This window comes from Acomys minous (genome assembly GCF_964271855.1).
Source record: "Acomys minous genome assembly, chromosome: 5".
Taxonomy (NCBI): Eukaryota; Metazoa; Chordata; class Mammalia; order Rodentia; family Muridae; genus Acomys; species Acomys minous.
The window spans coordinates 93534608-93671547 of NC_140494.1; the positions used below are offsets into that span (position 1 = coordinate 93534608).

The following is a 136940-nucleotide window of genomic DNA, read 5'->3' on the forward strand; positions in this document are numbered from 1 at the left end:
TGAGACTTTGTCTCAAGATTTTTCTTAAAAAGAAAAAAAACACTCAATATTTATAAGTCATATAGGTATGAATGTCATTATTGAAGGGTTTGGATCTTTGGGAGGGATCTACATTTTAGATATAGAAAAGTGTCTTTCATGTTGTTTTGAAATTAGTTGAATCGGTTGGCTGAAGACGTGTTCAAAATCATCTTTGAGCTGGATCTTAGGGACTGCATTGCTTTCATTTAAATTCATTTCCTTTTTAAATCAATGAAACTATTTTGTCTGCTTGCCTTCATGATCATACGGCTATTGAAACAGAGGTTACCTTGATTAATTCAGGTTTTCTGCTTTTTTTTTTTTACTGGAATGTTGTGTTCTTCCATCAAAATATTTGTGGATGAACTGAGTGCCTAATGCAGAGTTAAATACTAGAAAATGCCAGCGCATGTTGGGCAAGGCTTAAGTAACACAATGTTCAGATCTCCTAACAAGGCTGTTGGCACCCACCGGGTGTGTGTGACAAGATTGCCCATTTGGGGGTTCCATTCGCTTCCAAAACTTGCTCTTTCTTGGCAAGCACTCTTAGCATTTTTATAATGTATGCTTCATACAGAATTACTGATATTTACTTTATTTGCAAGAATGACTTATTGCCAAGAGACAAGGACACAGAATACATCACCCCATGACAATAGCCCTAAGCAATGACTGATTAGCTCATCGCTGCTTCTTTCTTTTGCAGTTTGGCCCTAGATTCCAGTCTTAATATTCACCTCTGCAGCTCAGAATTCCTGCTTTCAATTTTATCTTGGTGTCTGTGAATTCTCTCGAGTAAGAAGTGTCTCCGAGTTCATTGTTAAGCTAACTGTTATCTCTTTAAAACAATTCAATTGAGTAGGGAGCAATGGAACACACCTGTAATGCCAGCACTCTGGGAGACAGAAGCAGAGGCAGGTGGATTGCTGTGAGTTCGAGGCCAGCGTGGTCTACAAAGCAAGTCCAGGATAGTAAAGATTGCACAGAGAAACCCTGTCTCAAAAGACAAACATACAAACAACAGCAACAAACCCAATTCACTTGTATTTTAAGATAAGTTTAGAAAAAATATACACTTCTCTATACACGTTAGAAATCCCTTCCTGAAATCACTAGTACAACCTGTTTCCATCTCACCAGCTTCAAGTTTTAGTCAAGTTCAAACGATTGCTTTCCTGGTCTCTGAAAAATTGAGTTAAGCTTTTAACAACGACCATCTCTCCAACTCCGCTGCATGTTTCTTACAAGCAGGAATTGATCTCAATTAGCACCCTGAAGATTCTCAGTAGATGCTTGACAAACAGGTATGATTAGGGTTCAGTTTACCAAACGGACAGCTAATGAGGACTTCCTTCTGCTTCTGGAAACCGGGCAGGCTGAAACAGCAAGGCAGTTCTCACAGCAAAAATTCCTAGAAATTCTAGGTAGGCGCATTGCTATGAAAATTAGAAACAGAGCTGAGCCCAGAAGAATAAACAAGGAAGTCTTCAGGCAACACAAAGGAACAAAATCCCCCAAAAGCTCGATTCCATGGCATTAAAGCTGACAGTGCAACATCAGGATTTGGGGGTACACAGAAGAGGCTGGTACAATGAGGGACCAGGAGGTAAGCTGGGCTCTCTGTGACCATGCAAAGGTTAAAAAGGCATCTACAAAGATGTGCATTGTGTTCAGTGGGCCAGTCCTTTATTGTTGTTGTTGTTGTTATTATTATTATTATCATTATTATTGCTGTTGTTATTAATTTAACTTTTTATTGGTTCTTTATAAATTTCACATCATGCACATCAATCTCACTCGTCTCCCCAACCCTTTGCATCCGCCCTCTGTCCTTGTAACCTCCTTGCAAGGGAAAAAGGATCTCGTTGTGGAAGCTGTAGTGCGTCACAGTGCGTCCCACAGTGTACCCTTTTGTCCACACTTCTTTGCTTACAAGTGTTCATTGCAACGAGTTGTTGGTCTGGTACGAGGCCTCTGGCTTCTGCTACACTATCGATACTGGATCCTCTCAGATGTCCTCTTGCTGCAGTCTTCAGCCAGGCCCGCCTAGGGACAGATTTCCAGGAACAAACGGGACATTATCTTTTCCCATAGGCCTTTGCCTCTTTCTCTTTCTGCTAATGCTGGGTGAAGAGCAGGGTTGCACCTACCAGTGCAAGAAGCTACCGGTTTGGGCTGCAATTAGTAAAGTCTAATGAGTTCAATGCATGACTGGAAGAAATGCTATTTTATGTTTAAGCTATCAAATTCTGAATGGTAAGTGTAATGTGATAAGAAAACTCAGACCTTGCATACCCTGGGTAAACCCTGTACTTGGATCACCATGATGATGTGCAATACCAACTTTTGAGAGAGTTACTGGCAGCTAGTGCCCATTGGCAGCGTGATGAATGAAGCAAGGCCTTGAGCAGTGATGTAACAGGCATTAGACAATAATGGTTTAGGGAGACTGCAGAGATTCCACATTACCAGGTTGCAGAGTTACACATGTTACTACTTATTTCAAATCATATACAACTATGAATTTGCAATGCATTTTAAGTTGAGTAGTTTATGTAGACAATGCCATATCAAATGAATATAGCTGAATAAAATAAAAAAATCTATTGTGTGTAAGTGCCACAATTTCATTATCTATTCATCAGTTGATGGACATCTAGGCTGCTTCCACTTCCTGGTTATTGTGCACAGAGCAGCAACGAACATGGATGAGCAAATATTTCTGTAATAAGATATAGAGTTCTTTGGGTATGAGCCCAGGACTGGTATAGCTGGATTATACTTCTGTGTGTTTAAGTAACCAGCCCACTGATTTCCACAGCGCCTGCGCCAGTTTGCAGTGAATATAAGCGTTTTCCCCCTTTTTTCCCCCCACATCCATGGCTGCATTTGTTGTCTTGGATCTTTGCTATTTTGACTGGAGTAGCTTCTTCTTCTTCTTTTTTTTTTTTTTTTAGCAGATGGTAATTAACACAGAGACCCATAACTGGTTGGAATGCAGAGACGAAGAGATTGTGGAGCACCAAGCTCTAGGTGAGACATCTATTTTGTACTATCTCCTTCCCAAGGTTCAGGCATCATCTCAGAAGAGGAGGCGGAAGAAAGATGGTAAGAAATAGAATTAGCAGGTGACTATGGGGAGACAGTGTTTTCTGGACACAGCACGGCTGCTACGCACGTGAACTCCAGCTGTTGTAACCGTGTGTACGAGACCTGCAGAAGGTCAAGCCACCAAATCCCAGCTCGGACTGGGGAGGGGCTTACAAACTCACACCCTCAGCTGCAGAGCTACTGGCAATTGATGGCAGCTTGTGTGTGTGTGGGGGGGGGGCGGGCGGAGAGGTGCTGGTTTGACTCAGGGTTGTGGCTCTGGTAACTATCCTTAAATCATGCATATGCTGAGCCCATGGTATAAAGCATTAACTTCACTCAGTGAGTTGTTTAAAAACAAACAAAACAACAACAGCAGCAGCAAAAATAGAGCACATGAAGTAGGGAAAGCATATAACAAACTGTAGTGAAGGGTGCATGTGATCATATTATATACATATATGAAATCTTCAAATTATATAAAAAAAAAAGTTGTGCAGATAAAAAAAAAAGCCTTCCCAGGGCCCTGAGTAGCCTAGTGGTGGCTGTGCACTGGCTTCTCTCTGTCCATTTGGCTTTGTGTATTTCCTTCTAAGAAGAATACACAGGAGTGGATTCTGAGGTCATGAGCTCTAGGAAGATAGAAGATTAAACTGGGCTGAGTTTGTTGTCATTAGAGCAGTCACCTGGCATTGTAGATTCAATATTTATTGACCGAGATACAAGAAATGGTACTTTCCAGAAGGCTGGTCTCAACAATAGTCTAACACAGTCCCTCAAAGTTTACTGGGTAGAAGGGCCAGTTGATCTTGTTTTACATATAGGCCTGGCATATGCCTGACATTATGCATTTCAGATAGATTTTAAATCATAGATCGTGCTTGAATATCAGACACCTGCCATCAATCATACAGAGAAAACATCCTAAGGTTTGGAGACAAGAGGTGGGACAGACCTATCAGGAGCAGTTCAGTCATCTCAGGGAAGTCCCAGAGAACAGGCCCTTAGATAAGATAAAAAAGAAAAGCAGCATTGATCAGAAAAGCGCAAGAAGCATGCTGTGGCTGCAGGCCACAGGCCAGAGACTGTGGTGCCTGGTGTTGTGACAGAATTAGTTTCTCTGATTTGAATGGGAATCATATGTTACAACATGGTCGAGGACTGGGGGTGACAGTGCTTAGCTGTCAAATGTGGGGTGGACAAAATTACCATTAAAAGTTGCTAGGCGAGTGGTGCAGTGGTCTAAATCCCTGTGTCATCCCAGAGCCCCTACGTTGAATTCCCCAAAGAGGCATGGACTTTGTCATGGGGTTAGATCCTGAAGGTGCAGCAGGTGTGGGGAATGTGATGGTCCTGATGAAGCTCCAGGAGGAGTGATGCTGTGGGACGATGCCTTCTGGACACGGCATGGATGTTGTGTTCATGAGCTTACGTGCATAAGAGCTATATTCAAGCCAGTCAACCATGCAAATATGGAAGAGGGCAGGGTCATGAGGAGTTCTTAGCTGCTGCAGAGGGGAGGAGCCATTTTCCTTAAAGGGAGTGACTGCTGAGAGGCTGCTCAGGCTCAAATGATGGCTCGCTCCACAAGTGAAGACAGTGTGAAGGTGTCACCGGGGGAGTCTGGCCCTCACCAGACACTCAGTCTGCTAGGACTTTGGTCTTACGCTATAAGGAGAGATAAATTTCTGGTGCTTGCAAATCACCCAGCCAAAGGTATCCCATTAGACTATCCCAAGAAGACCAAGGAAGATGTGCAGTCTGTTTTCAGTCATAAGAATTCATCTGATAACAAACTGATCAAAGTCCCAAAGAAATAGAGCAGCCACTTGGTCTACAGAAGTACTGATGACATAAATGGAAGGATTCTAGGTATGGAGGACAGAAATGTGATTAAAGCCACAGTAGTGGGGGTGTCCCAGCCTCTTATTAAATCTCAGAAATGCTGGTCCAAAAACCACAAAGGTTTTAGATTGAAGAGAGAGTCCTCTCCCTCCTCTCCCCTCTTCTCCCTCCTCCCCTCTCTCCCCCCTCTCCCCCTCTCTCTCTTCCTCTCCCCTCTCTCTCTCCTTCTCTCCCTCCCTCCCCCCCCCTCTCTCTCTCTCACACACACACACACCACACAGTGAATTTTTCTCAAACACCGAGAACTCAGGCTTATCAGGACAATTGAGAGGCAAAGGATGAGCATATTTGGGCACTGTCATTGAGCCGGTTCTTAGTTTTAAAGTTCTAAAATGCTCCTGAAGGCAATGTTTTGAGTGGAGGGAAACCAGTGTTGGGCAGTGGATAGACTCACGGTGCAAACTTACTCGACTGTGGGGCTGGTGAAGCACAGAGGCTCAGCTGTCCTTACCGCCCCGCCCAAGACTATAGTGGAACTCAGGCGTGCTTCATGACACAGCGCTGACTCTCTGAGTGTGAGCTTATTAGGTTGGAGTGGGCCAAAAAGAAGTCCATAGAGGTGACTTTTCATAAGGACATTTTACAAATATTTCTTCCATCAAGAAGTTTTAAAGGCAGGGGATGATTCCAATGACATCTTCGTTTAAATCACATGTTTGTTGATGATGAGTCTGAGAAAGGGATGGGGGAAACTCGTGTCTGAGTTGCTACCCCCAACACAGTGAATTTGCTGGCAAGAGTCCATAGACCTGGAAACCACCATGCACCTACAGACCTACCAGATGTTTACTACTATAATTTTAATTTCCATTTTTTAAGATTTTATTTATTTTATGTATGAGTACTCCATCTATATATACACACCTGTATGCTGAAGAGGGCATCAGATTCCAGTATAGGTGGTTGTGAGCAACCAGGTGGTTGCTGGGAAATGAACTGAGGACCTCTGGAAGAGCAGACAGTGCTCTTATCCTCTGAGCCATCTGTGGAGGAATGCTGAGTGAATGTATCAACCATCAATAAAGCCCTGCTTAGCCAATCAGATGGGCAGAAAGACAGGAAGTGGGAGGCGGGACTTCCTGGAGGAGAGGAGAAAGTTTGACAGTTGGGGAAGGGACGAGGTTTTTGACAGTTGGAGGAAGATGGAGGGAACTTGATGAGGACAAGCCCAGGGGTCATTGTGGCAAGTGTCTGGAATATATGTATGTTATAAGGTTTAGAGTAGTTTGTTTAGTTTACGAGTAGATTAGGATCAGTTTAGACTTTGCCCGGCAAAGTGTTGGCAGCTTTAAAGTACGTTTCAGTCTCCATGTGTCAGTTATTTGCTTTGTAGGCTGAACGGATACAAATTACTGTAACAGCCATCTTTCCAGCCCCTTAATTTTTATTTTTATAATGTATAAATTAATGTACTCATGCTCTCCCTTCCACTGCCCTTGTGCTTCCATGTCACGTCTGGGTAGACTCCACATATGAATGATTGCATAATTATTGTCTTAATTCTCTCTTTATCCTTTCTTGTTCCTTTCTCCTCCCTTTAGCCCTCACAGTTCCTCTTCTACTTTCATACTGTGTGTGTGTGTGTGTGTGTGTGTGTGTGTGTGTGTGTGCGTGTGCGTGTGCGTGTGCGTGTGTGTGTGTGTATTTAAATCTAGATCCCTCATATGAGGGGAAAACATGTAATAGTTGTCTTTCTGAGCTTAGGCTACTTACTTAACTTGATGGTTTCTACTTCCATTTATTTCCTTGTAGGTGATATAAGTTAATTCTTCTTTATTACTAAATAAAATTCCATTTTTGCACATATATGTTTCTTTATCTATTCTTCTGTTGATAGGCATCTAGATTTGTTCTATAGCTGGGCTATTGTGATTTGTGCAGCGATATCCGTGGGTATGCAAGCATCCTTGTGGTGTGTTAAACTCCAATTCCTTCAGGTACATTCCCAGGAGCGGTGTAGCTGGAAGATATGGTAGTTCAATTTTCAGGAGTTTTGAGGAATATTCATACTGATTCCCTTAATGTGTGGAATAATTTACATTCTTGCTAGAGGTATATAAAGGGTTCTTTCTCCCCACATTCTCATTAGCATTTTCTTCCATTTGTTTTCTTCATGGTAGCCTTTCTAAATGAGATGGGCTGAAACAGTTTTAATTCACATTTTCCTAACACCCAAAAATTTTAAACATTTTTTTTCATGCACCTATTAGCCATTTGATTTTTTCTTTTGAGAACTGTCCAGTCATTTCATTTTCTCATGGACTGACTTAATAGTTGTAAGAAATGTTTTCTATTGTATTTCCATCAATAAAGTAATCAGACATAGACCAGAAACAATTTGTTTTTATAGAGTAGGGTCAGCAGTTCACCTTCACTGTCACTCCTCAGAAGCATGCCAATCTCTCATTCTTTGTCATAATTTATACTGAGGGTTCTTGAGAAACTTGATATTCCTCAACGCCCAATTCTAAAGCATTATAATGATGACATTATACTAATTATATCTGGTAAGCAGGAAGTATCACATAGCATAAATGTCTTAATAAAACACACAGATGCCAGAAGATAGGAGATACACCCCATGAAACATAAAAATGAATTTAAAAGACAATACACATATATAAAACGAGGAGACAAGTTGTACCACCGGCCATGAATATAGAGGCATAGTAATCAATGAGCCTCTTCAGAGTTCAAAAGTAAACATGTGCTTCATTTAAATGTGCCCCTGGGATCTGTCTACCAGGCAGTTTATAAACATGTCTGTTTTTTTTAATAAGTCCTGGAGCAAAGGACTCTAAAACTGATCCATGTCACAACATAAGCTACCTTGCCACCGGGCTTTGTGACCTGCCAGTCCCAATGGTAACCGAAGTGTCCCTCATAAACAGAGAGGTTTTAGGGGTCCTTTAGTAAGAACCAATGAGCATCACAGAAGAGACTCCAAGGGATGTGAAGTAATGCTCTCCATTTCCTGCTAATAAGTACAAGACGCAGTTCTGCTTGCTGTTATACCGCAGTGGAAACAGAGTGTCTGGCAACATAATGTGTTTGCAAACATCCATCATAAAAAGGATTTTCCTGGGGTTCTCCTCGCTGTAAAGCTGGATACATATGGTATGTTACATAGAGAGGGCATGTCCAGAATAGACAAGTAAGTGACATGGGCAGGTGACTTAGGCTATCTCCTGTTGTATCTTTACTGCCTCCTTTGACACCATATACTCAATGCACAGCTTTGACCCTGTGGGACACTTTTATGACTTCCTAATGAAGACGGGATACTCACAGGTCCATTATTAAAGCAAGTCCGTGTGGTCCATGGGCAGTGGTAGAAGGATAGAGTACCTACATGGCAGGCAATCTCACTCAGGCGAAGAGAAGTCACTCCAATCAACAGTGTCCGGGAGCCGATATTTTTCTATATGTGTGGAAGAAGAGATGGCTTAAGGTGTGGATTGAGAACTTGTTTGGGGAAAGTTACTAAAAGATTGACCAGCTGACCAGAGACTTGGAAAAGAAAGGATTAGAGGACTGATCACAAAGAGATGGGTGAGAAATGAAGATGATGGAGCTTCCTTTTCTTGCCAAAATGCAGATGAAGACCGCATCCAGCTATGGAGGGGGCATTCCGTAATCAAGGCGACTGTCTTGTCACTGTTCTGTTGCTGTGAGGAGACACCATGACAATAGCAACTCTTACGAAAGAAGATATTTAATTGGGGGATTGTTTATAGTTTCAGAGGCTAAGACATTATCACCATGGCGGGGAGCATGGGGCATGCATGACACTGGAACTGAGCAGGAACTGAGAGTCACATCCAGATCTTCAGGCCAAGATATATGCATATATATTTATACATGTATTTATATATGCTTATAAATATCTATCAATCAATGAATTTACCTGGATGCATATGTGATGGTAACGTGGATGGAAATTCCACAAGTGAATGAATAATAGAAGCAAGTTAATAAAAAGCAGCTGAAAGACTTGAGCAGACACTTTACCAATGAAGATATATTATGGTCAATCACACGACAGATTCTCAAACCTATTACTCATCATGGAATATAAAGTAAAACCACAATTAGATATCCTTATACCCATTAGCATGTCTACAGCTAGCAAGACCGACCACACCAAGTATTGGCATGCATGTGAGGCAATTAGGAGATGTAAAATGATATTTGCATGTTAGAAAAGTGTGGAGATTCTTAAAAATAAACATACCTAGCGTATGACCCAGCCGTCCCACCCCATGGCATTTCCCCAAAAGAAACAAAGAACATGCACGAAGACAAAGGCTCATACAAGAATACTCATAGCATCTAATAGCCTCAAACCAAAAAAACAACCCAAATGCTCACCAACAGGTGAGTCAAGCAAATCCAGAATGTGCACTGTGCTGCAGGAGAGCAGGCCTCATCTGGGCGGAGAGTTCCATGGAATGGAGAAGAAGGAAAAAAATGTGTCTTGGGTAGGGAAAGAAGGACACAGTGTCCATCTGGAAGCTTTAGACTGTGCATCGATCCTAAATAGAAAAGGAAACTACAAAAAGCATATGTCAGAGACAACCAAAAAAAAAAAACAACAAATGTGAATGCACACAGGATATTGTCCACAGTGTGGACAATGGTGCCTTTCCAAGGCATGGTGATGGGGATATGGCCATATGAAACATCCTTTTGCTCTCTGGAGATCTGTTGAAATATTCAGGGACTAAGTGTCATAGACTATTTTCAGATGAGGTATCAAAACAAAGTCAAGTGTGAGCCGGGTCTGGCGGTATATGCCTTTAATCCTAGCACTAGGGAGGCAGAGATAGGCAGATCTCTATGATTATAGGGCTAGGGTAGTCTACATAGCAAGTTCTAGGATAGCCAGGGCCACAAAAAGAGACCCTGTCTCAAAAGAGGCAGGGAGAGAGATGTATGTAAGCCAGAAGGAGGTGGGGAGGAAGATAAGGGAAGGGGAGAGAGAGAGGAAGAGGGAGAAGGCATGGAAAGACAGACAGACAGACAGACAGACAGACACACAGACACACACACACACACACACACACACACACACACACACACACACACACACACACAGAGAGAGAGAGAGAGAGAGAGAGAGAGAGAGAGAGAGAGAGAGAGAGAGAGGGAAATTGGGAAGAATAAAAGTTTTAATTTGCATTTCCCTGCTGGCTAAGGATGTTGAGTAGCTTTAAAGTGTTCTCAATAGTTTGTGTTTCATCTACTTAGAACTCTGTTTTTAAATTGTTTTTCTGGTGTTCAGGTTTTAAAATCCATTATCTCTTTTAGATACTAACCCTTTCTTAGGTAAATATCTTTCACCATTCTGTAGGCTGCCTCTTCGCTTGAATGGTGGTATCCTTTGCTGTGCAGAAGCCTTTCAGTTTCTTGTGGGCCTGCTTACTAACCGCTGGACTCAATGCCTGTGCTGCTGGGGTCCTTTCCTGGGCCAGTGAGCTCAAGGCTTTCCCTCACTTTCTCTTCTATCAGATTCAGGGCATCTGGTTTTATGTTGAGGTCCCGATATCTATTTGGAGATCAGTTTTGTGTAGGGTAATAAATATGGTTCTATTTACAGTCTTCTACATGCCACTGTCTAGTCTTGGTAGCATCATTTGATGAGGATGCTGTCTTTTTTCCAGTATGTATTGTTGGCTTCTTTGTAAAAAAAAAAAAAAAATCAGGTGACCCTAGGTGTATGGAATTATGTCTTGGTCTTTTCTTGGGTAGTGATACCTCCAGCAATTCTGTTGTTGTTGCTGTTGTTTTAGCTATCCTGAATATTTTGTGTTTCCAAATGAAGTTGAAAGTTGTTTTTTCAATTTCTGTGAAGAATTCATGTTGAAATTTTGATAGGAATTGCATTGAATCTGTAAGGCTTTTTGTTTGTTTGTTTATTTATTTGGGTTTTTTTTTAGGACGCCCATTTTCTCAATATTAATCCTACTGATTCATGAGCATGTTCCCAGAAAGAAGAGATCTTTATGTCTTGTCTGTTTTCTTTCTTCAATGTCTCAAATTTTTTATTATGTAAATATTTCGCTTACTTGGTTAGGCTTACCAGGTCTGACTCAACTGCTGGTTATAGATACATCCTTACAATCACTTTAAAAAGTCGCCTAGCAACACTATGGAGACACTAAACCTTATGACCTAATATTCCTTCCAGGAATTTTCTCTTGACGACTGTGCATAAGTGCCTAAGGAGACCTGTGTGTGCCTGTCCAAGATGAACATGTAGGTGACAGCAAGAAGCCAGGTATAATCCATTCACCCACCATTCAAGATATGCCCAGTTTTTAACCTATGGTAAGGCCCGGAGAGCACACAGCAATGCTATGATTACAAGTGTCAGTCTGTCCTGGCAGGTATTTTCTTCAGGCTTAGCTACAATGTGAACATAAAGCCATGCTCATGAAGAGTTCAGATTCTGATGCACTGAAATGCACCGTGATAGATCATTTTATATATGCACCTTTTTTGTCTTCCCGAAATTGATCCTTTGAAAAGCATTAGTTCTCTGAGTCTAAACATGTGCACATCTCATTATGCAGTGTCTCAAACAAAGCCACACTTTGTCAAAGTCACCAGCAGTCTCACCTAGAAAATCATCAAGTGTTGGGATGCATCATGCTCAAAGTGACAGACGTGTCTCCCAAATTCCTGTTTTATCATTGGCATCAAACATTGTCGGTAGCTTTCATTAAAGTGACACACTCACTCCATTAACTTTGAGACCATGACAGCCAAGTGCCTAAGCCTGAATAAACGCAGGCACTACTTTAAGATCCTCTGCTATAGGAGATGGAAAATGCTGAAGATGCCCATGGCCAAATCTGCAACTTAGGAAGAACATTGCCAGCCGCATCACTGGTGAGTTGGATGGGAGCAGTCTGGGGGCAGGAGACTATGGTGGTACTCCAGGAAGGACAGTGAAGATGCTGAACAAAGACAAAGGCCTGGGCACAGAGAACACACTGTAGAAAGGGATGAATCCAGGCTGACTCCCAGCTTCTACCACTGCATGGCAGGATTCAGCAAGATGGACAACTCAGAATGAACAGCTTAGGGGTACAGCACATGAGGATCCCTTTGGTTATGTCCGTGTTGAGGGCTGTCCATGGGCAAAGACCAGAAGTAGCTGATTACATGCATATTAAGAGGTGTGTGTGTGTAATTAAAGCCAGTGGATTTTTGGGAATTAGTTTAGAATCCAGAGCTTAGCATACTTAGTATCAGGCATTAGAGAAATGGCAGAGGAAGAGAAGTCTACAAAGAAGACAGTAAAGAAAGAATCATAAAACATAGAAGGGAACCATTGCACATGGTATCTTGGGGTGCGTAGCATTCTTAGAACATGAAGGTCCATGCCAGCAAATGTGGCAGAGACCTAGGAACTAAAAGAAGTCCATACAAATGTGGGCTCTGAGAGAGCTTTAGCTTCCATTAAGTCTCTTTTCCCGGAAGCTGCCTGGTTAAGCGAAGAAACACACTAAAATCTTGTTGCATGAATGAAACCATTGAATACGGTCCCTGAGGACACTGGAAACCTTTGTCCTGGTGGCTTTGTCATATCAGTTATATACACAAGCCTGGAAGATGGCTCTGGAGAATGAACGAGCGGAAAGGTGAGTCTGACTTCCTTCCAAGGAACTTCTGGGTCAACAAAGGAAGTAAGGAGATAAATTGTGAGCTTTCAGGTACAGTGAGATTCCAAGGCATCCATCCCACCCAGACACCGCTGCGAGGACAACCCCATGGATACTGCAATAGGAGTCTGAGGAAGTATATTACCCCCTCTTACTATATGCTCTGCCTGTGCTGATCGTCACTTCCCTGGCTGGCTGAGCACGCCTTGTCTTGAGCATTCTGTAGACACCCATCCATTCCTCTGTCACAGGCACCCATCCATTCCTCTGTCACAGGCTCACTACCACAGTTGCAAATTCCTTCCCTCACCCCAACAGTCTAAAAATTCTATGGTGGGAGGTGCCGTGTCTTCTTTCCTGCACGTCACCTTTAGCTCAGGCCTAGGAAAGCTCATGAATTGTATGGAAACAAATGAGCAGCAGTTGCATTTTAGATGACTTTCCTGCCAACCCAGCCTGGAGAAAGACGACTCAGAAGACTCAGAAACGGGTTGGAAGTCACACTGGGTCGCTTACAGGTTCACTCTGGAGTCAACGTTTCGCTAGGTGCAGCCAGGCTGCAAGCAGCCTGCAGCCCTGGAGGCCGTGCAGACTACCTCATAATAACCGTCTATTAAAACTTCAAAGGGAGAAAAATTAAAAACATGACTAGGGCTAATTGCCGGCTGCCACAAATTGGTTCCTGGGTATTATAAATGGTTTAATAGTTGGTCTAGATACCATTGCGATAGGTTGGTGCCATATATAAATAGGAACTCCTCGGAGATGCAGAGATAGCTGAGACCAGGCTGTAACCTCACCAAGTCATATCTTCATGGCCCAAAGGGGAGAATTTTACGTGTCTGTGTGTTTGGCATAGTTACCTGTCGCAAAGCAGCCAAATAAAAGGCTCTGGTTTAACAATTCTATCACCTAAAGACAAGAAATCTGGGTTAACTAAATCCAATGATTGCTTACTATCCTGAGCAAGAGTCAGGATGCCTGTGAGCAGGATCTGGCTCTAAAGCAGCTAGCTCTGTGCCCACAGGGCAGCTGGGCTGCCTGTCTCTGGTCCCCAGGGAAGGATGATATAATGCTTGGGCTTATGCACCAACTTATTCATTTACTTAATGCATATGTATTAGGCCGCTTCCATCCATATTCCTGGCACCATGGCATGCGTTTATTCCAAGAAGAGTATGACAGCTCGCTGTAGTCACCTGTCAGGGTCAGGCAGAAGACTGTCATGTGGCAAAGCTGCCGAGCCGTAGCTAGGCACAGCTGGGGACAGGACGGAGTAACTAGAGCTCCGCTGGGAAGAGACAGGTGAACACTTGAGACAGGAAGGTCTTAGAAAGGGCCTTAAATGATAAGTAGGAGTTTTCCAGGCAGAAAAGAGTGAGGCTTGCATCTATAACCCCAGCGCCAGGGAGGCAGGAATAGGAGCATCCTGAGCATTGCTCAGCGGTCAGTCCAGCTGACTCAGCGTGCCTCAGATCAACGAGAGACTGTCTGAAAAGGTACCATGGAAAATAACTGAGCGAGACACCCAGCATTAACTTCTGGCCCTGAGGTGTGAATGGTACTTACATACACACCCAGATCTCCCACACACAGAGAAGAAAAACAAATCTACTTTGGCTCATGGTTTGAAACTCTCAGTCCATGGCCACTTGGTCTCCTGTCTGCGGTGAGACAGTCTCTCATGGCGGCAGGGCATAGCAGGGCAGGCCTACTCATCCCATGATGCCCAGGAAGCAAGGAAGGAAAGGAAAAGGCCAGGCTCCTGACAGCCCTCCCAGGACACATTCCCAATGACTTAACTTGCCCTAGGCTCCACCTCCTCTGAGCCCCCACAATTTCTCAATAAGCACCACAGGCTGGCAACTAAGTCTTCACCACTGAATGAGCCTTTGAGGGTACACGTGAGATCCAAACTATAAGACACATTGTTAGGGCACAGGAGACTGGGTGCCTTCTCCTGGCATTTCTGACTTAGCGTGGCCTTAGGATTGGCATCTCTGCTGCTGATGCTGGGTCTATTTAGGGAGTCCTGGGACTACCGTGTTCTTCCGGATGCCTTAATGTCCGTAACTATTCCAACAGTGAGCATCATACGGAGCAGACGGGAGGAGGTACTGACAGAGAGGCATCCGGGCTACTAGAAACACAACTCCTGCCAATACTCTCATGACCAGAACTCTCGTTCATCTCAGCCTTTATGTTTGCTACCTTTTGCTTGAAACTGGTGCCTGGTCTTTATCACTTGAGATTTCTTTCTTTGAATTATGGATTGTTTCCTGTTGAAGTGCAAAGGCACCTGGAAGGGGCAGCCCTTGAAACTGCTCTCAGCATTTTATCATAGGGTGTTAATTTAATTATGAGATCATTTTCATAAAGAGCCGCGGGAGACGACAGTCATTTTTAATGACCTGGGAGGGTAGACTCAATTCATACCTCTCCACACCCTGATGGCAATGATGTTACCCAAGTCTCTTCACCTTCTTGAGCCTAGTTTCCTCTTCAGTGAAACTGGGGATAATAACAGCTTCTGTCACCCCGTGTTATTTTAAGGATTGCATTGACAGACAGAATGTGTCTGTCTATCAAGGGCTAAGCCACAGTGCCAGGGCATATTACTAGATACGAATGCATATACTTTCTAGTGCTTCTTTCAGCACATTGAAAACTCCACAAGATTCCCAGTGCATCTAAGAATTTTGTCCACCTTGTGGGGATGCTCCTATCTAGGGGTGACACTAAATGTATATGAGATGGGATATATCAGGGTGGATGCAAAGTGCTGGGGGGGTCATTCTAATTTCAGGGTTGGGTTTTTGCTCTTATTATCAATAACTTTTTGAAAGGTTTGTTAGAATAGATCCAGGCTTATAAATCTCAGAAACATCCCCTTGCCATCAAAGTAAAAATGTTTTCCAGGCTCTGAGGGATATTTTTCCCCCCTGAGTTGTCGCTATTTGTGCTATTTTCTTTAAGTTCAGAAACAGACAGTATCGACCAAGCTTAGACAGAACGCAGCTCATGTCTTTAAACAGACCGGTGTCTAGCCAGTCCTGGGAACTTTTTTCCTAACCTGGTGTGGCTCTCCACCTCTGAGAGAGTGACAGGCCTGGCCTAGAGGGCCGCTCTCATTCAATAGGGTTGAGGTTTGACTTTCATCAGGGAGGGCGGCAGAGGCAGCGTGGTAATTGGGAGTGCATTGGCAGGTGTGCCTGGAACCGCACGCTATCAGCTTACCCACATGGGAACAATGACTCTGGTGGGCGGTTAACTTCTGTAGCTTGGTCGCAGTAAAAGAAAAAGCCCTTTCAATCACCTCCAAAGAAAAGAAAGGAGACATCTTCTCATTTGTCAGGGAATAATTTCTTAATTACCCCGTGATGTCTGTTCTTCCTGGTGGGTCCTTAAACCAGATTGGTGAGAGTGAAATCTGATGTTTTTTCTTTTATGACAGGGGTGTGTGTGTATGGGGGGGGCATTAGCAGCAGTGTAGGTTTTCAACACCTTCTTCTGTGGCTGAAGGAGGGTCTAGGCCAAGAGAGGCAGGGCTTGTCTCCTAGGGGAGGGGCAAGTCTGTCCAGCTGAGGTTGGTCACAACCAGCCTGCTAATGACTCAGTCATGGTCCCGAGGGGGTGGAGAGACCCTGGCAGAACTTCTGAATATTTTCAAATGAAGTTTGTCTGCAATTTTGGCAAACTTGAACTTCTGTTCCAGCTAATTACTGGGGAGGGGGAGAGAGGAGATTTGTGTTTTGATAGATTCTCAAACCTTAACCAACCCATCCCACACAGGTGACATTCAGACTGTGTAGGACCTGCCACAGGTTTCAGATGATTTTTTGCCTCCTTTCTTAACATTCACAACAGACCGGGGTGGGGTGTGGGTGTGGATGTGACTTTGGGGGGGGGGGACAGCTACTGTCTTAAAGTGGGAGAGCAGATTCTCAGGGGAGTGGGGGAAAGGTGCCTGGTCCCTTCATCTCACATGCTTCCAGGAGGACACCAGGTGGGAGGTCACCTTGGTAGCGCTCCATCTTCATTCGCCTCGCCTGCCTTCTGCTCTCACAGCAGGAAAGCAATAGGCAGCAGACCAATGTGAGCAAAAGTTTGACACTGGAGGGAGACGGGGCTACTCTTCAAGCCCACGGTTGTCCCTCACCTTCCCAGCATCATTCAGAAACGCAACAACTATTTATTAGGACTCTCTGTGTACCAGGCACCACGATGGAGAATACCAGCGAACAAACAAAACTACCTCTCCTCCAGCAGCGCGCAATCCAGGCGAGTTTCTATCCAACAGCCTCAAGGACTCCTTTGTTTGCTGCTTAGAATTCTCCAGTAGGGTGCCCCTTCAGAATACTGTTTCTATGAGCGCACCTACATACACGTAAGCACTGCCCCTTCCTGGTTCATACACTCCACAAGGCGATGCCTGCTCCCACCAAGCTTAAGGCACCCGGGCAAGCGCACGCACTGCCCACTGTCTCACAATCATTTCAAGCCCAGAGCCTCGGGTAGTGACCGGGGCACTGCAGCTGCTCTGGAGAAGCTTTGCCCGGATACCCCCTAGCCACCTCCCAGCTCAGGAAATGCCTACACGCCTCTGCTGCGCGGAGCCTCAGAATTCTCTGCAGTCAATGCGACTCTCTCTCCCAGGCTCGCTGAAGGGTCCTCCCCTCCCAGCCTTCTCTAATTCTGGGCTGGGGCTGAAGAGAGAAGAGCTCTGTGCGCTTGGCAGTGGTTTGGGCCAGGCACAGGTGGAAAACAATTACGGAGCTCTTTGGAAACTCGAGTCTGTGGCAGAAACTTGGACTCGGTGGCCTGAAACCAGGCAGAGGAGCACTGTAAGGCCGTGCTGCTGTCCCTCAGGGCTGATTGATTAGATGTTCCTTCCTCCCAAATCATTTTCTGTGGGTTGTTTGTTTATCTCTAATCCTAGCAACCGCCTACCGCTGTTCTGCTTACAAGTGCTTCCCTGATTCCAGGCTGCAGAGGTCAGCAGGCGGCATTTCTTCCTTGCACACTCTGTCAATTTTGGACATCTCCCTACCAGGCCACCAGTGCCTTCTGGGTCAGGCAGCACTTGCAAGGTTCCCTTGGCCGTGCCTGTCCTTTTGTCATCTCAAGACAGTGGTACAGTAGGAGCAGAACAAATCCCCCCTCCCCCACCCCCAGGATAGTTACTCTGCTCAGAAAACCATGTCCAGAGCCTCCGAGCTTTCCTGGGGTGGGTGGGCACTTAATAGGTTCAGGCATGATTGAGGTGCAGGCAGCTTTCTGGGAAGGTGGGCCTGAGCAAACATATCAGGCATCAGCTGTGTACAGGTCAATGCCAAGAGCAGGAGACTCATATAGGGCTTCTCCTCTGTCCAAGACTTCACCTCGAAGAGTAGGTGGGCAACAAAGCAACCTTCAAGGCTTTTGGAAGATGAGGTCGAGCCCCCTGGCTCGTACAAAGCGTAAGCAGGCTGGGAGGTAGGAAGCTTCTCTCTACCACCTTCAGGCTGGTTTCGTCTCTCACCCTGTAAACAGCCCTAGGGATTTTGTGTCTCCCAGATGCTCTGAGTTTCTGCCTATCTCCTTCCTCCCAACGCATTTCCTACACAACTGCCTAGGCCCTCCTAGGAAACCTCTTTCTGCCTGCCTGCTCTAACTTCCATCCGTCTCCCTCTTCCCTGTCTTACCATTTGCGTCCGTCCTTCGCTATAGTACTGCCTTTCAAGAGTCTTCCCCTTGTTCCTCCTTCACTGATCTCATCCCATCAACCATGCTGGGCTCCACAAGGCAGTGCTGTACTAAGATCACTTCCCCCTTACGTACTGCACCCAGCGGGGACACTGCACTGAGGTGCACCTGGTCACTCACACCTGGCAATCTGGCATCCTAAACTCAGTGAGAGGTGGCCCTTCAGCTTTTGCTGGAAGGTATGGAGGGGTGACGTGCCTGGTGTGACAAGCACTAATGGGCTCTCAGCGGCTCCCTGCAATGAATCGCTTGCTGGCCTGACTTCTCCCAGACCTTTGAGAAGGCTTGCACCTGGATTAGTCTCGAAGGGGAGACAGAGCTTAATTGTATTCTGTGTTCTAAGACACGCAGGAGCTACTTAGATGAGACAGTGCGTGTGGTATGTGGTAACTGAGGACCCACAAGCGAATGCACACAGCCACATATGTATGAGGTTGGGCGTGAAAGAAAGAAATCGGATGACAAATGATTGCTTTGGGCAAAGTACTTCTGTGCTTTCTATTGGGGCGTTGAGAGCCGGTGTTCTTCGGGTACGTGGCACCAGATAGGCTGCCCTACTTCAGGGCGTGGCTCTACACCCAGGCCCATTCAGGCAGCACCACCTGGCTTCCATGTGTTCCTTAAAAATAAAGAAATAAATAAGGACACAGAGCTGAGAGGGGTTCAAGAAGAGTTGGGGCAGAGAAAGGGGTCGGGATGACAAAAAAATACATAATATGTTTGTAAAAGAAGTGAAAAAATAAGCCAGGGGGTTTTCCAATTAACCTTCTCGTCACGTGAATGCCCACTGTCATCCTTGCAACTTGCCGTCATCTCATTTGTCTCTCACAACACACAGAGAGGAGTGGCAGTGCTCCTTTCCACAGGCGTCTTTCATCCAGCCCCTGCGTACCCTGTGACAGAAAATGTATGCGTGTTAAAGGGGTTGCTCTTTGCCATTTTACAGAAGTGGATGCTGAGGTAGCAACAGCACTGATTTCAGACCATATAGGATTCCAAATGACAATGCCTGGGCTCGAATGCAGGCTTCCCTGCCCTTGCCTCATGCCCATGACTGCATCCACGTTCCTTTAACCCAGTGCTTTGGTGAAACCTCCCTCATGCGGCCTGTAGGAAGTTCTGCTGCCTCCCATGAAGGACTAGGGGTAGAGGTGAGGAGCCGCTGAAGTTACCTCCTCAACGACCACACTTCATCTGCAGACTAGGAATGGTAGTCCTACCCGAAGGGCTGTCATGAGGCTCCAGTGAGCTGGGATAGATACGAAACACTTGTAGCAACACCCTCCTCCGTGTTCCTCGACCTCTGTTGTTCTGGGTGGGTGAGGGGAGCACTGCTTGTCTGGGCACAGGGTTCGTTGTATGTAGGATCTCAGAAAATAGATGTTGCAGGGGATGAGGAGAGACTTTAGTCTCTTGACCTTTTCCCTTCCAGACTGAATCTTGAGGATCTTAGATGAGTCCCTTTTGGAACAGATAGGGCTAGACAGAGAGGTCCCTTGATGCCCACCACATAATAAAGAAGCAATTCTATGAGACACCCACCCTGTACCCTCTACTGCTCTTATGCGCCCACTTGTGTTATCCCTACATCTTAAAAGCTGCAGACTGCTCTCAGCCAAGCCCCTAGGGACCCAAGTCTGGAAGCAAGAATAGCAACAGCGTGTCAGTCAACATGATGGGCTGTCAGCATATGTTGGGGGGAATGTCTCCCCTGCAGAGAAGAACCAGCAAAGACACAGATACTCAGGTGGAGGTCCTCACTTCCTGGCTACAGCTCTCATGTCAACAAGCCACCATGTCCTGTGATGTATCAAAGATGTCCTTGAGTGCTGAAAACCTCGGGGTAAGGAATAAGAAAGATATTTGGGTGAAAAGAAAATTATAAAACACCTGCCCTCTACAAGGTGTGTTCCTGTGTTTTGTCATTTAATTTTCACAATATGAGGTAGGTGCTGTATGACCCTGTCCCACATTCAGTGAAACTTTGAGCTTGCAAAAGTCAGCGGACTCTCCCCAGGGGCCAACTAGTAAGTAGCCGAGGCAGAATCTAAAGGCAGGTGTGAAGGACTCACCTACACATGCTGTCTGTACTACTGTGCTAGCTGCCTGGGGTGTCATGGCCTCTCCCGTAGCTCTTTGTTCCTCTCTGGGAGAAGGGAGGCAATGTTTATTTGGCTGGCTCGGATGATGAGATCTTTATCTCTCTCAGAAAAGCGTGTATTAAATCCCTAATTGTGCATGGCACTGAGCACGGCATGGAATTATTTTGTATACAGAAACAATTAAGCTAAGTACACACACAGGGTCTCAGCCCTCTGGGAACATAAGATCCCTAGCACACTGAAGGTTGACCCAAACAATACTTTTACAAAGCCAGAGTCTTGGTGCCATTTTTCCAAGGCTGTCACAGTCACAGATTGTGGCCTGGACATGTTTGGGTACCAGTGCCTTACAAACCCACTCCCACTTCCAGAAAGGTCTCTAAGGAGGTCAGGCTTGGAGGTAGACGATGCATTGGAAGACTTCTCATAGGACCGGGGTCATCTTCACAAGTAATTTAGCTGTCCAGCCTTTAGCTTTCCTTCCACAGAATGGGCCTCAGAGCATCACAGTTCTCAGGGGCTATGACAGCTGGTGATTAGAAATCCTGTCTCCCCTGCCCCTTCCCCCGACCCCAAATGAATGTAGGGACTTTGGTTGAGGCATACGGGGGAAAAGGACCGTTGACTGCACACAGCAGAGGTGGGCTCACTGACTCTAGTGCTGTGGCTGTACTAAGGATCAGACCTCTGTGCTTCTAACCTGTCGCTTTGCCCAAGGACTTGGTCTTAGTGGAGCAAAACACCAAGTGTCTGAATATTGCCTGTTTATCCTTAGTTCTTCCTTCTAGACTCTAGAATCTAGAGAGATTCGAACTTCTCTTCAGAAAAAGGGGCTTGAAAGGGAATGAAAGAGCCTGCAGTGTGGAGCAGGAGGAATGGAGTACTTCTGGCTGCTTGGGATACCCCAGAGGCTGTTGAAATTGATGTCTTTCCAACACTTATGTGAAGAGTAAAGGGCAGATCTGTTGGCCACATCAGGTGAAATACTTGTGTTGCTGGGGGTTGGGGTTAAGTGGAAGATTGCAGAGTGTCTTTTTCTGTCCTGGGTAACTCACTGGATTGCTTACCTTCTCACCCAGAGTTGGCCAGGGAGTGACCAAGGGCCTTCAGGAACCCAAGGACACATCCTTCAGAAAAATCTCTTTGTGTTTCTCTTTGGCATATGCCCTGTGCAGCATAGACTTCACGCTTAATGGCCTGTCAGGAAGGAAAACAATCAGGAGAAAAAGAGTAAACTAATAATAAAACCAAACCCAAACATCGCCGCCCTCCCTCCCCTCTGCCCAGCCCTCACTTACTTCACTGTCTTTGCAGCCAATTCCCCTCCCAGGCAAATAATATTTATTCCAAGAGGCTTTGACACACTAGCTCAGAACAAGACAATGCTTGATTGTTTCTTCCTTCCCCCTGCGGCAAGCGATGGGCCGGAGCAGTGCAAGCGTGGAAAGGGAAAGGTACTTGCTGCTATTCTCATGGGACCCAGCTCCTGAGCTGTCAAAACAAGCCTGAGACTCACGCGGGGGAGGGTGGCGGGGCCGAAGATTAGTGCAGCTACTGCTGGACTTGCTCAGAAAGTTTCCCTCTTTTAGCTAAGTTCCTGGCAGCTGTGACCACTTAAACGGCTTTTGCTTCCATTAGACGGGAGAGTCACTAAGTCAGGGAGCTTAAAGCTAGCTCTAAAGGGCCCAGGAGTCATTGCTCAGCAAAAAGTGCCAATTCATTGTGTGGTAGATAAAACACCTGGAGACTCGAATCAGAGGTGAATTTCTCCAGCTTAGGAGTTGACGGCTGACCCCTTGGTGACCTCATCTCTGCAGAGATGTGGCTCTTGTGTAAGCCAAAGACTTCAGCCCTCCTGCTACGGGAAGATCACCCGGAGGTGTAGTCAGACAGGGGGTGGTTTGTCAGCTCCATGGCTTCTTAGCGGGTTTTTGGTCTGCTCCCCGCTGAAGGGCCCAGGAGGATCTTAGCTCAGGGTTTATCAGCCAGGTCCATGCCTGAACCGAGAGAATCTGTGTTTTCTCAGTTTGTTACTTCCTCCTGGGTCAGGCAACCACGATCATGACCTGGGACCAATTAAGCTGGCCTCAGACTCCGTCCCTTTCTTCTTTCATCAATGCTTTCTGTTTGATATGTGAGCCCACTTCACCTGAGAGCGACAGATAAGAGTGACCAAGCCAGCTCTGTTGTTTGACAGGGGGGCTTGAGGGGGGCATGTAGAGGGGATTTTGTCACTCCCACTTTACAGTTGGAGGAGCTGAGCTTTGGAAAGGACCAAGGACACCTAACTAGCATCTCAAAGGCTAGCACCTTTGCTTCCTGTCTGCAGCTCTTCAACGCCTGGCCCCCGTACACTCTGTCATAGGCAGCTTTGGAAACCAAGGCTGGAACTGGTCTCGCTGACCCTGATGAGCCCAGAGGCCCGATACTGAAGGCAGATAAGAGAAAGAGGAAGCTGACCCAAAAGCTTATCTCTCTCACCATTAGACTGAGGCCAGGGGGCATCTTAGGAGGAGAGGAGGAGGTCCCGAGTAGGTGCATTTTCCATCAGGGAAGCATACTCCTTCACAAAGCCACCTCAGCAACACTTCCATTGTTTCCTGGGGCTGACTGGGAGGGATCAACTGCTCGCGGTTGCACCTGCACAGATCCATGGGCTTAAACGCTATGGGACCCACAGGTGGAACAGTTGCCAAAGAAAGGCTCAGAAACACAACTCCTTGAGACAAGAGTGGGCAAGGGGACCAGACTCGCTGCTTGCTGCCTGGCGGGGAGCTAGAATCTTGGAAATGTCGTTCCCTCACAAGGATTAGGTCAGGGTCCACAACAGGACCAAATAAGTCTGACCCTGGCCGGACAACCTGACGTAACCATTAGTCTGGCTTATCCCATGTGGGATTACTCAGTCTATAAAAGTTCTATTTATTTGTTAAGGGAGGGGCAGATCCATATCCCGTCTGTTGACACCTGGACCGCAGGGGAGAGAGCTGCACCTCCTTGCCCATCCCAGTGCCCTGGCTGTGCCACTCCCTGCCCAGCCGATGGGGCTGATGGGAAGAACACCTGGTGGGTGAGTGCTGGGAGAGCCTCCCATTGGCAGCAGCTCTTCTGCCGAGAGCCATGACCATCACTCAGTAGGATAGAAGGCCAAAAGCCTGAGAGCACAGTTCCCAACATGTTTCCGTCAGACGATTGCCCCAAGTAGGCCTGGCTGGGACAGTACAGTCAGACTCCTTGCTCCCAGCAAACGCCTCTGGAAGAATCTCTTGGGTTTTTTCCCCCCACATATTCTTTTTATGGCAGTGTTAATTTTGGTTCCAGGATCGAGTGAGCAAAAGATTCCAATTTTAAGTCTTTGGTGCCAGGTCTGGACGGGGCCATGCCCATGCTTTCTCCATGGCATCTAGAGGCTGTGTCAGAGCTGAGGGCAGGAAGCCTGAGAGGAGGAAGTGACCTAGGGCTTTAAGGGGTGGTAAACTCTGCTTCAAGATGGTGGCAAAGAGGGAATGGCTGGCACTTGGGAAACAAAGGGTCAGTTCTTAAGCTACAAGGGTTCCGTGTTGCCTCATCGTGAGCCAACTGTTTGACCTAGGAACTCAGTTTTGTCTTTCAAGATCTCCGCTTCCTCATCTGAAAAAAGGAATATCCAATGGTTTTTAGAAATTATTTATACTTTGAAATTTCGTATATGTATACAATCTATCTACCCAGGTCACTCCACCACTAATACCAATGTTACCACTCTTTATTTTCAGAAAGAGAGAAGAAAAACCAAAGGACCAACATATTCAATGTAGAGTGAATAGTCAGAGTTGTTTTTCTTTCTTGCTGTATTAAGAGCTCCCAGTGCTCCATTCCCCTGCCTCTCTTCCATTCACCTTCCATGCCTGCTACGATTTCCATGTAAACTTGCCACACGGCCCTTGCTTTTGTCAGAGTCACGCAGAAGATGCCATCCAATGGCAATAATAGAGCTGGGAGATCTGGGTCTCAGTTCTGGTCTCAGGAATTGACTTGCTGGATGGTTGCAATAAAGACTTGGCTTCTCTGAGCCTCATACACCCAATGGGGCAAATATTCCACCCTGGGAATGCATTGTGAGATGCTTCAGTGAATAAAACTAAGGGAAGCACGCAGGAGTTTTACGGTATAGGTTGCGTGTCTAAATCCCCGGTTCTTTGGAAGCCAGTGGCCCTTTGCTAATGGGCTGCACCCAACGGAATTGTGGTGGTTTTCCAGTTTACATAGAGGTAGGGCCTCCTGGCAGATGCTGGTGACTTACTCACATGCATTGTGAACTTGGATCAAGACACTCTCTTTTTGGATTAGTTCTGAGCCTGGTTTTAAAGCAGCTGGCTGGGACGGCAAATTGTTTTGCAATGTGCTTCAGTGAGCTTTTTACAACCTCACTCATCAGGCCTTGGGGACTCTGCTAGGACACTGCTGCAGGCTGCTGAGTCACAAAGGTAGAAAAGAAGCCCGTTACCTGCCAAACATGGCTTTCCTGGCCCCACCTTTCCGGTGTGATAAACCCGATTAATCTGAGAGCCCCTCCTTCATCCTCCATTTACACTCTCTCGTCTTTCTTTCTTTCTTTCTTTCTTTCTTTTTTCTCTGCCCCTCATCTGGAAGCTTTTCCTCTTCAGGTGGCAGCTCTTGAGCTAAAGGAAAGGACCCACCATAGCCTTTTTAGCCTTAAAGACTTTCCCCCTAGAACAGTGGTTCTCAACTTTCCCAATGCCGTGGCCCTTTAATACAGTCCTGTACGTTGCGGTGATCCCCAAGCATAAATTATTTTCATATCTTCATAGCTGTAATTTTGCTCCTGTTATGCATAGTAATGCGAATATCTGACATGCAAGATATCTGATATATGGCCCCAAAGGGGTTGCAATCCACAGATTGAGACCTATGGCCCCAGAACAAGTCAGATGAAAAGCTGATGCGATGAAGGGTTTCGTTTTACAAAACATATTCAAATGGGGCATGAAAACTAATAGAAAGGACTCGCCATAACTGCCTTGTACATTTACGAATCTGCCATACTCTCTTGGGCTTTTATGGCTTTGAGTTACTGTTGCCCCTGCTCAGCGTCAGTTTCACCTAACTACAAATTCTGTAATAACGCTCTGCCTACAAGATATGCTTGCTGATGAAATAGTGGTATGGATGTTAGGGGGGTAACCAAGCACTTTTTAAAAATTGGGTTCAAGGCTCATTCCATAAAATGGAGCCTATGCCAGGTATTGTTAAGGATGCTAAAAACTTGAGACTTGATAAGTTGTGGGCCAAGGGGAAAACTTACTACTGTTATCCTGCTAAGCAGGCATATCAATAAAACAACTCACAGTGAATTGTTTCTATAGCCACTGTTCAGTGGGTTATTTAACTCTTAGCAAAAAAATTTCTTGAAGTAGATGGTAATTAGCACAGAGACCCACAACTGAACAACATGCAGGGAGTGAGAGATTTTGAGTGTTCAGTCCCGAATGAGATAACTTTATCATGTGTTTTCTCTCAAGACTCAGGGATCTATGGCAAAAGAGGGAGCAGAAGTCTTGTGAGAACCAGAGGTCCTGTACGAGTTTGAGGAAGCAGCATGTTCTAGAAACAAGAGGGAAGGTGCATATAGGAACTCTCGGAGGCTGTGACAGCTCTCGCAAGCATAAGACTTGCACAAACTCGAGCGAGTCCAAAACTCCCAGCATGGGGAGGGGAAGTGGGCAGGAAACCCTACCCAAAGCTATAAGCTATGTGAAAATGATAGCTTCCCGGAAAGGGACAACCAGTTTTCTTCAACGAGGTGACACTAGCTCTATCAACCATACTCCAGTGAAGGACCCGTGCTCAGGAGTCTATGGTCGATGCAAAATGGACTCCATGACTTTTAGCATTTTAGCATCATTTCTCTCTCTCTCTCTCTCTCTCTCTCTCTCTCTCTCTCTCTCTCTCTCTCTCTCTCTCTCTCCCCTCTCAGAGAAATAACATCAAGTTGGATAGCTGGGGGGGGGATGATCTGGGAGGTGTTAGGAGAGAGAAAAAATATGATAAAGAAATACTGTATTATGTTCTCAAAGAATAAAATGTTAAGGGAAAAGTAATCTTCCATCTTCACATGACTAGTTAGTTCTTGTCTCTAAGAATAATCTCTTTCTTAGTTTTCTCATCACTGTGACAAATATCAACTTAAGAATGGAAGTGTTTGTTTTAGTTTAGTTTGAGAGCACAGTCCATAATGGAAGGGAAGTCATGCAGTAGGAATGTGAGGCGGCTGGTCACATCACATTCACCATCAGGGAGCAGAGAGAGATGAGTGCTGTTGCCTCTCTCTCTCTCTCTCTCTCTCTCTCTCTCTCTCTCTCTCTCTCTCTCTCTCCAGGAATGGTGCCACTACCTACATTCACAGTCAATTTTCTTTCATAGACACATTCATAAATGTGTTTTCTTAGTGATTCTAAATTCAGTCAAGATGACAACAAAGACAACCTCTTTCAGGAAATGAGGCATTTATCCAGTAAATATTAATGAAACATCTTCTTCACAGTAGGCACAATTCTAGAAGTTGATAAACAAAACAACCCAATGTCACAACCTCCATCGAGATTATAATAAAGGTGGGTAGAAAGAATACAAAAATACATAAGTGTGTATGATGTTACATGGTGACACACGCAATGACAAAAATAAAACCAGTGAGAGAACAGAGAGTGAAAGAGTAGAGTTTGGGTCAAGGAAAGACCCAATAGCAACATCCAGGCAGAGACCCAAATAAAATTAGGCAGTAAGTCTCTTGGATATCTAAGCACTTCTGGGAGGAATGGATCTGATGTATTTAGGAAAATCAAGGAGATGGCTAGAGGCAGAGGTGACAAGTGAAAGAAAGAAAGTCTTGGAAGTGATGGGGTCAAGATCATACAGGGATTCATGGGCCCTGAGAAGATTGACTTTCACCGGGAAGTCACTGCATATTTTCAAACAGAGCAGTAAAATAACTAGACTCCAGTTTCAATGGTATCGTTGTTGTTGCTGTATAAAGAATTGACTGTAGGATTTAAGAGTGGAGGCAAGAGACCGGTGAGAAGGCAACTTCCTTTAGTCAGTCAGTCTAAAGAACGTGATGTCTTGGACTAAGACAGGAGTTTAGAAAAGAAGAGGAGTTGTCAGATTTGTAAATAGTGATAACCTATCTATGGCTAAGCCAGTCACTTATTTTCAGTTTTTTAACCACTTATTAATCTTTGTGTTGATCACTACCCAATTGTAAAAGGAGCTTCTTTGGCCAAGATTGAAAGGAGCAAAATACATTAATATAAACACGAATATTTAGAAAGCCGCCCGATGGCACAACCATTTCACAAACAACAATATTACGTGTCCCACTTCTCCAGATATGGCCTTTTGACCAGGTTTCTCCTATGAGGCATGAACATCCTCCTGTGAACAGGCTTAACATTCAATCAGAAAACAGATGGTGACTTCTATAACCATGTTGCCACTACTGCATCAGCAGGCACATCCTGCCTGGCAAGTGAGTATTGTAGCACTGAGGGGCCAATTCTAGATGGGATCTCCCTGCCCCCACAAGGTCTGCATAACATCCCTAATTCAAGACGCTGGGAACATTTTGGAGGGGAATAGTTAGAAACGAAAAGCCAGAGGATAGAGAAGATAGCTGTGAAATGCTGTCTCCTGGACATGCCATGGTCATAGCTCACACAAACTCATAACACTTCTGGTTATCTGCACAAGAACCGATAAAAATGAAGCCAGTCAAAATCACATCAGAAATGGGGGTGGGGGCGAAGGAATCTTGAGGCTCTACTCCTAGAGGTAAAGGCAGTTGATGGCTGCTGAAGGCAACGTACTTTGCTTTGTAGATATGGCTGCTTATAGGTTGCCCATGCTGCAGTGAATGGCTCCACACTTTTGTGCATAGGGGAAGCATTAATTGGACTCAGTGCATTTTTATTGAAAGGACATGAGGTTGGGAGGAAGGTATGTTTAAGATTCCTTGTGAGAGCTGGAGGGAGGTAGTGGGGATGAATATGATAAAAAATACGTTGCGTTTATGTATGGAGTCATCAGAGAATAAATAAAACACTATTTTTAAAAATTTCAAAATATTTGAAGTTAGAGCCAATAGGCCCTCCTATGAGCTACAGGAGAAACGGAGGCAACCAAGGCCTGAGTTAACTGAGATAAGGAAGTTGGGGTGAAGCAGATTCTGGGCTGTGGGAAGACCATGAATTGTGTTTTGGACAGGCGAGGTGAATCTCTAGAGTGGGCAGTAAGGAAGCCAGGCTGGCCCTCGGGGTCAGACCTGGAGAGATGGTGTGGGGCTGTTGGCATGCAGGCTGCCTTCAAATAAGAAAGAGTGGACAAGACAGCCTGGAGAGCAAGAGCATCCCAAAGATCTTCAGCATTTATTGGTCCAGGGCACTGGGATGCTGCAGAGGAGGCAGAGGAATCAGCAAATGAGGTAGGGGATGGTGGGGTTCCTCTAAGAGCAGGACAGACTGCCGTGTGTGGCTCATGGGGGGAAGTAAAATGGCTCAGTGAATAAATGTGCCTGAGACTCACAGTGCAGGGAAATAATTAAGTTCTGCTAGTTGCCCTCTGACCTCCACACTCATGTCATGGCGAGCACATGCCCCTTTCTACATAATATGCACTAAATGGATTTAATAAAAACATTTTTAAACTGTAGCCTGTAATGCTGCCTGTATGCATGTTTTCAGGGCTGACTGGCACGGGACGACTAATTGGTGTGCTCTTTCCTTGAGAAGGCCATGTCTCCCATTCCTAGCTTTTTTCAGTTGCCTATATTCATTTGTATAAGGTTTGAGTCTTGTGGGATGGAACATATATTTAGGAATATGAATATTCCTATATATACAACATATGCACACGTGTGTGTATATGCATTCAATAACAATTAGAAAAAAGAGGTTATGAATTTGAAAGAGACAGCGAAAGGATATATGGGAGGGCTCAAAGGGAGAAAGGGGAAGGGAGAAATACTGTAATTACATTATAATCTCAAAAAGTGTGGCCTGTTGGCCAAAGACAAAACAAATCACTAAATATGGATGCTCAGAGGTTACCCCATAATCTCACCAAGTTTCAAGATTCATGAGACAACTCTTGTTGGGATTTTTATAGGCAGGTTATTAGAGATGTGGTCACTAGACGGATGGAAATGTGGGTTAAATCACTCCTGTAATCCCAGCACTCAGAGAGGCAGAGGCAGGCGGATCTCTGTGGGTTCGAGGCCAGTCTGCTCTACAGAGCGAGTCCAGCACAGCCACGGCTACACAGAGAAACCCTGTTTGGAAAAACAAACAAACAAACAAAATAATTTCTGAAGAAACTCCATGGGCTTGTAGGTTAAGGAGCTGCGCAGTCCACTGCCAATGTTTTAAGAGCTCAGCATAGGCCAGAAGAGGAGGATGAGAAAAGGTCATTTTCATCTTTTTCCATCGTGCCTTGCCTAAGGTACACATCCCAGTCTGCCTTCTTTTTTCCCTTAGTTGTAAGAGATGCGGTTATTTTTTTATTATTATTATTTTCTTACTTTGTTATTTGCTGCAGACCACCAATCCTTTCAGTACTTACAAGACCAAAGAGGGTTCATTTCATATACCCATCTGGCATGTTATAACAGTCTTTGCCAGAAGACATTTGACTATAATTCATCACTAAAGCCTGATTTATGGGTCGTAATGTGGACATGTAACAATTATATGGTGAAGTGGCATCATGCTCACGGCAGGCACAGTCTAGTTCCTATGTATTTACAACAATAAACCAATAAGGAGGTAGCATCGGTAACTATGTACAGTCCTTAAGTGTCTGGAGACTAATTCAAAGATACTGACTTTCCGTAAATGTTGCAGTAATGTCTAACACTCTTCTAAGTATGACTCAGCCTATAGTGGGAAGCTGGATTCTGCTATAGGGAAAATAAGAGTGCTGTGCCTGACACATATAACGAATAAGAACCTAATCAAACATGTGGTCACGGGTTATTAACTCCCGATGGGTTCTAATCCAGCACAGGTGTCACCAACAGCTTTGGTGCAATGAGCATCATCATTAAAATGGGACACTTGGCTCTGGCTGATGCTGACTAGGGATGGTGTTTCCCTTTAGATCCCTTCATGTGAGTAGACATCACATCCCCCCCCCCCCCCCCCGCTTACATCTTAGGACTATTATTAGAAAGACAGTGAGTGTGAAGATCAGTCAGATCTATATTAAAACTCTTACTATTTTGAGGGCCTGAGCAAGTTACTTCTGCTAGCTTTAGTGTTCTTGTGTATAAAATGGGAGTGGTAGCCCCTAGCACCATAGCATTATTGAGGTTAGTGTGGAATTCAATTTAGACAGGAGTGTGAATGGCCTGCCAGAAAACGACTCATGGCAGCAATTAGAATAATGAGCAGAACTCATAGTGACAGAAAGGGTGTTGGTGTTGGTAGGGACGGGCTTCTGTTTCAAGGGGTGGGACATGAGGGTCTCTCCTTGATAGCAGTGGCCTCTGCAGTTGAAAGCAGGGCATTGTCGGTGAGCCACATCATTTATCAGTATTAGGTTGCAGACATTCATTTAATACTTTGCAGAAAGGCTTGGGCATTCCAAGCCACCAGAAGCCTGCTCTTATGGCGTCTATATTCTAGAGAGCTCTAGAAGCAACCTGGGTTGTGGCAGATGTAACACAGCTCTTTTGCAGTGTGTCTATCTTCCCTGCTTTAAGCTACCATACAATCCCAGGCCATCCTGCTTCAGGTACGAACAAACTGAAGCAGTGTACAGTCTCTCATACGCATGTATCAGCTGCCAGGAATATTTTTTTCCTGCTGTCAAACACTAGCTGCATTAAAAGCATGCCCTCACCCAAGTCCACTATGTTTTCCCTCCAGGTAGTGGGGGGATGTTCTTTATTAGGTAAATTAAGAAGTACAATCTCTCTTCCCTGCACTTTAATCCAGAGGCAGACTGAGAACCACTACAACCCTTTGAAATAAATGCGCAACCTTGGAACAAAAGTACCACCGGATCCCATGCCTAGCTTTGTCTTTCTACTTAGAAGACAGATGGGGAAAAGCCTACGATCTTAGGCTCCTGAGGTTGGCATTGTGAAGGCATCCAGCGGACAAGGACAAAGACATAAACTTGGAACTTGGGCTCCCTTTGAAGTTCCTGCTCCTGGAACTAGGTCATGGAGTTATTTAGTAAGAAATAAGCCTTGTGCTTGCAGGGAGCGTCAGCCAGGTGTTTTTTCCTTCAGGTCTCAAGTGTGAGCACTTATTCCCTGGCTGTCAGTGTGAGCAGGCTACAGATGCTGGTCCTGTCAAGTATGGGCAGTGGTGAGATGCTGCGAAGCCATTTGGCACTAACGTGAACCCTTCACCTAAAACTCAACTCAACCCCAGGGATTTCTGAGCTGTCGAAGAAAGCGTGATGCTGTCCCTGCTTACTCAGGCCCCAGTAAGCTCCCTTGAGGCTAGCTAAGGCAGAAAAGGCCAGGCATTTATGTCTTTCTGTGGGAATAGATGTATTTCCTAGGGCAACAACCCAGCGTCTAAAGAAATGTATAATCAAAGGGAGAAAGTTCCTCTACTTTGTAAAGCATCAATGCCACCAATTTAGACATTCTGAAATCTCCAAAGAAAACATGGTGGCTTTATAAGCACGTGTTAAACTAAATCTGTCATTTATTTCCAGTGTGCAGTGGGAACCGATGGATGCTGCCCCCCTGGGTCATGAAGAAGACAAACTTATTTCTTTCCCCTGATACCCACAGCGATTGGGACAAGCAGGTGTGTCTTTAGGTGAACACTAACAATTAGAGACTTTGCAAGTTCTTTATGTTTTACTAACTCTTAAGTCAACAGTGTGCTACTTACTTGCTGGCAATTGCTACTCTCCCCACAGATAAGCACGTTTTAGAAATAAATGATTCAACACTGAACAACTTTATCCACCCAGAGACTACTTTAAGCCTTTAACCTGACTGATTCTAAGGGAAATTGCAAATTAGCCTCCTCAGAATAACAAAAACAAAACCAAAAAAAGATATTATACAAAATTAAGATAATTATTATCCTTGCTCTAAAGAAGATTTTGGGGGGTATGGGAGGAAAGATAGCATTTTGGAGGCATTACTGGGTAGTGACCAAGATGCTGGGCTCTAGATCAGACAGACCTAAATGTGAGGCCTGTTTATTGTTGCAGTTTAACTTCTTACTTGGTTTGTTTGCTTCTTGTTTTAAAATTTCTTTAGTCTGAATATAAAATAATGAGTTTCATGATAAAAATTTTCATACTACTATATCACTTTGCTCATGTTTACCCACCACCACACCACTTGGGTGTCTGCTCCCTCCACTAAGTATTCTCTTCTGCTTTCATGTCAAAGACAGGCAGACAACCTAGATACGTTAACATAGATTACACATATGAGAGAAAACATATTTTGTTGTTCTTCCCTTTCTACTTTCATGTCGTGTGTGTGTGTGTGTGTGTGTGTGTGTGTGTGTGTGTGTCATTTATATAATATGTGTTACACATGTGAGAGAAAATATATGCTATTTGAGTTTTTATGTCTGACTTATTTTCCTTAACATTATGACCTTCAGTTCAATTCATTTCTCCAGCAAATAGCATGATTTTACTTTTCTTTAGGGCTGAATAAAACTCCACTGTGTCTATATTCCACATTTTGCTTACCAAATCCTCTAACTATGGACATCTGGGCTGATTTCATATCTGAGCCACTGTGAATATAGTTGTAAACATGGATGTGTATCTATGGGCTCTTGACTTATGATTCCTACTGCAGTATCCCTGGGAATGCTATAGATGGTTCATACGGTACTTATAGTTGAGTTTTCACTTGAGGAACCTCCATACTGATTTTTATAGTAGATTCTTTACTGGTTCTCTTTGGGTCTTTATCAGCATTTGTTGTCATTCGTTTATTTGATGACAGCTCTTATGACTGCGGTGAGATGGAATTTCAATATGCTTTTTTATTTATATTTCCCCAATGGCCAAGGATGTTGAACTCCCCCCTCCCCCCGCCAAATATTTCTTGTCACCTTTTGAAAGACATTCACTTGTCCACACAGGGCACACACAGACAGGCTCCAGTGAGGAGCAGGAGCCAGAGCTGGAACACCAGTCCAGGCTCTCGTATTCTGTAGTGGGTAAGGCAGGATTAGTTAGGTTGAACAACTAATCCCAACTCATAAAAATTAGTATGTTGGGGTGGCAGGTCTCTTACTTATTAATTAACTAATTGAATCTCAGGGCCACAGAATTGGACTAGTAATCACTGGGGCATGGCCCATTATCCCTAGAGATCCTGTGAAAGCTATCTGTGATAGGTCATATTGATCCAACTTGATAGAAGTAACGTCATCTAGAGATAAACCACTGGGCAAGTCTGTGGCCATCTCTAGATTAGGTTATGGAAGAAAGAAGACCAGTTCTAAATGTGGACAGCATCTGTCCGTGGACTGGGGGGCCAGGACTGAGTAAGAAGGAGAGAGCAAGGGGCACCAGCACCTGCCTCTCTCTGCTTCCTGCCGCAGGTACAGTGTGATCAGCTGCCCCATGCCCTTGTCGCCACCACTTTCCTGCTGTGCTGGACCGTCCCCTCAAACTCTGAGACAAGATAAACACATCCTTCTTTAAATCACTTTTTGTCAGATATTTTGTTTCAGCAATGTGAAAAGCTACAAACCATATTTTTACATTATATTGGGTATTTACCAAGTAATATAACACTTCTATCCCATTGACAAAACCAAAGCCAGAATACAGAGTATTACAATAACTTAACCACCCTGTGTGTTTTCCTTCATGTCGTATCATCTTCTGCACAGAGGTAACCACTTTTCTGAATATCATGCTGAACAGATTTTTAATTTTACATAGCATTATGTACCTGAATTGTATATTATTTAGTTTTACTTCATTTAATTTTAATTCTTGCATCATTTTTCAAATTGTACAAAAGGTGCAGTGTGCTGTGTGAAGTCTTCTGGGACACGCCTCCCTTCATTCAGCTTGATTTGGATTCAGTTTAGATTCATCCACGTGAAGCTGTCTAACTGCAGCTCTTTGTTTTCAGACTGTAGAATATTCCTTTTGGTACGTGTGCTTATACTTCTTGGTGTATCCTCCCTCCTGTGGTAGTTCAGCTGGTTCCGGAAGGGCTTTCTTTTTCTTTTGGGAGGTTCAGTTATGGTCACCTTTGCATTAGTCTCCTTGTATGGTGCGCTGTCTTTCTGGGGTGTGTATTTTGAGGGGTCCAGTTACATCCACTGAGCATGTGCATAGTTGGTCTTATAGGACGATGATAAACTGCTTCCCATTTTCTTGCCGACTTAGGTACAAGATCCTGTTCATTTCCAACACTTGGTATTATCAGATTTCTAAGACTTGTCCATCAGTGGATACAAACAGGTACTGTAATGACAGCGGGTGAGGTGAACATCATCTTATATTTATTGGTCATATGTGTTTCTCGTTATATGAATGTTTCTTTATGAGTTTTGCTCATTTTCTAGCAAAGCAAGCGGCTTTCTTATTCATAGAAACACAAATTTTATTTTATGCATATAAGTCATTTAAAAATGTTTTAGAATTTATTTTGTTTTGTGTGTTTGCATGTTTTACACGTATGTATGTGTGTATGTATGTATGTATGTATGTATGTGCACTACATGTATTCTAGACGCACTGGTGCTCACTTGGAGCCCCTAAAACTTGAGTTGCAGGTAGTTATAAAACATCATGTGGGTGTCTGGGAATTGAAGCCAGGTCCTCTACAAGAGCAACAGGCGCTCTTAACCACTGAGCCATCTCTCCAGCACCCACGGTTTACACCTATATATTACATATATAATTAATATTTTATTAGCTATATTTATTTTAAATATTTCCAAAAGTTTGTAGCTTTTGTGTCTGTTTACATTTATGAAGAAAATCTGATTTTTTAATAGTCAATTTATGCATTTTTCTTTGATACTTAACAACTTATGCATCTTCACTAAAAGGTCTGTTTCTAAGGTGGGGGAGATCCTCAGCAAGTAAACATCACCTGCCCTGGAAATGAGAACTGGAGTGCAGATGCCCAGCATGTGTGAATACTGGGTAGATGTGGTGGCCCAAGTGCCATCATAACTTGTGGAATGCAGAGACAGAGCTTCCTGAGCTGGCTGCTTAGCCTAGCTTAATTGATGAGCTCTAGGGTCTATGGAGAGAGACTATGCCTCTCAATATCTAAGGAAGACAGTCACGGAAGAAGACACCTCACGTCAACATTTGGCCTCCACACACAGGCACACACAACAACATATACCCGCACACATATATCCATCCTTAACCCAAAGTTCTAGAAACCCAACTCTTGTGGCAAACTCCACCCGTCCCTGAGGGTCATCATCCCTCCTTTCCAGGAACAGATCCCAGTCTCAGGCTGTCAACGCCAACTCTGTCTTCTGAGGGTTTTAATGTTTTCCTCTGGCATTTTTCTTCTGACTAAATGGATTCCCTGCTCATTTTGAATTGAATTTGAACAGTATGAGAAAGGAATGTATTTCCATTCAAAAGCTAAATTTTCCAGGGAAGGCATGACTGGACTCAAGAGCAACTTGGGAAAGAAAAAGGGTTTATTTCATCTCGCACTTCCAGGTAACTGTCCATCATCAAGGGTAGTCAGGGCAGGAACCTAGAGGCAGGGACTGATGCAGAGGCCATGGGGCAATGTTGTTTACAGGCTTGCTGTTTTATTATAGTATCAAGACAACCAGCCCAGAGGTGGTACCTCCCACAGTGGGCTGGGCCCTCCTGCATCAATCTTGCATCAATCTGGGCCCTCCCGCATCAATCTTCCATCATGAAAATGTACCACAGGCCAATCCGATGCGAGAATTTTCTCAACTGTACTGAAATAAAACTAGCCAGCTCAGGAACTAAGAAGACAAACCTGAAGCACAGCCTGTGATGTTTCAGAAGGACGCTTGAGAGTCCCTTAAAGGAGCATAAGAGCTGTTTGAGGTTTTGAATAGAGGGGCTGTGGTTCTGGTTATCTGGAGGAGAATAATTGCTGTGGTTAACAAGGCAAGAACCACTAAAGTAAAACCTTTGCTTTGCTGGATCAATTGGTGCTGCTTAGCTGATGAGAAATCAGTGGTGCAGAAGAGACTAGCATCACTAAAGTGAATTTATCTGGGAAGCTGTGGTCGAGAGGGGGCCAAGGCTGCATCTCACACTGGCAGTCCAACTTGGTATACACAAGAGACCGTGGTGGTACTGGTTTTGAAGCAATGAAGGGGTCATGAAGAGCAGTAGGAGTTTGTCACTGAGAGAAGCCTGGAAAAGACATTAGTGAATGTCCGGCCTTAGTGGAAGTAGAAGTCCCAGGATTGAGGGGGTCATAGCGAGAAGGCTTGGCACCAAGTGATAGGGTTACAGTCCTTGCACGGACAGAGCTCAGGAGAGGCTGTGGGTGAAGGTGCAGCCCAGTTGCAATGCAGATATCAGCATTTTGGAGATGCTGGTGCCATGGGATGGCTTCAAGGACAGCAGCCCCATGTGAAACAGCTGACCAGAGCCTAGGAGACATGCTGTGTGTGCTGTGGCAAGCCTTAGAAGATTAACAGTCCAAGCATCTGACACTGAGCTTTGGGCTGCCAGATTTGAGGTTTGCCTTTGTTTGATTATGATTGTGCCCTGGCTCTTCCCTTTTGGAATAAGGAAGCATGTAACTTTTTTCTTTATAGAAACCCAAAGTTGTCAGACTTTGAACTTTTGAATAGACTTTGGAGTTTTAGATAAACTGAATATTTTAAGAGAATGAACTTTTAAAAAGTTTGACTTTTTAAAGGACTATGGGACTTTTGAAAGTTGAATATCTTATTGTGATATTGATATTAATGTGAGATACTGGGGACGTACAAGAAAGGAATGGTTATAGGTTCACAGTATGTGTTTATGTGTCAAGCTGACAAAGAGTCAATTGTGCTGGTTGTCATATTGTCATAGGCTAGAGCCATTTGGGAAAAGGAACGTCAATTGAGAAAACATGCCCACTAGATTGACCTGTAGGTATAGCTTTTAGGGTTTTAGTTTGTTTGTTTTGTTCTTGTTTGTTTGTTTGTTTGTATGTTTTTTGTTTTGTTTTATTTTTTGCTGTTTTGGGCTTCTTCATGGGTTCTTTTGTCTCCTATCCTGTCTTCTCTGCTCAGCTTAGCTTCTGGCTCAATCTCTCTTCTGCATCAACTGCCTTCTCCTCTTTAGCCCTCCTCTCTAATCCTACTCTTCTCCCTGATCCTACTCCAATCCTGCTCTATCTCTCTCAGCCTTTGCTGGCTTTTTAAATATCCAAGAGGCAGCCAACACTGTAGGCCATAAAGTCAAGAAGTTCTAATGATCAGGCATTCCCAAAGGTCCAGTTGACTAGCCAGGGACATAAAATAAATCACATTTCATGTAGGCAAGCCTGTGGGGGCCATTTTCTTAATTAGAGAGTTATAAGGGAGGGCCCAGACCAGTGTGAATGGAATCAGTACTGGTCAGCTGGCCCTGGGATAGTATATGAAAGCAAACTGAGCTTGCCTGGAGGAGCAAGTCAGTAAGCAGCACTCCTGCACAGCTTCTGTGTAAGGCCCTGCCTCCAGGTTTCTGCCTTGAGTTCCTACCCTGACATCCTTCAGTGGTGAACTATGATGTGGAGGTGGACCAACCCTTCCCTCCCCAAGTTGCTTTTGGTTCTGGTGTTTTAATCATAGCAATAGAAATCTAAGACCAACAAAGACAAATTAACAAGCAAACAAACAAAAAAAAATGCCACTTTTTTTCTGTCCTGACGCTGCCCCTCCTAAGCAAATATAGAAGCGAGACTGTGAATTCCACTGGCCCACTTCTCTACGCCTGGGGTTTTATTTTCGGTTTCTGGCTAGCTTAGACTGCCTCACCACGGCCTTTCTTCATCTCCCAGTGCACCCGCGCTCAGCAGCAGCTGTTTCAGATGCACAGAGTAGTTTCGTCCCATGAGCTTCAGTATGAGCACCACCAGGCCTGTCACTAAAGAGTCGGGAGCAGAACTTGCAGCCTGAACCTCACATTTTGTGAGTTCTTTCTTGAGTGGTCCTTCCTCCTTCTCATCTGGAATTTAGCCAATAGGACCATTCTGATGCGCTTGAGAACTGCTCTTCCCAGGGATCCCTCCAGCCACCTGACACCAGCCCCCTGTGTGCTTCTCCGTCCTGTGTGCTTCTCCATCCTGTGTGCTTCTCCGTCCTGTGTGCTTCTCCCTTCTTTAAGATTCCTCTCTAGCTCATTTGGTTTCGGGGGCGCACTTATACCTACTCCATGCTTTCCTGCCTTGTATACATTTATTGCTAGTAATAATGTTAGCAGTTTGTACTCGCACCAGACACTTTCCCATACATTATCTCCTGGCATCTTGAAGATGAGGATGCTCTGGTATTATTACCCAACACTGTTGATTAGTCTCAAAGATTGACTGGTCTTAGGTGAGATCACACTGTTGGCATGTGGTGGGGCTAGGATTTTAATAATCAGAACTTGTAGCTCCAAGCCCTGAGCTCTTTGCTTAATATCATTAAAGTATCAGTAGTTTTTCACCTCAGGCATAAAATAGTCCCTAATGTAAACAAAAGCATAAAGGCTGAATAACTGAGTTGGTCACACACACACACAAAAGAGACAACTAAAGAATGCAATGGACTCCACACTGTGGGAGGGCAGCTTCTTCAAAGAGCTAACAAGAAATGTCAAATATTCCATACAGCCGTCCTAGAATATTATAGTCCTTTCTGTTTTGTGCCCTTTGAGGGTCTTGATGCTCCAGCCTGCCTGCTAGCTCCTCCTCCATTCCTCAGCCCTTTCCAGAAGTTCCTTCCACACTGTGCTAAGTATGAGGAGGTAATTCAATGACTTTTCACCAGGTTAGGGAAGGAGTCTTTTCTCAGGGAACTTACATACAAGCCTTAGGTTGATTTTGAGTTTGTACCTCCAGTAAAACAAAACTGAAGACCAAAAGTCGGACTTCAGAGCAGAAAGAAAGGCCTTTAAAAGTTTTTTATTAATTCATTCATATTACATCTCAATTGTTATCCCATCCCGTATATCCTCCCATTCCTCCCTCCCTCCCACCCTCACCCTATTCCCCTCCCCTATGATTGCGACTGAGGGGGACTTCCTCCCACTGAATATGATCCCAGGGTATCAAGTCTCTTCTTGGTAGCCTGCTATCCTTCCTCTGAGTGCCACCGGGCCTCCCCATCAAGGGGATGACATGGTCAAATATGGGGCACCAGAGTTCATGTGAAAGTCAGTCCCCACTCTCCACTCAACTGTGGAGAATGTCCTTCCCAGGTGCCTTCAGTGAGCTTGGGTGAGACAGGCAAACACCTACTCTTGTCCATAATGGCTCATAGCTACCTGACCTGAGAGGCAGGAAGGCTTCCTAGTGCAATGTGAACATCAACAGTGAGAGGGAAAACACAGGCCCCACAGTGCATACAGCGCTAGTGCCAACCCCAGGACAATGCCACTTTCCTTGCATCCCCACCGTTGATGAAGAATTGATGAGGCCCAGGAACCATCACAGGCCCTAACCCTGCCCAAGGCACTTTGTATTATCCCTGCAAATGGTCTTCATCCAAGCTAAACAGTGCCTAGTGTGGTGCCACTCCCTGCATTGTTTACAGGTCGATGGGACTTTTCCTCCTCTCAGAGGACTGTGAAGGGAACAGGCAGATCACAGCCATTTCTGTGTGGTGATCATAGGGCATTACATTACAATAACCTCTGCCTGAGAAGACTGACCCCTACCCAAAGCCACTGAGCTTTAAGGAGAGGAATGGGGTTCAAGGGAAGGAGGGACAGGAAATGGGAATTCAGTTCAGCTAAGTCTAAACCTCATTTAAAATATATTTTGGTAAGGCTCCAATTATGCTTCTCAACAAGGGCATTTTTCTTTACTTTTTTCTTTCTTTCTTTTTTTTCTTCACTGCTCTAAATGTAAAAGTTGGAAAGAAGATCCGAATGAAAGCAGTCTAGTGATAGCTAAAGCCAAATGTAAGCTCAAAATGATGCTAATTACTTAAATACCTCAGGCTAAGTGAAGTCCGGATGTTTTGTAAGGGCAACTGTGAAGCAATCTTCCTACTCACTAGAGAGCTCCACAGGGCACCCAGCTGGGGGCAGTGGGCTCCATCTCAGGTGGACCACCATCTCTAAGTGTGGTGAGCTGTCACATGGAGCTAGTGAGGCCAACCTGACCCTCCACGGACTAGGTTGGGGACTTACTGTGCACAGCTGTCGGAACAAAACAAGAGTCACATAGTCTAGTGGTGTCGGGTGCTTAGGAGGGTGGGTGTTCGTGGAATTTCCCAGCACATTATTGTTCCACACCCACCCTGTGCTCTCTTCATGACGTCAATATGCACATGACTCAGATGACTTGCTCTCCGTCACCCACTGTCTTCTGGGAGTTGTTGGTTTATTTGTTTAGTTTTGTCTTGCAGGGGGTAGGGTTATTGACCCCAGGGGCTCTAGATACCTGATCCTCTTTTTGCTTTTTGTGTTTTGAAACAGGACCCTGTTTCAGTAAGTTGCTCAGCCTTGAACTCATGGTCTTCCTGACCAGCCCCTCACACAGACTAACTAGCCTGGATTATAGGCCTGTGGACTAGGCCTGGCTCAGAGTTTCCTTTGAAAGTCCCTTCTCTGATTCTAGGCCCTTATGAATATTTCTCAAAGAATTTCTTGGCTTACCAGTACCCGGAAAGACCAACAACAGAAAGAGTTCTGAAAACAAGTTAGGGGATAAATAAGGGCCCAGGTCCCTTCCAGAAAGTCACTGGCATCCTTGGAGCTGAGAATTCTTGTGGCAATGAAGCTGAAACACTTGTGTCCCTCCACCCCTTGGGATTTTCATAACCAGTTTGATCACACAAGCCATTTTTTCAAATATTACCCATTAATAACCCCCAAATGCAGCTTAGAAAAATGTCATAGAGGGTGATGGTGATGATGGTGGTGGGGATGATGTTGATGATGGTGATGGTGGTGGTGGTGATGCTGCTGCTGCTGCTGAGGAGGAGGACCTGGTGATGATGTCCATCAATTAAATCCTCTTCACATGTCAGGCATAGATATTTAACTCCCAAGCAACCAAATGAGACAAATGGCTCTTTCCTAATCTCTGCACACACGAGCCCATGTCATGACATCACCCAGGAGCTCAGACTGGAGAGGCAGGGTTTAGAATTGGATTGGTGAGCAGCCATCCAGCACGTGGCTTATGGCAACCCGTAAAATAGTCTAGCTCTACCCTTTCTCTCCATAGAATATGTAAGAGATGGAGCGATTTGAGCCAACGTGGCTCCACCAGGCAGCAGCCACGAGAAGTTTGCAACAGGCCAGGGGCTGCTCTTGTAGTGAATTCACCCCCTCTCTCAGCTCCAGAGCCTTGTGTTCTTGGTGCTCAAAGCTGTTCGGGTTGCCTGGCTACTCACTCATGGAAACCTGTTGTGGTGCCTGTTGCTATAAACACGTTTTCAATTTGCATAAGTATGTGACATTGTAAACGTTCCTGAGAGATCTTATCCACATTGTTGGCACGAGGCCCACAAAAACCCAGGTAGATGCACGGACAATGTGCATGCTCTTTGACTAAAAGAGAGAAAAGACAAAACTTGTTTCTGTTCCCTGTGCGAGTAGATGGGGCAAGAAATAGAACGCATACCCAATCCAGTAAGCGTAGCTTGCTTTGTTTTCCTTTGAAATTACTTAAGAGTTATTTTTCTTGTACCTCCTAAGCCACCTGTCACACTTGAAAAGACAGAATAGGACTATTAAGATTACATAAATGGATTTGTGCTTTGGAACAGCAGATGTGGGTACAGCAGTCTGAGAACAGGAGGGTGTTTACAGATCCACCATGTTGACAGGTGACATCTTGTAAGGGTGGAATCTGAGGCTGCTGACCTACACAGGATGGTGACAGTCCGGCTAGAGGCAGACCAGGACTGGACTTGCAGAGCCAAGCTCCCTGTTGCTTTCCCAAACACTCCAAGCAAATAAAGCCCCCCACCCTACCCCCCACATATGTACACTCATTAGATAGTAAAATCCACATAGACACTACTATATGGAAATGACCCCTTTGGTATCAGAGCCAACCAAGCCTTGAGTCCTGACTTCTCTGAAGTCCCCTGTAGCCTCTCCAGCTCCTGGTGTTAGCCGGCCCTTTCGAGCTAGTGGGACTGGTGTGCTTTCTAACACAGTTTCTTTGAACCTCTAAAAGGCCCCTAACAAGGTGGGTGTTATTATCTCTGCTATTTGGATGTGGAAATTAAGTCAAATAATATCCCCCAATTACAAAGCTGGGAGGCAGACTGAGGCTAAGCCTAGGCCCTGCTGAGTGGGAGGTTGGGTTTCATCCACTTCGTGGCCTATTGGGGAGACAGTGAGTATACAGGAAGTTCCTTTGCCCACACGGGGTGCTTTGCAAAGCCAAGTCCTACCCCCTGATGTCTACGGGAGTCATCCATCAATTACACTCAATCCAGTAGAAACGGATGCCAGTTTATTACATTTTCATTTGCTCCAAACGGCCTTTGTTTGAGAGGGACTTGAACATCAGCTTCATTCAGTGACAGCCCCCCCAAACCCCGACTTCTGGATGTCCTCATACCTGCCAAGCAGATTGCCACTCAAAAGGCCCAGAAGCCGCGAGACTACCTCAGCATGCCAAATTGACAGGGAGGTTTATCTCAGAGCCAGGTATAAAAATTCTGTACCCCGACACCATCCTAGGCGACTACGGTTCTTGTGACGGCTGCTTGCCCCAATCCACTGGTCTCCTGGTATATGCTGAGAGCTCTCCAACCCAACAATTAAGCATCAGGACTCACTACAATGGAGATCTGGGGTTTAAAAAAAAAAAAGGTGGAATAAACAACCCTAGAAACCCAGGAAGCCATGGCTTGGGCCAGTCTGAACGTCCCCTGTGGGAACTGCAGCGTGTGCCTGTCCCACTGGTTCACTGCAAGGGAGTCAGAGCCACGAGCGGACACTGGCAATCTATGAGAAAGACCAGTCTTTCTTCCCCGCTCCCATATCCACCTTGCAGTTGCCTCCAGGCAGGGCACCTCAGCCTGGAGCACCAGTATCCTGTGGCAGAGGACGCCTGCACTGATGGAGTGAGAAGCTGGGAGCGGCAACCACAGGCCCTCAGCGCTGGTGTCCAGGCTAATGGAAGTGAGGAGATAATGGGAGGGAGGAAATTAGTGTTTACTGAGCACATACTATCTGCCAAGAACTTGACAGCTATAATCTTAGTTAATCCTCGCAGAAATCCTATGAGGTAGGAATTATTATCCCTTTTGTGCCAGTGAGGAAACCGGGGGGTCAGTAAGGTTAGGTAACTTCCCTGGGGTCACATGACTCCTGGGGTGGAGCCAGAATTGCAGTTGTGTCTATTGATTCCAATTTTTAAGGTCTTTCTGTGAGCACTGGTACCCTATGAGATCAACTCAGAAGTGCCAACTCTGTTGCTTGTGCCTGTTGCCTGGTGAGGCTGAGTAACGGCTCAATTTTGCATCTTTCAATGCAAATGGGGATAAATATAGTGTTGGTCTCCAAGGGTGCCTGTGGTCTAAGTGAAGTGTGCGTCTAGAGTGCTTAGGGCAACCAAACTCAGGGTACAGCGCTGGGAGTTGTACGGAAGAGTCCGGGGATGGAAAGCCTCCCCCCGGGGGGGTCAGGAGCCCCATAAGGAGACTATCAAAACAGGCAGATATGGACCCTACGTTTCTTACACAAACTGATGCACCAACCAAGGACAATGCATGCAAAGCATCTAGACTCCCTGTTCAGATCTAGCCAATGGACTGCTCATTCTCCACGGTTGTTGGAGGAGTAGGTACTGCCTCTGACATGAACTCTGGTGCCCATAATTTGATCATGTCTCTTGCCAGGGAGACCCTATGGGCACATAGAGGAAGGGGGATGCAGGCTATCAAGATGAGACCTGATAGGCTGTGGTCAGCCAGTGGGGCAAGAGGCTCCACCGCCCAGAGGTAATGTGGGATGTAATGTGAATAAATTATAATAAATAAAAAAGAAAATTTTAAAAAGAAAAGAAAAGGCAGAGCAGACTCACTTCTCTGAAGACCCACTCAGGCAGGCTCAGGGTTAGGGTTAGGGTTAGGGTTAGGGTTAGGGTTAGGGTTAGGGTTAGGGGTTAGGGTTAGGGTTAAGGTTAAGGTTAGGGTTAGGGTTAGGGTTAGGGTTAGGGTTAAGGTTAGGGTTAGGGTTTGTGTCTTGGGGAAGGGAAATGTTCTGGCCTGGCAGTGAGGGTGGGGAGTGGGTGGAGTGGCAGCACACCTTTATCCCGTGTGAAAATGAGGAACTGAAGAGCTAGCAAGTGTAAGAAAAGCCTTCTTTGCTTTGTGTTAAAATGTATTTTTTTTAAACAAGTGCAATTGTTTTTTTTTTGTTTATTTTCTATTTTGTAATTCATTTGATAGGTTTTTAAAAAACCTCTTGACTTGATAAAATAAAGACCCAGCTAGATGTAAGGGAAATTACCAGGCCCAGATTCTCAGAGGCACTGCCAGCTCTCTACTGAGATGGAGCTCCCCTTTCCCCACTTGTGCTTCCACCTACCCATGGTCAACTGATGTCCAAAAGTATTAACTAGAAAATTCTGGAAATACGCAATTAATAAGTGTTAATGCTCTGTATAGGACATGGCTCTAGTTGTTCTATTTTATCATTAGCTCTTGGTGCTGCCCTCTCACTGTGCTAATTTACACTAATATCCATTATAGTTGTGTGCATATAGGGACCGGCATTGTATATGTAAGGTTCTAACCTGTTGGTGTTCCCCTGCCACCTACGAAACCTTCCACCCAAGGTTTGCGCTGCCTGCAGGAAGTGCAGAGATAAGGATGGAGTGGAGACTGAGGGAATGTCCAACTGATAGCTAGCCCAGCCTGGGACCCACCCCATGGGAGAGAGCCAACCTCTGACACTATTAACGATACTCTGCTCTATTTACAGACAGGAGTCTAGCATAACTGGCCTCTAAGAGGCCCTACTCAGGAGCTGATCGAATCGGATGCTGGGACTCATATCCAAGTATTAGGCGGAGCTTGGGGAGTCCGTTCAAAGAGTTGTGTGGTGGGGAGGGGACAAGAAAGCCACAAGAAGATCAATCAGAGTCCATTAACCTCGGCCCATGGGGGCTTACAAAGATGGAAGCACCAACCAAAGAGCATGCATACACTGGACCTAGGCCCAGAACACACAAGTAACCTATGGGCTGTTTGATCTTCCTTTGGGTCCCCTAAGAAGTTGAGCAGGTTGTCTATGCCATGGACTCTGTTGGCTTGCTTTTTATCACTTCCCTCAATGGGGCTGCCTTGCCTGGCTTCGGCGGATGAGGATGAGCTCAGTCCTGATGTGACTTGATATGCTGGGGGGTGGGGTGAGCTGGTTGAGGATGGGAGGGGGCTCCCTTTTCTGAGAAGAAGGAGAGGAGGATATGGGGAAGAGGGCAGGAGGGAGGGAACTGGGGGAGGGGGATGCGATGGGGATGTAAAGTGAATATATAAATTTTAAAAATAAGTTACAAAGAAAATAAATAAATAATTAAAAAATAATAAAATGGTTCTGATCTATAAGATAGTTCACACACCCACTGAGAGTCTCAGAATGTGTCCCCATGGATAAAGGGATCCACTGGAGCCAGAAACAGGAAGTAAGTATAATGTGGACTCACCTCTTCCAGGGACGGAACTACTAAGTAGCTGCTGCTGTCTATGGATGGGGCAGCAGACTTGGTCCAGCTATTCAAAGCTGCCCAGGAGGTGGGGGGGCCAGGAGGGGTTAGTGACTTGTTTTATTGGCTCTGATCCCTGTTCTCTCCTGTGAGAGCTAAAAAGCTACCCCAGATGCCCACCCTCACCCTCGTCTTTGTGTTCCTCCCCTCTTCCAGCAGCTTCCATGGCTGCCCCTCCCTCCCAGCAAGCACTGGAATGTGTCCTTCCTCCCTCCCAGGCCTGCTCAGGGCTTATCGCTGATCTCCTGTCTTTCAAAGCCAGGCCTGACAACTGTGATTTCTCATCTCCAGGTGCAAAGGAAATTGCCCTGTGTAAGTGTCTGCACGTCTCAGGCCCTCACCCCGAGGCTTGCTCATAGCCTGTCAGCAGAACAGCAGAATCTGCACTGATGAGATTAAAGTTGGAACTTTCATATATATACACAGATCTGTCCAAAATTCTTACGATGAGTCCCTGCTTCAGTTGATAGGATAGTAATTTTGAATCTTGGAGTGTCCCTTTCAGGGCATTTTAGTCATATTCTGGAAACAAAAGAGCAGTTGAGTGTCCCCAAGACAAAAGCACACAAGGAAATGTGTGGGGTGGGCCTGGCCAGGCTGGTGTCCCAGGTGCAAAGGTCACTCAGGTCCTGTTCTTTTAACTGGGATTTTCTTTCGCAGATGGCTTGTTTGGGGGTCTCACAGGAGTTTGGGTGGAGAGGCTTAAGTCTGAAGGCTTAAGATGTGTATTGTTCTTGTAGAGCGCTCAGCTCCCAGCGCCCACATTGGGCAGCTCACAGCCACCTGTAACCTTCAGGGGACCTCGCGCCCTCTTCTGACCGCAGCAGCCGCTTGCATTTGTGAGGCATGCATAAACTCACATAGGCACACGCACATACACAGAAATAAAAACAGATAAATTAAAGCAAAATGAGATACAAAAGCATCCAGAAGCAAGAAAGGGCGAACAATCTGCAAATTTCATGGAGAAAGAGGGACCAATAGGAAGTGATGGTAAAGGGGGGCTTCTCTGAAGAAGAGAGGGTGATCCCAAAGGGTAGTCAGTATCTGGATGGCTGGGCAAAGGTATTGATGCAGCGGGACAGGACCAAGACGTGCAATCATTGCCTTCAGACTGACCCGTCACCTACAAAGCAAAGCTTGAAGAAAGAGCTGAGACGCACGTTCTTGCCTCCACTGCTTTGGAACCAATCTCCCATCTGCTGAACCTGCTTCCTCAGAGAAAGATGAGCGTGACCTTCCTTAGGCTCCTTCAAGTTCTAAATCGTTTTTTAAGATGTGAATTGTGATGGTCTTGTCCTGCTGTGGAGAATCTCTGAAACTTGGGCTGCACTTTAGATTCCTAAGGTCAGCAGTGACCCAGATGCAAACACGTCTACAACAGGCCATGGGAAAGCCAGAAGAGCCTGGAGTGATAAGGGACATTCGGCAAACCAGTGTTCTAGAACAAACCGCGCTACCCAAGGCCACCCTATGGGCTTCATATGCAGCATGATCAATTTTAGGAAGCATCTTTGTTTTCTGTTACTATAACAAAATACCCGACAGTGAGTTATTTATAAGGAAAAAAATTCAAACACATAAGGTTGGCATCTGCTCAGCTTCTGGTAAGGGTTTTGTGCTGCTCCAACTTGTACCGGAGAGCGGGTTAGCCAGCAAGCATGTGTGGGATTAACAAAACGCACAGGTAGGCTTGCTTTACAATAATCTGATCTGGAGGTGACCAGTCCAGACCCAAGAGAGTGAGAGCTCACACAAGAAAACCACCAGTCTTTCTCAAATTTCAACATGGGAGAGACGCTAACAGCAGAAAGGTCAGCTAGCTTTAGAGGGATCTACACACACTTCATGTCCACTTCTCGTCTTTGGTTCTATCCTCTTTCCATCTTTCTTTCAACCTTTTGTATTTCTAGTCATGGACAAAGGTCCTCCTCCGTGACCCTTTATTGGTGATGACTACTACTGTCCACGAGGCATAAGCAAGGCATGTGTCTCCCTGTAGACTGTCACCGTGGCGTAGAATGCCTGTGCCTAGCTGAAGGCATCTTGGTTGCCTGACAATGTCAAGATGCTGAGCAGCAACCAGTAGGGAGGTGGACCCACGCTTCCACGGAGGTGAACCTTGATGATGCTACACCAAGTGCATAAACCCATCACAGAGGATGATCATTATGCTTATCACTCACACCAGGTACCCAAGGCATCAAGGAAAAAGTAGAGTGAGGCTTCTCATGTTGGGGAAAATAAAGGGATGCTGGAGATGCGATGGTCACATGTGAATGTGCTTATCGCTGAGAACCACACAGCTTAAAGCAGCACATCGATGCCCTGTGCACTTCACCACGATAAAGAAAACTGATTTCCCCCTCCTCCTCCACTGGGCTTCTTCAGCCAATTTGTCCACTCATAGAAGTTTACCAGTCTTCATCAGCGTTTGGTTTTCAGCAGGCCTAGTGAGTTTCCGTGTGCAGAGCTAAGAGGTAGCTAACTGTGGATATGTTGGTAATCCACTTGGCTTTGGAGTTTCAGTAATATTTCTGTATGCCGCCTACCCGTGGGTTCTGGATACTGTTCAGCAGTTCGAGAAGGAGGTGGTGATTCGGTGGTACAGCTAACTCAGGTTAAGGGGAGGTGAATTGGGGGGGTGAAGTCGAAGGATAAAAATAACAGGGACTAATAAGGAGTGTGAGCCATGGACCGCTGGCTAGCAAAAAAACGGGCTGTAGTGAATTGGAGTTCCAGACTACTGCGCGGGCCCCTCCCACTGGGGGGCTGCCAGTTCCAACTGTGAGTGACTCAGAAGAGCCGAGGATGGTGACACTTCGCTGACATCCTAGGAAAGCAGGCTCTTATCTCCCTTTGCTGCCTCTCCCTGTGTCACTTCCCACCAACCCCTTCTATTGGCGTGAGAAGCTGGAGTGCCCGAAGCAAGCACCCTGCTAATTAATTGCCCTCGGCCTGTGGGCACAGGTGTGCTTTAGTAAAGATTTCCATGCTTCGGGAAATATGTGCTTTGGGATGCAACGGCTTCCCAGCTGGCCCAGGTCCTTAGAGCCTCTCTACCCGGGACATTTCTGTGGCACCAGATCCCTGCAGTACAGCAATTCATACTCCTTGGACGCCAACTTTCCAGCAGGAAGGGGGTCTTAGAAATCACCTGGAAGCACTCCTCAAAGGTCAGAATTAGGGCTGGAGAGATGGCTCAGAGATTAAGAGCACTGGCTGCTCTCCCAGAGGACCCAGGTTGGATTCCCAGAATCCACGCAGTGGTTCACAACTGTAACTGTCTGGAACTCTAATCCCAGGGAACCTGATACCATCTTCTGGCCTCGGCAGGCCCTGCACAAGCATGGTATGGAGACATACATGTGCTCAGTCGTACACATAAAATGTAAAAAGTCAGTGTGCTATCGCTGGACTCGGATTATATAGACTGTGGTTCTCAGGTCTTCAGCATTTGCAGCTGTTCTGGATATTACCCTGCTCTGGCATGCCCACCCTTTAGGTGTGTGCCCCTGGGGTATGACAATGCCTGTCCACACTAAAACTTAGAGATGCATGTTCACAAGAGCACTGTTTGCAATGTTTAAAAGGTAAAAATAATTCCAATGAGTTGTGAATGAAAATGAAACATGGTGCATCTGAACTATGGCGTATCATTCAGCCATTATAAAGGGATGACAAGATTGATTCTACAAGATGGGGCAATTCTGAGCACACCGTGCTGAGTGAAAGAAGCCAGCCACAGAGGACAACGCATTCCATAATCACAGTCATATAAAATTTCCAATGCAGAAAAGTTGACAGAGACAGAAGGGAAGTGTATAGTTTCTCACGGATGATGAGTAAGAGAGACACAAACATGGTAGCAAAGCACACGGTGTTCCCCCCCCCCCCCCCCGAGGTAATTATACACAGATTTGTAAATATATCCACTGAACTGAAACTTTAAGTTGGTGAATTTTATGCTATGTGACTCTTATGAATAAGGCAGCTGAAGCTCCCACAATACCAAATTGTTATAATGACATTAAATTGTTATAAGAGAAATAACTTTTGGCTCAGCTTGAAGTTGACTGTGACTCTGGGTGGGTAACTTCTGCCCTCTGCCTTAGGGTCTTTTTCTCTTCACTGTATTTTAACCCTCATGCTACCCCTCCACTGAGCTGGGCCATCTTTCTAGCTCCAAGTAAGCACCACCTCTCTGCTCACTCATCTGTCAATAGCCCCATGACAGTCCTCCCATGGACCAATTGATAGTCCGTGACTGTCCTCCCATGGATCTACCTATGGCCCCATGACTGTCCTCACACAGATCTACCCACATGCCATAACTTTCCTTCCATGGATCTACCCACATCCCGTAACTGTCCTTCCATGGATCTCCCCACAGTCCCATGACTGTCCTGTACACAAATCTAACTCACAGCCTCATGGCTCTCCCAAACTATCTGTCCTTAAAGGTCCTGCTAACACTACTCCCTGTCACAGCCCAGTGCTTGCTCCTGTCTTTCTAGGACCTTGGACCCAGTGCTTGCATTTTCTGTCTTTGCTTCCTTTTCTTGAAAATGACAGTGTCAGGCTACCAGCACAGTCTGAGAAATAATTATTAAAGATGTTCAGGATTCCTGGGGATGTTTTCAAACAGGAGTGACTTAGTTAAGTTGAGAAACACTGAATTAATGGTACCAGAAGACTTCTTAGAGACTTTAATATTTGATACTCAACTTTTCTTGGCCTTACACACATACACACACACACACACACACACACACACACACACACACACACACACACACACATGCACACACACACACACACACACACACACACACACACACACTTTTCCCAACAAAATTATGACCACAATGTGCTGGAATTATTAATCTTTAAGACTTCTTATAGAACCAATACAATTTTTTGCTTTTTATTTTCTCTGGCTTCATAGATAACCTTCCCAGCGTCTCTCTGCTTTGGCATCATCTTAAACCTGTCTGCATGCCTGTGACAGTTTATGCATGTCTTGCAGTGCGCTTATGTCACTGTACTTGAAGTAGAAAGATAAACTTCCATTGTGATTTACACCCAGTATGAAGTTATGGAAAGGAAGAAACAGACAAACAGGGGCAAAAAGCACCCTAGGCTGGGGAACTAAACATCATGGTCCTGTCACTAGCCTTGGTGTCTTGGTCAGTACAGGCTGCTGTAACAAAATGCCAGAGACTAGGTGGCTTACAAACAATAGGAACTGAGTTCTTATGGTGCTGGTGTGATTAGTGTTCACTTTCTGACTTGAGAATGGTGACTCCTCTCTGTGTCCTCACATGATAGAAGGGGAGGCTTCTCCCTCAGACCCTGCTCATGAGGGATCTGTTATCCTGATCTAATTACACCTGAAAGATTGCATCTCCTACCGTCAGTTAGAGCTTGGATTTCTTCAAATGCATTGTGGGAGGATCTTAGCATCAAGACCATGACAACTGCCATGACTTTGGGCAAGTGGTAATTTTTGCATCTGTTTTCTCACCCTCGGTGTAGAGAATGGATGCCTTATCTACACTACTATGGGAGGGAAAGTGGACACAGAGCCTCAGTACCTGGCACTTGGGGGACCCTAGCTACTACTACCTCTAGAGAGATTGCTTCTTTACTCTCCTGTTGATCCTTGAAGGCCTTACCACATCCCAGCCACCAGCACATCATCCCAGCATCCACACTTTGCCCAGAACATGACTTACTAAGTATGGATTAGGATTCATCTGTGTGTGGTGTTGGGTGTGTGTGTGTGTGTGTGTGTGTGTGTGTGTGTGTGTGTGTGTGTGTTCCCTGCACATGTGTCTGTATACCACATGCATGCAGTGCCAATAGATGCCAGAAAAGTACATTGGATCCTCTGTAATTGAAACTACAGTTATTAACAGCCATGTGAGTGCCAGGAACTGAACTCCAGTCCTCTGCAAAAGCAGCCAGCGCTTTGATGTAGTGAGACATCTATCTCCAGCCCCAGATTAATAAGGTAGATTAATGATGGATTAATTTTTCATGAGGAAGGGAGCATTTACCTTCTGCTCATGCAGTTCAACTGGGGGTCCTGATACTTTGCTGCTGGGTGACCTCAACTCAGAGCTGTGCATGAATAAAATCCCCATCTGGTTTTATTTGGGGTTAGCACCCCTAACCAGGCATCTCCTGGGGCAGCTCAGCAAGGCAATGCTAATATAGAGCCCACAGCAAAAGAACTGGAGCAGAACAAATTCACTAAGTCTGTATGTTCTTGTTAAGCCTCAGGAGATTCTTAAGTCTCACTTTTGATACAGTCAGCAAGGCGTGTTTGGGAAAGGACATGCTGGCTCAGGAGTGGGGGTCAGCTTCCTTGCCAACAACACCCTCTTCTTCCTGCTAAAACTTGAGGGGTTTTCTGATGCATGATTAATGGCTGGGAATCCTGAAGGACACCACCACAGCTAAGTGAAGTCTGGGACTTGGTCTTACAGATGTAGTCTGTAGAGAAGACATGATGTGTACTCATGAGCATGAACTGAAAGTAAAATTGAAAGGCAGTTCATAGCCTGGCTGAATTCCCTGAGCCCTGATGGGAAAATAAGTTTTCCTTTGCTCTCTCTACCAAGGTCATCATCACTCCTCATATGTATCTCACTGTCAATGCCTCCTCTTTCCTGGTGCTACAGTTTGAAAATGGATTGTCCTCTAAAGGCCAATGTGTTCTGTCTGCAGAAAGCAGCATGGAATCTGGGACCCTTATTCCCTTACTTGTTGCTTTCTCCCCATAAAATGATTGCTTTGCTTCATCGCATCTTCCCATCATGATAAGCCACTGGGGAATAAAGACAATAGGTCTTGTTTGATTATGGACAGAAACCTCCAATCATGACCCCAAATGACCCTTCAAAGACAGGCCCCATGCCCAGGACTAGTAAGGGAACACAAAATGGGCTCCGTAGTTTCTTGTTTTTGTTTGGCTTGGTTTGGTGCTTTTAATTTTGTTATATATATATTTGGAGGTTTTTAAAAGTTAATTTGATTTGAGACAGAGGGGGGGGAGGGAGCAAACATAAAATTTGGTGGGTAGGGAGGTGGGGTGGATCTGGGAGGAGCTAGAAGAGGAAAAATATGGAAATCCATCTTCTTTTGGCCTTGCTTGTCCTCAACGAAGGGGATGTGGTTAAACACCAAGTTTGTTGGAAAGCCTCTGTATACATTTAATCAATCGATTCTCACTACAATTCAGTGAAACAAGTCCTCCTGCACTCTATGTATGGGAGACTCAGACTAGTGAAGAATCCCAAAGTCTAATACAGTTTTGTTATATTGAAATGATACATTTAGAGGTCTAGGTGAAGTTTATCTTTTCTGCTAGTTAAGGATTAAAGGTCAAGAAAAAAGTCTGGAGCACAACAGGTAGCAGCAGAGAGATCTCAAGCAGCTCAGAAAGAATCAACATTAGAAGAAAGATGTTTATTGAGGGTGAGGAAACATGCACATGCAGCAGGACATAGAACAAAAGACTGGGGCAAAGCAAGGTTGGAGAGCTTAGAAAGCTGAACATCCAGGCTCTTCTCCAGGGATGGGCTTTTAAAGCCTCTGTGGAGTTCCCCTCCCCCACTCTAGGGTTGGTCAGTTTAAATGAAAGATGGAATGGTTGATTGCCCAGAACTATTGTGTGCCAGTGTCCTGATCTGGCCTAGAACTTGTAGAGCCAGCCCATTAGCAGGGGAGCTGCTCATAGGAGACAAGAGGTTGAGAATGAAGCTGGCTAACTTGGAAATTTGCCACTTTTATTTCCTAGCCATGGCCTCTCTCCCTATCTGTCTGCCTAACAGGGAGTCTGTCTAACTCCTTTCTTCTCAGTCCCAGAGCTAGCGGGCAGCAGAGCAGAATCTAAACCCCAACATCCAGGTGCAAAGTGTAGATTCTCAGCTCTCATAAGGGGCTTCCCCTAGGGACGGATGTGACATCACCACCATTCTAACGAGGTGGCCATTCCATGTTATGACTGAGAAGGAATATAATAATAGGGTGTGTCTATCTCACTGCACTCTGGAAAGTTTCTGGCATGTGGTCTCTGAATGTTTTCAGGAAGAGTCTAGCATGGCACAGTCAAACTTGGAAGCTCTCTGAGAGGGAGACAATTTAAAAAACCTGATCTGAGTTTAATTTAATTAAGCATTCCTAGTTCAGAGCCATACTCTTCCATACCTGGTTGGTTTGAAATATCCTCTAAGACTCAGCCTCTTTTGCCTGTGCTGGCCAATAAGTGCTCGAGGCTGGTGGTTAGAGATGAGGCTGCTCTTGAATAGCTCAGTTCACTGTTTACCTTGACAGGAGGGAGGCAGAGAATATTCTGAAGACATGCTTGTTCCTGTGCCTCTGTAGCAAAGTAAGCCAAGTGTCTTCACAGGGTTGGGTGGGCCTGCTCCCCTCCAATCCAGGATATGCTGTCCAACCCCTCCTGGCTCCAGAGTGGTCTTTGAAGCAAACAGAGCTCTTTCTGTCTTGGCTAGGGTCATCCCCAAGAGACTTCTAGAGCTTGCCTGCAAATGATTGGGAGATGTGGTTCCAACAAGTGAAAGAGTAAAATGGGGTAGGGTGGGGCAAAGGGAAGTGACACAGAGGGTCTTTGGAGAGAGTCTATTATGACTGTCAAATGAGCCTTATGAAATTATCCTAAACAGTACACTCCAGTGACAGTAGGGAGTGTTGCTCCCACAGCCTCTACTTAATGATCCCTAGCACTCTCATATTTCAAGTGACCTTTTCTAGAGCAAATAGTGTAGCCTTGAAATTTTTTTACTAGCACAAACCATGTCCAAGTCTGCCTGGGATTATCACAGCATCATGACTAGATTGAAAGGAGAGGCCAAAAAGGTTTTGAAGTTGTGTTTAAGACCCTTCCAATGCCTGTGTGGACTCATACAACCTCACTGAGTAAAGAGCAGGACAGCATCATTGAGGTTGTTACCAAATGCACTAACCTGTTACAACCTGGCCCTATTCCCAGTGTCTGCCAGAAAACAGCATGCAGAATGTGTAAGGAAGGGAAAATTCACTTTTTATGCTTCTATATAAATGTAGAGTTTCTGGCCCCAATTTATACTTGGAACATAACCATGGATGCTGATAAATTTGTGATTCTGGTCATGTTGGTGTGGAATGACAAGAGACACTAAGATATGCTTTCTCTTTAATCCAAAATCCTGCATATCCCAAGACCTAAGACCACTACCCAAGAACACTTGTACGCTGTTGAATAAAGTACTTCCACATATCTTATTATGCAGTACAAGTAAAAGGGATTTATTGTCTAGACAAGCAGGCTGATGCTCAGCAACACACCAATCCATTCAAAGCTTCCAACCACTGCCTGGTAAAGCAATCACAATTCTCAATCTGGATCTTTGAACAGTGTGACTTGAATACTTTACCCGGTCAGCTTTAGGTTTCTGGGGAGTGGGTGTGGTTTACCTAGCTCACAGAGCAGCTGTCTGACTGGTAAAGGCGAATCCATATTAAAAACGAGCTTCTGCTTAGACTCCTGGAGCTCCTTAAGAAGAAACTGGTCCCTGCGTTCCTAGTGCCCAGTCCTTAGCAAGTGTTCAACAAGAGCGTCTGAACACACAAGGAGCAAGAGACGCAGCCTATTTGCTCAGACTTACAGCGGAGTCCAAGTGTGATATAAAGAACTCTTTCGTCCTGACTAACCGAACATGAACATGAGACCCCACTGCTCTAATATTTTAGTGTTTCCCACAAAAAAAAAACACACACACACACACAAGATCAACACCAGAAAATTAACAGTACTGTGTTTTAAGAGAAAACACCTATTCCTCAGATTCCAGTCCAGTTTCAACAACTGGCCTGAAAATGTCCTTTATAAGGATCCAGTCAAGTTCCACCTGTGCATCTGTGTCTTCACTTCTCTCTATTCTAGAACAGGATCTACTCTTCTCTCTATTCTAGAACAGGATCTACTCTTCTCTCTATTCTAGAACAGGATCTACCCTAGATCCTTGGTTGGTCCTTGGCTCTCGAGCCATATGAAGAGCTATGAAGATGACAAGCCACTTGTCGTGTGGCATATCTTTTGTTTTGGGTTTGCCTGACTTCTTTGACTGTGCGTCCTTGCCCAGAATGCCTCAGAATGATGCCAGATTCTTCCCACTGCATCCTCTTGGATGACAGCAAAGTCTCATTACTGACCATACCCAGTTTGATCATTTGCTTAAAACTGGCCACCTTCCTCTGCTCTGGAGTGGAAGCAGATGATAGATATTGAAGGTGGTGAGACTGTAATTCTCCCATTTTTAAAAATCAAAGTATACATTTATTCACTTAATACTAATTTAAATGTTACATGAATGACAATTAATTATAAATGCATTCACCTTGAATATGCTATGTCCTATTCTTCCCTATCTGCTGCTGCTATTATTTATTTTGTACTGTAGTTAACTCAGATTTGCCCGGTCGGAGCCCATTCAGACTGGCTGTGTCCTGATTCCTCCTGACTTTGTATCCTAGTTTCCATTGTCCTTTCCTGGCCCTACCCCCAAGAGCCATGCACTTTTTTGGGGGGAACTCTGATTTGTTTGCGGATGACTATTTGCAACTAAGATCTGGGCCCTAAATGTACACAACACTGGTTTTGGATCTCACTGTTTCCAGTTACTTCAGTAGGCAGAGCCAAGACACACAGGCGCATGAGAAGAACTTACACAGAATCACTCATGAACACACACACACACACACACACACACACACACACACACACACACACCTGCACACACATGAATTTCTACCTCTAGTTTCATACAGAGAACCATGAATTTACACCATTTGTCTTCAACCCAGCACCCTGGGGTGCACTCTGATTTTCTTCTTTACTATATCTGTAGCTGCTTCCTCCAACGCTGTAATACTAGCCTCCCATTATCACAGCCGCTATGCTTGTTCGGTCAGTCCCTCTGAGTGTCACTCTTTCCAGCTGCCTTCTCTCTCATGCGGATGCTCATTCTCTCATCTCATGCTCTTTAGCCAAGCAGCTCTCACCCCTCCCCAACGTGGGCACCTGTCTCCAGCACTGACGTTACTCAGGGAAGGAAAGAGAGAATCCGGTAGCACTTTTGGAGGGAGAATGTCAATGTTTCTCTGCCTCTGTCTCTCTCTGTGTCTGTCTCTCTGTCTCTGATCTGTCTGTCTCTCCCTCAACCCCCACCCCCATGCATGCACCCACACATGTACCCCAGATTTACAGGAACCCAGGATGGAAAGTAGGCTGATGAGGAAGCAATGCTTAATAACCATGGTTAGAGACAGGATGCCCCTGGAGAGGGAGGAAGACTTGGAAAACACACAAGAGGGCTTCCAGGGAGTCAAGGATGCCATGTAATCCGAGGACTGATGGAAAGTTAGGTATCAGTAAGAGCTAAAATTCTTTTTGGAGAGTGATATTACAAAAAAAAAAAAACCCAACAAACATATGAGTATAGAGGCACAGCTTCCCTACTTTGCATACACATATCTGTGATAAAATCATAGCTCAGAGCTGACACTGGCCCTGGCACCTCACGGGCAAAGAGAGTCAAATGTTCAACAGCACGCAAATGAGAACCTGTGCTTCCTGAACCTAACAGGACCCTCAGCAGGTCAACCTCAGACCAATCAGGGTTTTTCTGCTATATTTCTCCATTGTACTTTTATCTCAAGCTTTCTCTACTCCAGTCCAGCCATGTTCATGGTTGTTTTGAAAGGGTTTTCTCATCATTATTTTTCTGAGATTTTTACATAGACCAATACATGGATAATTTTTTTGTACTTATGTTTCTTAAGTTCCCTTTCTTTTAAAAATATGGTACCTATATTCTAATGCTTGGGGCAATTAAAAATTATTCTTGACCATTATATCTTAAAATATTGATTCTGCCTTTTCTCCTTTCATATTACATTCTGCAATTTTCAAGTTTATTGGATACCTTTTAAAAATACAAATTTTATTTGCAAGCTGATCCCTTGCTTGGATACAACTATAATCATTAAAGTCTGCAATAACAAATACTTTCTACTTGTGCTGGTTAGTTGTGTGTGTGTGTGTGTGTGTGTGTGTGTGTGTGTGTGTGTGTGTGTGTGTGTGTGTGTTTTGGTGAGTTTCCCCGCCCCCCAACTTGACATAAACTAGTTGTTCTGGGACCCTCAAACAACAAAATGTCTCTATCATATTGGCCTGTAAGCGAGCCCGTAGGACACTTTCTTGGTTAATAATTAATGTGGGAGGGCCCAGCTCACTGGGGACAGTGCCACTCCTGGAAGGTGATCTTGACTTATACAGGAAAGCAGAGCAGTAGTCAATGTTCCTCCATGGTTGCTGCTTCAGTTCCTGTCTCTGAGCTCCCGCCTTACTTCCTTTATTGATGTACTGCAACCTATGAGGTGAGATAACCCTCTCCTCCCCACATTGCTTTTTGCCATTATTTCTGTCACAACAATAGAACACAAACTAAGACGCTATGTTTATCACTTATGTACATATTTTCATTATCTGCTTTTCCCGTTGGTTCTGTTTCTTCTTGTGTCTGGTTGATGTTTATTGGCTGGAAAGCAATGGTATAGGAGATCACAGAGGCTATGGATGATGTTTTCTCAGTATGAGATCACAGAAACTCTGGATGGTGTTTTCTCACAGCAGAGAACATTCATCCTATTCTCTGGTAGACGAAGAGGTTGAGGTCATCCGAGAAGAACTGGGCTGAGGTGTGTTTGCAATCTGTACACAACTCTTTATTGCAGGTTTACTCTCATTGCTGTTGGGCAGATTTCCAGAGAGCCTAAGTGAGGTCTGGAGTACCTCTGCGGTACTTCCATACTTGAAAGGACACTGAACTCCAGGTTGGGACCACCTGGGCAGCAGAACCATAGGGATGGGTTCCCTGACCCTCAGTGAAATCGTTGCCTCAGTTTTTCAGCATCTTTAATATTAATTCAATCTCTGGCTTTGCAAGGCATGTTCGGGCCCATTTTGTGCTTCTCCAGCAAAGCACTTGATATTGAGTAACTTAAATTAAAGAGGGGTTGAAAGCCCACTGTTTTGGAGCCTAGAAAGTTCAAGGACCAAAGGGCACTGAACAAAGTAAGACAGCAGGAAGAAGCTGAACTCACTCTTTTACAATGACACCAATCACATCCTTTTGGCCCAATCATAATACTGTAGGCTGGTGGCTTAGCCATCAACACACGGCCTTAGGGAGACATTTACAATCTCTGTATATTCCTGGTGGGAGCACAAACTTGTACAGCCACTTTGGAAAACAATCTGGCACTTTCTCAAAAAATTCGGGATAGTTCTATTTCAAGACCCAGCCATACCACTCCTGGGCATATACCTGAAAGATGCTCCACCACACAACAAGGACATTTGCTCAAATATGTTCATAGCACCTTTATTTATAAAAGCCAGAATCTGGAAGCAACCTAGATGTCCCTCAACCGAAGAATGGATAAAGAAACTCTGGTACATTTACACAATGGAATGCTACTCAGCTATTAAAAGCAAGGAAATCTTGACAATTTCAGGCAAATGGATGGAGCTAGAAACCATCATCCTGAGTGAGGAAACCCAGACTCAGAAAGACATACATGGTATATACTCACTTATAAGCATGTATTAGCCACATAATATAGGATAACCGCACTACAATACATAGAACTAAAGAAGCTAATTAACAATTAGGACTCTAGGGAGAATGTTTAATTTTTACTCATAAAGACAGATAGAATAGACACTGGAAACAGTTGAAGAGAAGGAACATGACAGGCACCTACCATCAAGGCCCTCTGAAAGGCTCCCAGCGGGGGTCCAAATTTTGGGGTGGAGCTCAGGGAGTCTAATGGAAGAGTTGTGGAATAGAAGGAGCTGGAGGGGTCAGGATCTTCACAAAGAGACCAATGGAGCCAACAAATCTGTGCAGAGGGGGGTGAGGTGCTGCAGAGACTGATGTGCCAACCAAGGACCATGCATGGTGAGGACCTAGACCCTCTGCTCAGATGTAGTAGATAGGCAGCACAGTCTCCTTGTGGGTCTCATAATATGGGGACTAGGGACTACTTATGACATGGACTCTGGTCCCCACAAGTTGATCACTTCCCCCTGGCGGGGAGGCTTTACTAGGCTGCAGAGGAAGAAGATACAGGCAGTCCAGATGAGACTTGATAGACTGAGGTCAGATGTTAGGGGAGAAGGGCTCCCCTTTCTGAGGACTAGAGGAGGGAGGGAAAGGGTATGAATGAGGGAGGATGGGACAGGGGGGCAATGAGGAAGGGGGCTTCAGGAAGGATGTAAAATGAACAAATTAAAAATAAAAATAAAGAATACAAGAAAAATAAAACAAGACAAAATCAAAACAAAAAAGATTCTCTCTCTCTCTCTCTCTCTCTCTCTCTCTCTCTCTCTCTATATATATATATATATATATATATATATATATATATATATATATATATATATTTATTTATTCCCCTGGCTCAAAATATATTTAGTACAATTCCAAGAGTTCCTGAAGTCTTAATAGTTCCAGCATTGCTTAACTATCTAAGCCTGCTCTAGGATTCAAGGAACTGTGTACCTCTTTCCTCTGAATTTCACATCCCCTCTTAGAAGGAGAAGAGAAACTTACAAGGCTCAGGAAACTCCTGGGACTTAGCAGGTTCATCAAAATCCCTCCCCAAAGCTATACAAGCAGTAACAATTCCAAGGGAGAGAAAACTGTACGTGTAGAAGAGCCTGCAAGTCATCCAAAGGTATCCAGGGACCCAGCAACTTATGCTAGTGTAGGCTTTTCAGTAATATAGCTGCTTTGATTCACCCATGCTCCTCACCCATATTCCTGTAAGAAATCCCAGTGAACTCAGTTACACACTGTGCTAAAATTGGGTAGAATCATTTCTTTGGTCTGTCATCTGTGCCCACTTAGAGTAAATAGATACTTTTTTCATGTGTCCCTAGGAAAAGTCACACAACACAAGGTAAACACAAACATTATCTTCCATTAAAACCAAAAGAATCATGTACTTCCCACGTATGCTGGCACATGGAAACGTTTCCATTCCAAATGGAGAAAAACAGCATCGGACTGGAACCAAGACTTGACCTGTACAGGACAGACATTACATCCTGTGGCTCTGGGTCTGGTATGCTGGGCACCTGGTGTCTGGATGTGAGCAGTGCTGTCAGCCAGACGGTCTGCCTCTACTTACTGGCTGCAGCTTGCACAGCCCTACTCTTAGGCTGGCTCTGTTCACGGCCTGCAGCTCCCCTCCGCAGCCTTTGCACTTTTCTGGCCTCTGGCTGCATTTCCACTGCATCTTGGGCTTCACTCTCCTAGGACCACACTTTGTCCTTTCAGAGGTTGCTCATAAGAACTCTAACCCTTCACATAGCCTCTGGGTCTTGGAAGCCGCTCTGACACCATCCTTGTGCATGTATACAAAACTAACACTATCTGGACATGGCCGAGGTCTACCACTGGCTTCAGCGGTAACCAGCTCTGCTTGGGCCCTAGCCCTGATAGTGTCTGGATGGACAAACACTGTAGCTGACCAGTTCCCTAGGCATCTCTGTGCAATTAGCATTCTATGGAACTCAAACACCAATCCTTGAGCCTTCAGTTACTGGTGTCTCGCTAATTCCTCAGATGCCCTAGAGCCATTTCCTACTATTCCATGCAAAGTGGTTGCCTTATTTTATTCTTTTAGAATTCCTTACACTTATAGACCATATTTTGATCAGACTCAACCCATCTCTCCCCTCGACTCTTCCCAGTACCCCCACTATATCCCCTACCAATTTCCTGTCCTCTTTTCACAACCCACTGAATCCCGTCAGTGCTGTCTGTGTGTGCTGAGGCACAGGGTCATATAAATCTCTTTGGCAACTGCATCTTCCTTGCCTGCAACTTTAAACACGCTCCTTTCTGCTGAACTTCAAGCACTGTAGCTTTCTGCTTTGCAATTCTCATTGCAAACATGGCTAAACATATCCAGTAACACCCATGCCACGGCCTGAATACCAGGCTGCTTTAAAAATCTCTTCCACCAGAAAAATCAACTCTATCACCTGCAAACTCAGCCTCACATGAAATAGAAAGCAGAAAATAGGAAAGAGGCCGATATAAACAGGCTCTTCATCAGAATACAGCCTGCAGGTCGCTAGTTCAGTTCCCAGCAGAATCTTCACTTCTACCTGAAACTTCATCAGTGTAAGATTTTGGTCTCCACATCCTCATAGCATCTTACTCTCTTGTAACCCCCCCCCACACACACACACACAATAGCCCATGCTCCATTTGTAGCATACTGAGCATTCTCTGGTTTGTATTCTCACACTTTCCCAGCTTCCTCCTGCCTACCATGTCCAAAGGCTCCTGAACCATGCCATCAGGTACTCATGGCAGTGGCCCTACGTGAGTGGGTCACAACTTTCTACTGCCACGGAGAAAGTAGGTAGACCAGTGGTTCTCGACCTTCCTAATGCTGCGACCCTTTAATACAGTTCTTCATGCTGTGGTGACCCCATCACAAAAGTATTTTGGTTACTACTTCATGACTATTTTTTTTTTACTGTTATGAATCATGATATAAATATCTGTGTCTTCTTATGATCTCAGACAACCCCTATAAAAGGGTCATTTCACCCCCCCCCCATGAAGGAATCATGGCCCACAGGTGGAGAACCACTGACTAAGTTAAACAACTTAGGAGAAACTGATGTGTGTTGGCTCATTGCCTCAAAGGTGTCAATACCATGTCACTTACACTCATTGCTTTTCAGCTTTTGCGGGGGGGCAGCACATTATAGTGGGAGCTACTCACTCTATGGTAGCTGGAAGTAAAGGGAGAGGCAAGGTAGAAAAGGCTGGGGGTCTTAATGACGCCCCTGTGACCTGGCTTCCTTCCCCTAGTCCCCCTGTCCTAAAGGTTTTGCCGGCTCCCAATGGTAATGATACTATACAGAAATTAAGCCTTTAGCAAATGTCTTGAGGGGACATTGAAAACCTAAACATCCTTTTGTGTGGATGCCAGGGCTGCTCAAGCCCATTCCTGTTCAGTCCAGTATTCTACATAACCCACCTATCAGCAACTCAGCAGAGATTACCTGATTTTCTACTTTAACCCAACCATCTTTCTCCTTTGTAACATGCTGCCCTAGAAAACACAGGGTATCTTGGGCTGGTCAGGTGGCTTAGAGGTTAACGGACCAGCCACCAGGCCTGACAAGCTGAGTGCAACCCCAGAGCCCACACAGTGGAAGGAGAGAGCTTGATCTACAGAGTGAGGCAGGCTGGTTTTAGCCCCAGTTCCACTATTTCCTTGAGAAACTCACGTGATGTTTTCTAGATGGTGAAGTGAAGGGAGTAGGTTTTGCTTACAGAGTTGTTGCAGGGATACTTGGTGTGACCTGTTCAAAGCACCCAGCCAGGGCAGGATTATCTCCTTCCCCTACAGATACCGAGACTCCTTTATCTGGTCACACTGCCCTCTTCTTCCTTTCATTCCTCCCATCTTCCTGCCTTGGTAAGAGTTTCAGGGAAGAACTCTGGGGTTCTAGCTTGCCTTTATCACTCATCCCTAGCAGGATTTTCAGCCAGTGTGCTCTCCCGGAGCCCCAGTTCCTTCCCCCTCTAAACCCAGTCACTGCAGGAGAGTGCCTCTAACTTCCCTCAACACACATGTAAAGCTAGTCTGAACCTGGGCTTAGTCAACTGTTGAGTAGAGCGACAGTTCTTTCTCCTTTATCCACATACCTTTGCCTTGTTGGAACATGTCTCTTCTGTCTTATTTTTTCTCTTCACATTAAAAATGTTTATCCATGAGGATTTATGTCAGAATGACAGGGGGCAGGGTGGTGAAATTCCTTACACATGTTGATGAGAGAGTTTTAGCTCTGTGAGAACAAAAATGCTGCCCTGCAGGGGGAAACTGTCCTTTGTGGAGGTTGTGTCCTTTCCGGCTCTACTCCATAAGTGCCTGGTGACTTGGCTAAGCCAAGTTCATGACACATTAACTACAACCTTTCTTCTTCCTCCTTCCCTCCCTCCCTCCCTTCCTTTCTCCCTTCCTTTCCCAGCATAAACGTATAAATAATCTACAGAAAATATTTAACCCACATTTGTTTCAGTCATTGAATTCAACACAATGGTTTTTGTACGTGCATGGAGCGTTTCTCTCGGTTGAGCATCTATTGTGTGGGAAGCACTGTAATAGGCCTTAATAGGTTCCAGCCCTGAACAAGACACAGCTGTTTCCCAGCAACTCACCATCAATTCAACTTACTCATTTAACAGATACCTATTGTATGCGGAACATCAGATTCTCTGGAAGCAATGTATGGAGCGGGACAGGTTTGTTAGAGACAAAAGCAGATGAATGGAAAAATGAAGAAAGCGAGAGTGAGTGGAAGATACTGAACCATGGTGCAGGTCTGACAGACCTTAGGAACCTGGCGGTGGACATATAGAGCAAGGACTGCTCATCAGAGTTATTACATTACAGCCCCAGTGTTCGGTACTTATATAGCTATGTGTCTTAGCGATGTCATAATTAATTACCACCCATTGAGTGGCATAAACAATAGAAAATTATTCTCTTACACTTCTGGCGGCCAAAAGCCTGAAGTCCAAGTATTGGTAGGCCCACACTCCATCCAAAGGCTCTGGGCAGATGCCTCTCCTGCTTTCTGTAGCTCTGCTAGCCCCAGGCATATGCTGTGGCATAATTCTAACCACGTGACTTTTTCTGTGCATCTGTCTCCTCAAATCTCTCCCTACCTTTTCAATTTTCTATTAGTTTTACGTATGTTTTAAGATTGAGGAGATAACTCAGTGTGCACAAGTGCTCACCGTTGAAGTCATAGCACGGCCTTCTCTCAGCCCAGCAGGCTTCTAGGAATGAGAGGCAGAGATGAGAAAATCTCCAGAAGACTGCAGGCCAGGCAGCCTGGCCTCCATGGCAGCAAGGAGACCTTTTTTTCAAGTAAGGTAGAAATGTGAGAACCTATATCTAAAGAGTGTTCTCTGACACACACACACACACACACACACACACACACACACACACACACACACACGGAGCAGAGACAAAGATAAAAATTTAGACTAGTTTTACAGAAATTAAGAGGAAAGTATAACAACATCCTGTGTATCTCTTGTTTTCCATGCACGTGCTTCCTCACTATGAAGTGTCTTCCATAGACTACTGTATTTGAACATATTTTAGTTTCACTGTTTAACACTCTGCCCAATAAACCATTAGTATTTTTCCTGTCTTATATAGTCTGTATTAGATATATTTCCCTATGTGTTAATCAGCTTCTATGCTCAACATTCCTTCTGATAACATTTTCAGTTTTTCTTCCTTTACATATACGTAATTTAATGAGGTTCCATATATAGGTTCTCGGTTTTCAGTGATCTTTGAATAGCTTAATTTTACCCTCCCCAGTACATCATAATTTAACTGGGAGTGGCCTCCTAGGTGTATGATATTTCCCCTTATGACTTCTCCATTGCTAATAGTTAATGGTTTGAATTTCCTCTGCTTCCCATTCCAATGAAGGCATCAGGCACGGCTGGCTTTGTTATGACCTTGGCATATCTGGGAAGAGGAGCTGTTGAGGGAATGCCTCCATCAGGCTGGCCTGTGGGCGTGCCTGTGGGACATTTTTTATTGCTAACTGATACAGGAAGCTCTAGTTCACTGTGGGCAGATTCATCCCTAAGCAGGTGAATCTTCGCAAGTCGGGGACAGGCAGCCAATAAACATCATTCCTCCATGTTTCTGCTCCAAGCTCCTGCCTTGGCTTTCCTTGACAGTAGCCAGTAAGATGAAATGAGCCTTTTCTCCCCAACTTGATTTTGGTTGTGGTGTTTATCAGAGCAACAGAAGCCAAATGACAATAGCATGCAATCTTTCTTTCTAGTTGTTTTAACATTTTTGGTGTTTTTCTTTTATATATTATATTATTATATATAATTTTACTATACTGAGCCTGGGTGTATTTTTTAGACAGGATCTTATGACGTAGTCCAGGTTGTCCTAAAATTCATGTTCTGTGAAGTTCTGGGGCATCATGCCCTCTTTCTTTATCCATCTTTTCTTTTTCTATGTGTTGTGTCTAGATTCATATCTTTCTTCTATGACATTTTCTTTGATTATTGTCTCTTCCCCAATTTCTCTGTTGTTTTAGTCTATAACCCATAATAATACTTGGCAGTCTTGGTCTACTCTGTATGTCTATTTGCCTCATCTTCTAGTTTTTTTTTTAATCCCCCTGAACTTCATTATCTTTGGTTTACCTTCCCTCAGCTCCAGATAACCAGTTCTTTCTCAAAACAACTTCTAAACCACACAGTTCATTGAAATCTAAGTGATGATAGAGAGTGTAACAGCACGTACAAGACCTGCACAAGTTTAAGTCAAACAAAATCCAGCACATAGGAGAGGAACTGGGTACAAAGTCCTTCTCCTAGCCAAGAAACCCTTTGCAATTTCCACCTGCCAGGGAGAGGAGAATTTGTGTCCTTCAGTGGAGTGACCCTGGGTGTATCAACCACGCTCCAGGCAGGTTTTGTTTTGTGCTTTTTGTTGTTGCTTTGTTTGTTTGCTTCTTTGCTTTTCCTTGAGAGTGAGAAAGATCCCAGTGTGGTGGCGCTCGCTTTTAATCCCAGCACTCTGCAGACAGAGGCAGGCAGAAAACCTGTCTCAAAAAAAAAAAAAAAAAAAAAAACCAAACAAATAACAAAAAACAAACAAACAAAAAGGAGTGAGAAAGAACAGAAAGTTGTGTGTGGTGGGGGCAGGCAGGAACTGGGAGATGTTGGGCGAGGGAAAGCATATCATTAAAATATACTATATGAAAAATTTAATAAAATAACTGTGATAGTATTTATTACTTCCAAAGTGTTGTCTACTTTTTTTCTAGGAAAGCATACTATTAGTCTGGTGATTTTCTGTCTTGATTTTTGTTCTTTAATTATCTGAACTATGACTTACCAGTTTTACAGCATGTGCTATTGAAATCAGGAGTCCAGTTCTGTTCTAAGCCAGGTATGGTTGGTTTTTCTTATTATTTTTTCCCTTTGTTTACAATGTTAGATTATGAGATTTTCTTCAGCAGTAATGTATTCTTGTAAATCTAGATTACACCCACATTTATAGATGTGTGAAAGGAAGAGCCTGTGTCCTTCCAGGAAATTTACACATTGCTTTTGTAAAATTTATCAGTGTGGGAAGAACTTCTTCTGTTAATGGTACTAGAAATCATGTAGATTCAAACCCCTAGCCCATGGGAAGTACGCACTGCTTTTTTTTGCTTGTTTGTTTTTTGTTTTGTTTTGTTTTGTTTTTGAGACAGGGTTTCTCTGTGTATAGCTTTGGCTATACTCCTTTTATTTGAAGGGGAAGAGATAATTTATTCTGGAGCCATATAAATGACTGAAGCTAAGGGGTAAAAATTCAGTCTCCTTGAATAATATGCTCTGATGTGAACGTGGTCTCATGAAGTTTTTATAGATCAAAGTAAAGGTACAAATCACGGTATTTTTTTCAAATATATCCATGGGAATATCAGTTAGATGGGCTACAACAAAGCAGAAAACTCTCTGCTGAAGGTCCCAGGTGCCAGCCAGGGACCTCTCAGCGTTTGGGTTATTGGAAGCTAGTGATCTGCTAAGAATATGTTCCTTTGACCTAACAGCCCAAAGATTGGTGGCTAGACACAAAGCTGGGCAATGCATGGCTTTTGTTTTTGTTTTTGTTTGTTTGTTTGTTTTTTGGTTTTTCGAGACAGGGTTTCTCTATGTAGCCTTGGCTGTCCTGGACTCGCTTTGTAGACCAGGCTGGCCTCGAACTCACAGCCATCCGCCTGCCTCTGCCTCCCGAGTGCTGGGATTAAAGGCATGCGCCACCACGCCCGGCATTGCATGGCTTTTAAAAGGACCCACAATATCCCTAGACTACTTGTCCCTGGGTCTGCAGCCTCCGCTCTGCCCAGCCACTAGTCAGCCAACAAGCCTAAGTTCTTCAGTGTGGGTCTGGCCTCTCATTCCTGGGAACTTCAGTTTACAATTCCCCCTGTTGGGTAACCATTGTTTTTATGCACATAGAGACCAAATGTTGTTTCGTGTCCCATGACATTTGAAAGAATTATTCCTAGAATCTACCCAACATGGGGCTAAGTTGGGAGGAAGACAATCTCCAGTAAAGAGAAATAGTTATTAAAGCCATCGAGGAAGAAGTTCTTAAATCATAACATATTAGTTATCATGATCTTGATGTGTGTATGTGTGTGTGTGTGTGTGTGCTCACATACACATGTGTATGTACATGCATGTAGAAGCCAGAGGTTGATGTCAGGAATCTTCCCCCATCACTCTGCCCAGTAGTTTCTCGTCTTAAGATTTATGTTTATTTTACATGCATATGCGTGTGTATGTGTGTGTACCATGTGTTTGCCAGTGTCTGCAGAGGCCTGGCAAGGGTGTTGGATCCCCTGGAGCTGGAATAGCAGGCAGTTGTGAGATAGCATGTGGTTGATGCTCTGTCACAGCAGCCAAAGCTTGGAACCACTGAGCTATCTTGCCAGCCATTACGTTTTTAGTTCTTAAAACAAAGTTCCTTACTGCCCCTGAAGTTTCCTTGGCTAGACTGCCTGGTCAGCAAGCCCCAGGGTCCTTCTGTCTCTGCTGTCCCAGAGAAAAAATTATCTGGGTGCTGGGAATCCTCATGCAAGTCCTCAGGCTTACAAAGGGAGCACTTTACAACTGAGCAATCTTCCCAGCCCCAGGGAGTCTGATAGCGACAGCTTTCTCCCCGCCCCCCTCTTTCTATCCCCAGCCTCTCTCTTTAGCTCTGTGTGTGTGTGTCTCTGTCTCCTCTTTCTGTCTCTTTGTGTGTGTGTCTGTCTCTGTGTGTGTGTCTCTCTCTCTCTGTCTTTCTCTGTGTGTCTGTCTCTTTCTGTCTCTCTTGTCCAATGCACCTAAGCTTACTAACATAGAGCTTACATTTGCTTTACTTACATCTGACTTTACTTATATAGAGAGTTAATATACTTATAGTCAAGACAATCAAGAACACAGTATGGCCTAAAGTAAAGGAATCAAATTAGAAGACACTAACCAATGAGGCAATCCCCTGGAGGTGCTATCATGCTCCAGCTGGACTGACTCTGCCCCTACTCTGTCTCCGGTCATTTGTACCTATGAAATATTTTATCTGATGTTTGAGATACTTGAAATAATTCATTATCTTCTAATTTTAGGTTTTCTTCTGGCCAGCTTTATTTTTATAACAATTACCTCATGTAAGGTAGGTAATTCAAATTTTAGAAAGAGTTGATTGTCAATATTTAAATTATTGTGTCTCATCTCAGATTGTTTGATTTTTCCTATTATATTTGCACTACACACTATTATTTCTATTTGGAAAAAAATCACATTACAGGAGAATCACATTATGACACAGAACCATTTGAATTCTTTCCCAATAAAATTCTCTTTATCCCACCTATCAGAGATTGTTAGTGCAAGGAGTAGAAACAAGAGGCCAGACTTACTAGAAATATGGATTCTGTACATTTTTACAAACATTACCTTGCTCCCAAGTCCATTTCTCAAGCTGGCACTTCACAGAGTCACAGCGTCTGTGGCAGAGCGTCTGGGGCCACCTGCACTGAGCCTGGAGGTCTGTAGCCCTGAATCTTCACCAGGACGTACAACCCTCTACCATCACCCCAGCTGAGCAACACAGTCATCCTCATCACTTCCCTTTATCTCGCAGCAGATGCTTTCACAGTTACCCACTCACTAAAGAAAGCCCCAGATTCCAAGAGGGTCTCCCACAGCTTATTGGCAAAGTGTCCAAGGTCCTACTTCCTCAACCAGTATGGGCACTTAAAAATGTTTTTTTAATTGAAATAGAATTAATCACTTTCCTTCCTCTAGCCTTCTCAGCTGCCCTCCCTAAAATTCCTCAAGTTGATAGTCTCTTTTTCTTTGATTATTATTTCTCTGTCTGTCTGTCTGTCTGTCTGTCTCTCTCTCTCTCTCTCTCTCTCTCTGTGTGTGTGTGTGTGTACAAGTATATAAATAGATCCTTTTAATCTTGGCTTTATTTTTAATTTTGGTCCATTTTTATTGGTGGTGTGTGTATGCCTTTAAGGCTGACCACTCTGCATTGGACAACCAATAACGGTGCTCAAGCCTAAGAGAGGCTATTCTCCTCCCAGAAATCTTGAGTTGTGTGTAGTTTTTTTGTCCAGGGTGTGGGACCCAACGAAGTATCCCTCCTTCCATGTTAACACGTCCCGTGACATCGCCACTGTTCTGGTCTTGTTTACGCAGCTGTTTCTATGAGAGACTGCTTCACATCAGACTTCCTTGTATTGCAGCTCTTAAAGTCTTTCTGCCCCCTCCTCCTCCTCACTGTGTCCTGAGCTATAGATTCAGGAGCTATGATGTGTATGTATCTGTTGGGGCTGAGCTCCATGCAATCCTCTGTGGTTTTCTGTGGAGGTCTCCATTTTCTGTAAAGAAAAGCTTGTCTGATGAGAGGCCATTACTACACCTGTGTGTGGGCATGAGGGTAAGGATTATGCTTGTCTAGCAGAGCAGCAGGGGCAGATTCTTTTTCAAAAGGCCCAGGAAGCTGGCTATGTTCCAGTACCAGGCATGCTTCTGTCGAGTGGGCCAGAAGTCTAATTATGCAGCTGCTGGCTGCCCCTGACTTGTGAGTGCCACTTCTTGCACCTTTACGGACGGATATCTTGCCATGCTGGTAATTGTGGTTCATAGGTGTTGAAGCTGGATAAGGCTACTTAATTGCTTCCTTCCCTTGGCGGCTTGCGTAATATTTTCAGGAGCCATGGAAGCTAGACCTCAGGAAAGAGGCTCTCAGGTCAGATTTGTGAGACTCATCTGAGCCCTGTGCCCTAAGAATGTGGTGTCTTCAGTGATAGGAGCTGCCCCTCAACCCCTCACCCCCTAAACCCTTCAACCCCTCAGCCCCCTTGGAGGCAACCAAAGGCTACATCTATAGTCTTTATTGTTTGGGGAGTTGTGGACCACCCTGACCAACTATTTGAAAAGAGGTTTCTCATGACTGCTACTGGGGGGTTGTGAGTCTATGGTTCCTGTGGGGGAGCAGTGCCAGCCCAAGTGGCTTGACTTCCTTCAAGATATATATATATATATCTCCACATATGCATTTATGCTTTGTGTTTAATTTTAGGTAAATATAGGATGATTCCTTGAGGTTTTATCAAACCTCCTTGGTGTTATCTGTCTCTTGTCCCTCCTCCTTCTGTTTTGATTTCCCTCTCTTCTCTTCCCTCCTCCCCACTTGTAGCCCCTTCTCAGTTATTCCATTTCCCACCTCATCTGAGGATCTGGAGCTAGAGTCAAACATGTGGCACTTGTCTCTATGGGGCTGTGTTACCTCATTCGGTATAGTCTTTCCTAGGTCCATCATTTCATATGCAAATTCCATGATTTCATTTTCCTTTGCAGCTGAATAGTATTCTACTATATACGTGTTCCACATTTTTATTTCCTATTCATCAATTGAGGTTGTTTTCATTTCATGGCCATTGTGAATAGGGTGACAAAGAACATGGCAAATAACATCAATGGAATAAGATGTTGAGTCCCTTTGGGCACGTTCCAAGGAGTGACATAGTTGGGTCATGTGGTAAATTCATTGTGGGTATCTCAGTATAAGCTCTGGTAACTAAGATAGAAGCCTATGTTCTTTCTCCCCTCTGTAGCCTACTCCTACAGTATGTCCCAAGAAGTATCTATAAGTCTTTTCCAGTCTAGCTCTTAGTTCTTTACTGTATTGAGGACCTGGAAATTTCTGGTTTTTTTCTATGTACATTCAATTGTGTATTTACAAGGATGCTCATGGTATATTGCTGAATGTTCTCAATAGCCCTCAACTGAGTCACTATGCAATTAATCAATCCATTAATTATATAATTTTTAATGTGTATATTATCCATTATCAAGGCCATGTCCACTTTACTTAATTGTTAAATTTCAAGTCATATAATGCAGTGAATGATACATAGTAGGTCACAAGTTAATGTCGTTGGAATGGATGGAGTAATAAGATTTAACTGAGAGATCAGCTGATGATGCATTTTAGTTTATAGAGCATTTACATCAATGCATAAGGCACTAGGTTTGATCCCCAGATCTTCTCTGTATGAGTGAGTATGGCTGTGAGTGTGTGTGTGTGTGTGTATGTATGTGTGTGTGTGTGTGTGTGTGTGTGTGTGAGAGAGAGAGAGAGAGAGAGAGAGAGAGAGAGAGAGAGAGAGAGAGAGAGAGGCAGAGGCAGAGACAGAGACAGAGACAGAGACAGAAGACTCCTAAAAGACATTTGTTCATAGTGTCATATATTTTCTTCTCCATTCATGTGTATTCTAATTCTAAAACACAAAACAAAACCCAAAAACACAAAACAAAGCCCAAAAAATCTCCAGTAACAATACTTCATTACTTTATAGTAAGCAGCCTAATGCACACAGCACCCTCCCTTCCACTCCAACCACCACAGTTGGATTTGGAGTAGACCCCATTTCAGAGATTAAGACGGTTACTCACAGTTGGGTCTTCTTCTGTTTCCTGCAATGTGATAGGTTGATGTGTACTTGATCCCAATAGACTGGTGCTGCTGACTATATGCCAAAATCTTGTCTTTTGGTCTCTTTGCTCTCTCAGTCTGCTACTTTCTCCAGTACCTATGTTGAATGTTATTTGACCATCAGAGAAGTAAATGTGCAAAGAGTCAGATTCTAGTCCAATTTAGATAACCTGCGGGATTACGTTTTTAAGACAGGGCCTCTTAATGAACTTGAAACGTACCAATCAACTTGACTGGCTGGCCAGTGTGCCTCAGGAACCCTCCAATCTCTGCCTCTCCAGTGCTAGGATTATAGGTATGCCTGCCTTTTTACAGTGCTGGAGATCTGAACTCAGGTCCTCATACTTGAGGAGCAAGCGTGTCTTCAATTGAGCCATCTCTTTAGCCTTGGATGTGAGTAATCTGACTTCATCAAATGTTCTGCCCATCGAACTATCTTCAACTTTTGTCACTAGCAATACCAGCATGCTTTTCTTCAGCTAATTTTCTGCCTTCTGACCTCATATGCCTCTTACCCCTCTTCCTCCCGTTTCCACCTTCATCATGGGCTTATTTACTATTGTAACAGGTAAGCTACTTGAGGGTGGAGTAGTGTTTCCGTAGAATCTGCAGATTAATAAATAATCATCATCATTACTATAATAGTTACAATTTTATTTTTGTGCTGATCCTCTGAGCTTATACTAATCATGCCCTAACCTCCCAAATTAATAAGTAAATAATTGCTGGGACTACCTGGTTGAAAGATTTGTATTTCCCAAGAGTCTCACACTCCCAGTGACATTTTGTCAATATCTTCCATGGATTACCAATGAGGTGACAGGGGTGTAAACACTCTTTCAAAAGCTTGTAGGATTCATCATATTTACCCTTCTCTCTGGTTATGATGGGAAGCAGTGAATGCCCTGGGAAGAAGGTCTCAGTAGACTTTAATGGGTCTGTATTTGATTTTAGTGGCAATATCCTGGAGTCCTTGGGCAAGTCCCTTCCCCTTTCAAAGCCACATTGTCTTTGCCTGCTGTCAGAAGAGATTTGACCAGATGATTACCAAGGAGCACAGCTCACATCTGTGCTCTGTTTGCGTAGTCACTGCTTAGTTTACTGTCATTAGTCTCTCTGAGGTTCCATTTCCTCGGTCCTTTTAACCTTCCAGCTTCGGTTCTGTCTTATGCCAAAGACTTCCAAATTAATTCACTCTGCTCCATTCTGTGTCCCAACCAGCTCTGTTCTCTCCCATCTTTTCTTCCTTAACTTTCCTTCCTTTTCAACTCCATTTCTTTCCCAAGACAGCATTCTTTCACATTTATTCATACCTACCTAAACATAAGTTCCTCTGAATTACACAGAAGGGTTGAACTGCCTTAAAACTGACCCTGGTGGCTATCCTTACCCTTATGCTAAGCTCTGCCACTTAAAAACTACATCTAATTAGTGGTCTTCCCCTTCCCCATGTTGACCTGCCTTTGCCATTCTGGTCCCTTCTCTGCCTACCTTGTCTACTCTTTTTCATGAACTGACTTGAGGCATGCCCTGGAAAATGAAACTCTTTAGTGTTATAATGTATAGATTGACTCAGAAGAGAAGAATAGGTTTGAATTATTTGGATTTTAGGCTTAATAATTTTGGAGAGTAAAATACTTGTTGTTACATCTTGACTTGTGTAAGAATGTTATAACTATAAAGGCTGTGTAAATAGAGTGGGTATAGGGTTGCCAAGAGAAAGGGGACACACAGTAGTGCTCATTCTAATTCGTGCAAAAAGCAAATATTAAATATGACATAGAGTATACTTCAAAATAGAGAATGAAATCCAGTTTTTCAGTTTCTCCAGTGTCACCAGCATTTTCGCCCATGTTGAACACATTGCTTTTTCAATAGATGATGCTGGTGGATTACATCAAGTGACCGTATAATGTAGGGGGAGGGGCACAAAAGCCACAGAGTTGCAATCATCTCACCAAGATGGTAAGATGGTCAAATGGTTGGACGTAATGTCACTCAAGATTTTTTTTTTGCATCGTTGTAATTTCTTTCTCCTGTTATTCTCTGTCTCTCTTTTCAATATGATCATGCAAATTAAAAGCATGAAGAAAGCCTTTCCTTTCTATTTCCACACTCCTTGAAAGAGCTGACAGCCTAATCCATACAAAGACAGACTCATAACTTGCAATAGGAATAGTTGTCATAATAGAGGCAAAAACAAAAGTCATAGGATCCCATTAAAAAGGTATCTAATACAGTGTATAATGTTTCTACATCCATTAGAAGAGGCAACTAACTTGAGATCTGAGGGAGGGTGTTATAATTTGAATACGAAATGCTGTTTCCCAAAGGCGACACTTGCTCTCCATCTGGAAGAACTGCTTTTGTGAAGTTGTGGATCGTGAGGGATAAGACCTAACTAGGTGAAGTGCGTCATGGGAGAAAAGGACTTGAGGACAACAAAGTGACCTAACTGCTGGTATGGTTGTCTGGTTTCTGACTTGTTAAGATGTACAGCTAGACTGGATGAATGGTCAACGGGTAAAGCATTAAGTACATGAGTTCTGATGCCCAGCACCACGTAAAAGCTAGGCATGGCAGTGCACAATTATAACCCCAGACCTGCGTGGTGATGGAGACAGGTCGCTCCCAGGGCCTAGCTAACAAGTTCCTGGTTCAGTGAGAGACCACAAACATATAAAGAAAGAGGGGTATGAAAGTCAGAGCTCCTTCTCCACTTAACGGTGGAGAGTGTCCTGTCCATCGGCTAGTCTGGGTAGGGGTTCGAAGTTTACTGCCTATATTTTCCTTGGCTGTTGCCATAGTTTGCGGAGGATCCCAGGACCCAGACCCGCCTGTAGTTTTCCAGGCCCCACTCTAGTGCCCCATATTTGACCATGTCCCTTGGATGGAGACGCCTGGTGGCACTCAGAGGAAGGATAATAGGTCACCAAGGAGAGACCTGATACCCTATGAACATATACAGGGGGAGGAGGTCCCCCTCAGTCACAGACATAGGGGAGGGGAGTAGGGGGGGAAGCGGGAGGAAGGGAGGAATGGGAGGATACAAGGGATGGGCTAACAACTGAGATGTAATATGAATAAATTAATAAAAAAAAAAAAAGAAAGAGGGGTAGAGAGAGGTGGGTAAATAAAAGCTTCATTCAACAAGCCTCACCCTTAGCTCCTGCCACCGTGGGCAGAGCCACACGTCATCACACCTCCCTGAGGCGTGTTATCCTCTAGCCCCTAACCCACAGGTCAAGATATCTCCTTCCTCCCTTGAGTCACTTATGTAAGAGACTTCTGCTCATAGCAATGCAACAAGAGCTAAGCCAAGGACACACTGATCCCTTGTGTCATGCACAAGGCCCTGGCACCACAAACAAAACAACCCCAAATCCAGAAACTGGTGCTCAAGAGTGGGATTGTCACCGTGATCAGCCTTCCCGTGTGTTTGTAAGTCTCTGGAAATGGTTTGCAGGAGAAATGTAGAAGACTCGATACTGTAGATTGCAGACGTCCTAGAACACCATGGGCAGAGCTTACTGGGCCATTTTAGTTGCGGAGAGAAAGGCAGGCAGCAAGATATTGCTCTGGAAGTTTCAGGGGGAAATGAGGAATCAGGCCAGAGGCATCTGTGTTATGTTCTGGAAAGTCAGTTAGTTTCATCCCACCGGTGTCTTGATGCTTGAATGAGGCTGAATTTAAAAGGAATGAACTAATTGGCAGAAGAAGTTTCAAGGCAGCACAGCATCCAGGCTTTATCCAGGGTGAAACTTCACAAAGTAGAGCAGAAAGATGCAAAGGTGTATCTTTTAGTGAGGAAGACAGCATGCACACGTGTGAAGTTGGAGACAAGCTGGATATGGACAAAATCACTATAGTCGTTAAAGACATTGGTCCCCCTTAAAGAGAAGACTCACACTTTGCACTTTACACTGCAGTAATAGGAAAGGTGTTTTGAGGGTAAGACCCACCAAAATCACTGGTGTGCAATACTACAAACTCACTTGGAAGAGTTTTCATTAAAAACAAACAAAGAAGCAAACAAAAAAGAGTGTCTCTATAGAATACCACAGCAATGGCACCATGCTCTTAGAGGGCATCCCAGGAAAATGTTTCCCCAAGTTTAGCTATCTATACAATCAGAGGCTTTACATCTCTGTTAAATGGGGGCCAGGTTACATTTCGAAGTAGCTCAAAACTTGATGTTCATCTGGTACTGAGTTTGTAAACTTTTCAGAAAACAAGAGTTATGGGGTCTTGGAGGTTTGCACCAAGATTCCATTAAAAAGGATTCACTGAGGCCAGGTAGTGTGTACTACGGAAGGCCCTGTGGAAAGGCCCTGGTATGTCCATGTTGGAAGCCTTGAAGAGTCAGTGGGAAAGGTTCAAGGTGCAATGGAAAACTTAGATGTCGGGGATGCCAGGAGTGTGGACTGTGTGTTGAGAAAGCCCACAGGCACTGAGTGGATCCCAAGGGCACCAATACATGCTTTGGGAGGCAAGACTAGAGTAGTAGAGCTACACAGCCCATTGGAGCCGAGATGATGCCTCCAGGAGCCTCACAAGCAGGGCATGGCGCTTCAGGGATTGATGTGCCCTCTGCTTGCTTTCAGCATTGATCTGGCCCAGTCTTTCCTTGCTATGTCTCTCATTTCCTCCCTTTGGGGTGAGACTATTTACTCTAAACCACTGTGTGCTGGAAACGTGGGGCTAAGATTTTTATTTTATGGGGTCTCATAGCTGAGAGTTTTTCTTGGGTGTCAGAAGAAACTTGAGTGTGTTAGAACTGTTAAGACTGAAGACTTGATGTGGCACTGAACAAGTTTTCTATTATAAGATGGCCAAGAGCCTATGAGAGCTAGAGGTGGAACGCTGATTTGAATATGAAATCTCTCTCTTAGGGACATGGGTTTAAACATCAATGTCTAGTTGGCAGTGCTGTTTCAAGAGACTGTAGAAACTTTTTGAGGTGAGACCCACCTACAGGAGGTAAATCACTAGGGCACAGGACTTGAAGGTTATAAACTACTGCTGCTTTTAGTTCCTCTTCTCCACTCTCCTTGTCCTCCTCCTCCTCCTCCTTCTTCTTCTTCCAGCAAAATTCTACCACAAAGATGGTACAACAGTATGTATTCCCTCCATGATGGATTCAGTTTCTTTAAACCATGAGATAAAAATAAATCACGAGTATTTTCATTTGCTTCTGTTTGATATTTTGTTTGCAACAACAACTAATGCAGATGGGTGAGAGTTAGCCAACATGAGGAAGATATTCTAGATAGTGTGTCAAATCCAGGAGACAAGAGAGAGCATATCCTTTGAGCTCAGTATACATTCTGAGGGCTGGAAGAAATGTGTCAGTGGAAATATGGGCTTTATTGGTCATGAAGAGCTTTGAATTTTCTATTTAGAATATACAAGCAATAGGGATATGCTGATGTCAGGAAGAAAGATGATTGGACTGTGTCTGATGAAGATGACTATAGTGTGGTTTGAAGGTGCAATCAAAGAATATAGGAGATCAACTTAGAATAGTCCAATGACCCAGGCTTGCTTTGTCTGTGGCAATAGACAGGGCGAAGAAGAGGGGTCTGTGAAGTTCTCCCAAACATCAGGCTTGAGCAACAGAGTAGATGGAGAAGCTGATACTAGAGGAAAAAAAATAGTAAGAGCAGCTTCCTAATTTCCAGTTGTCTTCTAAATATTCAGGCTTTCTTCCTACTATTCAGCTCCTTCCCCTTCTCCCATTTCCAGCCATTAGGCATCAGAATATCAGACATCCTCACATTCATTGTATGAAAGAAGAGTCAGAGAGACCTCAGCACTCTCAGACCTCTGAGTTCCTGTTCCTTAAATAGAAGGATGGGAGATGATGGGATGCAGAGAATTCTTGGATAAGGACATATTTGGATGCTGTTGAAGAACTGCTGCCCTCTATCTTCCCTTGGAAGCTCCAATCCCAATGTCCTAGTACCTCTGGACTCCCCAGCCAATGCATATCAAAGCTATTCTGGGGACCGATAATTAACCTGGACCTTGGTTGCTTCAGCTTGGCCAGAGGTCTGTTTTACTTGATGATTGCCACACAAAGAACCATTGAGAAATGGAAATCTAATAGGTGAGACCTTGAATGGGGTGGATTCCTCCTGACCCTACCCTTCACCAAAGGGCATACAGTGCTTAGGACTAAGAGATTATCTTTTCAATAGGAAAGAAAAATAGATAGTGTTAATTAACTTTTTATTTGGGGGCCCCACCCTTTTCCTGCTTTCTATTCTTCTTTTGTCTAGTCCCAGGGAAAGCCAGTGGGAGAGGCCCAACCTGTCAGTAGAGTTGGCTCCTCTGCAGCCAGCAACTGATGGTGGCCACTGTGAGCCACCCTGCTTGGCCACTCCTCTTCCTCTGGAGCCTTTACACCACAGCCAAGAAGGCAGATGAAGAGTCCAGGCTGGCCTTTGCTTTCTGGATTCCTGGATTTTTCAAAGGACGCCTTTGTTAGTTAATGCCATCTCTTCCCAGAGGCCATTGATAGAGGCCAAGGAGGCTGAGCCCACATAGGGCAGCTGCTTCTGTGAACAGTTCTGGATGGTGGGGCCTTGTGGCCTCTGGGATAACCTTGGAACCTGGGTTTACCAGGTGGATGAGGTCCTGTACTTTCCAAGCCTTTTGTAAGACAAGCTTCCTAAAAGACAGACCTCCCCATTTGTATCATCCCTACTTGGATGGTGTCTTTACTTTCTTTACTGTGCATTTTCTCATGCATAGGATGCTTCTCCTATTAAGGCTTTTCATGGAACTTGAAAGTACAGGAAAAAAAAGAAGGTACATTCTTGGATCATAGGGACACATTAAAAGGCAGAACTCTAGAACCAGTGACTTTAGTCTCAGCTGTCCCCAGAAGAGGTCATGTTTACTTCCTTCTAATGAGTGCTTCGTGCTAACTCCTGACCCAGCTCTGCTTAGACATCATCATGGACCATGCATTTCCAGAAGCCTGGGGTATTTTACAGTTATTTAGAGGGAGGATCCTACTGCCTGGACACAGCATTCCACTTTTCAAAGCAGGCACTGTCAAAGACTCCTGTAAAGAAAACAGCCAGTCCCAAGAAAGGAGTGGATAGGGTGCCTGCCTACATGGCTGGTGTTATATTCTTCTCATGGGAGTTCTCACTGTCAGATGCAACAAGAAGAGACAACTGGCTGCAAGAGGCACAGTGCCATGGAGTGTCCAGAACATGAACTTGAAAATCCAAAGTATGTCTTCAGATCTTAGCACTGTTATTTATTCTATGAATGGTGCGAGGGCCAAAATTAGTGTACTTGGCTCTCCGTTTCCTTGTATTGCCTATTGTGAATCCAACCAATTGTATACTATAGAAAGGTTCTGGCTAGGGCTGTAGCTCACTGGCAAATGGTTTGCCCAGCATGTGTGAGGCCCTAAGTTTCTCCTGCTTTGAAAATGAACGAATGGAAAGAAGGAAGGAAGGAGGGAAAGAAAGAAGGAAGGAAGGAAGGAAAGAAGGAAATGGTGAAGAAGGAAGGGCAAGACAAGGGACTCTCATTGGACATAGTGATGCATCCCAGTAGGTGAGTAGCTGAAGCAGGAGGATCACCATGAGTTAAAGGACAATAATTTGGACGACAGAGCGACAGACTATCTAAAAAAAAAAAAAAAACGTGTTCAGAAAAAAGTTTTATCCGTATTGAACGTGTATAGACATTCTCATTGTCATTTCATAAACAATATAATACATATTTACTTGGCATTTACATGTATTTGATATTAAAATCTAGGGAAGACATAAAGTGTATAGGAGGGTGTGTGTGTAATGTGTACAGCATTTTAATAAGGAGCTTGAGCACCCTCAGATTTTGGTATTCATAGAAGGTGGATGGTCCTGGAATCAGTTTCCTAAGGATACCAAGGTTCACATGTGCTTAACATGTTTTTAGCATAGGATGCTTCTTTAATATGTAGTAACTGGTATAATTTAAAAATTCTGTGCCTGTGAGCCTTGGGTCAAGTCTGAGCCCTGCTTCTTCTAGATCTATGACCTTAAGCATGAAGAATTTATATTCTTCATTTTATCAGCAGTAGGACAGAGAAAGATCACCCTGAATTCCACCAAAGGGCAAAGAGAGCTGTATGAATCTAGAAATAAGGCTACACCAAGACTCAAAAGAAATGAAGGGTAAAAGCTTATGTATCCCAAAATACTGGGACCTAGACATTTACTCACAGGACACCACCTTCTGTCTATGTACTATGGAGAAGGCTTTGAGAACTTAAGGCCTATTCGATAATACAACATCTAGTTGGTACTAAGATTGTAGGTCCTTTCTTCAAAATATTTCATGAGGGGGCTGGAGAGATGGATGAGCAGTTGAGAGTGCTTGTGGTTCTTTCAGAGGACTAGAGTGTGGTTCCCAGCAACCAGGTTGGGCAGCATGCAACAACCAGTTACTCCAGTTCCATGGAATCTTGGCTTTCATTGGCAACACACACACACACACACACACACACACACACACACACACACACAGAGAGAGAGAGAGAGAGAGAGAGAGAGAGAGAGAGAGAGAGAGAGAGAGACAATTTAAAAATGAATCTTTTTCTAAAATTAAAATACTTTATGATTCCATTCCCTACTTCCCACCTCTTTCTCCTGTTACAGTAGACTGTCTCAAAGTTTTTGTAAGTTTCTGAATACAAAGTGAGGTGTAAGCATAGGGCATATTGTGTGTATACTATGTAGAGAACAGTGAACTCTTTGATCATCCCTAGACCCACTGACTTAAGCACTTCACGCTCTCTGGAGCTGCACGTTTATCAGCCTCATGGAAAGCCAGCCCTTCCCAAGCTCTCCGCAAGGCATCTACAGCTCTTTAGGTTTGTCATAGGTGCACATAACCATTGCAGTGGCATGAAGACATCCCTTCTCCCCTCGAAGTTTCTAATGCTTTGTACCAAGATGCCAAGGCTTTCCCCAATGTTCAAAGTCTTGTGAATAACTGGGGTGAGAGCCTCTGTGCCCTGTGTACTTGCTTTGGCCACAGCTGGTTCCTAGAGTCTAACAAAAGCATCCTTTGTGGCTGTAACTTCTTTGTCTTAGCTCACTGCTTTCTCCATTGAGTTATGCGAACTAGTCAAATGCAGCCTTCAGGCATCCAACGTTCCTTTCAATGTCCCCTTTTCATCCACAGAACTTCTTGATTCTATTTCTGGATGACTGTTCTGTACAGGGAAAGAAACATGGCACACACACACACACACACAGTTTAGAGCTTTTGGGTAGACCTAATCCCATTTTTCATAATCAGCCAACGCCACGCTGGCCAAGCAAAAATGCCCTGTTGAGGTTATTTTTGTAAAATTTTGTTTCTCTTAGCTTATTTCTTAACTTGGCTATCACAAATATTGAGGCTCTTCTATAATACAAGGCTTCACAACACAATCTGGAGCAGTTTAAGTCTGTTCTTAACTCTCTATGCTATTTTGTCTTATTCCCAGCAAACATCCCTGTGATAGTTGCACTTTGTTGCTTTCCTCTGTTCTAGCTCCTTCCTTCTGATCTTCCTTCCTGAATCCCCTACTTCTTCTCTTAACTCCTCCTCTTCTTGCTGGGAGGAAGTCCAGCCCTATTCTTTCCCCTGTTCATCGACTGGCTGTAAGCTTCTTTATTGACATGTCAAGGGGACAATTGGGGAGCAGAGTTTACACAACACTTAGACAGTAAATTTTCAGAACAAAGCTTGCAACCAGACATGGGGGTGGGTGGGTACAGAAATCAGCATTTAAACTACACAGTAACCTTATGCCTACAATGCCCTGTCAGTATGGTCCATACTTCCATTCTTGTCTGCTGGAATGGGTGATTATGACAGGCCCTGGGAAGAAGAAGAGAACCTGGTGTTCAGAACTCAGTTCTTCCAACCACCAGCTGTGTGAGACACTTAGCTGGTTACTTAGTTTCTACAAGCTGACATCTTTCATCTGCAAATTGAGATAATTCCTTTTCTAATGAGATTATTATAGAGAGATTAAATGCAACGCTGTGCATGAAGTACTTGGCACAAGTGACTCTCATTTAGCCATTTATCTTTTTCTAAGCTTCAGTAACCTTATCTATAGAAGTGCAAGCTAGAGCACCCAATGTGAACACACTTTTAAAGTTCTTTATACAGGATTGGTTGGAGAGATGCCTCGGTGGTTAAGAGAACTTGTCGCTTGTGGCTTACAGCAACGTGTAACTCCTGTTCCACAGGACCCAACACTCTTTTCTGACTTTTGCAGGCACCAGACACACATATGGTGCACATACATACATGTAGGCAAAACACTCATTCGCATAAAATTAAATAAAAATAAAGATATTTATAAAATATTAAGTGTGTGTCTACTGGTACTAGTGTTTTGATACATTTAACACATGGAAAAAGATAAAATGATACTCGTTAAACTTTTAGTTCCTACTCCAGTCGCCTACATTTTCCCTCATCAGTGTTTCCAAATATCTTCTGTGTATATATTATAGCAGATGTTTTTAATCATTAAATCTGTTTATATACTTAATCTTCCCACTTAGAATTTAAATTCTGAAAAGTCATATTTTAAGTATTTTAGCACAGCTTATTCAAAGCTATACAGAAGAAGAAAGTATAGTGAAGTCACATACCCTCAATGCTGGACTTTGACATTTATCAATTCATGGCCAATCTTGTTTCCAATCACTTGTTCCTTTAGAATGTATCTTTTCATCATATAACTATATGTATCACAGTATAGTAAAATATTACAAACAATTTCTTTTAAAAAAGATTTTATTAACTTACTTTTATGTACGAGTGTTCCATCTGCGTATACACCTACCTGAAAGCCAGAAGAGGGCATCAGATTCCAGTGCAGATGGTTGTGAGGCACTATGTGGTTGCTTGGAATTGACCTCAGTACCTCTGGAAGAGCAGACAGAGCTCTTATCTGCTGAGACATCTCTCCAGGCCTACAAACAATTTCTCAATATCATCAAATGTCCTATTGATGTGCACATTATGTGATAGTTGGGAGTTTCAGTTAGTTTTCTTGAATTAAGAACCAAACATGGGGCAGTGAAGAGCAGGCCCACCATTAAGACTGTTTACTGGTGTTGAAGAGGGCCTGAATCCAGCTTCCTACATCCACATCAGACAGTTCATACCTATAACTCCAGTTCCAGAGGATCTTACACTCTTTTCTGGCCTCTGATGGAACCTGTATACATGTGGTACACATAAATGCATGTAGCCATACACGTATACATAAATAAAAAGAAATATTTTATTTAAGTTCGAAATATAGTTTATATACTGTTTAAATCTCATTGTATCTACACTCTGCTTTTACTCGTCTATTTCTGCTGTTGTTCTACTTGAGGGGGAGCCATTTTATACAAGATACAGTCATCTTTCATGAGATGGACCACATTTGTTTTCTTGTGATGCTTTGTGGGTTTTGTATAAGAATGTTAATTCAACAAAGGTTTTGTTCTGGTTATACCATTGCCTCCTCGTTCATTGTCCTCAAAAGTCTATAAAAAAGTATTCTCTTCTATTTGACTCTCAGGGAATTGGCACAATTCATATAATAAAGGAAAAGGTATCAAAGACAAATACATGGTACTTGTCTGCCTTCACTTACCAGTGCTCCAAATGCTGGTTTGAAAATATACCAATAAGGCTTATTTCTCCCATTGCCTCATGGGTATCTGTGACCTGCCTTGACTCAATACACTCTGTCAATGATGAGTGGCATCTTCAGGGCAGCTCTGGAGTTCCTTTAACAAAAGGAGTATGTATCAGCATTCTGGAGTTTTTTTGTATGACAAAGTATCCCAGGCCCCTGTGTACATATTAGGCTTCAGAATTGGGTGAAGCATTTCTTCAAGGATCCCTATGGCAACCTGGACACTTGGGTGCCTATTCATCCTGTTAGGACCACTGTTTCCCTTTTGTTAGCTTGTGCTAACATAGCTTTAAAGACATAGCTATAATATGTTATAATCTATGCCCTTAAGTCCACCCTGAATCTAGACCACCATTTCTTATTAAGCTATGATGTAGTGTCTTATATTAGAGAACCCGTTTCACTTAAAACTATGAAAATTGAATTTTGTTAAATGAGCAAAGCATTTTCATGGCACTTGGCAAAAATAAAACACCCATAATTCAAGGGGCGAACATGTTAAGATGAGGCACTTCACAGAGCTCAAACAAAATTTCTGTAACATTTTCTCTTCTTGAAACATTTGTTGGGTAGGAAAACAGAAAACAGGAGTTTTTGTTGTCCCATAGAACACCAGACTGTGTCAAGGGTTCATTAGCAATTTGGTTGTCTGGAGCTGATTCCAGAGAGGAGAGACTAGGAGAAACTGGGATTGCCATTTTCCCCTAGCGCTCTAGAATGCATGCTCTTTCAGTATATGCTGTGTCCTCACTACTTAATATTATAATGACTACTCAACAGATGGTTCCTCCATCCAGATTCATTATCATGAAGATCATTTGTCAATGAAAAGTGAGCTCATCTCCTTCACCCAATGAGTATATATTGAACAGAATATAAATGAAAAACCTTCTAAAGCCTCAGTTGTCGAAGGATTAGCAAAAGACATAGGAATAAAATACTGGAATGCATAAATAAATCTAAAACTTGATTATGTGGATTTCTGTTAAACATAAAACAAATCCTATGTTTCAGATTGTGTATGTGTGTGACTTTTTAAATATACAGAACCACTATCTTTTTATTTTATTTATTTTTATTTTTGTTTGTTTTGGGTTTTTTGTTTTTTGTTTGTTTGTTTGTTTGTTTGTTTGTTTTTGAGACTGGATTTCTTTGTGTAGCCTTGGCTGTCCTGGATTCACTTTGTTGACAAGGCTAGCCTCAAACTCACAGAGATCCACCTGCCTCAGTCTCCCGAGTGCTGGGATTACAGGTGTGAGCTGCCACACCTGTCCCTATTTGTTCTGAGACAGGGTCTCACTGTGTAGCCTTAGCTGGGCTAGAACTCACAATGTTAACCTGGATGACATAAACTCATTTGAAAGAGGGTATGTTGAGGGCTAGATGAAAAATAATTCCAAGATATCAGAGAATGGCAAAATCCACTCTTGTCTAATCCCCAGGGCCCTGGCAGAGAAGGACAGACTCCCTCAAGGTGTTCTCTGATCTTCATACATGTACTGTGGTGATCTACATGCATACACACATATAGAGAGACACACCAAGTACATAAATGTAATTTTTGGAAACATACCATCTTTATTTAACAAAGAAAATTATTCAACCTGGGTGTAGTAATGCATACTTCTAATTCCAGTGCTCAGGAGGCTGAGGCAGGGGAATTAATTCAAGTTCCAAGCCAGCCAGGGTAACATAGTAGGATCCTCTTTCAGAAATAAAACAAACCAACAAAACCAAAACAAATAAATAGTTTAGGCGAAAACCCAAACACTTACCTAGCTTATTTGAAAAGGGAAGAAGCCAAATGAATATTCCATAAAAGAAAAAAATAGATTAGGCATCATCAAATTTAGAAATGTTTCTTCTACAAAAGATCATGTTTGTTTTCTTTAAAAAGAATAAAATGGTTGTGAGGTGTTTGCAGCACATCTTTAATCCCCTCAGGGGCAGGCAGATCTCCGAGTTCAAGGCCAGCCTGGTCTACAGAGCTAGTTCCAGAACAGGCAGGACTACACATAGTAACCCTGCCTTGAAAACAAACAAACAAACAATAACAACAAATATGAAATGACAAGCAAGCTACACCATGTTAAAAGAGAGAGAGATTTCAAACCACACATCCAACAACAACAACAACAAAACTATGCATAAAAAATAAACAATATGATTAGAACACAACAGACATTTCACTAAAGAAAATAAACAGAGGGCAAATAGCATATGCAAAGACAGCTCACATAACTAGGCACCAGGAAAATGGACACTGAGAGTCACAATGAAATACGACCACATAATAATAAGAATGAATTTTCAAAGTGACAGCATGAAATGCTGGTGGTACAGAGAAACCAGGCACTCACATATTGCTTGTGAGAATGCAAAGGCTACTGCAACCCTCGAGTTTTTCAGAGGTTAAAATGCAACATTCATAGGAAGTGTACGCTTGCTTATTCATCCCTAAGCAGTGAGGACTGTGTCTCCTCAAAGATTTTAATTGACTGTTAATAGCATCTTTATTTGTAATACTCAAACCAGTAAACTCTGGGTGACTTTCAACAGGTGCTGGTTAAGCAGTATAGAGAAGAAATGAACAATCATCAAGGATTAGGAGCAAAGATGGATTAGGGCTGAAGTGGATGGTGTATAAAGGAGCAATGGGAGAGATGCTTTTGATAATCCCATGCCTCTGGAGCGTGTGCTTGGCAGTGTCCTGCTGTGATAGTGCCATTTTGAAAAATGTTGGTACCCAAGAATCAGGATGAACTCAGAGGATTGTCCCAAGATAGACCTTAGAACTGAATGGGAAGTTACAACTCTTAAGTCAGAAAGATTGTTAATAATATTTTTGTAGAGCTGGTTATAGTGACTGAGGTAGGAAGATAGTTTAAATTCAAGAGTTCTCTTGTCAGCCTGGACAACATAGTGAGACCCATCTTCAATAATTAATTAATTATTAATTCCATACTAAGCACGAAGGGAAGTAGAGGTACTTAACCCGTGCTTAGGCAAGAGTAAATTATAGGATGGCTTCTACAACAATAGTGTCCTTTTATTGAGCACTTGTTCTGTGTCTTTCATTGTTCAAGCTCTGTTTATGCATTCTCTCCTCTAATCCTTTTAGCAGCCCTGAGAGATTTAAGGAGCTTAAGTAGCCTTGTGCAATTCGCTCATTTCGTGTATGTAAGAAGCAGGAATTTGAACTCGGATGTGCTTGGTTTGAAGGGTTCTGCTCCTCAGTGTGGTGATGTACAGCCTCCCTGTAACATGGTGGAGGAGACGTTATCATTTCAGGAGTGTAAACCTTTTGATCCTAGAAGAAGCCACTTGCTCCTTCTGCATCTGAAGTCTTAGGAGTGCCTCTGTAGAGCCAAAGTGCCACTTGTTCAATGTCTTTGATCTCACCATCAGCACTGAATTAGGTACCAAGCATCCAGAGATGCAGAAAAATATATTTCCCGCCAGAGAAGAATTCACCTCCTGGAGAGAGTGGCAGCCTGAGTCCTGCACAGTGATTCTTGTGTAATTATCCCTCAGCGTCAGGGGACGCAGCTTCCAAGACCCTTGTGGATACAAAAAAAATCTGTCTATAGAAAATGCTTTAATATTTGCAGGTACCTTACACTGTATTCTTTAATATACAAGTAATATTGATACTACCTAGTACAATTGATAATAGATGCTGTCAATCTCTCCTTTTCTGTATCATTCAGTGAATAAAATAAGAAACAAAAAAGGTCTCCACATGTTCCCTACACATGTAATTTTTCCTGAATATTTTCCACCTTCGTTTGCTTGACTCCACAGATGGGCACGTGTAGACAAAGGACCAGCTGTACCCGTGCTCACACAGAGGTAAACAAATGCCAGAGTCCAGAGAGCCCCCTAGGAGCTGCTGGACAACTACGGAGGGCCTTTCTTACAGATGGGCTAGTGGGGCTGAAGCGGCCTCTGTGGGGTTTTACCTTAACTCAGGTTACATTTAGAGGCAGGCCTCAAGTGTTCTTTAGACATTTTCCCAGCCCCAGAGTCTCCCTGTGTTGTTGTGGCTCTATATTTGTGGAGAAAGGGAGCAGAGAAAATGTAACCCAGAGGACGGACCATAGCCATTTTGCGTTTGTTTATTGATTATTTTCTCTGTGGTGGGGTGAATGCTGATGCCACAGTATGTGTGGAGAGGTCAGAGGTTAGCTCTATGGAGTCGGTTCTTTCCTTCCAGAATTTGCATCCCAGGGATCAACTCCAGTCTTCATGTTTGCCCATAAATACCTTCACCCACTCAGCCATCTCACTTCCTGACTTTTTTTTTTTTTTTTTGAGACAATGTCTCATCATGTAGCCCAGGTTGTCAAAGTGACAGTCCTCCTGCTTCAGCATCCTAAGTACTGGAATTACAGGTTGGGCCACTCCCAGCAAAACAAAGTACTAGGTTTAAACCTTGGCTCTTATATGTTTAATCTGATCTTAACAAGGTTTTTAACTGTGCCTAGTTCCTCATCTAAAAACGGGAATATCAACAGTCTTCACAGGATTGCCAGACATTCAGGATTTTAACCCAGGCATCCAGCGGCAGCTGAGCATGGCAAAGGCTGCCTGTCATTGTTTTCTCACAACGAGAAATTTGTTAAATAGGAAATAAAGAATATCATTACGACCACAAGTAGGGAAGGTTAGTGTAATGAGACTCAGAAAGCAGTAGCTTGCAACAATTATTTGATGACTAGACTTCACCAGGATTAAAATCTTCTACCTAAAAAAAAGAGCCACAGACCAGAAGAAAACATTCAACACACACACACACACACACACACACACACACACACACACACACACACACACACACACACACATTTCCCCTCCAAATGTCTTTTATGGTGGAAGACCCTGCAGAATTTCTGTGCCAGTATGCTGGATGTCTGTTCTCACTGTGGGCCAAGCTTATGTAGAGACTGAAAAGGTGTGTTAAAGACATGAGAATGTCATACTGCCTAACTCCAATTGTGTGTTTATTTTTGAGAATGTGTCCCTCATTTATTTTCCTTCCTCACTGTAGAAGCAACAAGGAGCCTACTTAAAGATGCATGCCTTAGGGTTTTGTTGGACTAGTCAGTGTTTGTACTAACAAACAACATCCACCCTGGCTGGTTTACAAAAACTGAAATGTGTAAATTGAAATTGTTTAAAGAATATTAGGTAGCTGGCAGAATTTCCTGGAGAACCACAGAAATGGATCTAGGGCTGGACAGCATTCACACCTCTAAACATGGCACTTGGAATGGGTCATGACTGGAGCCAGACGCCAGCACCCAGGTCTGTAAACACAGTTGACTTCCATCTTAGAGCAGTGATCTTAAGAGACAGGAAAACTGAAAAGTATAGGAAGGTGGCTGATAATGCTGGCTGCCAGGACAAGAGAAGGTTGCCCACTCTTCTTGTACAACAAGAGCTAAACACTGAGCTTCTTAGATACCTTTGTACCTGTGACTCAAAATGTAATTCAATGTAGTTCAAGACTGATCAATCTGCTGATCTTACATGAGATTTCGAAGCCAAGGTAGAGGTGGACCCTATGATTCTGCTACTTCAGTTGCTTCATTTAACATAGTCTGCATATGTTGAGAGGGTTTTATTTGGTTGGTTGGCTGGCTGGTTGGTTGGCTGGCTGGTTGGCTGGTTGGCTGGTTGGTTGGTTGGCTGGCTGGCTGGCTGGCTGGTTGGTTGGTTGGTAGGTTGGTTGGTTGGTTGGTTAGTTGGTTAGTTGGTTGGTTGGCTGGCTGGCTGGCTGTTTGTTTGTTTGTTTGTTTGTTTGGTTGGTTGGTTGGTTGGTTATCTGGCTGGCTGGCTATTTGGTTGATTGGCTGGCTGGCTGGCTGGCTGGTTGTTTGGTTGGCTGGCTGGCTAGTTAGTTGTTTGGTTGTTTGGTTGGCTAGTTGGTTGGTCGGTTGGTTGATTGGTTGGCTGGTTAGCTTATTTATTGGCTAAGCATATTTGAAAAGAAATTGTCATCATCTGTTGTAGGTGTCTTACAAATGACAGTGTCAAGGTGCCACATTGCTTAAGGACTTCATGTTCTTCCTAGTTTTCTATTTGCTCTATCAGTTATCATGTAGCATGTCTAAGTTTTCATAACCACCATAAATTTGCCAATTTCCCCTTGAAGTTCTACTAGATTTTACTTTCTGTACTTCAAATATATTTTTTCGATTTATTTCTTTTGTGTCTGGTAGTGTTTTGCCTGGGTGAGTATATGTGCACCATGTGTGCTGGTGCCCACAGAGATCAGAAAATGATCTTAGATCCTGGAACTGTAGTTATAGATGTTTGTGAGCCATTATGTGGATGCTGAGAATCAAACCTATGTCCTCTGTAGGAGCAGCAAGTGCTTTTAGCCACAGAGCCACCTCACCAGCCCCTAATTTATGTATACCAAAGACTGTGGTAGTCCCTAAACAACAGACCTTGTTAACAAGAAAACTCTTTGTCACTCCTAACAACTTGTGTCCTGAAGTCTCTGTCCGATAGAGAGATAACTATTTTAATTTTATTTTAATAAGCATTAGCATAGATTATCTTCTTCCATTCTTCTACTATCTTTATATTTGAAGCTTGTTTCTGATAAGCTGCCATATACTGTTTCTTTAATATTATACACTTTGCCTTCTGGTCGAAGTGACTATATACATTTATTGGTGACTAAGCTTGAACCTTTCCTTTTGAAACCTATATTCTATTTGCTCATTTGTCTCATTTTTTCTATTATGTTTAGATTATCTTTACAACTTCTTATTAGACTCATCCTTATAATAAAAGGCCAATCAACAGAGGACACAAAAATGCTATATATTTATGAGCCTAATAACATAAGTTATATAATATATATATTATGTTCATTGTGTTGGAATATTTTTGCACAATTATTTATTCACTCTTTAGAGGCTGTTTCAAGGTTTATAACCATTCTTCTTTGACGCATTACAAACACTATTGTGCTATTTCACACCAAGTATAGAAACCATATCTCCTCTTCTCTCTTCCTGAACCTTAAACTATTGTTTCCATACACTCCATAAACTTTATCTTTATGTATGTTGTAAATTACACAATGCATTGTTATGTTTTTTTCTTACAGAGTTACATTTTTTAAAGTAGATTTTATTGCATTTGTTCTTTGGCAATTGCATACATGTATAAAGTGCACTCTGCCTATTGTAGCCTTCTACCTGTCCAGTCTGCATTTCACGCCTATTACCCACCTTGAAACAAATCTCCTTCCCACACACATGTCTCATTTTGGTTTTTATTTGGTTGTTGTTTGTCTGTGTTTTGAGGCACATTGAGTTTAATCAGCATTGTCTGTGTGACCCTGAGTGTATAACTGTCCATTGGAGCCTGGTGGGTTCCTCAGTGAGTTCAAAACTGAAGACAATGACATGCCTTCCCCCAAGAACCTTAGTTCTGCAGGAAAACTTAGGGCCTGGTAAATTCTTCCTCAAACTATGATTGGTTGTTGATAGGCCTGGTCTTATGTAGACCCATTGCAGGCAGCTGCAGCTATGGTGAGGTCATAACTGCATTTGCCTAGAAGACAGTATTTCACATTCTCTCTCTCTCTCTCTCTCTCTCTCTCTCTCTCTCTCTCTCTCTCTCTCTCTCTGTTTAAGGATTTCATTAGGGGTGAAGAAACACATACAGCAGACACACAGAGTGAAAGACCCTCTAAAAAGCAGAGGGCAGACTTAGGATTGGGTTTTGTGTTTTTGTTTTTGTTTGTTTGCTAGTCTTGTTTTATTTTTATTTATTTATTTTATCTCATTGAAGGGTCTTCTTCCCCTAATTTAGGACTGGACCATCTAAAGAGAAACAGGATGGCTGACTACCCCACTCTGATGTGTAGGCATGCCCTGACCTGCCCTTGAACTGTTGAGCCAGTCCATCATCAAGAGGTCCTACTGGCAGCAGCAGAACCCTGAAGACCTTTGCTTTAAACTTCCAGGTTTTTGTCTCTTCAGGTCAGGAGAGTGAGGAAGAAGCCAGCCATTTGGAAGCTCACCATCTTTACTACTTTGTGATAGCCCCTTCCCCTATCTCTCTGCCCGTCAGGGGATCCATCTCACTCCTAGTCAGTGCTCTGACATTGGCCTGAGAATCCTTTTAAGTCTATGCAGTCAGCTTCCCACTGAGAGTTGGATTTAAAAAAAAAAAAAGCTACATCAGCCTGTGGCTACAAGAGGTAAAATAGACACTACCTGATTGTTTGGCTGTTTCTTTTTCTGTCATTAAACTTTCAGAATGAGGGTTGGTATAGAGCTGAGTAGTAGAGTGTTTGCCTAGCCTTCATGAAGTTTTGATCACTAGCCCCACATACAAATCAGAACACTCAACAGGGTTAGAAGCTAAAACTCAGGCTGTGGCCTGTACATTTTCCAGCCACCCCCTTTACGGAGGCCACTGAAGCCTTAAGTAGGTATGGTAGGTGACAATTTAGGTAATCGTTGAATTGCTGTCTCTCATGGTTTCCACAGATGCTAGACTCCCACTCTAAAACTGATTGGCCATTATCTTGTCTTTAAGATCATCTATGTGTGACAACTAATCTGCCATTCTCCGTCCCCTTCAGGATCGATTGTTGAAATCCATTTCCAGCACCAGTCACGCAGCTCTGCCAGGATCTTGGATGCAAGTAGCAGAATCTAGTCCAAAATTTTAAGCAAGAAAAATAAATCAAGAATATTAGGTAACTCATAGACTCTTCTGGACACTGAGAGAGGCAGACCACATTAGACAGACAACCAAGAACAATGTTGGTCTTGTAATAGTTTATTAAAAAGCCCACCTCTGCTGCTCCCAAGGCTATGGAAACCTCTGCCACCTCACCTGCTAATATGTCAATTGGCTGTAGGTGGCCAACTCCTCATATTGCTTGCTTCTGAGTCCATCTCTTATTAGAGGAGGTGTCTGACTGTTAGAACAGGACTTGCTGATTGTACTACATTTATATGGGTTGCAGTTGTCAGTTTTAGGCCTTATTCTTTGGGAAAAGAGAGTTCATAATGTGAAAAGATATAAAATGCAAGGCAGAGTTTAAAGCTATGGGACTCATAGTTAGTATAGTCATCAATGTTATAGACCTATGAAGTAATGCACTTATGTGTATACACACAGACATACAATTTCAGTTGCCCAATGAGTTCTGAATATTAGGCATCAGTAATAGGACCCATTTTACATTTCTACACATGCATTGCTTTTCTTCTACTAAATGAAAGTGCAAGTGATTTGGAAAGCAACCAAATTAGCCTTGGTCCAGTCTTGCCTGGAACAAGAAGCCTCTATCGGATGCCAAGAATGCCTTCCCTGCCCCCTTGGAAATACCATCACTTTGTCACTGTGTAATACCCCTCAGCAACCCATGCTACAATATTGCATACTGGTTCCTCTATTTATAAAGCAGAACGTCTGGGTAGGAGATCCTTGGCGAATATTCGGATGCCTCTCTGCCAAGACGGGATTAGGGTCCTCTGCATCTTGGTCATACCAAATGCTCATAGAAGGGACACAAGCAGGTTGTGGCTAAAATTACAAGGTCCAGCCCACCTGACTTCCAGCAATCATCCCATCATGCCCACGTTTGGAAGGGCTAATGTTCCCTACTCTTCTAGGGGTCAGGTGGCAAAGGACAACAGCCAGAACTCTTCTAATAATGATGTGCACTTCAGGGTTTGCAGTGGTAGCAGTATCCCCTGGGATTAAAAGGTTGCCACCTCTTTAAATATGATCTTCCAGAGTTATTATCAGGCTGTTTTCTGGCCCTTTCTTCTGCAATCCTTCACTCAAGATGTAACTTGATTCTGAGAAACAGATCTCTGTGTCCAGGAGAATCTTCCCTAGCAAGAAGGGCAGTGTAGGAAGACCATCATCAGCAAGGCACATTTGTCAAATACCTTCTCACCATCTGCTCTACCAGGACACTGAAAGACCAAAGCAGGAGCTCAAGGACGTGCACAGCACAGACACAGGGGCTTGGACAGGTCTGGAAGGAACATACATGTGCTGAAGAAAAAGAGGCAGTTGGCACATAGGAAGACATCAGACTATGGTGCTGACATCAAGCCCTGTGTGCTTACCCCCATCCAGGTCTTTACTGCTTCATCCTGGAGTCATGGAACAGCCCTCCAGTGGCTCTCTCCCTGAGTCCAGCCTGAACATGTTATTTTGCTCCAAGACTACCCCTTACATCTCCAAAGCCTTTCTTAACCCTAGCTTAAAAACAAAACAACCAACCAAACAAAACAAACCAGAGCCTTCCACACCATAAAAAAATTATATTCCCATGATTTTCTAAAATAACCAAAAGCTATCCACAACTCAGGAAATTTTTTCTCTTAAGTTGTATTTTATGACTCCAAGCAATATCCACCTCCTTCCACATGTAAGTGGGGCATATGTGTTCTGTCTAAAAATAATTTACTGTTGCACATTAGGATTTCTGGTGAGAAGCTCCTCCCTCTCCAGTGTCTTCCATTTACAGAGTTTTTATACTCTTTGATTCACTACTCATTTCTAAGCTTGTTTCTCAGAGTCTACGCCTTTGCTCACACTGTCCTCTGAAAACCATGTCCTGCCACTATCTGATTTCTGTCCTCATGTAGCATAGCCCTCCCAGTAGTATGAAGCATAACTTAAATATCTCACAGGATAGTCTGTGCACTGCCATTAGAAATGTGGATTTCTAAGGTTTTCATCTCCCACTTCATTGGTTCTGGGTAAGGATCAGAAATTGTATTTTTATTTCCAGGACAGAGGACAATACGAGATGGCTAACATGACACATGTGGACAAGTTTGGTTTCTACTTCTAAGCTAACAGCAAGTAATGGCAAGGAAGGAACAAGAAGGAACAGCTGTAATGTAGAACGAGGGACAGGTTGCTAATCATGAGACTTTGGATATTTACAACGGAACATCTCAATAAAATTAAAGAGAAAGAACTTGAAGACAATAAATGTTTATATGATGCCAACAAAAATACAAACATAAGGCTGATGATGAAGACAAATCAAGATTTAAAAATAAAATTCAATTAAAAATAGAGGATGGATCAATCCCAGCACTTGCTAGCCAGAGGCTGGTGGATCGCTGTAAGTTCAAGGCCAGCCTGCTCTACAAAGTGAATCCAGGACAGCCAAAGCTACATAGAGAAACCCTATCTTGAAAAACAAACAAAAACAAAACCACAAAAAAGTAGAGCCTGGGTCAGGGTGGTGAACACTTTTGATCACAACACTCAGGAGACAGAGCTAGGCAGATCTCTGTGAATTCAAGACCAGCCTGGTCTACAGAGTGAGCTCCAGGGCAGTTAAAGCCACTCAGAAAAACCTTGTCTCAGAAAAAAAATAAAGAAATAGGAACATTGAAGAGAATCCCAGCTGAAACAAAGGGGACCAAAAAGTCCCAATAGTCCAATTAGAAAACTCAAAGGAAAATCTTACAAGTAAATTGAGTGAAGCAGAAGATAGAATACCAGAAAATCATGTCTCAAAGATAAAATGGATGATATAGACCAAATAAGCAAGAAATATGAATGTTAACACACACACACACACACACACACACACACACACACACACACACACAGGAAAGAAACATTCAGGAAATGTGGGACACTGTGAAGAAACAACCTTCAAACTATGGGCATAGATAAGGAAAAGAATCCCAAATCAATGGCTTAGACCAGATCTTTAGCAAAATCGTAGAAGAAAACGTTTAATAACTCTAAATAATAATGGCCTCAGTTCTCTCACCAAAAGATACAGGATGGCTGACTATATCAAGAAACAAAATCTATCTGTTGTCTACAAGAAACTCATCTTGCCCTGTGTGCCCTTAATTCCAACATCAGGAGGGAGGGGCAGGCAGATCTCTGTGAGTTCAAGGCCAGACTGGTCCATAAAGTGAGTTCCAGGAAAGCCAAGGCTACACAGAGAAACCCTATCTCAAAACACAACAAAAAGTAAAAGAAACACATCTTAGCTAGGAACTGCCTTAGAATAAAAATATGGACAAAAGAACTTCAACCAATTGAATGGGACCAGGATGCAAGAGGCATCACTATGCTCATATCTGACAAAATAGGCTTCAAACTAAAATGAATCAGAAGAGACAAAGAAGAACATTTCATTCTAATCAAAGGCACAAATGACCAAGAAGACATTATTATCCTAAACATACGTATGTACGCCAAACTCTGGTGCACCCAATTTCATTTAAAAAACAACAACATACTCCTGGATTTACAGACACAGATTAACACCAACCTCCAAATAGTAGATGATTTCAATACATCACTTCTCCAATAGATAGGTCATCTGGGCAAAAAATAAACAGAAGGAGCACTCCTAAATTACTTCTACAAAGGCAGTAATGCTCTAATCCCCAAACCAGGTAAAGACAGAAAACACACACACACACACAAACAAACAAACAAACAAAAAACCCAGAAAATTGCAGGCCAATAGCCTTGATGAAAATTGATTCCAAAATGCTTAATAAAGATGTTTAAAAGTACATAGTTTGGCTTGAGATCACCCCTGCCTGATGCCACAGGGCCCGCGTGGGCAGAGCAAGCCTGAGACAAATCTGGTGAGCAAGTAAGTGATGGAGAGAAGAAAGAAAAAGAGGAGCAGAAGGATGAGGGCACAATGAAGAAAGGCAGAACTGGAGACCTGAGGGTAGTGAGGACCAGCCTGATGTGAGTAGCCAGTGATGCCACTTAAGGCTATGGTAAGGTCCCAGCTTCTGCTGCCACTGACAGCCATGTCTGGGCCCCTGGCACTGAAGCAGCAGGGATCTCCTACCACCAAAAGCCAGGCAGGTATACCTGGTCTAGGCTGCTGTCTCCGGCCATGTTGATGTCTGAGGGCTGTGCAGAGCTGGTCCTGCCCCTCACTTGAGCGTCATGGTAGAACATGTCTCAAAAGCATCAGAGCAGAAGAGCTGGCCCCACTCCTCACCCAGGGAGCACAATTAAGCCAACCCTCGGTGGCTGTTCCAAAGACAGTCGCAAACATGCTCAAGGGGACATGTACCAGTTTTGTAGATGCTGTGTTGTAAACTTCAGTGATACTTGCCTTAGTGTATATCTCTCTTAACTCATGAGTTAGATAAACATCAGGCCTTTCTTTATGTGTGGGGTATGGGGATTGAACCCAGGGCCCTATGCATTCTAGGAAAGTGCTTTACTACCTAGCTAAATTATGTGCCCCAGCTGTCCTTAAATCCACAATCCTCCTGCCTCTGCCTCCTCAGTACTGGGGGTTATAGGCAAGCATCACCACACCTGTCTTAGTCCTTACATCTATACATTGGTGTCCCTAAATTCATGGCATTGTTCTCTGGTTAGTTCTTTAACGAATTTCTCCACTTCATACAACATAATATCATTTTTTTTTTTTTGCAATAAAATGTTTAGGTTAACGCCTCCACGGGTCCATGCTGTGAGCATTGGGTGCTCAGTTTATGAAGCTGTTTTGAAAGCTCTGGAGACTTTAAGAGGTGACACCTCACTCGGGGAAGTAGGTACAGGGCTATGAAAGTTAGCCCTGCCCTTAATTCCAGCTGCCTCTTTGCTTCCTTGTCTGGGTTGCATGAAGAGGCCACTAATGCAAGCTCCCACAGCAAAGGAATGAGTTACTCCTGCCACCAAGTGGTCCCCACCACGATGGAGCAAACACATAAGTCCTTTCTTCCCTTAAGTTGTTTGTGTCAAGCATTTTGTCATGGCAACAAGAAGGTGGCTAGTACATCTACACAGTTTCTAGCTAGCAACCATGAGCACCGTTCTTATAGACAGTCAAAGATTATCAGCATTTGAGGAACGTCCCCAGTCAGGAAGGTACAGGGAGAAAAGGCAGAGAGTGCGTGCCGAGTAGGCAAGTTTCCCCTCTGGTGTATACTGGCAGCTGTGCATGGAGCTCGGGGGCTGTGTGAGCCGGGGAACACACACAGGAGGAAGGGCTAGGTTTTAAGGAACTGACTTATGCTAGTGAGTCCTATGTCTCCAGTGCCCATTGGCAGACTAGAAATGCCAGCGGATGATGCTGCAGTGTTGAGTTTCAAGGCAGACTCGAGGCAGAGCGGTTTTTTCCATCAAGGAGGCCCTTGGTATTTTGGTTTGTTTTTTTTTTCAAGGCCTCCAACTGATTGGATGAAGCCTACCCACATTATAGAAGATTAAGCATGTAAATGTCACTCTGCAGCAATGTCTAGGCTAGTGTCTGATGGAACAACTGGGCCCAATGGCCTTGCCTAGTTGACCCATAAAATTTACCATCACAGAGCCTCACTACAGTTAGTGATGTCACAGGAAGAAAAATAAAACTCAACCTCTTCATATTTGAAGCAAGTTCCTGTGATGAAAGACAGACTAAGGAAAAGCAAGCAAGCATGTTCTTTAATGCTCACGGCACATGCCATGGCTCAGGAGTCTGCTGAAGGAAGCAGCCAATACAGTTCAGAAAGGTGACAAGATCAAGGAAAGCAGCCGAAAGCTTCAGAGACAGGAAAGCAGTGGGAAGCGGGGTTTAAGAGCAGATCCTCGAGTGAGGCATCACAACTGTAAGCATACGTAGTTGGTCTTTCACCAGGACTCCTTGTCCTTACGAATCTCTGTCCTGCTTTAAAACAACACAAAGGAGCCACAGCACTATGTTTGGTTCAGCGATTCTTTCTTTACATTGGGGGAAAACATTTAGGTTTCTTCTACGCTCCATACATAAAATACTTACATATAGTATTTACTCTGTATTAGGTACTTCCCCAAACTCTTCACAAATTATTATTTAAAAAGAAAAACTCACTGACATATTTTGCTTGAACACTCCCAATCTGAATATATGAGATTCGAGACTTTTTCTGAATGTCTAGATGATGCCACAAGAGGAAAACGCCACACCATTGTTTAAAACATGGTAACATATGGACATAATATAAATGAATTCTGTGCTTTGATTTGGGTCTCCTTCACAACATATCTCATTGCATAATATGCCGATATTCAAAAATCCAAACAAATTCAAAATTGGAAACACTTTTCAGGTCTAAGCATTTTAGATAAAAGATACTTAGTAAACATTAACTACTGCCAGCCCTTGGGAGGCAGAGGCAGGATGATCTATGAGTTCAAGGCCAGCCTGGTCTTCAGAGTGAGTTCTAGGACAGCCAGGGCTATTAAACATAGAAACTCTGTCAAAAGAAAGAAACAAAGAAAGGAGGGAAAGAATAGAGAAAAGGAAGGAAGGAAGGAAGGAAGGAAGGAAGGAAGGAAGAGACTCAATACACAGAAAGTTACACAGGTAGGTTTGCCCAAGGCCTGGATGCATTTTCCTAACTTCCTAACTTTTGGATCACGTTTTAGCTTAAGGGGATCAACTGTTTTTGATTTGGTTTTTTGTTTTGTTTGGTTTGGTTTTCAGACAGCTTTTTTTTAAGACTTCATTTTTATTGTACGTTTGTGGATGTTATGTGTCTGTGTGCCACAAGAGTACAGTGCCTGTGGAGGTCCAAAGGGGACATTGGATCCTCTGGAACTGTAGTTACAAGGTTGCGAGCCACCAGTTGGGTGCTGGGAATCAAACCCATATCCTCAGGACTTTTAACTGCAGAATCATCTCTCCAGACCCATGGCATATATTTTATATGTGGGACCACATACATTCTCGGTTGTATATTTTCTCCTTCCTCTGGCTCCTATTTGTTTTTCTTCCTCATCTCTCTACTGTCACTTCCCTACCTAATATTGCTTCTAGCATGTGATCTGTACTAGAAAACAGAAGCCCAGGACTGAACACCAGAAGACACCAACCAATCTAGAATGTTCAGTGTGCTGCCACATGTGCCTTCAGCATGCTCCTTGATTCTGGAAGGTGTTGAAATTGAGCACAGTCCAAATAATGAGGAGTCAGAAACTTAATTGGATCTCTTTTGTCACCAAATAAAACTTTCAGCACTGGGACTGGGTTGTATTGGATCGACTTGTTGGCCACGGGAACTCCCAAACAACCCAGGCTGCTGCCAAGACTGACAGCAAGGTCCCATGGCTGAAGACAACACCCACACAACTCATTAAACATGGGGAGGTCAAGCTGGTGCCTACAAAGAGCTTTGCCCCTACATTCTAGCATCGTCGGTACAGAAAGGTGCTCTGCATAGTACCCAAAGAGAAACATAAACACTAACCTAGCCAAAAAAACCTCTATTCTACTACAATGGTGTCTTGTCTACAATATATGATAGAGTAAAGATGGCACAAAGCTTATGGGAATAACCAATCAATATCTGATTTGACTTAAGGCCCACTCCATGAGATGAAATGCATACCTAATACTGCTTGGGTGGCCTAGAACCTGAGACTAAATAGTCCAGGCACCTAGGGTAAAACAAAATATTAATTTCCTAAAAATGAAAATACAATAAAATTACTATTAATGACATTATGCTATACTCTTAGATCAGGGCCTTGCTCAGCCATCATCAGAAAAGCTTCTTCCTACAGCAGATGGGAACAAATACAGAGACCCACAGGCAGATATTATGCTGAGAGTGAGAGACTTTACAACACTCAGCCCTGAACAGGATGTCTCAATCAAGTCCCTGCGGAGGAGGAGGGGGAGGCAAAAGGAGAAGATGAAAAAGAAGAAAAAAGTCAGTCGGGTAATAGTTGTGGCACACACCTTTGATCCCAGCACTTGGGAGAGAGAGGCAGGCTGATCTCTGAGTTTGAGGCCAGCCTGGTCTACAGAGTGAGTTCCAGGACAGCCAAGGCTACACAGAGAAACCCTGTCTCAAAACAACAGCAACAGCAACAGCAACAAAGCAAAACAAAAAGGAAAGAAAAGGAAAAAAAAATGTAGGTTACTCACAGTGATGCAACCAAGACCAAAAAGTAGAATATGATTCCAGAGACAAAGATGGTCCTAACAGTGTAACAGGGCCCCAGACCCTAGCAGGCCCTGAGACTTCAGCACCACTGCCTCCATGATGGAAGTTTCAGTCTGTAAGACTCAGCATGTAGATTGCTGCACAACCTGCCAAAAGGAAAACAAAGGCCTAATCCACCGAAGTCCACAGTTCTGGGAACGTCTCTAAATGCCAACCTTGCTTTTTTGGCTATTGTAGTTCTGTTTCTGGTTAACTGTTCTTGCTAACTGAGGTGTGTAAACCCACAACTTGGGTTTTGTGCTTAAAAGCTCACCCTGAGAAAGGCTCAGGGCTACTCTGGGATTTTGAACACCTAGTGTAGTCGCTGTCTGACTAAGAAAGACTTTCTATTGGCTTACACCCATACCTGAGTTGTCTTGTCTGGTAAATACCCCACAACATTAGGTTATGTTTCCTGAAGATATGCACAAAGCATGTTTTAGTGTCCCTAAGTATTATTTTTCCCTTGACATTACAGTATTGGGATTATCTTGTCCTTTTGTCTCATTGCGAAACCTGTATGTGATAATGGCGCAGGGCCCGTTTTGGATTCTTAATAACTTGGCTGTATATGATTATCATTGTAGCATGACCTTGTATCCCTTTTGTTTTGTTGGGTCTTTTTTTGGTTTGGTTTGGTTTGGTTTGGTTTCTCGAGACAAGGTTTCTCTGTGTAGCCTTAGCTGTACTAGACTCACTTTGTAGACCAGGCTGGCCTTGAACTCACAGAGATCCCACCTGCCTCTGCCTCCCGAGTGCTGGGATTACAGGTGTGTGCTACCATGCCCTGCTCTCGTATTCTTTTATCTGTAGTTTTCCTGTAGACATTAGTCTGAGAGGACAGCCAGTGGCAAAGCTAGATACACTACATCTGTTGTGAAGCATGCAGGCTGAATGGGGGCAAAGCAAGACCTACATTCCCGCCCCCCCCCTCTTTAAGCTTTGCTGTTTCTACAACAAACAAGATCTGCACCAAATCAAGCCAAGCAAGAAGCCAGCACCAGGATGGCCACCAGTATGCCTGCCCAAAGGCTGGGTCTGTCTCTCCAGTGAGATATCTAAAAACTTCTGGTCTTTCTTCTACACGATCTCATTTCAACCTCCTCACCATCTTTTCTTGATTTACTGTCACTTCCTTTTCTCAACACTTTCAGCCGGAGCTGGGGTACTGCTCAGTGGTAGAGCATCTGCCTAGTGTAGCTGAGGCCCTGGCTCTCTTCCCAGCACTGCAAAAGAAAAAGTCAAACTGGCTCATGGGTCTACTCCTTAAGCCATCTTTTCTCAGCTCAACCTGTGTCTTTCTCTTGCCTCAACCCCGGCTTTGCTGTCTAAAAAAAAAAAAAAAACCAAACTTTTATGAATGAGAGCATCGCTCTTTTTGACCTATCCCTCTAGTCATTTACCCATCTAAATGAGTCACAGCTGAGCCTTGTTTCTTCTGTTACTAGTAACAGAAAAAAACCCATGAGGATCAGAATGGAGCTTAACGATGAGCTGTACCAAGCCATTTAGTTTATAGACGAGGCCCCAAAATCGTTTACGAGAGGCTCTGTTTTAAGCAGCTCATTGATAGAAGCAAGATCAAAACTGCTGTGTGTCCTGCCTGCCATCCTGCCCCAGGCTTCTTTCTGCACTGTGAGTCATTGGATTTAGAAGGGTGGGATATTCTGGTAAGTGTGGGAGGCTCTTCTCAGAGCTCTTCCCACACCCCTGCCCAAAATAATTCACCATTTCTCATCTTACATCAACACGACTTTTGTTTTTAGCAGAGTGTCACTGTCACCTTGTCCCATTCTTACATTCATTATTCATTCAGCAAACACTTTCAGGCACTATGATTGGTTCGTGGGAAACAAAGATGACTGTGGAAAAATGTCTTATAGTCTTGATGGGGCGGAGGAAGAGGACATAGACACATAAATTATCATCAAGGAGACATTAGAGCCTGGGAGGTATTTGAGACAAGTTTTGGGGTATCTTTGGAAGAGAGCATGCAGAAGCAACCTAAGCCTGAAACTCTGGGGTATAAAGGAAACTGCAGGTAGCTTGTTGTGGCTAGTGTATGGGGGCGGGGTCTTGAAGAGTGACAAGAGTATGTAAATCTGGCAGTGGGATGATCAAATTATGAAGGCTTTGTGGGCCGTGCACAAAAATCTAGATATTATCTTGCAGCATAGCAGGAACCTTAAAGATATGTAAGCTCGGGAGTTATGTGCCTAGACACATTTTTTTAAAAGGTTACATGGAGGCAGAGTAAAGAATGGCCAAGAAGGAAGTGAGACCAGAGACCAGGACATAAATTGACAGATGTTGTCACAGCAAAAGTCAACAAAGGCTTACACCGACTCACCAACCAGCAGTTTTAAGGACAGTTGGCACAAGGTTGGGTGTGGAAACACAGTAATGAGAATGGACTTACAGACAGCTCTCAGGATTTTGATAAAGGCGGTTGAGTGAATTTTGGTCCACTTCAGCAGAAATTGAGGAAAGGAGAAAAGGTCAAAGGTGAGGCTTGGGAGGGAATAAAATAACCACAAGCTTGAGATTCCTATGTCACATCCAGGTAGAGACTTCTCATTGGCAAATGGAGATAGAGTCTAAAGGAAATGAGCTGGACTGAAAATGAGAATTTGAACATCACTGTAAGAGGATTCAGCAACTGAAGCCCAGGAGAGAAAGACACTATCCAGTAGGTGGGAGATTGTAGCAGAACTTTATAGGATGCCAATAGGGGGTGGAAACACAAAGAGGGGTCTTAAGGGCAGACTCAGAAGTTGCTGCTAAATAGTGAAGAGACTAGGCAGTGAGGGTGACAAAGGATGAAAAAGTGAGAGCTCAGGAAGCCTGTGGCCAGTGATATCCACTGCAGAGGGACCAAATGAGAATCCATTCCTGTATCAGAAAGCTTCTCATACCTCAGCAAGAGCTCTGACTACTGAGGTGTTGGGAGCAGTCCAAATGCCAAAGGCTTTACAGTGGGAGGAACCTGAAGACCCGGGGACTGAATCTAGAAAACCAGCCATGAAAGGGTAAGATGCAAATGTTGGATGTGTGTACAGTGGAGTCAATGTTTGGCTGTGTGTACAGTGGAGTCAATGTTGGCTGTGTATACATTGCAGTCAATGTTGGCTGTGTGTACATTGGAGTCAACAGTACTTTCTGACTAGGCAAGCCCACACAGTGTCCTGGAGCAATTGCCTCAAGGTCAGCATTCTACCAAATAACACTCAAATGACAGTAGGACAGGTATGGCCTCACAGCAGCCAATGTAATGGGACACCTCCGAGAGAGCACTGAGGTCTCTTGAAAACTTCTCAGCAAACAAATGCTTTAAATGTGAACCATGTAGTCTTTCTTCCTTTTTTTTTAAGATGCAATTTTATTCATAGATTCTATGATATCAAAATCAAAATCAGAGTAAATTGACTTATTGAAAAGGAAAACCTACTCTAGAATTTAAAAAGAGAGGTTTAAAAAAAAAAAAAAGGAAGGCTAGACTTGTGGAGACAATACTAAAGAACAGAGTTGAAGAACTGCTGTTACCTGACTTCAAGACTCCTGTTGATTCCTAGAGGACTCCAGACCGTGATCTGCTGATAAAAGAAAGGCAACAGATTAGGGGACCAGAATGGAGGAAACTGAAACAGGCCCACACAAACAAGACCAAATGATTGATGGAGGAGCAAAGGCCTTAAGTCTTTGCAGGAAGAGAGAACACCTGGACATCCGTGTGAATTTTTTTATTTTAGGCAGACTTTCTACTCTTCACAAGTAGTAACCCAAAGTGAGCCAGAAAGCTAAATATAAAGTGTAAAAGAGAGAGCACTAGATCAGCTTCACATTCGTCTACACAACCACAGCTTTACCAGTAGCCTTCGCATGGTGCCATAGACACAATCCATGAAAGACAAAGTCAACGAGAGCTTGAGCTTGATCTAAACGCAAGTCCTGAACAGACCTCATATGAAAGTAGTTAGATGACAAATACACATACCAGGAGATTCCCAACAGCATGCAAATCAAATGAGGCTCGGCTATATGCCTGTTCAAGTAGCCAAAGTCCCAAACCCTGACAACACTAAGCAAAGAGGAGGATGGAGGATGATGGGAGGATGGGGACCTCTCAGTCACTGCTGGTGGGAATGAAAAATGGAGCAGCCACTTTGAAAGGCAGCTAGACAATCTCTTACAAATCTAAAGACTTAACTTTGCGTAAGATAGAAGATTAGGCACCCCATCCATGCAACTCAAAGTAAGTAAAAAAGAAAGAAAGAAAGAAAGAAAGAAAGAAAGAAAGAAAGAAAGAAAATCCTGATAAAACACAATCTCTACTCCTGCAAGAGACAATATCTGCAACCAAATTGGTCAAGCCAAACTTAAGCTCCCTGAAGAAGCAGACAAGAGTGTGCTGAGCATCTGTGCCAAACGCACCGAGCAGCTCAGACGAGATCAGTGCAAACCGCCAGAGAAGGACTTCCCTCACACACACTGGTGTCACGGGGACAGTTAACTGCCAAGAGCTGGACACACAATTGATCGTGAATCCTGATGACTTGAAGCCTCAGTCTGAGCTCACAGAGCTCCAACCAAGGTCAGAGGGAGCCATCAGATAGAAGTTTACGGCTTCCTCTCTCTGTACACGTTAGGGCCTGGGAACAGCTCCGGGGAAAGGCTGCTGCAGAGCCTGCACGGGATTAGGGAATAGTCCTGGATGTGGGGGTCTGGGCTGAAGTGTAATGCTGTGAGGTTGAGGCAGAGGCCTTGGCTGAATTCAGCAGGAACCCCCAGCGAGGACTTCCTGAAAGTTTCCCCAGGAGCTCGAGGGACGTTGAGATGAGTTGCTAGAGAGTTTATTAGAAGAGTAATTAATGCCTAGTCAGACAACAACATGGCAAGGACTCTGAGTAGGATTCAAGGCCCAGCCCCAGGAACAGATAGCATGGTGGAGGTTACAGAGGGCAGAGCCAGCTTTGTCAAGTTGACAGTTGTGGTTACCTAGGACAACACTAGAGATAGCCAAAGTAACCCTGACCATCCCGCTCCAAAGCAAAACAAAAACAAAAACAAAAACAAAAATCAATGCAGGCGGTATCACCTATGTGTTTTCAAGTTATACTACAGAGCCTTGTTGTGGTGGTCTAAGCATCCCAGCCATCGGCATCCCCATCACAGCAACTGTGACTACACCCACGAGATCGTCAAGATCTGGCCTGTTGGTGCTCCTTCACAGAAGAATGTCCAGAAAGTCATTAGACCCTCACCTGAGATTCCAGCCTTTGTTTCCTGTACCTTCCTCTCAGCTGCATGCAATTCTGTATAAGCTGCATATGGGCTAGCAGTCACAGGCGGTGGGTGAATATATTGTGTGTGGAAAGTTAATTAAAGAGGGGATTACGCTGTGCAACGGTGGAGAACTTGCCATCCATGCTGGATGACACCTTTCTGTGGTGTGGTTGTTTTGGAGTCAGTTTCCGGTGAGTAGACCATGACACAGGCTCTGTGAGTAAATCAATAAACTCATTGTATCCAGACTATACAAATAACTCAAAACCAACAAGAAATCAAACAACCCCAGCTATAAATGAACTAAATGAAATGGGCTCACAGTTCTCAAAAGGTAAACTACCAAGGACCAGTAAGTGTGTGAAAGTGCATTCCAAAGCACTCACTGTCAGAGAAATGCAAACAGAAACTACACTGAGAGTCTGTCTCACCGCAGTCGGAATTGCAATTAAGAAAACAACTAACAACAAACGCTAGTGAGGATGTGGGAGAAGGGAACTCTTATAAACAGTTGGCAGGAATGTAAATTATTAGTCCAGCCCCAGTGGAGGTCAGCATCCAGGCTCCTCAGAAAACTAAATATAGACCTACTAACATGACCTAGCTATGCCCTACTCCTGAGTATTTGCCTGAAGGACTCCAAGTCAACATTTAATGGACATACTTGCACATTGATGTCTACTGCAGCACTATTCACAGTGACTAAGCTATGGAGTGTATATCCACTATGGAATTATCTCAGCCACAAAGAAGAATGGAGGTAAGTCACTTGCAAGGAAAAAAAATGCACACAGCTGAAAAGAATCCCATTAAGCAGTTTGGGTTTTTCTTTCCAAGATAGGGTTTCTCTGTGTAGCCTTGACTGTCTTGGATTCACTTTGTAGACCAGGCTGGCCTTGAACTCACAGAGATATGCCTGTCTCTGCAGGCAATTACAAGCATGGGCCACTGGGCCTGGCTCCCATTAAGCAAATTTAGTCAGTCTCAAAAAGATAAATGTTACATGCTTTCACTTATTTATGGATTCTAGATTCTGTATAGACATAAAAATCATATGCATTAGCTAGGGTTGTTATTGCTGTGGTAAAAAAAAAATATCACGACCAAAAGCAATTTGGAGAGGAAAAGGTTTATTTCCTGTTGCAGCTTGTACCCCATCATCCACGGGAGCCAGGGCAGGAAGCCAGAGGCAGGAGCTGAGGCAGAGCTCTTAGAAAAGTTTGTTTTACTTGCCTGTTCCCTATGGCTTGCTCAGTTTGCTCTCTTATAGCACTTAAGATGACCAATCTACTACTCACAGTGAGCTGGGCCCTCCCACATTAATCACCAATTAAGAAAATGCACCACAGGCTTGCCAATAGATCTGTCTGGTGGGGTCATTTTCTTCTTGAGGTTCCCTCTTCCCAAATGACTCTAGCTTATATCAAGTTGACATAAAAAGAGTCATCCTATCATATAATACAGATGACATTAAAGTAGATGTGGCACTGTCTAGGGGTACAAAGGGAAAATGGAAGATAGAGGGGCCAGAAAGGAGAGAGCAGCAGAGACTTGAGGAAATATGCTGAAAGTACATCACACACTTACATGAAAATGGCCTCATGTAATCCAGTTATAATAATAAAAATACTTTAAACAATACTATTATATACTCCAGAATTCATTTTGTACATTTATTCAAAGCAGTTGGAAACTGTTCTTCACAAAAGCACACACATGACATGAATAGTAGATTTCTTCATAATTACCAAAAGTTGAATGCAAGCAAGACGCCTTTGTGTCTATGAACAGGCATCCTTCAGAAGATGGTCAGATACACTATAGTTGATCCAGAGGACTATTTTGCCATGCTGAGAAATATGACCTCTCAAGGCCCCAAAACCTATGAAAGAGCCTTAAACTAGCATTACTAAGGGATCCAATCTGAAAAAACTACTACCATATGATTCCAACTGTGTGACATTCTTCGAAAGACAAAACTATGGAGACGGTAGATCATGGTTGACAGAGGTTGTGGAAAAGTCGGAGGAACAGGGAAGCAAAGAGAATTTCAGGGCAGAGAGGCCACTCTATAGGGTGGTATGGGTGGATACATTTCATGCTTGTGTTGTGTTGATTTGGGGAAAGCTCATGGTCAACTGCCTTTCATCCCCCTACAGCCATAACCAGCTTTCGAAACTAGCTACGGAGATTAGACAGGCGTTCAAAAATAGAACTAACTTTAAACAGAAGGGACAGAAGTGCTAAGGCTGGCCGCTTTGCCTCGGGACAAACAATGGGCAGGTGGGTGGTTCTGCACTTACTGGTATTAGTGACAGGTGGGTGGGAGGGCTGAGGACAGATGAAGGCAAGCAGGAACTGGGGTTGTGTCTAGGGAGACGGAGACTTTCTTAAGGTTGGGAACTTTGTGGCAATACAAGAAGAGTGTTGATCACGGTGAAGCTGATGCTGGAATGGAGCTGTAACTGTAATTACCACCTGGCTCTCATTATTAAGGACGGGCTCTGAGGTCTTATGTGTTCACTTATTCAAGAGAATACCAAAGGTCTGACATTGGTCAGGGAGTTTTTGAGGCTTTGAAGTTATAAAGATAAGCAAAATTAGACAGTATTTCTACCACTGTTTCTGCTTACTCCATCACTACCATTTCTACTTAGGTTGCAGACAGCAGGAGGCAAAAAATTAAGAAAACACACAGAAATATGTCATTGCAAACCATACTTAGTACTTCAAAGAAATGTAAACAGAAAAAAAAAAAGAAGCTGTTGAGCTGGCCTAGAAAGTTTGTAATGACTGCTTTTCCTAATAACGTGTGAGGTGAGAGACAAAGCACTGAGCAGAGCTTAACAGGGAAGGAAAAAATTGGAAGAGCAGAAGTGACCAATGACATAATAAAATATGATGCTTTCAAAGAACGCAGAAAAGACCAAGGTAGTTGGAGTCCACAGCAGGTAGAGGGAGAGTGGCAGGAGAAGGAGCCAGCAGGGTGGGCCAAGCAAGGTGGTGCCAGACAATGAAGACCCAGTTAAAGAAGCGGGGAAAGAACGGGACTGCTTCCTGACTCAGTTCCTGGATGTATAATAATGCTACTCACACAGGCACAGCAAAATCTCCCTTTGTTATGTTGTTTTCTGAGAAGAACAAGCCTGGGATAAGATGATAAGTTAAATTTGGGATATGCTGAGCCACTTGGTACACACGTCTAGCAGACAGCTGAGTTATCTTTGAAGCTATGAGTGTGTGGGAGATAGCTCATGAAATAAATACACATGATAGAGAAAAATAGAGGACCTGCAGGGAATCTAGGGACCTTCAAGAATTTATTGTCCTTCATAGATGAAGACGAACTTGCAAAGGAACCCAAGAAAAAGATGAGAGAAAAGATGAGTAAATATTGTCAGAAAAAGACTGAAGAGTATGAGATGTCTCAAATGTATTAAAAAGCTTAAATAAGATTGGGTCTAAAGATTATTCCAACTTCAGAGATAGTTCAGTATTTACAAACTCTCAGTGGTGGGATGAGCCAGAATCTAGACAGAAGCTGACTAAAGAGTGGTGGGTAAAGACATCTCAGTCTTGAGACCAGACAACTTCTCCCAAAGGCATTGCTGGGAATATGGTAAGACCCATAGCTAGAGATAACGGTATTCTCAGGAGGATGTTTATTCCCGCCATTTAAATAGTAATGAAACAGATTTCTGCTTAGAGCCATGACGGAGTAATAAAGGCCAGGTTTACCCTCCTGCCTGACATAAAATCATCAACAATTAGATAAATACATGTTTACTATCTCTTATCTAAAATGTTCAAGACCAAAAGTACCTCAGATTTCAGAGATTTTTAGATTTTGGAATATTCACACATAATAATGAGATATATTGGGAAGGGAGCATGCATCTAGGCCAACATTATTTATGTTCTTATTAATCTATACTCCTAAGCAGAAGATACTACTACAAAAAATTCAATATTATTGTGTTTTGACTGTGACCTGGCACAAAAGGTCCAACACACCATTTCTGCATCTTAGTGCTATGTGAGCATTAATTACAAAAGGTTTACATTTTGAAGAATTGCATATTTTGTGTTTTTTATTAGGAATACTTAATGTGTATATCGGGAAAATGTTTTCTCAGACACTGGACAGAAAAAAAAGGATATAGAGCTCAGAGTCATGGATGGCCATAATTTATGACCTTGACCATGTTTCAAGGCTGTCGAGCATAGAAAGATGGTGCATGCAGTAGGCTTATGTTGAACAGACAAAGTCAAGAGTTCAGAAACACCAATTCAGCCAAAGTTTGCAGCACAGAATAGCAGTAAGGACAAAACTGACTAGAAGGGAAACCCCAGGAAACTGCATTACACTCATGAAAATTCACCAGAGTACCAATAGTCTCAGAAATAAAAAAAAAAAAACACTTAATAGATAAACCAGACCAATGATATGAAAGATATATATGCTTAAACTGAAAAACATCATTGATAGAAACTGAGGAAGGCCTAAGTATACTTGTGTGGAGAGAAATGATTCTAAAATATCTATCTGCATGGGTTACTAACTTTCTATTGCTATGACAAAATACCTTTCAGAAGCAAGTTAATGAAGAAAAGGGTTGTTGAGAGAGAGACAGCAGTTGGAAATGGCTCTGCCCATAGTAACAGGAGCTTATAGAGTGGCTTGCTATACCTTGGTGAAGGAGAGAGCTTAGGAAAAACATGGAAACAGGTATAATCTTCAAGACCTGCCCCCTAGTGGCCCACTTTCCCTAGCTGGACCCCAGCCCACAAAGTCTACCAGCTATCAAATAGCAGTCAACCAGCTGGGGACTGAGTATCCAAGCAAACAAACGAAAGGGCAACGTTTCACACTCAAACCTTGACGTTCTACCCTTGGCCCTCACAGGCATGTGGCTGCCTCATAATGCAAAGTGCACTTAATACACCTCAGAAGAACTTCCCTGAGCTGTCCCAACACTGTTCAACGGTTCATAGAGTCTCTGAGATGCAAGCAAACCCTTACCTGTGGATTCCTATAGAGCCAAAACAAAGTACATACTTCCAATACACAGTGTCATATTGTAATCGTTTCCTTAAATAAGAGTAGAATGGACCCAAGCAAGTTCAAAATGCAACATGGTAGACATCAAGCCCAGCATCTCACGTCCAGTGTCTGAGGCTCATGGTGACGTCATCTGGGTATGGTGGGCTTGGGTAACTCCATTTCTATTCCTTGCATCATGTGTGGCCTCTCTCTTGGGCCTGCTCCACTTGCTGCCTGGAGCTTACATTGGCATATGTACCACATTCCTGATATTTTTAACACTCTGGAGTCTCTTTTGAAACTCACAGTTCACTCTCACAGCTTTATACATCTATATTGTAGGGCCTTTCTTCAGAGACTCTGATCCTTCCGAGCACTGCCTGTCACCATTGCCTTTTTTTTTTCCCCCCTGGAATCTTGGTGCATAGCTCAGCGACCTTGTAACTGTTGTATTCTGGTGCCTGCAGAACAAGCACTACATGGGCAATGTCTACTTCTATTGACAGGCTGAGAAGTAGCTTACCCTCTTCGGTGCTTGACGACAATGGCCTATGAGTTTCTACGTGGATGAACCAGGAAAATTGCCTCCGCTGATAGCCCTGCTCAAAAAGGTGCCCTACAGGCTTCTCTTCTTTAAAACGAAAACAAAACTCTCTAATTAATTCGTACTTTTTTACACCGTGGAGACATCACTGGATGGGTGTCTTACCCTAAAGTCAGCTGTGCTGTTATCTAAGCAAACACTGAGGTGACTCTATAATAATGCCAATCTCTTTAACTACTACAACAAATATGGCTGCACCTGCTTTGTCTGTTCCTTTTAATACCCACAGTTCATTTCCTTGGCAAACTCAACATCTCTTATATTTCATGCTCCAATTTGTTGCTTTGAATTCTCGTGAATAAATCTGACTGGAAACAGCAAGTAGAAACGTAACTACAATATAAATCTGTGCTGACTTAAACTTTTTGCTGCCAAGTAAATTATTTAATTATTTTTAAGTTAACCTCAAATTTTCAGGTCCTGCACAGAATGTAAAAAGATGTCTTACCATAATGTAACATAAAGGGCCCCCACTCAATTTCCTTTTAAACTCCCTGTTTCTGCCAGAGAAGTCACTAGCACAATCTTTACTGTCCTCATTTCTATCAACAGTCTTCCAAATTGCCACCAGGATGGCTCATGAAGATCTGCCATGCCTCGAAGCTCCTCCCCAGCCCTCCTGTAAACCAGTTCTAAAGACCTAGCAATTGCATATGGTTGTATACTGCAGCAATAGCCCCACTTTCGGGTACCAATTTTCTCTCTGAGTAAGCTTTGTGCCACTGTGACAAAAACAAAAAGAAAAGAAAACAAAAAATGTCTGACAGAGCAACTTAATAAAATTGATTTGCTTTTGGGTCACAGTTTTAGGACTTATTAGTTCATTGTGGTGGAAAAGGTGTTTGGGTTCAGGTGGCTTTGTCCATAGTGGCAGATGCTTGTAGTCTGGGTTGTTATATCTGTGCATGTAAGGAAGCAAAGAGCTTGGGAAGAGCTCGGGACTGGTCAGCCTTGAAAGCCTGTCCCCAGTAATATACTTCTTCTAAATTTGCCACAATCTCATAGATTCCATGGCCTCCCAAAGCAATGCAACCATCCAGAGACCAAGTGCTCAAACATATGAGTCTATGCAGGGAAATTTCACAATCAAGCCATCTATAAACATATTAAATTTGTCTACATATTAAATGTCATTTCAGTCAAACTCTTACCTAGGTTGTCTGCATAAATTAACAAAGCAATCCTAATATACATGTGTTTCTCCTATAACCAAGAAGCTATTTGCACCTGATATCTGCTAGCAAAGGGAAAATCAGTTTTCTGCAATAGAGTGCCCCTGGGTATATCAGGCACACTTTAGGGCAAGGCCCATGCTTGTCTTACTGACTTTTGTTTGTTTTAATTTCCATTTTTGCATCTTGTAGGGTTTTATTTTTATTTCTTTGAAAAGAGAGAGCAAATAAAAATGCAATTCTGCTTAAAATGGGAAATCTTAGATGCAGGCAGAGTCGACGGCTGAACTCTGCCAAGACACGGCAAACAAGTCCTCAATAGTTCCTGCCTCACAAATATGTCTATCAGATATATTGGGCTAGAAGGCCAAAGATGATGCTTCAACGTTATAAAGAGTGTTGGGTGACTGTTCAGGCCGTAAACTGTCTCAATCATTTTTTTTTCATTTTGGAAGCTGCTAATCTGCACTTCTGGTTCACTCAGGTATTTAAAGTGTATTCCTTCTCAAGTCTCTGATGGGGTTGAAGACCGGATGGTTAATCTTGCAATTAAGCTTAGTTGGTTAGGGGTTAAGATGTCTTTAGATCAAGATAGTTGTTCTAAGTTAATAGAGATGAGATATGATAGATATTGATTTTCATTCAGACATTTAGACCCAACAAAATAGAAAAGATGTTTACTTCAAGTTTGCCAAATACAAATAGCCAAATCACTATTAATGTAACATTTATATAATTCCTGGTTGTCTCATGGTTCTTCCTGCTGTATGTAGTTTATTGTATTCATGTGTAATAATATAAATGTATATGCTAAAAAAAGAAACACAATACAAAATGAAAAAATTAAAATGCATAAAAAGAAACACACAGTCAGTGGGCCAGGTATGGTGGCGATATGCCTTTAATCCCGGCACTCTAGAAGGACAGCAGACATGTAGTTGCTTCCTCAAGGCCTGCCAGGTCAACATAGTGAGTCCCAGGCCAGTCATGGCCTTGTCTCCAAAATAAAATAAAACAAACACCATAGTTTAAAAAATAGTACAGACCTATAAGTTACAGGTAGAAAGAATGACCATCCTGCATTGGTGTAGCTATGGAGGGCAGAAACTCCCACACAGCTGGTAGGAATGAAAACTAGTGAAACCGCTTTGGAAAACAGTTGGGCAGATTTGTAAAAAGTTAAACACAAAGTTACATAATGGCCAACCAACCATTTTTAGGTACTTACCTACAAGAAAAGAATGCAGGTTGTAAATAAATATCCATAGAAGCTTCATTTATAATGGCATGAAAATGAAAACACTCCCAGTGCCCATCAACTGGTAAATGGATAAGTTAATTTTGTTTTCATATGCTTTAGGGTGTTACTTAGCAATAAAAAAAATGATTTATTATAAACAACATGAATCTCAAAATAATTACAGGCTGAAAGAAGCCAGACAAAAAGTACATAGAGCGTGATTCATTTCCATAAATCTTCAGAAAACAAACTGCTCTAGAATGACAGAAGGCAGGTCAGCGGTTATTTGGGGATGACAGGCAGGGAGGAGCTAGAGAAAGGGATTAAAAAGGGGCATGAAGAAACTTTTTGGGATGTTGGATATGTTCACTATCTTGACTGCCGTGATGGCTTTTACATGTATATACATATGTCAAAGCTTGTCAAATTATACACCTGCAAGTTTTAAAGTCTATTGTATGTCAATTATCCCTCAGTAAAGCTCTTTAAAAATACTACTTCTGAAGTAGGCACAGAGATTAAAGAGGAGGGAAGTAGAAGGTGTAATCTCTATGGTAAACTTCCAAAAGTTGAGGAAGGGGCATCCAACACACAGGTGGAAGAGATAGTTTTGCAAAGAGGAAAAGCACCTTTCAGTAACAGGAGGGGAGAAAGAAAGGAGGCAGGCAGAGATAACACATGGACTGGTCACCGCAGACAGAGGGCCACGTTTTCCTAAGCAGAAACACAGTTTCCAGGAAGTGTCGGGGTGTGGCAGAGGAGGCGCCTCAGGAATAGGGAGCAGTGTCTGCTGCTCTTCATGTGATCTCCTCCAGAGCAAGCAAACTCCCTCTGCAGACAGCGATGGCAAAGATATGAAAAGGACCGGCAGATCCAAGACCAGCAGGATGTAGAATCTAAGGCGAAGTCGAAGCAAAAGACAAAGCTAATATTGTCTGAGAAAGTGCACCTGTGGAAGGAAGGCTCTGATGATATTTAAGGATGGCTATAGGATAAGTTAACTTCAAAATGGGAAGAATCAAAGTTGTTATGGTACTGTTCATTGCTGCTCTGTTCATAATAGCCAGAAATTGGAAACAACCCATATGTCTCTCAGTAGAAAAGTAGATAAAGAAAATGTGGAACATTTACACAATGGAGTATTTACTCTGCCGATTTAAAAAAAAAAATGGCATCATGAAATTTGTAGGTAAATGGATGAAACTAGAAAAAAAATGACCCCAGATCCAGAAAGACAAATATGGTATGTATTCAATTACATATGGATATTAGCTGTTAGCTGTCAAGTCAATGATAAAACTACACAGGATAGCTATAGAGCAAGGGACTGGAGGGTACATATAACTTTGATGGGAAAGAGAAATAGGATAGTTATGAATAGATGAAGGTGTGTTAACTCAAGAGGATCAAGTGGGAAGAGGGAGGAGAGAGGAGAACGGTGGAGGGAATATGGGGAGAGACAGCTACAATGAAGGGCCATTTGAGGGAGATATATATATATATATATATATATATATATATATATATATATATATATATATATATATATATATAAATTTGAAGGTGATCTTAATGTCACCAAATAATGGGGGAGAGAAAGTCCTGGCTACCTATCTTTTGTGACCAAATGAAGCTTCTAGTTTCCTGGATTGAGTTACATCTGTTAGTGCTTGTTTTAAAATTCTGTTTCAGTTTCTCTTCACCTGGCTAGCACCCAAATAATTGAGACTGGACTATTCCATTTATTTGATAAAATTTATGGCACAAGAACTGAGCAATATTAATCTATTTGACCCTCTAAGCTGATCTGGCTTCCTCCCAGCATAAATCCCTGAGGCACTTGGCTGTATGGCTCTCTCTGCTCCAACTGCTCTCTCCTGACATCTCCTGGGCCTCTCCGAGTAGCTTCCCTTCGTTTTCCTCTCCTCCCCTGTTTGACAGGAAGTCTGACCCTATTCTTTCTCCTGCTCTGTCATTGGTTGTAAAGTTTCTTTTATTGACATATCATGGAACAATTAGAGAGCAATGTTTAGACAGGAGATTCTCAGAACAAGGAATGCAACCAGAATGGCAGGGCAGGGGGGGTGAGGGGTGGGGTGGGGGGTAGCACGCAACAGACATCAGCAGTGGAATCTTTACACAGTTGACAATAACATTATGCCTGCATATATCTAATTGAATTGTTGGCCAAAGGGGCCCAAGGGAATTCCCTAAACAACCCAGGTTGTTGCCAAGACCCCATTTGGCTGGAGACAGTATCCACAAAACTCCTTTAACATGGCAAAGTCAAGCTTGTGCCTACAAAGAGCCTTCCCCCTACCTTCTAGTATCGTTGGTACATAAAGGTACTCAGCACACGACCAAGGGGGAAACATAAACACGAACCTAGCCACAAACCATTTGATCCTACAATGGTGTGCTGCCTGCAAAATATGCTAGGGCAGTGGTAGCGTCAAGCTTGCGGAAGTAATCAATCAATATCTGACTGGACTTAAGGCCCACTCCATGAGACGGAACCCACACTTGACACTACGTGGGTGACCAAAAACCTGAGGCTAGATAGCCCAGGAGTCTAGGGTAAAATCGAAACCTACTGATCTAAAAAAAGAAAATGCAGTAATGGAATGACTCATAATGACATTCTACACTCATAGATCAGTGCCTTGTCAGTCATCATCAGAGAAGCCCCCTCCAGAGAAGAAGAAGACAGGAGCACAGAAAAAATCATGCAAAGAGTGAGAGACTGTGGAACACTCAGCCCTAAATGGGATGTCTACTTCAAACTCTTCCTTCAGGGCTCAGGGAATCTTCATGGAAGAGGAAGCAGAGAGGATGTAAGAGCCAGAGGAGGTGAAGGACAGACAGACAGACAGACAGACAGACAGACAGACAGACACACACACACACACACACACACACACACACACACACACACACAAACAAACAAAAAACCCAAGGCCTTCTAAATCAACATGATCAAAGCTCATATGAACTTGCAGGGACCGGAGCAGCATACACAGGGACTGCACAGGTCTGCACCAAGTCCTCTGCTTACATATTAATGACTTCCAGTTGAAAATGCAGTCCTCAGTTGGGTGGTATGAAAGTAATTTTGTTCTAAATTTTTAAAAAGCTTAAAGAGATACAGCCTACTCTTAGGTCATTAGGATCATGAATTTGGGCCTTTAATCGCTCTCTGGCTTCTTGTCTGGTAATCTTTCATACCCTGCCATCCTCTGGGGGCAGTGGAGCCAGGAGAGGTCCTCAACTGAGCCTGATATGTGTATTTCAGCTTCCAAATCTGTAAACTAAATTTTATTTCTTTATAAGAGTCTCATGCAGCATTTTGTTAGAGTATCAGAAAAAAAAAAACAGAACAGACATCGAAGATAACTTGCTATGAGAGAATGAAGTTATGAAGGTCCACAGGAGGTGTGGCATGAGAAAGGCTGTTGGGATGCTGCGGATGGTGCCTCTGGAGCATGTTTTAACACAGTCCTTTTGTGTTACAGGTATTGACACTTTGGTCTAGACATTTGATTAGATTTCTAGTTTGGTTTCTAGTTGGCAAGAGTTCCTCATAAGTAATGTTGTACACTTTTTCTGAGACAGAATTAATGTCTGATTATCACCCTGTGACTCAGGTTCTTTCTCATTCACTTAGCTTCCTCAGCTTTCTGCAACCAGTTATTTAGATGCCGAGAAGCATAATTAATTAATTAATTAATTAATTAATTTATTTATTTATTTTGGTTTTTCGAGACAAAGTCTCTCCTGTTTTCTCTTTATTGGTTTTCAAAAGAGTTGCCTTTGCATTGTCCCTCTATAGAGATGAATTTGTTTCACATTCTAAAATTTGAACACACGGATTTGTGCATAACCAATGTACTTCAACTCTTCCTGGTTTCATGTCACATTATCCACTTCAGTCGATGAAAGGCCCTTGGATCCAGCTCCTGTGTGCACCGTCCCTTTGGCGTGGCCTAGAAGTGTTTTACAGCCCCCATTGCTTTTGGGACTAACAAGACATTCCAAGCCAAACTTTAAAAATTCTGACCTATAAAACGTCCTCGTTTCAACCACCGAAAGAATTCTGCCTGAAACTTGGCAAGTTTGGATGCAGGCAGAGTCGATGGCCAAACCCTGCTAAGACAGGGTAAGCAAGTCCTCAACAGTTCTCACAGATGTATCTTTCAGATATACTGGACCATAAGGCTGAAGATGCTGCTCCAACATTTTAGAGAGCTATGGGTGACTGTTCAGGCAGCAAACTGTCTCTGTCATTTTTTTAAAGTTAAATTTGAAAGTGGCTAACTCGCACTTTCTGCTTACTCGGGTACTTAATTTTCCCCCTTCTCAAGTCTCTGATAGGGTTGACAACCAATTAGTTGAGCTTCACTTTTTTTTTTTTTTTTTGCTCTAGTTTAATTTTTGTTTCTGACAAAACAAAACAAAACAAAACAAAACAAAACAACAACAACTCTCCTCTTAGGGGAGAACAGATTTGTTTTAGATCACAATTCTAGATTACAGTTTGTTGCTGCAGGGCAGGAGGTCAAGATAGCTTGTTACATCTCAATGGTTATCCCATCCCTTGTATCATCCCAGTCCTCCCTCCCTCCCACTTTCACACTATTCCCCTCCCCTATGACTGTTCCTGAGGGGGACCTCCTCCCCCTGTATATGCTCATAGGGTATCAAGTCTCTTCTTGGTAGCCTGCTATCCTTCCTCTGAGTGCCACCAGGCCTCCCCCTCCAGGGGACGTGGTCAAATATGAGGCACCAGAGTACGTGTGGAAGTCATACCTGACTCTAGGCAGGAGCTTCACTTTTAAGCGTAGTTGTTTAGGGGTTAAGATGTTGTTGGGTCTAGATAGATGCTTCAGGCTGATAGAGAGGACATATGGTAGATACTGATTTACGTTCAGAATTTTACACTCACCAAGATAGGAAAATGTTTTCTTCAAGGTTGCCAAATACAAACAGCCAAAACACTATGAATGTGACATGAATGCAATTCCTGATTGTTCTGTGGTTCTTCTTGCTGTATGTAGTTTATTTTATACTGCAATAATATAAGTGTATATGTAAAAAGTTAAAAAAAAATAAAAAATCTATCTTAGATCTGGGATGAGCCACTTCTCTAAGACTTTTAGTTATTATTTGGAGGTGAGAGATTTTAGGGATGATTGCTGAAATGCTACTGGGCTAACAATTATTACTTGCATTTTTCAAAATGCAAAGTTAAGAAACAATTCTTTTTAGAGACAAATGAATTCACACTGATACGAACAATCAATGGCTAAAGTTCATACATTCATGGAAACAGTGCATCTGATTCAAAAATAAATTACAAAAGGGCTGGAGAGACAATATGGAGAAGTCCACAGATAAAAAGAAACATAGGGGACATTCCTGCTCTTAAGCTCAGGCCTACCCTTTATCTCAGGCAAGGCATTCTTTCCCAACCCAGCTTGCAAAAATTGAGCTGGCTTCTTCTGAAAGCTGATAATGGTAAAATAAATGAAGAATCTGTCAGATTTACTAACTTTTATTCATTACTGTTATCGTTTCAAATATAACTCAAATATGAAAAGTGAGGCAACAAGCAGAGATTCCTCTGTGTGGGGTACAGGAAGAACCCACAGGCACTGCGTAAGCCAGTCTGCTCAGCGGCACACTGGCAGGCTTGGCCACAGGAGAAACTTTAAATCTAGTGGGAACAGTTAGACATGATAGCGACGTGATAGGCTACATTAGACACGAATCGTTGTGCCCTTTCCCTGTGTTTCAGAGTGTGGAACGAGGTGTGCACTTTCCCCCGTGTTTCAGAGTGTGGAACGAGGTGTGCACTTTCCCCTATGTTTCAGAGTGTGGAACGAGGTGTGCACTTTCCCCTGTGTTTCGGAGTGTGGAATGAGGTGTCGTCTGTCTTGAGACAGGGCTTGTTGTTTGAGACTGAGCTACATGGGGGATTTACAAACAAGGAACAATTGGAAATCAAAGAGCCTGGGGACACCTTGCCACAGTACGTGGGTGAGAAATACTAAGAGAAATATAGTTATGGAGTGGGCAAAGAGTTTAACCCGGACTGAGAAGTGTAGGTAGCAGAAACCTTGTGCTGCGGGGCCCAGTGGCTCCACTCTCAGGGGCACCCACTCAGTTCATTGCCTATAGATTCCAGAGAGTTTGAGAGCTAGGAGCTCTTGGCTGATGGGCTGGCCTCCAGAACTGGTCTCTTTGTCTTTTGTGTGTGTTTTTTCTGGGCAGGACTCGGAGCAGCTATAAGATCTCTTCAGTCTGGTGGTGGGGCCTGAAGGTACAGAAGCTGAAAGACAGAAAAAAATTCAGCGAAGAGTTGGAGATTCTAGAGGACAAACAAAATAAAATCCTGGAAATAAAAGGTTCAGTGGATCAAATTTCAAAAACTAAATGGGCTAAATCACCAAAAGACTAAGCCAGGTAGAAAACGCACGCACCCGTGCACGCGCGCGCGCACACACACACACACACACACACACACACACACACACATACACACATGTACGCATGCATGCACGCAGGCTGAGGAATTATTGCTTGAAGATGACAGTAAAGAAAGGAGAGTGGGGAGCTGGAGAGATGGCTCAGAGCTTAAGAGCACTGACTGCTCTTCCAGAGGTCCTGAGTTCAATTCCCAGCAACCACATGGTGGTTCACAACCATCTATAATGTGATATGATGCCCTTCTTCTGGCCTGCATGTGTACATGCAAGCAGAGCACTGTACACATAATAATAAATAAATCTTTAAAAAAAAAGAAAGGAAAGAGAAAGGTAACAATTACCACAACACTCTAGTCACTAGAAAATGATTAAGAGTTCAAGCCTGTAAATCTGTGGGATAAAGGAGAGAGCCAGAACATAGAATAAAGGCATAGATAATCTATTCCATTAAATTATAGCAGAAATTTTACAAAACTTGAAGATTTGTACTTTTAATTACAGGAAGCAGTTAAGATCCTAAATATAAATTACCATATTATACTATGATGTAAATGATCACCCAAACATGAGCTAAACAAAGATGACACCAAGGAACATGCCAAACTGGACAGGGAAAAACCCAGAGGCCTAAACACCATATGAAGAAATATAAGGAATTGAGTCATTAGCAATGGAAGAAGTGGTCCTCCCCAGAGAAGAGCACAGCAGAGAAGAGTTCCAAGCAGTCAACTCTGGAAACATACACAAAAATAAAATCATATGAAATCAACAAGTTATGTTGAGTAGGGTGTGTGCATGCGTGCGCGCGCGCGCGCGCGTGTGTGTGTGTGTGTGTGTGTGTGTGTGTGTGTGTGTATGTGTGTGTGTGTGTGTGTGTGTGTGTGTGTGTGTGTGATTTTGTGTCAACTTAGCACAAACTAAAGTCATTTGAGATAAGGGAACCTAAATTAAGAAAATATCTCCTTAGCATAGCTGTCCTCTGTGAGGCTCCACCCACCAATGGACCAAAAAAGATGCTGACACTCACAGCCAAACATCAGGAAGAGCACAGGGAGACTTGTAGAAGAGTGGGAGGAAGGATAAAAGGACCTGCAGGAGACAGGAACACCACAAGAAAACCAACAGAACCAATTAACCTGGGCCAGAGGGGCTTGTGGAGACTGAAGCACCAACCAAGGGCCATGAATGGACTGGACCTAAACCCCCTACACATATGTACCCAATGAGCAGCTTGGACTTCATGTGGGTCCCCTCATTAGGGAAGCTGGTGCTGTCTCTGACAAGGACTCTGTTGCATGCTTTTCAGTCACTTCCCCCTGGTGGGGACTGCCTTGCCAGGCCACCAAAGAAGAGGATGTGCTCAATCCTGATATGACTTCATGTGCTAGGGTGAGTTGGTGAGGAGGACATCCCTTTTCTGAGTGGTAGGGGATGGGGGGTAAGGAGGAGAGGGAAGGAGGGAGGACCAGGGGAAGAGGAGGGAGGGGTCTATGATTGGAGAGTAAAGTGAATAAATAAATAAATAAAATTTAAAAAGGAAATACCTCCATGATATCAGGCTGTAGGCAAGCTTGGAGATAATTTTCTTAATTAGTGATTCATGGGGAAGGACCAGCCCATTGTGAGTAGGATATCTTTGAGACCGGGTCTTGGGTTCTGTAAGAAAGCAGACTGAACAAGCCATAAGGAGTGAGCCAGTAAGCAGCACTCCTCCATGGCCTTTGGATTAGCTCTTGACTGCAGGTTCCAGCCCTCTTTGAGTTCCTTCAATGATCAACAGCCATATGGAAGTGTAAGCCAAATAACCCCTTTCCTCCTCAACTTGCTTTTGGTCATGGTGTTTCATCGCAGCAATAGTAACCCTAACTAAGACCATCTACATATATGGATGTAATAACAATTATTTTTTTTAAAAAAAAGTCATGAATCTGAAGCAGTAGGGAAGGATGGGTAGAAGGGAGGGCTTAGACTCTAAACTTTAGAGGGAGGAAAGAGAAGGGAGAAATGTAGTAGCTAAATTACAATCTCAGAAAGAAAGAAAAGCAATAAATAAATACAATCTTAAAAAATGCCACAAGGACACAACAAATAAAAACGACAGGAGAGAGGACCCAAGTTCCTTATAAAGAAAATATATGAATAACAGCAGACCTCTTAGCAGAAACTCCAAAGGCCAGGAGATGAGAAATAATAGAAAGAAGGATAGAAAGCAAAAGGATAGATAATATTCCAAACAAGTGGAATCCAGGGGCAAGCAAAGATGTCATGGTCATAGCTGAATAAGCAGAAGGCAAGCCAAAAGTAATTGCAGGAAATAAAGGTCATCTTATGTTAATAAGGAAAGCATAAATATTATAAATATATTCAATGTAGAAGAGGGTGTGGTGGTCCATGCCTTATTCTCAGCACCCAGGAGGGAGAGGGAGGTAGATCTCTGAGATCCAGGCCATCTTGCTCTAAGGAGTGAGTTCCAAGCCAGCCAGGGCTACACAGAGAAATCCTGTCTCAAAAACAAAACAAAACAAAACAAAACAACAACAACAAATAAATAAATACATTCAACGAATATTGAATAATAAAATAAATATGACAATGAATGTTGGTACACTAACTTCAAAAAGCAAATGCCATTGAGCATAATGTATACATGTCCATATATATTTTTAAAAAACAATAAAACAAAGCTTCATCAATAATAGGTAGATCACTCACATGAAAAATTCAACAAGAAATCTGAATGTTTAATTTACTCAAATAAACTTAATAAATATCTACATATTATGTCTCTGAAAAGTGATGAATATGTGCCATTTTCAGTAGCCCATAACACTTTATCCAAAATAAATTGAATTTTGTAGGATACTGAAATTATTTTAAAATGAAATAATTTCATAACAAATCACAATAAAACAGAACTAGCAAGAGAAGTAACATAAACTCACGAAGATTGAACAGTTTACTTTATAGGGAGTTTCATTAAAGAAGGTAGGAGAGAAATTTAAATTTTTTTTCAGAATCAGCCTGGAGAAATGACTCAGGAAGTCAAAGCACTTGTCATACAAGCCTGACAACCCAACTTTGGGTTCCTAGAACTCACGTGAAAGCCAGATGTGCTATTACGTGTTTGTAATCTGAGCACTCCTTCTATGAGTTAGAAGGTAGAGAGAGGAGAATACCTCAATGCTCGTGGGACAGCTGCCCTGGGATACACAGAGCAATAGCAAACCACAGAGAGAGAAATCCTGCCTCAAGGCAAAGATGACCTAATACCCAAGGCTATCCTTGCCCTCTACACACACACACACACACATACACACACACACACACACACACACACACACACACACACACACAGACATGCATGACCATCATACACAAACATGTGCATACACATGTATAATCACATACACAAAAGTAAAATAAATATTTTTTTTAATCTTTAGAATCAACTATAATTGGAAACACAACTTATCTGAACCACTGGAATGCAAAAAAAAAAGTTATTACAAAGAGGGAATTTTATAGCTGTGAGTGTCAAAATTAACATGTCAGATCTCAAGTAAATAACTTAATAATGTACCTCAAAGACTTGGGAAAATAAAGCAAGCCAAGTTCAAAATGAGTAGTAGATAATAAGAAGTAATAAGGATCATGTCAGAAAGTAATTAAATAATAGAAGGAATCCATGAAACAAGGAATTGGTTCTTTGAAAAGACAAATAAATAACTGGACTCTAACGCTGGGTCAGACCTGAAAGGATCCATCCTGCTCAGCATGCTGGACGCTAACGTCCTGCATTCTTCATGTTCCAGCCTCAAGTGCTAAGATTGCGGTTCCTCATCAGAACAGGACAGCTTCAAAGAAAACTTTCCTTCCGAATGGGTCCAGAATTTCAAACTGTCCCACACAAGACTTCTATTAAGCCTGGAATTTCTCAACATTTAGAAACTGGAACAAAAGTGCTATTCCTGGCTTGCTTAACCATTTTCCTCAATTGTATTTGGCTTCCTGCCAAGGGATTATTCATCCCAAATCAGCCAGAAGAAACCTTAAAAAGAGAATGACGTCCCATTTCCCCTAAGGGGGTTGGGTAGGGTTTTGGTTGTTTTCTTGGGCTAGGGATGTTTATTTTCATTGGGAGTTGGTTATAAGTTATTATTGGTCTTATTCAGAGAGAAAGCAAGGTCAGATCAGTGATGTCTCTTTTTTCCTTTGTCTTTCTTGCATAGGTATGGAGATAGGGGTTGAAAAGAAAGAAGAAAAAATATAGAAATACATAAGGATGATGGAACAAAAAAGTAGATTATTGAATCTACTCTTCACTTAAGACCTTAACTGCTACTCACAAACAAGGTAATTTTTAATTCATTGGTATAAAATTTTGTATATTGATGCAAAAATAAGTTCAATTTTGATACATTGGTATTGGATTCAAATTCAAGACTATTCTTCACACACATTAAATATGAGGTAGTATACCCCCACAACTCAATGATAATACAAAGTTTACTTCCAATACTTTGATGATACTATTGCAGGCTGTTTAGAATAATTAAGTAATACAAGCTAATTGTTAGTTGATCAAATCGTGGTCATGTCAATTACTAGTCTATTTTCATCACAAGAATATACATACTAGGTTTAACAGATAGATATGATTCTATAGAAAGATAAGATAAACTAGATAAGATCCTCAAAAACCTCAGAGACATATAGAATATGGCATTTAAAGATGTTTTCATGATTTTAAGGATCCTTTGACAATAAGACAGGTTAATTCCTGGCAACATCTAGCCTACCTCAGAGAAGATGATGAGCATCAAAGAACCTCCTTATGGAGATGGCTTCGAATGTGGCAAACAAGCAACTGGGCAAAATGTCCTCATTTCAGCCACAGACAGAATTCTGCCTAAACGTGGACAAGCTTGGACGCAGGCAGAGTCAACAGCCAAACTCTGCCAAGACAGGGTAAGCAAGCCTTCAATAGTTTCTGCTTCACAAATATGTCTGCCAGATAAACTGGGCCAGAAGGCTGAAGAAGATGCTCAAACATTATAGAGAGTTTTGAGTGACTGTCTAGGCAGTGAACTGTCTCTGTCATTTTCTCATTTTGTAAGTTGCTAACTTGCACTTCCTGTCTACTCAGATAAATAATTTTATTCCTTCTCAAGTCTCTGATGGGATTGAAGACCAGATAGTTTAATTTTACAATTAAGCTTAGTTGTTTAGGGCTTTAGTTGATTTTAGCTCTAGATAGATTTTTTTTAGGTTGATAGAGATGAGATATGATAGATATTGATTTACATTCAGAATTGTAGACTCACCAAGATAGGAAAGATATTTTCTCCAAAGTTGCCAAATACAAATAGCTGGAACACTATGAATGTAACATTAATATAATCCCTAATTGTTTCATGGTTCTTCTTGCTGCATGTAATTTATTGTATATGTGTGTAATAATATATAAATATATGTAAAAGTAAAAAAATAATAATAAATTTAAAAAGAAAAGATAAATGAAATCAATAAACTCTGTAGACCCAAATTAATGATTAGAGACAAAAGAGGGGTATTATAACATATCAGTGAAATTCAGATTTTTAGGGAATACTTTTAAATTAGAGAATTATATATATTATATAATATTTTAGTATATTTTAAAATAACTGATATTTTAATGTTTTAATATTTTAGGGAATTTTTAAAGTTATACCGCAATAGTTGTAGTATCTGGAATAAATGGAGATGTTTCTAGATACACATTTCAGTGACTATACTGAACCAAGAAAACATCAAAACAGCATCATCAGAACAGTAACAAGCAATAACAATAATAACAAGCTTAAAGCACGAATAAAATGTCTCCCAGCAAGGCCAGGCCAGGGCTGAATGAGTTCCCTGCTAACTTCTACAAGACCTTTAAAGAAGAACCAGCACCAATGCTCTTCAAACTATCACACTGCACAAAAGTTAGCTCATCCTGTAGGACCAGAATTAATGATACCAAAACCCGATAAAGATACAGGAGAGAGAGAAAGGGAGGGAGGGAGGGAGGGAGGGGGAGAGAGAGAGAGGGAGAGAGAGAGAGTCAGAGAGTGAGAGAAAGACCTTAGACCAATTTTCTATGAACACAAACATAAAAATACTCAATAAAATATCATCAAAGCTAATTCAACAACACATTCAAAACACATGATCAAACTGCTTTCATTATAGATGCAAGGACTGTCCAACTCTTGCAGACTGATAAATGTAAAGGAATACACAAATAAAATCATGGACAAAAACCGCCTGGTCATCTCAGTAGATGCAGGAAAAGTCTTTAACAAATTAAATGATCAAAGATGCTAGGAGCAGGATGATCTCACCTCAACACACTAGAGCCTGCATATAACAAACCACAGCCAACGTTATACCACGTGGGGAAAACCTGAAGGCATTGCCTATGAAATCAATAACAGAACAGTGTCTTCTCTCTCCTTTTATTGAACATCATATTTGAACTGTTATCTGAAACCATGCACCAACATAAAGAAATAAAGAGAATTTTAATGGGAAAGGAGGAAATAAAATCATTCCTATTTTCAGGCATTATAAAGTCGCCACCAGAACACTTAAATCTAATAAATAGTTGAACCAACATAGGAGGGTACAAAATCAACATGCAAAAATTTCTACATGCCAACCACAAACATGCTAAGGAAAAAAATTAAAACTCATTTCACTTACAGGAGCCTAAAAAATAAAAAAATAAACTGGGAATAAACTTAGCCAAGGAGGCTAAAGACCTCTACAAAGCAACTTTAAAGCACTGAGGAAAGAAGGAGTCACCAGAAGATGGAAATGCTACCATGTTTAAGGGTCAGAAGAGTCAGTACTGCAAAGGTAACTGAAAGCAATCTTCAGATTCATTGTAATCCCCTTCAAAATTCAAATAATATACCTCACAGAAACGAAAAAACAATCCTAAAATTCACAGGGAAGCATAGCTGATCCCAAATGGCCAAAACAGCCCTGAGCAAAAGTAATGCTGGAGGTATCACAATATTTGATTTGAATTTATACTATAGAGCCATAATAGCAAAATGAAAACAATACTAGCATAGAAACAGGTATGGAGACCAACAGAACAGAATAAAGACCCCAGAAAAATCCAACTAAAAGCAGTTATCTGATTCTCAGCAATGGTGTCAGAAACACACAATAAAAGGGGAAAAAAAAACCCTCTTTGACAAATGGTGCTGGGAAAACTGGGCATCCACACATAGAAACCAAAACTAGATCCCGAGCTTATGTTATACAACAATCTATTGTCCATGTATCAAAGGCATTGATAAGACTTCAAAAGCTACTAAGGGAAAGCATAATTAGCACAGTCCAGGGTTTCGGTAGGACTCAAACATTTCTGATAAAACAGAATTGACTAATGATTGCATCTACTAATTGCAAGCTTCTGCTAAGCAAAAGAAACAATCATCAAAGGGAAAAGACAGCCTGCAGAAAGGGAGCCGTGCTGCCAGCAGTTCTCCTACAGGAGATATATCTAGAATATATATAGAACACAGAAAGCTAAACACTAAAAGAACAACCTGATCAATAAATGGATACAGGAACCTAAGGGTTTTTTTAAAAGCACAAGTGGCCAATAAATACACCTCCACCCTCCCCAAAAAAGTTTAACATTTTTAGCCTGCAGAGAAACACAAGTCCTAACTACACCAATCCATATTACCAAGTTAGAGTCATCATTATTAAGAAAACAAAACGCTGTATCTTAATTGTGGTCATAGCTTTGAATCGTATATCACGTGAAATGACTGCAGAAGCCTGGAAGGTAGAAAGGGGTGGGGATGCTCTAGAGGAGAATGGTAGGACACAGGACACAGGAACTAAGAAGACAAGAGGGGCAAGCAGTGAGTAGGAGGCAGAGGGAGGCAGGAGGGATAAATGATACTAGGATGTTTGAAAAGGCCATAGGAAAATGTATTTTACAAACTTACTTAGAGAGAGAGAGAGAGAGAGAGGGAAGGAGGGAGGGAGGGAGAGAGAGGAGAGAATGGAGTTATACCACATCAGGTGACAATGCTTCCCGCCCTACAAAAGCTGTAGACTATTTAATGAAACAAAAGCCACAGTGCCAGGCATAGAAATATCCCTTTGAGTTGTTTTCAGAGGGAGCAAGAGACTCCCAAAGCTATATAGCCTGTTGCCATTGCTTTTGGATGCCTCCCAGAACTCAAAGGTAAGATCCCAACATTGAAGACACCACGCACTTCAAACACAGGACTTGGAGCACTTGCACTAGAAATGGCCTTGAAGCCTCCTCCCTGAAGACTGCCTCTCACAGTATCAGAAGGTCCCGAGCAAGCTATCAAGGAGAGAATCAGTAGACCTGACCAGCTGTAAAGCCAACAAACCTGTGTAATAATACTGACAAATAGGCCTCCATGCAAAATATTTGTTATAAGGAGATTTATTGTAGAAAGAAGGAGGGGGGAGAAAGAAGGGAGAAAATGCACCCTGGGCGGGGGAGGGGGGGACAAAGAGAGGGAAAGAGGCCAGGGAAGTGACAGAGAGAGCAAGCAGGAGTGGTAGGCAGGTTATACCCGGTTATATCCGGGGCCTCTGGAAGCAACAGATGATGATGTCAGAGGTTGCTAAGCAACCCAGAGGCCGATTTGTGGGGCTGTCTCTATGCTAACACTGCTCCCTTTTCGTTGAACTTAAAAAAAAAAAAGGAACTAGGAAGTGGTGTCAAGGTGGGAGTAACAGTGTGGTGTTGGAAAGTGAAAATTGCTGCTGCCTGCTGACTTGGGGGGGGGGCGGGCAAAGACATCTTTGAGGAACCCTAAGAGAATGGGAGTAGGGGTGGGCTGGCAAGAGTCCCGTTTCGTTTTTGTTGCTGCCCAGCATCGGTGAGAGCATCTAGAAAGTACGGGCCCAGCTGATGCAGTCTGCAAGGTTAGACTTGAGCACCTGTGGGTAGCTGCTTCGGGGCTGTCCTGGATGTAGAGAGCCCCTGGACCTGTCAGGGTACTGGAACAGGGTATAAAAGCAGAAGACAAAGTTAAGTAGGTTAAGGAGAAAATTCTTTTAGGTGGGCATTTGAAACTTTTAGGCCCATGGTCTTGGTAGTTGGGGGAGGGGAGTCCCAAACCCAGGGCAATAGAAATGTAGGCTGTTCATTGCCAGTGGTACCTATCTGGAGTGTGACCTGTGGACTCGAGTGGATCTCCTGAAGCGTGCAGGAATCTCTAAGTTTACAAAGGAGATAAACTTTAGACATGTTGGCAATCTGCAGTGAGATACACATGGTAAGAAAGGGTAGTAGATTTATATTTTGTGTTACAGGAGAACAGAGGTTCGGGGTGGGGGAGAAACCTTGGGTTAAAAGCAGGACTGCTGGATCTTTCTGATATCTGTGAAATGGTAACACGTGTGTCCTCAGGGAGGACAGAAACACTCTGTAGAGCAGAAGAGCAAAAGCTCACTTGATCTTAATTTTCATCACGAGTGGATCTATATGGGTGTAGCACAATGCGAAGCATTTTTAAGTCTATATTTAAAAGACAGACCAAAGGAAATTTAAAATCTTGAGCTTGGAGCTATGATAGTGGATCGTTTAGTGGAATGGGTTTTTTGTTTGTTGGTTTGTTTGTTGCTGTTGTTGTTGTTGTTGGTTTTGTTTTTTTGTTTTTGTTTTTTACCAGAGTTAGATTTTGTTTTAAGGTCCTCATATCTTAAGCTTCTACATCCTTAGGCCTTTTTCTATTTATCATGAGGCACAAATGAGACTGCTGTGGGCAATCACTATCCCTTAGCTGAAAGAATGATAAAAAGTTTCGCGTGAGACCTGCTTTTTAAGTCTGATAACAAGGTAGACTAGATCCAGACCCGACAGCAGCAGCTCTAAGACTGAGGCTTAGGCCTTTTCACCCGCATATGAAGAGGACTGAGAAGAAATCTCAAGCCTTCCTTGACAGAGGTTGGCAATGGGAGCCGAAGCAGACCTGCAGTGTTACCCTGCGGTATTACCCTGGCCTCATCGAGGTGATGGAGGTTGCTGGTTCTGAGAGCCCTCAGTCCTCTGTCAGAAAAGGGGACTCAAAAGCTGCAGGTGTCTGTGGTGGTGTTCTGATTAGGCCTCTGTGTCTGTGCACAGAGATCTAGCCTGCATGGGAGCATTTCGACTCCCAGAGGCCCAGTCGGCAGGCAGGCAGAACATGATTTGCTGAGGCAGCTGTGGGACCCATGTCCCTCCCATGGCTGAGGTGACTAAGGCTGGATCCCAGCAGGAGGGGACATAGTAGCAGCCCTCTGTTTCCTCTGCAGGAATGCCAATAGCCTCAGGGCAGTGGCCAAGGCTTGGGCCTAGAGCATAGTATTCTGCTGTAGCTGAGCCTGTCAGGAAGGCCCCTCTTGGCTTTAAAGACTTTAAAAACAATTTTACCAACTCCTGTATAGGGGTTCAGAGGCCATCCTCAGCTCTTTAGTTAAGATGGCGGTGAGACCGGCAGTCTATCTCAACAATATCTAGATAGACAAACTTTGTTTTCAGTTCCTTTTTCTTTAACGTTGAAGACATGCGCAGCATGCTAAATAAAGTTTAATCCTGCAACCAAATCACATTGGTTCTTAGCGTGACTAAAAATATTTCTGAACAGGATAAAGGATTTGATTGTTTATAAAATCGTAGTCATTAAAGACTAGGGCTTTGGGTTTCACTCCTGTTGGGCTGGAGCCTTATAATTATAGCAGTATGGAGCCTTAACAGTTTCCCATATGACTTAGTTTATAAACAGCCCATAGCTTATAAAAATCTAAGGCTGTATTTATAGATTAATAACATTATCTATTTAGAAAACAAGGCTAAGCCTTTTCTAAGACAGTGATTTTTAACTTTTGAAGAGTGAAGGTACGGCATAATAATCAAGTTGTAACATTGTAAACAAATGAATGTCTCTAGAATTAATATATCCCAATTTTCAGAGCTGGCAATACAGTAGAACAGTAGAAGACAATGTTAAAATTATATTTGAGTTTATTATACCAAACCTATTGGCCAGAAAGTCTGCAGGTGAACCCCAAGGACAGGAGCTGGCCACAGGAGAAATAGCATTCATTTCCTCATGCATCTAAGAACTAGTAAAGACATAAATAGTTAAAAACACATTTTAAATTAGCTTGTTAATCTGAAAAGACCTTTATAACCTTGACATTTCATCAACATATAAAAAACATTTTGAACCAGAGTTGAGTCATATATATAGCATGTTGTAAAAATATAATTTGAATTTCTATTAAAAAACAATACCAATTTAAGATGAGACTTGCTTTGTTAGTCTAAAAGGAGATAAAAGATTTTTAGATGGTAGAAAAAGAAATCAGAGAGAACGGGTTGCTTTTTTAATTTTTAATTTTTAAGAGTTGGAAAGCAGCATCTTAGAGACAAGAACAGAGCTTAGTTATTTGGGAAGGTAGAGTATAGTTTAGGTATCTGGGAATTGGTTTTCCTGTAAGAATTTGGAAATTTGGTATGCCAGTTTTTGGCTTTGAATGAGGCCAGGTTTATTCTAACACAGTCCACTGGAGAGAGGGATGGAAAGAGGATGAATGGGTTCCTTCAGGGTATCTGTGGGAGTCAGGAGGAGTGGGCAGCAGCTGGTCAGGTCCAGTGGAGAAGCTGGGGCCAGAATCATGTGGGGGAATTGGACTGAGTAGAATTTAGGCTTAGATATTCAGACTGCTGGTTTCCCCAGACCTGCAAAAGCTACTTGCATCAAAGAGAAGTCCAACCATGTCAAGTAGCTGTGTAAGCTACCTAGCCATTTTAGGCCTCGGTTTCCCCATCTCTAAAATAGACATGACAGCAATGCCTGTGCCTTTGGTCTGCTAAAGGAATTAATCTGGCAAGGTAAAGAAAGCCCCTTCTGTGGCGCCTATCGTATTGTCAGGATGCACTAAAATGACAGCAGACCTAGACATTGTTATTCCAGTCCAGCCATCTATGAGTGAGGATCCAGGTGCTTTGGGAAGAAAGACCACCTGAAGGAGAGAAACCCTGAAGAACCCAAGTACTTTGGGCAAGAGAGTTGGTTTCTGATCCCAAAGGGATGAGGATTTGGCCTGACTTGTCTTGAGGTTCTTGGCAGGCATCTTTGAGCAGGTGCACAGCTGCCACTCAGCCTGTCTCAGGTTGTGTGTTCTCTAGCAGGCGAGACAAAGGAATGAACTCTAGACCCCAGCATCCTGAGGGAGAGATGACACATGTCTTGATGAACAGGATAAATCCAGGCACCTCTGAGGGCCCTTGTTACATTCTTGAGCTATAGGAGGGGCCTCTGCTTGGGTTTCGGGTGTTCTTGGCCCCCTCACTGACCTGGGGCACTATTCCCTCCTCCTCTCCCCTGTGCCTCCCCCACCTTCTTTAAAAACTTTTTTAAAGGGTTTTGTCCATGAATGATCTTATTCATGAAGCAGGTATGATGACAGTTGACAGAGTTAAATGGGCACTTTAACTGGTGTCTAATAAATCCGCAACAAAAATAAACAGAAGGGAAGAGGGTTTGGGAAAGAAAGGAGGCAGGCAGGCTGGCGGGCACGAAAGGATTCTGTCACACTGATTTACACAGCCCCTTAGAAAGCAGGGTGTCTGGCCCCTCCCCGGTCCGGCTGACTTGCAGGCCAGTCCAAAACAGCCAGGGAGAGGCCAACTTCAAAACACACCTGGATGGCGTGTAGATGGTGGCTAAGAGACGAAGGAAGGCCACACCATCCACTGGCCATCTGAGAGGCAAGAGCAAAACACAAGGAGGCAAAACCAGGCTGATGCTGAGCCACACCCAGATTACAAATGGCATTACCAGGCTCTTTCTGCCCACTCCAAATCACCCTCCACCCAGGATTTGGGAGACAAACTGAGATTAGAGACATATTCAGATGAACTTAACAAACACCTGTTGTTCCAGTGTTAATCAGCGTTCCAGGTGCACAAGGGGGTCAGACCTAAGACCTTAACCCTTTCTTAGCCAGTCTAGCATAATAAGGGCATGCTTTGGGGTGTATCTGCCATGAATCACCTCCCTTGCCCAGGAAGAATGCCATCACACAAGGAAAGGGAAAATGTCTACGTGGTGAAAATCTAGCTGGAATCTTTAGCCTCATCCTTGAGCTCGCAGATTATAAATTCCTCTAATATTTGAATTCATTTGAGGACAGAGCCGCCCTTCCATTTCCTCTTTGTCTACCCCTTACCCCTACTTAGTACTATTTTAGGACTAGGCATTTTTTAAAAGGATGTTAAAATGCTTGCTGGATTATAGCTGTAGCTGACTACTCCTGGCCCTCCAGAGCCTCAGCTGCCTTGGCTTCTGGTCCTTCAGGCTCTGGGACCTCTGTTATATAATTGCCATCTCCATCAGCTTCCACTCTGCAAAACTAATGGGATGTCTGTGCCTGTTGCCCATCACAAGCTTCGGAGCTTGGCTCCATCCCAGAGCCAAGCCCATAGGTATGGCTCAGATGGTCTTGCTTTTGCCTTCTAGCCATGCTACCCCATTCTAGGATGTACAGCCAATGGCCTTTGTGCTTGGCCATGAGTGCCTTCAAGTGCGGAGTCCCCAGCGCCCTTCTTTCTGAATATCTTCTGTAGGAGAAAGCAGCCCAGCATTATTTTCTTGGGCTCTGGGAGAATTTCAGTAGACAGTGATGTTCTTTTCTTTGACCTTCTTGTCTCCGAAAAACTCAGGCAACCTCACACCCCATGGACAGATCTGCTGCTGTGAGGATTACCAGGGACCAGAAGAGGTACTTTATGATGAGGGGCCCTGGGCTTCATGACAGCAAGCCATGCAAACTTCTATAGCGATGATGATGATGATGATGATGATGATGATGATGATGATAATAATAATAATAAATAATAATAATAATAATGACAATGACAATAGTAACTTAGCAGGAAGCCAGGAGAACACAGACTCTCTAACTGCACAGCTGCAGGCCTTTGGAGACCTCAACCGAGAAAGAGGAAGTGCCAGCATAGGAACTGAAAAACAGCCCCAAGGGATTTATGCTCTAATAGGGGAACAAAAAAGAATCCGTGTCCTTCTTGGGAAAATGGGAGGACAGGCAGCAGCAGTTACAAAAGGAGCATTAAGAGGACAAGGTGAGAGAAGAGTGAACAGGTTGGACTGGAGAGAAGGTGGGGTCAGTTAAGGCGGTACACTCTGAGGAGGAAGAGGAGGAGGGTTCATGCTGTCCTGCTGAGGTGTGAGAGAGAAAGGACACTGTCTCTTGGGCACAGAGCATGCTGGGGTCCAGGGTCTCAGAGACAGAGTCACCTGATCCAAGGAAGAGGGGTGCCTCTAATGCTGGAGAGGGTGCAGCAGGCAGCAAACACAACTAAGGAGAGAGCAGTGAGGAGCTGGGAAGGGGATTAAAAACCCCCAGATAGTCCAGGCTTTAGGCAGCGCAGGCAATGATGCGCATAGAAACCCCAAGAGGGGAGCTTCTGCACACAGTGCGCTTCAGCTCTGCCCCTAACATGTTCTGCCTCTCTCTGGCTCCTTTCAAACAGAGGGAAAGGTAAGGGTAAGCAAGTGCCTACAGATCATCCTGAGAGGATTAGGTCTTGACCTAGCCACAGACTTAGGCGGGAAAGAAACCTGCAAACTGGTCCACTTAAGACGTGTTTAGATGAGTTGAGGGTTTCTGGCTCACACCGAGAGACCCATGGCCTTACTGAATTCTGTGTGGTTTGGGTGTATCTTAGCAAATCTTTAAAGATAGCATGGGAGCCATCTGGCACATGCAGTGACCCAGAGCACAGTCACATGGTTAGATGACCATTACTGACAGCCGACGGTGGGCTCTACAGCAGGAGTCTGTTTTCTACTAGAAAGAATGCACAGAGTAGGAGCAGTGCCAGAGAGACCCTCTAAGAAACCCTCACTAGGGCCACAAGCATGCCCACCACAGGTCCTTGGCTGGGAGGAGCCATGCAGAATCTGCAAGGATTGCTTGGTCCTCGGAATGTCTCCTGAGCTATACTACCGGACCCAGGAAATGGCATTGGTCTCTCTCCAAGGGCTTGCGTAAAACTGAAAGAACCAGCCCATTTCACAGGCTAATTGGACAGCAGTTAAGTCCAAAAAACTGTGTGTAAACAAGCTTTCTTCAAGTTTGCCAGAGTAGGGTCAGTCCTAAAGAGAAACATCAAAGCACCTTGGGGCAGCTGCTCCAAGTAGATTCTCAAAGACTTGCCTAAGCGCCTGCCCTTCCTCTGGAAGACC

At 43.3% G+C, this 136940-nt stretch overlaps 2 long non-coding RNA genes across 3 annotated transcripts; both read left to right on the forward strand.

The window, feature by feature from the left end:
* The first annotated feature begins 21917 nt into the window (after nt 1–21917).
* LOC311598246 lies at nt 21918–95925 on the forward strand. 2 transcript variants are annotated; one of them, XR_014779523.1, is made up of 3 exons: nt 21918–21987; nt 69757–69803; nt 95642–95925. It is a non-coding gene; the product is annotated as an uncharacterized lncRNA (long non-coding RNA). The 2 variants fall into 2 exon arrangements; XR_014779524.1 differs by lacking the exon at nt 95642–95925 and adding an exon at nt 92686–92721.
* An 11834-nt stretch (nt 95926–107759) lies between these two features.
* On the forward strand, nt 107760–113633 carry LOC311598245. The gene is made up of 3 exons (XR_014779522.1): nt 107760–107862; nt 112653–112757; nt 113303–113633. It is a non-coding gene; the product is annotated as an uncharacterized lncRNA (long non-coding RNA).
* The last annotated feature ends 23307 nt before the right edge of the window (nt 113634–136940 follow it).